Source organism: Martes martes (assembly GCF_963455335.1).
Source record: "Martes martes genome assembly, chromosome: X".
Taxonomy (NCBI): domain Eukaryota; kingdom Metazoa; phylum Chordata; class Mammalia; order Carnivora; family Mustelidae; genus Martes; species Martes martes.
The window spans coordinates 36613513-36744781 of NC_137897.1; the positions used below are offsets into that span (position 1 = coordinate 36613513).

General features: G+C 43.7%; 1 protein-coding gene across 1 annotated transcript; it reads left to right on the forward strand.

The window, feature by feature from the left end:
• Positions 1–53783: 53783 nt before the first annotated feature.
• Positions 53784–121624, forward strand: MAOA (monoamine oxidase A). Its single transcript, XM_080794995.1, has 15 exons — positions 53784–54039; positions 72033–72127; positions 83153–83290; positions 99362–99466; positions 100177–100268; positions 105369–105510; positions 106158–106307; positions 106604–106763; positions 107679–107775; positions 110865–110918; positions 114832–114889; positions 116309–116406; positions 118222–118333; positions 118539–118601; positions 118798–121624. The coding sequence occupies exons 1-15, from the start codon at positions 53967–53969 to the stop codon at positions 118942–118944; spliced, it is 1584 nt and encodes a 527-aa protein (XP_080651121.1). The 5' UTR covers positions 53784–53966; the 3' UTR covers positions 118945–121624.
• The last annotated feature ends 9645 nt before the right edge of the window (positions 121625–131269 follow it).

The window sequence follows — 131269 nt, forward strand, 5'->3', positions numbered from 1 at the left end:
ATGACTTTCAGTTAATTACTTCCTTAAGATGGTAGATTACTTATCCCTCTTTGTCTTAAGGTTTCTGCCTCAAGTTTGGGATATTAGTATTATATTAGTATTAAAGCTAACATTCTCTACTACACAACCTCAATACATTCTGTAGCTTTTCTTAATATGTAAAGTAGTTTTTATTTTTTAAATTTCTTTATTTGAGGCGGGGGGCAGACTCCACGCTGAGCATGAAGCCCCATGACGGGTTCAATTCCATGGCCCTGAGATCATGACCTGAGCCAAAATCAAGACCCAGACGCTTAACCGACTGAGACATCAGGGCTCAGGCCCCTAAAGGAGTTTTAAAACCTCTTGGTTAGGTCTTGCTTATTGGCAAGCTCTGTTACTAAGCTGTCCGTGTTACTCAGTGAAAGCTCCTTACTGGAAAGGTAAATACCTCAGACTAAATCAATCAACTGTTCCCAATCGCTTAAAAACTTGATTCTTTATCCATCTGATATATATAGAAGGAAAACCATATAAAGACACAATGAATAGGGGGAGAAACAGGGTAAGCTAATGTTTTATATCATATATATATACCAGAAGATGCAAGGGGTGCTGGGATAATCACGAAGGATGAGACAAGCTCCCTGCCCTCGTGGAGCTTACAGACTTGTAGGGAAGAAAGGGCAAAATCTGTTCAAAACGGACATCAAAATAATGATGCGGTCATAGATGCTGCACATTAGAGTAAGGCAGAAGGCAGGAGAAATCTACCTTGGAATGGACTGTGAGGAGAGGCTTCTCTGGGAAGATGGCATTTGAGCTGAGACCTACAGAAAAGAAAGAAGCAGCTCGACCAAGATGGAAGGCAGAAATCTGCCACAGTTCACGGAAACCCCTGGGGAGGGAACACTGGGCACAGGGAGCAAGTGAAAACAAGTAGGGCAACAACACACCAAGCAGGGGCAAGTGGCCGACGACTGGCGGAGAGCTAGGATTAGGGACAAGGGATGTGGGGCCCTGCAGGTCATGGGATGCAGGTTGCTTTCTGTTCCAGGTACAATCAGAAGCCAAGGAAGAGCTTCAAGCTAGAGGGGAGACAGGATCTGTTTCAAGAAGGTTCCTTTTGGGGCACTTGGGTGGCTCAGTTGGTTAAGCATCTACCTTCACCTCAGGTCACGATTCTGGGGTCCTGGGATAGAGCCCTGAGTCGGGAATCCCTACTCACCAGGGAATCTGCTTCTCCCTCTCTTCTTCTACCCCTGCACCCCCTCACCCCCACCCCTGCTCATGCGCTCCCTCTCTCTCTCTCCCTCTCTCAAAGAAATAAAGAAAATCTTTTTTAAAAAATGGTATTCAGGGGCGCCTGGGTGGCTCAGTGCGTTAAACCTCTGCCTTCAGCTCAGGTCATGATCCCAGGGTCCTGGGATCAAGCCCCGCATCAGGCTTTCTGCTCAGCGGGGAGCCTGCTTCCCTCCCTCTCTCTCTGCCTGCCTCTCTGCCTACTTGTGATCTCTCTGTCAAATAAATAAAAAAATAAAATCTTTTAAAAAATCGTATTCAGAAATCAATGATAAAGAACTCAAGAATATTCTAACAAAAAAAATGTGTTTCTAAAAGATAAGTTGGATGACATGGGGAAGGGACAGGTGAGTAGCAGTTTCTAAAGGAAAGAATTATCCACGCCCATGATTCTCTGAACCCATTTGTTTTGTGTTAGTGAGGATGTATCAGGAAGTATAATTAGACACAGACACAGACAGACAGACAGACACACACACACACATACACACACAGTAATTTGGTGACTCGGGGACTATTTCTGATGACATAGAGCTCCAAAGTGTTATAGATATTATTAAAAATAATAATAATAATAAATTGAAGGGGTGCCTGGATGGCTCCACGGGAAGAGCATGTGACCCTTTATCTCGGGGTCCTAAGTTCAAGCCCCACGTTGGGCATAAAGAATTCTAAAAATCAATCCATCCATCCATCCATCAATCAATCAACTTTTAAAAAAAGAATAAATTCAATAAATATACTAGTCACTGTGAAACACTATACTAGGCACCATGAAACGTTATGGACTATATAGGAGTAGGAGGCATGGCGATGGTTTACAGCGACGAGCAAAGGTGCAAAGAAGGCAAAGAGTGTCTATCGTGTCATATACTGTTAGCATCTGTTAGTTCACTGAGCCCTTTCAAGTCCACTGTGAAACAAAAATCACAGTGTGGGGCACCTGGGTGGCTCAGTGGGTTAAAGCCTCTGCCTTCGGCTCAGGTCATGATCCCAGAGTCCTGGGATCGAGCCCCACATCGGGCTCTCTGCTCAGCAGGGAGCCTGCCTCCACCTCTCTGTCTCTCTGCCTCTCTGCCTACTTGTGATCTCTGCCTGTCAAATAAATAAATTAAAAAATCTTTAAAAAAATCACAGTGTTCTTTTTAGTAATGAAGACCAAAGCTTAAGGATATTATGTCTCGCACCTGATTCATGCTTCTGGTAAAAGAGAACCAGAATGTCAGCCCACATCTGTCTGGTTCCAAAGCCGGTCTGTGCTCTCTCCTTTGTTCCACGCAGCCCACTAGGAACCTACAAACCACTGAGGGTATTCAAATCTTAGCACAAATGTAGATATTTATGCCACAAAGGCTTAGAAGTACTATAAAATGGCCCTCTCCCCCTCTTTGGCAGCAGGGCGGCTCAGTTAAGCCTCTGCCTTCAGCTCATGTCATGATCTCAGGGTCCTGGCACCGAGCCCCACGTCAGGCTCCCTGCTCAGCAGGGAGTCTGGTCTGCTTCTCCCTCTCTCCCTGCATGTGCGTGATCTCTCTCTCTGTCAGATAAATAAATAAAATCTTTTTAAAAAATCAAGGCATACGGTCATCCCTCAAAATTTTCAGCCAATCTTGATGGAAAGGTAAGACTAGGGAAGAGTCATTGAAGTCAGTCTCTCTTCCTCCCCAACACCTTGGACCTTTCATCACACCCACCAGGAAAAAAACAAAACAAAACAGGACTCTGGAATTACCACAAGATAGACAGATCATGGTAACAAGAAGCACATTATGTTCAATGGTATGGGACTACAAACCAGTTTTGCTGGCAAGTATTGAATCTTTGAGGTTCCCTGAAGTGCGACATACACCCGATACTAAATTAAGTAAACATAGTTTTTCGGAAAGGAAGGGTAGGTTTGGGTCTTGCTATGTTAAATACGATTTTAGCTAAGTACAAATTGCAGGAGCAATGATAAGGTAAAAAAATCCATAGGAAAAATGATAAGGTAAAAAAGGTAAGGTAAGGGGCGCCTGGGTGGTTCAGTGGGTTAAAGCCTCTGCCTTCGGCTCAGGTCATGATCCCAGGGTCCTGGGATCGAGCCCCGCATCGGGCTCTCTGCTCGGCAGGGAGCCTGCTTCCTCCTCTCTCTCTGCCTGCCTCTCTGTGATCTCCATCTGTCAAATAAATAAATAAAATTTAAAAAAAAAAAAAAAAGGTAAGGTAAAAAAAAGGTAAGGTAAGGTAAAAAAATCCATAGGAAGTTTTTTGCCTCTGGTGAAGCAGGGACTCCCTAGGGGATATCATTTATCATTCAAACACAGAAAGGGCAAAGCAAATTATTCCCGGCTTTTTTTTAATATCATGAAGGTGGCACAACCTTATGAAAATTACACTATTTTAAATGCAGAGTTTCTAGCAATTCCACAAACCCTGGAAATGTTGAATCTTTATTCTCTCTGAATTGCTCGTCTCCTTGCTCTCTGTGTCTCACAAGATCAAGTCAGACTTTTGGAAGGACCCAAGGACTCCTTTCTCATGAATATTCATATATAAGCATGCCTCACCCCCACTCCCCATCACAGTGGATTGTTGCATTAGTTAACCTAGCACTGAATAAAAACTAATCCCAAAACCTGATGGCCTCAAACAACAATTATGTAAAAGTTTCTGTGTCAAAAATTTGAGAGGGGCCTAGTGGGTGGTTCTGATTCAGGGTCTGCCCTGAGGTCACAGTCAAGGTGCTGGCCATGGCTAAAGTCAGCCTATACTCAAAGAGAAGTAAAGCCTGTGGCTAGAGGATCCAACTCCAAGCTCACTCATGTGGCTATTGGCCAAAGGCCTTAGCTCACACCTCATGGGTCATACCATAGGGCTAGTTGTGTCCTCACAAGATGGCAGCTGCTTTCCACGACAGAGAGAAGAAAAGAGGAAAACACAGTGCGATTATGATGCAGTCTTGGAAGTTAGATAGCATCACTCCTGCCATGTTATTCATTAGAAATAAGTCTCTAAGTCCAGCTGACACTCAACGAGGAGGAAATTCAACTCCACATCTTAAAAGGAGGAGCATTGAAGAATGTGTGGACCTATTCTGAAAACACCATTACCACCTGCAACAAAAACAGTGCCTTTCTCCGCGAAGCAGAGCAAGTTTCTATTAAATATTACTAGTGTTGTCTTGTGGTTGCCAGTTAACAGTAGCGAGTTGCTTAGTAAGAAAACAAAATAATGGTGACCTACTCTATCATGTGGGACATCATTTTGATGCAATTGTGGCCATCATCACGATCAGGTAAGCTATCCCAGAATCCCAGAAGTTACAGAACAAGAAGAATCACAAACCAAATTATGATAAAAAATAACAAATACACAGTTTATTTAATCAGTTTAAGATACAGTGAGGAACAAGAGGGAAGAGATAGGATAGTTCAACAGACTTAGAATAAGATACAAGCAGGGTGGAAGGACCACCCGTCTAAATCCTTAGAATGTTCTCCTTTTTTTCTTCTCTCCATCTCTCCCTCTCTCCACCCCCCCCCACCCACATCAGCCTTCCCTCACTGATGGTGTAGTTATAAACCACAAACTGAAGATTCCTGACACCAATGGTATACACTTGTTGGAAAGCTGCAGGGACAAAGAAGTGAGGACACAGAGCTTGTCAATAAGCCTACTCAACACCAATGAGATTCATCTGTTTTTCTTGGGAAGAACACATATTAGGCCATAACTGTACCCTACAGGATGTTTGTTACCAATGGGTGGCCAATTGGGGGTGATGTAACTGTCAACCAGAGGCAGCATGATCGTGACTGGGTCTTCATCTTGCCATCACCACCCTCTATGCATAAGAACAGTCTTGCCTGTTTGATTATATATTCCATTTATCTTATCTTTTGACACATCTTTTTTTAAAGATTTTATTTGTCAGAGAGAGAGAAAGAGAGCACAAGCAGGGGGAGCAGCAGGCCGAAGGAAAAGCAGGCTCCCCACTGAGCAGGGAGCCCGATATAGGGCTCGATCCCAGGACACCGGGATCATGACCTGAGCCGAAGGCAGACGCTTAACTGACTGAGTCACCCAGGCGTCCTATAACCCATCTTTGAGATGAGTCACTTACTACCCAAATTTAAAACCTCTTACAATTCAGCATCTCTGTGTGGGCCAATAAAGAATTTTGCTTGTTATCTTATGAGCTGCTGGCTTACTATTTATGCTTACCATTTGTTATGACTTTCATCTATCCCAATTACTTTCTTTACTATAGCAGAACTGAACCAATGAATTAGACTACAAATATGAATGACAGCAGTTGTTTCATTCTCCAATATTACCCAGGCTCCACATTTTCCACCGTTCCTAAAAGCAGACAGCCCATTCTTAACTGGGGGACTCTGTTTTCTCCCAATATGGATTCAGATTGTATGATCTCTAAAAGAAATGAATGGGAGCACTTCCGAGAGGTGCTTAGGTCACTGAGCAATGGAGCTGCTTGGCTGACAGCTCTCCTGGACAACAGTAGGTCTTGCTATTCATATTCACATCCCCTACCCACCACCTCCGCTACTGCCTGTTGACCAACCAGTGAAAAACACCAAGGTCTACCCAGAATAATGCAGGATACTTAGTGGATGAATTCAGGAACCAGACAGGATCCAGAGAGCCTCTTACAAGGTGAGTTCTCTGGAAACAGATGCCATGACAGAGTCTGCAGTGCAAGATGCTTACTAGCAGTCAATATGTTTGAAAGGAAGGGGGAGCAGTAGGAGAAGCTGAGGTACAGAACAGGCCTGATACAGCCTCATTCAATCCAAAGGGAATCTTTGAAGGCAGAATTGCCCGCCAAGGAGCGAGCGACTGTCTGGCTCCATCAGTAGAGCATGGGATTCCTGATCTCCGGTTCTAAGTTCAAGCCCCATGTTGGGTAGAGTGATTACCTAAAAACAAAATCTTAAAAAATACTGTACACCAGAGTTGTCTCCCATCCAGCAAAAATCGCAGGGCCTTTAGACCAACCATTGCCTCCCTCAGCCATCAGATGTGGGCTGCCCCGGAAGGGCCTGACCTCCACAAGGCTGCTCTTCAAAGATGAGGTCAACCCTGGAAGTGCTCAGAGAGCTGGAAGCTGCCTGCTGACTGCCCTCCTCACCACTGGGTAGCAAATCTTTCCTTGGGGAAGAATCCAGGCGGCACATCTCTGTGTTGAACACAGAGGTAGAACTTTCCCTGTGAAATGGGATGTGGTTTTCTTGACAAGGAGGAGAGAGGATTCAGACAGAGATTTGAAGCAGAGGCCAAACCTAAGGGTAGAAAAGCCAACTGGCAGGGAGGGGAAGCTGGCGAAGCGTGGCCTTTTCCAGGGGAAGACCAAGGTCTCTGTACATCTCTCAGGAAATGACAAGTCAAATGAAGCGAGAACTTTAATTTCTATCTCTGCTCTCTGTTCCTCTTTTCTAAAAATGCTTTATCCCTTTAGGGACACAGTAGCCAGAGACTATCCCTCATATCTCTGAGACAGAAAAACAGTGGGGATTTCAGGCCCTGGAAATCTTCGCACAGTTAAGCCAGATGCCACAGGACGCACTAAGCCTCTTACAAAAATGTTTTGGAGAGAACATATGTCAAAAATAAGACCAAGCCTTTTTCTGGGTGTATTTATAAATAAGCAAATGATACCTCTTAAGAAAGGGAGGGATCCCAGTGAAATCCTGGTTTACTTAACAAACTTCCCATATTGTGGACTAAAGTAGCTTTTTCTGAAATGTTCGCCTAGGAACCAGAGTAGAAGTCTAACCTACATTCTAAATTTTCAGTTCAGTCACAGGTTCCTATCCACAGTAGGTGGATTAGTCAGGACACAGAAGCGAGTAATCCCTAAACTCTCAGGAGCTTAACAAAACAAAAGATTATTTCCCATTCAAATAAGATAGTAACACTGAGAGGGAGACTGTGCTACACAAATAAGTCCCTCAAGTAATAAGACCTCCACCATCTTGAAGCTCTACCATTTGGAAAACATGTCTTCCACTCAGTTCCACATGAGACTCATGATCTGGAATCCAGTCACATACACGAAATCTAAACGCAATAGAATTTGGGGATTGGAATCTTCTTGTGTATCCAGATATTGGAAGGTGAAAGGGGATTTGGTGAGCACATAGTGTGGCCTCTGACCCAATGAGAACAGCTGGCTGTCAGGTTCTGCACAAGAACCTGGTGAACCCCCAAACCCACTGGTCAGGTGCTCTTTTGTCTGGGTTGAATATTCTCAGACATGGAACTGCATACTAACAACACTGAGTAACTGCTTTTGGAAAGAGGACATTAAATTGTATTTTTGAAACAAATTGGCACCTAGCTTATCTATAGACCTTGAAATTGCTGAGGTATAAAATGCAGAGCACAGGGACATCTGGGTGGCTCAGTTGATTAAGGGTCTGCCTTCGGCTCAGGTCATGATCCCAGGGTCCTGTGATCGAACCCCACATTGAACTCCTTGCTCCATGGGGAGCCTGCTTCTCCTTCTCCCTCTCCCTCTGCCTGCCACTCCCCCGGCTCATGATCTCTCTCTCTCTCTCTCTCTCTCTCTGACAAATAAATATTTTTTAAGAAATGCTAAGCATAACTAAAAAACTCCATTAATATGTTCAGGCACTAATAATATTGACCATTTCTTGACCATTTCAAGAAAACCAGACTCAAGGGGACTGGTGGTCTGTCAAAACACCAAGGAACAAGATAACCAATTCCTCAGAAGATAGGGTAGCTCCCTGAGGTAGTTTCTGTGAACTATCTTTTAAAACTGTGAGTAAACAGAATGCTTCCAGGACATTCATGCCATCTGAACACATGGATAAATATGGCAACTGAATGTCTTTTATTCACTCTCTTTCTCAGTTCAGTAAAACCATGATGAGAAGTTGAATCACTGTACCATACACCTGAAATGAATGTAACATTGTATGTCAATTTTGCTAAATGTAACATTTTATAATGTAACATTGTGTCAATTTACTCCAATAAAATTTATTTTTGATAAAGTTTTTTTAAAGATTTTATTTATTTATTTTGTCTGAGAGAGAGCATGTGCACATGCACATGCGCAAGTGTGAGGGGGAAAGGGGCAGAGAGAGAGAGAGAATCTCAAGGAGGCTCTGCGATAAGCATGGAGCCCGACTCAGGGCTCGAGCCCACAACTTGTGAGATCATGACCTGAGCCGAAACCAACAGAGTTGAATGCTCAGCCGACTGAGCCACCCAGGGGCCCCCAAATAAAAAAATTTTAACGCAAAATATGAATAAATAAAACCATGATAGACAGGTACCAGCATGTTTTCTCACTGAAACAAGTAGATGATTTACTTTCACTCTGCAAATATTCTAGGTACTCAAGCCTAAATATCTGCAACTTGCTACGGTAAGAGACTTTGCTTAGTGGAGGCCTTAGCAACCAGTTACATTCACCCAAGATTAGTTTTCTGCCACCATTGCAACTGAAAATTCTTTTTAACAACATATACAAGTTTTCACTTTTTGCTTTAAAAAATCCTGACTTTTGCCCCCTTAGTGGGACACTCTTTGGGTTGCTACCCAAATCTGTGTACCTCGAATTCCAATTCTTTAATCCCAAATGAAAGTTCTCATTAAATTATTGCCTCCTGACAACTCAGACTGACAAGTTCATGCATCATGAACCTTACTTTGTATAGAAGGATATAGATAATTAAATAAATGGCTTTAACAAAATCATGTACGTGCCATTATTGCAGGAGAATTAAAGGAATACGTGGCAGAAAGACCTAAACTAGAGAAGGCAATCAAGAAAGGTTTCTTGTAGGAAGTGATTTTTCAGCCAGATAGAGGATGCTGCAGATCATTAAGATAATAGAGGGGGTACCCGGGTGGCTCAGCCGGTTAAACATCTGCCTTCAGCTCAGGTCATGATCCCAGGGTCCTCAGATTGAGCAAGGCATCGGGCTCCCCAATCAGCGGGAAGCCTGCTTCTCCCTTTCCCACTCCCCCTGCTTGTGTTCCATCTCTCGATGTCGTTCTCTCTGTCAAATAAATGAATAAATTCTTTAAAAAGACAGATAATAGAGGAAATGGAGCAGGTATGGTCAGGAAAATGAACAAATTTACTCAAGACCTGCTGCGTGAACTTCTAGTGCCTACATTCAACTGATGACATTTTGGTGGCAGTCGGAAGAATCTTGTCTGGAGCTCACATGACAGATCCGACTTGGGAGTCCTCACCCTGTGTTTGGTAAAGGAAGCCAGAGGACAAAATGAGTTCACCCACTCAGAGAACACATAATAAGAAGAGAAACTGCCGAGAGCAATGTTATAAAAGACTAAAAAACACCCTGAAACAAGTAGAAGAAAAGGAGTCAGAGTGCTGCCAGAAAAGCAGGTGGAAACCCAAGAGCATGGTGCTCCTTCTAGAAGCAAAATGAAAGAGCGCTTCGCGGAGACAGGGAACAAGGAGCACTGTTGAAAGCCAAAGAAAATGGCAACTAAGAAATGTGCATTCGATTAGCAATAAGCGGCTGATTGATAAACGGAAAAATCAAGATTGAGCCGAGTACAGAGCCAGAATACAGATCAGTAAGGAGTGGGAGCTGAACTTGGAAAAACATCAAGTACAAGCAACTTGCTCTAGAAGTCTGGCTGTGAAAGGGGGTCGAGAGAGCTAGAGAATGAGAGAACAAGGAAATGAGAAGGAATTGAAGAAGCAAGAGGTGAAGCAGGATGGGACAAAAAGAGACCTTTTCATACAAGCCTAGGTGAGGAAAGCCGCCAGGGAAACGCGCTCTTCACAGGGAAGGAAGTGCTCAGAAAATGAACAGTTATTACACACTTATATACTTTTTTACATCTTGTAAAAACTTGGAAGTTTACAGACTGGCATACAAGCAGGAATCAGGAGTTTTAACATCAAGGAACACAGGGAGTAGGAGCATTGATGGCTATCTCAAGGACAAGATGGGTTTTCCTTTAGGCCACTCATTCACAAAGCAGGTGCACAACCTATGCATCGCGGGCCATAAAACAGGCTTTTGGTTCAGACAAAGTTTATGTACAGTCATGCTGACTTAGAAGATAATCTAAAATGGCTTCCCTTCGATCTCAGACTTTTGGGAGTTTTTTTCTTGCATCACTCTTTAATGGGAGAAACTTAAGCATATTTACATTTTGATGGAAAGAGAGCATAAAAAAGAAGAGGTTAAAAATAATGGCGGGGGGGGGGGTGGTGGCGGTGGAATGCAGAGATGGAGAAGAAGAGAATAAAAATAGCCAGAAATGATACCAATTAAAGAAGAAACAAGCCCAAGGTGGAGTGATCAAAAAATGATAATAAAGGAGTCATCTGACAGCAATCCAAATTTTATTTCAGCTTCAACCTCTCTCAGGAATGTCACCTCATGACTGTGGTTCTGAAATTCCCTGATCAGCACTAGGGAGGCATAATCTGCAGGTTAAAAACCCTGTTTTCTTCCCCACGCCACCCCCACCCCCAAAAGCAGCCCCCCAGGGCCTGAAACGATCCTTTTTATTTTGCCAGTGACTTCCTTTCTCTGCCCTCCTGCCTATAAACACCTTCCATTTTGTACAACTCCTCAGAGCAACTCTCCCCTTGCTAGTAGATGAGAGCTGCCTGTTTCCTGAAACTAGCTTAATAAAGCCCATTAGATCTCAGGTTTACTCCGTTGAGTTTTGTTGTTTCACAATACTAAAAGACAGTACAGCTTCTACTAGAACTGGAAGGAATGAGGGGCACCTGGCTGGCTGCAATGGTGGAGTATGCAACTCCCCATCTTGGGGTTGTGAGTTCTAGCCCCACCCTGGGTGCAGAGATTACTTACAAATAAACAAACTTTTTTAAAAAAAGTACCACCTGATCGTAAAGGATATTCATTTATTTAACAAACATTCAGCTGGTACTAGAGTAGATATTACGAGGACACTTCAATGAAAACCATAACGCCTTAATTTTATGAATGGGGGCGGGGGGGACCCCCCCAGTAAATGGCAGCTCCACCATTCCACCATTGATCTAGTTGCTCTGAGGAGAAACCCAGGAGTCAGCCTGAAGTCCTGCCTTCCCCTCAGCTGTTCTCTGCCACCTTCCTCCCCTCTGCATGCACGTGCAGAGGTACGCAAGTACGCAAGTACGCACTGTGCACATAAAGCGCATGCGCACGTACGCAAGTGTGCACGTAAGCACATGCACAGGTAAGCACGCGCGCATGTAAACACATGCACACATATACACACGCACACAACAACCAACTCACTGGGAAGCCCTGTCAATTCTGATTCCAAAACAGGTCTGGAATGTGACTGCTATTTCCATCTCCATTACCTCAACCTTGGTCCACACCACCAGTACTTTTCATATGCACTACATATACATTATTCTGTTAAAGAATTTTAAAAAAAATCAACTGAGTAAAGGTTAAAGGATTATTTGGCTTTATTCAGTTGTTCAATTGGGCGGCATCCAGTCTAGATAGTAGAAAGGTGTTCTAAAGAACTATACAGGCAAGAGATTTTATTAGCAGAAGGGAGTAGGAACAAGGAAGGCAAAAGTCGGATTGGTTATTGCAAGACTACTTTCCTTACAGGGGATGGTAGGGATTTATCAAGCCGATCACCTAACTTGGGTTATTCAGGCAATTCCTGATTGGTTCGTTTAAGATTCCAACTTGGGGGCAGCCAAAACTCTTAAGGCTCAGTTTGCTGACATGGGGCTTAGCAATGAGCAACTCCATTCCAGCTGTGTAGTTTTTTAACACCCCCTTACTTGTCTTCTCTTCATATCCATTCCTATCTTTTTCCACCCACTTTCCACACAGGGGCTAAAACATAGATCACATCATTATATGTCCGTATGTACAATCTTCCAACTGGGTCCAACTGCTCAGAAAATAAAACCCAAAATCCTTGCCATGCCCTGTAAGACCAGGAATATTCTCCTCACCTTTCCAAATCCATCCTTACTACCTTTTCCTTGTTCAAAACACCTCCTCCACATGGGCCCCATCTAAGTTCCTAGAATATGCTACATTCTATTATCAACTCCCGGCCTTTGAGCTTCCTGCTTCTCTGCATAGGGCATGTTCCCCCTAGCTTTTTGCATGGCTTTCTCTTACTCAACTTCAGTCTCACTCTTGAAAAACACATGTCTGGGCAATACCATGAAAAGTGTCTTACTTTCCTCCCTAGGGATGCCTGGCTGGCTCAGTTGGTAGAGCATGAGACTCTTGATCTTGGGGCTGGGAGTTTGTACCCCATGTGGGGTGTAGAGATTACTCAAGTAAGTTAGTTTTTAAAAAATAAAAATGGGGCGCCTGGGTGGCTCAGTCGTTGGGTGTCTGCCTTCCACTCAGGTCATGATCCCAGGTTGCTAGGACTGAGCCCCGCGTCAGGTTCCCTGCTCATCGGGAAGCCTGCTTCTCCCTCTTCCACTCCCCCTTCTTGTGTTCCCTCTCTTGCTGTGTCCCTCTCTGTCAAATAAATAAATAAATAAATAAATAAATAAAAATGATGAGGCGCCTGGGTGGCTCAGCTGCTTAAGCAGCTGCCTTTGGCTCAGGTCATATTTCTCAGGGACCTGGGATCAAGCCCCTCACTGGCCTCGCTGCTCAGCATAGACTCTATTTGTCCCTCTCCCTCGGCTCCTCCCCAACTTGGGAACATTTGCGCTCTCTTTCAGTCTGAAATAAATAAAATCATCAAAAAAATAAAAATAAAAGTGAAAAATAAATTTTAAAAAATTGTCTCACTTTACTCCCTATCTCAGCACTTTAATGATTCCCATCATAACACTTATGACAATCTGTAGTACTTTTATGTGTTTCCTTTTGTTGTCTGTCGTCCCCACCTGAATTCTATGAGGCAAGGACTATGTATGTCTTGTCCTCAGTTCTTAGACTAGTGCCTGGCATACAGCAGGTACAAAAAATGTAGCTTGAATAAACGAACTGATGAAAAACAACAGACCAATAAAGCAGAATCAAAGTGTACTGAACGACATGAAAGTTCTGAGAGCCCAAAAAGAGATGATACAAACTCCTCATTAAATAAACATAATTACAATGAGATAACACTTAAAACAAAATTAATCTGTGCTCCTAGAAGTCAGAAGGATGGTTTCTCTTGGGAGGGGCCCATGAAGTGGCTACAAGGGAGCATGAGTCAGGCTTCTGGGGTGCTGGTAATGTTCTGTTTCTTTATTTGACTGCTAACTACCTGGTTGTGTTCAATTTGTGCAATTTTCTGGATATTCAGCGTATTTCAGTAGAAAGTTAAAATTGAGAAAAAAACACAGCATAGGGGCGCCTGGGAGGCTCAGTGGGTTCAAGCCTCTGCCTTCGGCTCAGGTCATGATCTCAGGGTCCTGGGATCGAGCCCCGCATCGGGCTCTCTGCTCAGCAGGGAGCCTGCTTCCCCCCCCCACTCTCTGCCTGCCTGCGATCTCTGTCTGTCAAATAAATAAATAAAATCTTAGAAAAAAAAAGTGTATACGGAGGACATGATATCAAAGTACAATGGCTGCTATTCATAATGGTGGCCCAAGTCATCAAAAAGATTATGTTTAGGGGCACCTGGGTGGCTCAGTTGGGTAAATGCCTGCCTTCAGCTCAGGTCATGATCCCAGGGTCCTGGGATCGAGTCCCACGTCAGGCTCCCTGCTCAGCTCCCCTCTCCCTCTGCCTGCTGCTGCCTACTTGTGTTTTCTATCTCTCCGTCAAATAAATAAATAAAATATTTTTAAAAAAGATTACGTTCCTTGGGAACTACTTTCAAAAAACTTCAATGTATTATGTATAGTGTAGTTTCTAAAAAATTTATAATGTATAGTGTATATAATGTATGTTTTTTGAAAAGATTTTATTTATTTGTCAGAGAGTAAGAGAGAGAGAGAGACCATGCGTGTGCACAAGCAGGGGGAGCAGCCGGCAGAGGGAGAAGCAGGCTGTCCGCTGAGCAGGGAGCCCAGTGGGGGGGCTCGATCCCAGGACACTGGGATCATGACCTGAGCATGCCTACTGGATGCCCCAGTTAGTGAGCAGGTGAGCGGCTCTCAGAAGCCGGCTGGCTGGGGGACGCCCCCCTCACTCCCATCACCTCCAATGCTCCAGATGGCCTGGAGTGGTAATATGTGAAACTTTGAAAAGAGTAGGACACTGCAATTTACAAAATAATTTAGTTTCAACTTAGTTTCAGTTTTAGGGAGGTTTCAGCCTACAGCTATTTTAGAACTAGAATCCCAGGCAGCTGTGCTGAGTGTTCATTTGTGGTAAATTTTTCATGGTTAGACCAAGGGTTGATATTTTTAATGTCTAAGAAGCTCATATACATCAATAAATAAAAGCATGGACATTATAAATGTTTAATGCCATAAGTAGGTAACTCAAAAGAAAGCAAATATTAAGAACAAATCACCCCCAGTAATATAAAATGCAGTTAAAACAAAACAATGTTTTCTCTATTAAATTAGCATACATGAAAAAAATTGTAAAACGCCTAACCCTGGTGAGTTTTCAATGCAACGCATTCTTACCATCGGTGTGGTACAAACTGGCACAAATTTTTTGGGAAGTACTGTAACACTTCATATTAAAACTAAAAGATTAGGGGCGCCTGGGTGGCTCAGTGGGTTAAAGCCTCTGCTTTAGGCTCGGGTCATGATCCCGGGGTCCTGGGACCGAGCCCCGCATCAGGATCTCTGCTCAGCAGGAGGCCTGCTTCTCTTCCTCTCTCTCTCTCTGCCTGCCTCTCTGCCTGCTTGTGATCTCTGTCTGTCAAATAAATAAATAAAATCTTAAAAAAAAAACCTAAAAGATTAATATTTCTTATGTTAAGGTAATTCCATTGCTTGGAATAGCTCCTAAAGAAACAATTCCAAATACTAGAAAAGCTTTGTTCTACACCTTTTTTCATTACAGTATTAATTCAAGTTGCAAAGACATGAAAACAAATAAATGTGAAACATGTAAAGTAAGTCAATATATGCATCCAATGGGCTGCTGTGCCACCGCGAAGTGATTACAAAGAATTCATAAAACATGAAAACGTTCCTCTAACTTCATGCTGCGCAAAAGAACAAAAATACATACATTCTGTATTTCCTCTGTGCTGTTTAGTACAAAAGATCTCTTCCACCTAATATCACTTTTAAACAATTATATCCTGCATTTAAAATATTTTTTCTCACAGGGGCACCTGGCTGACTCAGTTGGCAGAACATATAACTCTTGATCTCAGGGTTGTGGGTACAGAGAGGACAGAAAAACAAGCAAACAAAAAAAAATCTTTTCTTTTACAGGGAGCCCAATGTAGGACTCCATCCCAGGACTTGGGATCATGACCTGAGCTGAAGACAGATGCTTAACCGACTGAGCCACCCAGGAGTCCCAAAACAAAAAAATCTTTAAAAAATATTTTTTCTGGGGCACCTGGGTGGCTCAGTTGGTTAAGCAGCCAACTCTTGATTTTGGCTCAGGTCAAGATCTCCGGTTTGGGAGATTCAGCCCTGCATCAGGCTCCACACTCGGCAGGGAATCTGCTTGTCCCTCTCCCTCTGCTCCTCTCCCCACTCACTCTCCCTCTCACTCTCAAATAAATAAATAAAATCTTAAAAAACATTTTTTCTTGGGCGCCTAGGTGGTTCAGTTGGTTAAGCGACTGCCTTCGGCTTGGGTCATGATCCCAAAGTCCCGGGATTGAGTCCCGCACTGGGGTCCCAGCTCCACAGGGAGTCTGCTTCTCCCTCTGACCTCCCCTCTCATGCTCTCTCCCACTGTCTTTCCCTCAAATAAATAAATAAAAATCTTTAAAAAAATATTTTTTTTCTCACAACAACTTAAAATACTGAAAAGATTTTATCTGTATCGGTTTTCCATAATTTTAAGATGCTCCATATCATGTTGGGTAAGATCCATTCACATCAATGTTCTCCAGGAACCAGACTGAAGGGTTCATTGAAACTGACTGGAATACAATACAGGGTAAGACATCGTCCCACTGTGCAATGGCTTCCAAGACTTTTTTTTTTTTAAAGATTTAATTTACTTATTTGACAGAGACAGATCACAAGTAGGCAGAGAGGCAGGCAGAGAGAGGGGAAGGGAAGCAGGCTCCCTGCTGAGCAGAGAGCCCAATGCGGGGCTCGATCCCAGGACCCTGAGATCATGACCTGAGCCGAAGGCTGAGGCTTAACCCACTGAGCCACCCAGGTGCTCCAGCTTCCAAGTCTTTTAGGTCTTTTAAACATCCCAAAGCGCTGGATCATTGTCCTAGCTCTATTTGCTCCAGCAAATGCAGTAAAAACACTTTATTTACTGACCTACCAAAAGGATTTTGCCTCAAGGTTACTCAACCCAGAAAGCCATCAACAGTGAAGCCCAAGGACCCAAGAATGTTCATCATGCACAAGTTAGACCCCATGTTATCTGTGCAGTCTATAACTTGATATGAAGGTGCTAGCTTTATGTTTTGTACAAACATTCCAAAGTAAAATCCACAGTGAAGTACGAGAGACACAAAAATGACTCTACTATATTTCTCTGCATTTTCTGAACAATGATCCTTGAGCAAAGAAATGTTCATGAAATGGCTTGTTCTATGACTTATTTCCTCAGCCTTGCTACCTGAAATGAGTTTGACACATAGAAAAGTCTATTTCTTTACCGGAGCAGGATTGGTGGTCACTTATATGTCACTAAGAAATGTGTTCATTGAATACTTTGAAGGTCTGTTTATTTTTACATTTCAAACCAAAAAAATGTGGTGATAAATTTATCATCTGTCTTCTTGTCATACAAGGTTTCAAAAATTATTCCTAATACATGTTAAAATACCTTAGCTCTTTAAATATAAAATCAATGGTTTCATTTTCCTCTTTTTTTTTAAGTAATCTCTACCCCCAACATGGGGTTCGAACCCACATCCCCACGATCAAGAGTTGCATCTCTATTAACTGAGCCAACCAGGGGCCCTGATGGTTTCATTTTCCATAATTGAACTTTATTGTCTCATTTCTTTTCAGTGGGATAGGATTTTCCTTAAGAGGGAAATAGGAATTTAGATTTTAAGAACAGGTAACATTTGTTAGAACAATACTATTAGTTGCCCCAACCACACATGGAAATGGACTCCTATACCAAAAAAAAAAAAAAAAAAAAAGCTTTCTCTTTATTATAGCAATCACATCAAATCCATTTTGCCATGGTGACACTCTTTTTTTTTTTTTTAAAGATTTTATTTATTTATTTGTCAGAAGAGAGAGACAGAGCACAAGCAGGTAGAGTGACAGGCAGAGGCAGAGAGAGAGAGAAGCAGGCTCCCCGCTGAGCAAGGATCCCAATGCGCGACTCGATCCCAGGACGCTGGGATCATGACCTGAGCTGAAGGCAGTGATTTAACCGACTGAGCCACCCAGGTATCCCCAAGGTGACACTCTTAATATTCAACAGAATATTGCAAAAATTTGGAGGCACTGGAACATTGCAGTGTACACAGCAGTACATTGCTGCTAGAATGTAAAATAGCACAACCCCTTGGAAAACAGTTTGGCAGTTTCTTAGAGGGAAACATAACAACTGTGTGACCAGGCATTGCATTTGCAGGCATTATCTAAGAGAAATGAAAGCAGAAGTCCATGCAAAGACTTGTTATGTGAATGTTCGCAGCAGCTCCATCTGTCATAACCAAAACTAGAATCAACCCAATGTTCAAGAGGTGAATGGATAAACAAAATGTGGTAGATCTACAATTGCCCAGTATCCACAAACACCCAACATCTGCAATAAAGCAGAATGAGGGGCACCTGGGTGGCTCAGTCGGTTAAGCAACTGCCTTCGGCTCTGGTCGTGACCCCAGGGTCCTGGGATAGAGCCCCGCATGGGGCTCCCTGCTCATCGAGGAGTGTGCTTCTCCCTCTCCTCTCTGCTTGTGCTCTCTCGCTTTCCCTCTCCCTCTCTGTATGAAATAAATAAAATCTCTTAAAATTTTTTAAAATATATGTCTTAAAAAGCAGGGCTCCCTGCTTAGTGGGGAGTTTGCTTCTCCCTCTCCCTCTGCCCCTCCCCACTGCTTGTGCTCTCCCTCTCTCTCTCTCAAAATAAATAAACAAAATCTTAAAAAAAAAACCAGCATAAGCTGAAATACATAAGACAACATGTATGAATTTCAAAATAATATCCTGAGGAAAGAAGCCAGATTTTTAAAAAAGAATATATTCTGTCTGAGTCAGCATATACAATGTTCTAGAAAATGCAAACTAATCTAGAGTAACAGAAAGCATTATCAGTGGCTGCCTGGGAGTTAGGTGTAGTGGGGGGATGATGAAGCCCAAGGAAACTTTTGGAGCTGGTGGATATGTTCCTTTTCTTAATCATGGTGATGGTTTCAGCGTGCACACATATGCTAAAACATATCAAATTATACTCCTCATATGTGTGCAGTTTGTTGTGTGTCAATTATACTTCAAGAAAGCCCTTAAAATTAATAAACATAAATAAGATAGAAGAAATCATATTCAATAGAATATGGTTATAAAAAATAAGAGGTTGGGGCACCCGGCTGGCTCAGTCAGTGGAGCATGTGACTCTTGATCTTGGGGTTGTTAAGTTTGAGCCCCACATTTGGGGTAGAGATTACTGAAAAATAAAAATCTTAAGAAAAATAAAAAATAAGTAGGTGGGTGGGGGATGCCTGCAAAAGGTGATGGGAATTAAGGCGTACACTTCTGATGAGCACTGGGTGTTATATGAAAGTGTTGAATCACTATATTGTACACCTGAAATGAACATTACACTGTATGTCAACTAAGTGGAGTTCAAATAAAAACTTTTTAAAAAATAGGGTCCCCAGGGCACCTGGGTGGCTCAATGGGTTAAAGTCTCCACCTTTGGCTCAGGTCATGATCCCAGGGTCCTGGGATCAAGCCCCGCAACAGGCTCTCTGCTCAGTAGGGGGCCTGCTTCCTCCTCTCTCTCTGCCCACCTCTGCAGACTTGTGATCTCTCTCTCTCTGTCAAATAAATAAATAAAATCTTAAAAAAAAAAAAATAGGGGCCCCTGGGTGGCTCAGTCAGTTGAACGTCTGCCTTTGGCTCAGGTCATGATCCTGGGATCAAGGCCCCCCATTGGGCTCCTTGCTCAGCAGGGAGCCTGCTTTCCCCTGTCCCTCCGTTGCTCCCTCTGCCTGTGCTATCTCTGTAACTGTCTCTCTCTCTGTATCAAATAAATAAAAAATAAAATCTTAAAAAAAAAGAAAAACCTTAAAAAAAATAAGATTGGTGACCGAGTTTCTTAAAAAGGGGGCTATTAAAAGCGATTTTTACACCCTGATTGTTCAAGAACTGCATGGGAGGCACACAATGACTTGCAGCAGAGCTAGAAGACTCCTCTGTAAGGGACAGTCACTAAGTGACTTTCTATTCACTAGGTCATCAGCTACATTAATACCCCTGGGAGAGACAGAGTCTACTGAAATGTCAACAACACAGTATTCAAGGGACCCAATAATCAAAGGTTTGGGAAGAGCCAAGTAGAACACTGAGCAAATATAATCCTGCTTCAAATATAATCTAAAGTTCATCCGTCCAAGAGAGAGGGATATAAAATAATTAAAAGGCTTCTAGAATATAGAGTGGACAGTCACCTGTCAAATTATAGCCTATTACCTGGGCAAGGAAAGATGGCCAGGGAGTACAGGTGAGGACCTGTAACATCCTGCGGAAACTCTTCTTTTAATAAAACTGTGCCCATGGACAATTTCCCCAAGCATCCTTTAATATTTAAAACTTAAACCCAATTGAAAGATTTTAACATTTCACTTTGGTACAAGCCAAGGAGGGAGAGCGAGAAACAGAGAGGGAAAGAGAGACAGCAAAGAAATGTCAGGGGCCTGGGGGTGTGCTGTCCCTGATTTAATATGCCAGCCACAGAAGCAGATATCCTAAACTAGTTAGGAATATTGGATCTGCCTCCCTCCTCAAAGCAAAGGATTAATCGTATTCAATGTATTTTTCCACCGAGGCTGCTCTGAAACTGCTCGTTCACATCTTCTCTGGAACCTCGTGGCAAATAGCTTGGAGATGACATGATAAAAATGAGCTCTGGGGGCGCCTGGGTGCTTCAGCTGGCTAAGCGTCTGCCTTCGGCTCAGGTCATGATCCCGGGGTCCTGGGATCAAGCCCTGCATTGGGGCTCCCTGCTCACTGGGGAGTCTTCTTCTCTGTCTGTCCCTCCCTCTCCCTCCACTGGCGCTGTCTCTCGCTTTCTCTCTCTCAAATAAATAAATAAAATCTTAAAAATAAAAGAAAATGAGTTTTCGGTCTTGTTTTAAATGACTCTCACATACATACGAAGAACAGGCTCACATCTAAAAGTTCTGACGTGGACAGTAGCAAGTGTGGGAAGTAACACAAGTGTGAAACAGGCAAAGCGAGGAGGATGAAGAATACAAAAAAAGATGAGAGAAGACCTTCCTCTGGCGGTCGGGGAAGTAAAGGAACCTGGATTGCTAGAACGGCAGACCATTAAATCAACTGGGACCCCATATTTACTGAAAGATACAGCTTCATAAGGAGATAATGTTTAATTTAGCCTAGATGAAGAGACTATCGAGGCAGAAATTCATATAGAGAATGAAGCCCAGTCTGCAGCACAAATAAAGGGGTGGTATCATGGAACATTGTGCTGCTCTTGTGGATGCACAGACTGTGGGCAGGCAGTGAGCAGTGGGGCAGGCGGAGAGGGCCAAGCCAGAAAACTGACACTGGCTACACAATTAAACTAGACTACAGCTCTGTTACTCAGATTTTACCAAATAGCTATGCCTTAACACTGAAGTGTTAGCATGTTTCTTTTTTTTTTTTTAAAGATTGATTGGTTGATTTTAGAAAGAGGACAGTTGGGGGAGAAGGGGAGAGAGAGAGAGAAAGAGAAACAGAGTTCCCACTGAGCACAGAGCCCAACTCGAGGCTCAGACCCACAATTCCAAGATCACGACCTGTGCTGAAATCAAGAGTTGGACACTCAATTGACTGAGCCACCCCCACTCAGGCACCCCTGAAGTGTTATCATTTCAAGAGTGATATGTATACAAGTCAAATACGATTGCTAATAGCTTCTGTAGACCATGGCTGAGAAATAATACAGTGACACTGGTGAGTATGTACCAACGTATAAAGTAACTACATTTCCAGGTATAAGACACAACACCTGTCACATATAAGTTGGCAATCCAGGTGGGAAGCTGGACAATGCAAACAGTGATGAATACACAATCCAAGTTGTTGATGGAAGTTCCAGGCGGAAGCAGTGCAGTTGGATTGGAAGAACTGGAACTTGCCTACAAGGCTAACTCCGTGTAATGCAAAAATAATAGGGCAGGAAAATTTTAGCCTGAGTGTTAGGACTAGTTATGCCATTTTTGCTGGGACAGCAGATACTTATAAGCAAACCATGACTATTAAACTTGGCAGTTTTGTTCTTTGCTCCTCAACTGCGGGCAAGGGAGGTTTCCAAAATGACATAGGAGAAGGAAAGATTTTTTTTCCTCTACCCATCTTGGGTTCTCAACAAGTGAAACACAACCAGAAGTACATTAACATACGCAACATGCATACACCTGGGAGAACTCAGTGACAAGTAACTCAAAAAAGTTGTTAGAACTTGGGCTTATACAGCAGCTTAACAGAAGAGCAGTGCATTCGTAGAAATGTGAAAAGAAGAGGGAAAAGGGTTGTAGGCTTCCAAGCACAGCAAACCGTGAAAGGGTCAGTAGATGGTGAAAATTTATGGAAGGTAAGGTTATCTGCGCAGGTCCATTGCGGTGCTGACTCTCTATCTTCGTGGCCGTTAATCCCACCTAAGGGAGGGAATTAATGGCAGTCCTCATTTCTCAGAAGTTTCTGCTTTTACTCAGGTAAGAAAAGCTCCAGAGAGGCTTCATTTTGCATCCGTGGATTCTCCTTTGCCTCCAGCTCAAAATAATCTTATAATCAATATGGCATATTTTGATATGGCATATTCTGCTACCCCTCGGTGGGAACAGGAAAAGTAACAGAGAATGGACTCCTCCATCCCCAGGGGACAGTGCTCCTAGGAACACTTTCCAAGGAAGTTACTCTCTTCTGGACTCAACAGAAGCCAAATATCTCTTCAGATCATTCAAAACCTAATGACTGCAGGGCCCCTGGGTCGCTTGGTCGGTTGGATGTCCAACTCTTGGTTTTGGTCGGATCCAGCCACACACACCACCCATCCTTGGGCTCTGTGCTCAGAGGGGAGTCTGCTGGAGACTCTCCTTCTCCCTCTGCCCCTCCTCTCTAAAATAAATGAATCTTCAAAAAGTATGACCGAGGTGGTTATTGAGACCTAAAAATCAATAGACTAGAAAACTTGCAATGATTGACAAGTCAGAGCTGGTAACTAAGGCAGATCTTTGTGCCATGGATCCTTCTACAGTCTGGATAATAATGTTATTAATTATAATTAATGTTATTAATAAAGGAAAAGATCTAAGATTACAGAGGAAACCAATTCCATTGAAACACTGTTACCAAAGTATTAAAATTTTGTAATACAGTAATATGTGTGATTCTTTTTTTCTGAGATTCTTTATTGGTATATGAAGTAGCAAGTGAGCTTTAGGACTAATTTTGAATTATTGTGATGAGTGTAAAGAACTTTCGAGATACCTTAGATACCTTCAAGAACTGTGTGATGTTAACAATGCCTGCCTATGATGCTTATTGGTGACAAAGTCACAGGTAGTGCTACTACTGTGGTTAGTTACCTACATGCATAATTGAAAGAAATGCTAATCTTAGCTAGAAGTTAGTAAAAATGCAACCGTAAGTTCTTTCCCTTTTCAAGATCACCGATCCTCCTGAATTCTATAAGCTGACCCCAAGTTAAGAACCCCTAGTCTAAAAACCTGTGGTCTTATTGTACACACACACACACACACAGGGTCTGCTAGTGAGTCCTGAGAAAGTCCCCATCATACAGCAAACTCCATGCTCAGAGACAATAGCCAGTCTTTCTAGACCCCTCCCTTCCTCAAATCATGGAGAAGTGTCAAAAGACGACGCAATGCCTGGCACCCTTGTCACTTGCAGTGTCCATTTATGTCTTTTTATCTGTAATGCTCTCTGCTTGCTTGCCCCATTTCCGATGCTCTCAGCTTATTCTCATCTTTTTAAAAAAACTTCATTGCAGGGACACCTGACTGGCTTAGTTGGTACAGTATGCAACTCTTTCTCTCTCTCTCTTTTTTTTAAGTAACCTCTGCCCCCAATTCAGGGCTTGAACTCTCCGCCCAGAGATCAAGAGTTGGATGCTCTACTGACTGAGCCAGACAGGCACCCCAAGGATGGGACCCTTGATCTTGGGGTAGTGAGTCCAAGCCCCACATTGGGCATAAAGATTAATTTTTTTTGCAGGAATACCTGGGTGGCTCAGTGGGTTGAGCCTCTGCCTTCGGCTCAGGTCATGATCTCAGAGTCCTGGGATCGAGCCCCGCACCAGGCTCTCTGCAGAGAGCCTGCTTCCCTCCCTCTCTGCCTGCCTCTCTGCCTCTCTCTCTGTCAAATAAATAAGTAAAATCTTTAAAAAAATTTTTTTGCAATAATTATGATTTTGGGGGCGCCTGGGTGTCTCAATCGCTGGGCGTCTGCCTTTGGCCAGGGTCCTGATCCCAGGGGTCCTGGGATAGAGCCCCGGGCTCTCTGCTCAGCAGGAAGCCTGCTTCTCCCTCTCCCACTCCCCTTGCTTGTGTTCCCTCTCTCACTGTGTCTCTCTCTGTCAAATAAATAAACAGAATCTTTAAAAAACTCATGATTTCAGATTTTAGTCCCCTCCAGGGAAATCTTTAACTAACTTTAATATATCACAGAGATAAACTGGAAGGATTTAGGCCAACACAGGTGCTCTACACTTGTAGCAAGAGTTGTTAACTACAAGATTTTTATGCGAACAGGAAGCAATTGGAAATAATGAGGCTGAGTCATGTTCATACCTACCAATCGAAACTGTTCTAAAGAACTTTCACCCTCACACACAGGATCATGGTAACTGATAACAGAGGTCAGGTCACCTCTTTTTACACGTTCTCTTTCCAGCTCAGCAGATTTAGAATGGTTTATTTACTGTGCATATACACTGCGATTGCCTTTTTTAATGAAAATGTACCCCAATGCAGGTCTTGAACTCACAATCCTGAGATGAAGACCTGAGCTGAGATCAAGAGTTGGATGCTTAACTGACTGAGCCACCCAGGCACCGCATCATTTTTTGAAATATTTTTAAGGGACTCATTTAAAAGTAGAACATAGAAGGAAGCCTGGCTGGCTCAGTCGGCAGAGCATGTGATTCTTGAACTCCAGGTTATAAGTTTGAGCCCCACCTTGGGTGTACAGAGTCTTTAAAAATAAAATTTTTAAAAAAAATTAAGATTCATGGGGTGCCTGGGTGGCTCAGTGGGTTAAGCCTCTGCCTTCGGCTCAGGTCATGATCTCAGGATCCTGGGATCGAGCCCCGCATCGGGCTCTCTGCTCAGCAGGGAGCCTCCTTCCCTCCTCTCTCTCTGCCTGCCTCTCTGCCTGCTTGTGATCTCTCCCTCTGTCAAATAAAATAAAATAAAATAAAAATTAAAAAAATTAAGATTCAGAAACAAAAACAGAACATAGAAAGTAAACAGAGCTGCAAAGTCTTTCTGATCTGTTGGTCTTGCTCTAGGCAGTTGAGCATTAATCAGGGTCCTGATAAGAGCCACAGGACAACCTCAGTTGGGATTTTCGAATGAACTTTTTCAAAGGAGAGTATTTACAAAGGCGTGGGCTGGGTAAAGGGAACCTACAAGAGATGCCAAGGCACTCAGGGGACTAGCAGGGTGGAAAGCCATTACTTGGCGTGACAGGGCATAGGGAAGAAATGGTGTTAAGGGATCCCGACTGGACAGGAGGGGAGAGGTGTGTGGCTCAGTTGGTCAAACGTCTGCCTTTGGCTCAGGTCATGATCCCAGGGTCCAGGGATCAAGCCCCGCTTTGGGCTCCCTACCCAGCCAGGAATCTGCTTCTCCTCTCCCTGCTCCACCCCCCTGCTCATTCTATTTCTCTCCGTCTCAAATAAATAAATAAATAATCTTTAAAAAAAAAAAAAAAAGGCATCCGGGCTGAGAGCTGGAAAATGGCAGCACAGAAGAAGAGGCAATCATGACCATAACCTCATCTAAGTGGGGGATGGGGAGAGATGGTGATGGTGATGCAATAAACACCCTGACCTTGTCCTCCAGCCCTTCAGTCTCTTGCTAATAACCCCTACCCCTCTGGCCCAACCCAACCAGAAGCTAAAAGGCCCGGATGTTCAGACCGTGCACTCCACAGGGGTCAGAGCAGGGCAGAGAAAAATGGAAAAATCAGTGTGGAAGAGGGAGAAACACCGAGGAGCCAGCACAGGCCCTCAGCCCTTTTCAAGTGTTTATACAAAAACAATTTGAGGAAATTGAAGGCAGTTATCTCGTTTATAATTCAAATCCCTCTTAAGATCATGCTTTTAAGAAAGGTCTTGTTTGCCTGGTGTTCCAGTTCCATATTGATCAAATTGTGTAGATAATTGCTTGTTTACCCTGCCATTTTACTTTGCCTCCCTGGTCCCAGTCAGTGGGAACGCCTGGAGCTGCATTTCTTAAGTGAGGCAGATTTGAGCTTAATTGTTTATCTGCTTAAAAGAGCCCTGCCTGGGTGGTTGGGTTTTGTTGTAGGGGTTTTGTGTGTGTGTTCTTTTGGTTTGGTTTGGTTTGGTTTTTTGATCATTCCCATTCAAACTCTGTCTTGCAATATTGAAAGTTAAAAGGATGATTTAAAGAAGAGCCTGGACTTTAAATCGCCTACAGCCACATGATTCAGACGGTTCTCCCAATTCTTGTCTATTTAGGCGAAAGAAAGAGTAAACACGTTTATAAATGTCAGACGTGGCCCCTGTAGGGGCAATGATGCAGACAGCCAGAGCCAGCATTAAAAAAATTATCCAAAGGGCTTGATTCAATATCACTGCTGACCAGAAGTCTGGCAAAAAACTGATGCTGATGTGCTTGGAAAGTCTTACCTTTCCCCAATGTCCTGTCACTGCACATAAGAACCTTTAAAGGAGCGAGGCACTCCTGCCCTCTGAGTATGGACACTTCAAGGTCAACCACTGAGCCGCTAGGAAGATGGGAGTTCCCATCACACCGTTCTACCATCCCATGCCTCACTCAGAACTGGAGTCATCTGTCTTCCACATACCTTTATATTTCTTCTTTAATTTAATATTTAATATTTAATATTTCTTCTTTAATTTAATTCGGTCCACAGATAGCATGTCCCAGGGATACCATCACCGGTGTCCACACAGTCATCAGTGTGGTTCTCTCCCACAACAGGGTTGTATTTCAAAGTATTATCCTGGCGGTACTCTGTTTTCTCCTGCCCCCCTCTCTACTCTCACTGGTGCCCTGAGGGCTGCTTCCATTCTTCCAGTCTACACTGAAGGTGAAGTTAAGGTACATAAAGAATGACCAAAGAAAGTTTTAACTTGTGTGTCAAAAAAAGAATCTTGGAAATGCGGATGTCAGTTTTTCCTCTCCCAGAGATTAGGTAAGACAGAGCCTAGGCAAAGTAAAAAGAGATGCACAAGAGGGGCGCCTGGGTGGCTCAGTGGGTTAAGCCGCTGCCTTCGGCTCAGGTCATGATCTCAGGGTCCTGGGATTGAGTCCTGCATCAGGCTCTCTGCTCAGCAGGGAGCTTGCTTCCCTCTCTCTCTCTCTCTGCCTGCCTCTCTGCCTACTTGTGATCTCTCTCTGTCAAATAAATAAATAAAATCTTTAAAAAAAAAAAAAAAGAAAAAAAAAAGAGATGCACAAGAGACATTCAAATGGAGAAGGAAGGACAGAAAAGTGGGAGGAATGGATTTTCTGTCACAATAACCAGGGAGCTGAGGATAAGTGGATCAGCTTTCCTCTAGTTCCCCCACCTCACCATAATCTGTGGACAACCCAGCTTTCCCACAATACCAGAAATCTGTTAAGTACCCCCCTCCCTCCACTCTTGAACAAAAAGTGGAGATAGGAGGCACGAAAGGAGAATGTCAGCCCCTGGGGTAAGGTAGAACAGAACAGAAACAGCTGGCAGTATCTTCCTTGAGCAAGGCAACAATAAGCACGTATTTTCTGTTCCACATTCACTTAAAGAACTATACAGAAGGATTATGTTTAGCTGCTTATGGCTGAGAACCCCAAATAATAATGGTTTAAACAAAAAGAACCATACCTCTCATGCAGAAGAGGTCTAGAAATGTGTGTATACCTCTTCCCTCTTATTACTCTGCCAGCCTCCTTCTATCTCACCATCCCAGATGGCAACGTGATTTCTAGCCTTCATGTCTACATTCCAGGTAGCAGCAGAAAGGAAGAAGAGGGAACAATCCCTCCCTTTGAGGAAACTTCCCAGGAGTTTCACATGACATTGCCAATTGCATCTATGAGCCAGAACTTAGTCATACTTAGTACAACAGAGCCTTGGAAATTACAGTCTTTATTCTGAGCAGCAAAAACTATGGGTTTTAGTTCCTTTTTATTTTTCTGTGCTTAGTTATGGGTCCTATTTCTAAGGAGAAAAGGGAAAAACAGGTTTGGGGGGGTGGTGTGACTGTTTCTTCCACACAGATAATCACAGTGATCTTCTTTCATCGTGTTAAAAACAAGACAACAGGCCAAAATGGAGTGACAAACAAAGCCCCTCCAGCATCAAACTTAAAATATAGTTTCAGCTCCCCAAGAAATGGAATCATAAGTCAGTCAGGAACTACCTGATCAAGACCAGGGAAGGAAGTCGGCCAGATATACTCTCTGCCATCCCCTAAAGGAAAGTAATCCCACAACAACCAATCAGCTTTTCTGCCTAGTACAACTTCCTTCCTCCTGCTTGCATCTGCCTATACCAGTCTTTCATGTTGCAAAGCACTTCAGAGCACCTCTCTACTTTATAGAGAATCGTGAGTCATTTAATAAAGCCAATTAGTATTTTCAAATTTACTCAGTTGAATTTGGTGTTTTGAACACACCTGAAAGTCAGCTGGGGCATTTCCCTGATACTCAGGTTTAGTCTTTTCAGTGTGAGCCTCAATTTTGATGACAACAACTTTAAAAGGTAAGAGAATAGTAGTAAGAAGATTGTTCACTTGTTGCCCATTTTTGACCGGGATCCCAGAGGACGTACAACATTTTAGGATAATAACTCAAATTATAATGATGACAGTCTACCAGGACGTATCAGATTTTTAGGAGTTTCATATAATTTCTAGAACATTTATATACCTATACAAACACAATAGAAGGCTTAGTGTTACTTCTATTTTGACAACGCTTCCCATTAACGTAACATATCAAATAAGCCTAATTACCAAGTCCATTGAAATGTTGCCGGGACTGTCTGGAAAAATGCCAAAGTTTCTTCCAGGTTAAAAAGACTTCATTCAGGACTTAAATTAACAAGTCAGGAAATGAGGCGCGCCTGGGTGGCTCAGTGGGTTAAGCCTCTGCCTTCGGCTCAGGTCATGATCCGAGCCCCGCATTGGGCTCTCTGCTCGGCAGGGATCCTGCTTCCTCCTCTCTCTCTGCCTGCCTTTCTGCCTACTTGTGATCTCTCCCTGTCAAATAAATAAATAAAATCTTAAAAAAAAAAAAAGTCAGGAAATGACAAGATGCTGGCGAGGATACGGAGAAAGGGGAACCCTCCTACACTGTCGGTGGGAATGCAAGCTGGTGCAATCACTCTGGAAAACAGCATGGAGGTTTCTCAAAAACTTTAAAATACAGCTACCCTATGGCCCAGCAATTGCACTACTGGGTATTTATACTAAAGATACAAATGTAGTGATCCGAAGGGGCACATGCACCCGAATGTTTATAGCAGCATTGTCCACAATAGCCAAACTATGGAAAGAACCTAGATGTCCATCAACAGATGAATGGATAAAGATGTGGTATGTATCTACAATGGACTACTATGCAGCCATCAAAAGAAATGAAATCTTGCCATTTGCGACGACATGGATGGAACTAGAGGGTATTATGCTTAGCAAAATAAGTCAACTAACTAACATATATGTAGGAAAAGAATAAATGAAACAAGATGGGAGACAAACCATAAGAGACTCTTAATCTCACAAAACAAACTGAGGGTTGCCAGGGGGAGGAGGACAGGGAGAGGGTGGTGGGGTTATGGACATTGGGGAGGGTATGTGCTATGGTGAGTGCTGTGAAGTGTGTAAACCTGGTGATTCACAGACCTGTACCCCTGGGGCAAATAATACATTATATGTTAATTTAAAAAAAAAGACTTCATTTAGAATTTGCCTTAGGAAGGTAGCACCTGGTTGGTTCAGTTAGCAAAGCATGTGACTTTCTCAGGGTCTTGAGTTCAAACCCCACCTTGGGCATGGAGCTTGGTTCTTTTGGGGTGGGGAGAGCTTGCTTTAAAAAAAAGGAGGGATTTGCCTTGTGAACATTTTTCAAAAATATCAAAAAAAGCTTTTAAAGCAGTTGTCAGAATGGGATCACAGATTATTATAAAACTTATTAATTACCATTAACAAAACTTCACTCTCTTAATATTAAGACTCAGTTTTCCTACTTATTCAAAGACTTGATAAGGAGAGCAAACATAGGAAATGACAGTGATAAAATGCAGAATCTTTGTTTTCTGGGTAGAGTACTTTAAAAGTAAAAGAACTTTCACAATCTATTATCAAAAGGACATCAAAAACCATATATATATAATCCCCATCCTTTAAAGAGAGAAAACCAAATTCTAAATTTGCAACAGCTCACTTCTGTACCGGGGCTGGGGGCGGGGCGGGTACAAGAGCAGCAGGGGTCCCAAGCTGACCAAGTTCAGCCATTTGCTGCTGACAAAACCTAAAGGTGGAAAAACCAGTGGAGGTGAACAAAAGAATTTAGTTTAGTGAGGCCCCCACTGGGCAGACAATGGACTAGTGATTCAAAGACTGTCTTCAAAGTGCTGAAACTTCTCAGTTTACAGAAGGGAAAAGTGGAACAAAGGTCAGGGCTAGGTGCAGGTGGGCAGCAAAGGTCAACTCATAATTGCCCTGGGTGGGGTCTTGCTGGCTCAAGACAGTCCTTATTGTTAATGGGCGGGGGCAGGGTGCGGGGTAATTTCGGTTCCCATCAGGGGGTACTTTGCCCATAGGGTCTTTTGCCTGAGTTAAGAATTAAGCTGGAAAGAACTTAATTAGAAAATTTGAGGTCAAAATGGAGGTAGCTGAGGTCTTCTTTTTTTTTTTTTTTTTAAAGATTTTATTTATTTATTTGACAGAGAGAGAGAGAGATCACAAGTAGGTGGAGAGGCAGGCAGAGAGAGAGGAGGAAGCAAGCTCCCTGCTGAGCAGAGAGCCCGATGTGGGCCTTGATCCCAGGACCCCGAGATCATGACCTGAGCTGAAGGCAGAGGATTATCCCACTGAGCCACCCAGGCGCCCATAGCTGAGGTCTTCTTACACTTTTGATATTAAAATATATTCAAATAAATAAATAAATAAATAAAGGTATATTCATTTCAACTTTAGTCCTGAGCACACATAAAATACCTTTCCAATGATTCCTTTTTCACAAACTTTCAACTTTCTTTTTCCTCAAAAAATGCATCTCCATTCCTTGTGTCTTCTTTTATGGAAAACACATCTTACTTTCTTTGCATATGAAGATTCTCCCCTTACTATTTCTAGTAGCTTCAATTACATATATGAATGAGAATTCTTAACCCTTAGAAACCTTATTTTTAGTGAAAACTAAGAAGTAAACAATTATGAATGGTATTAGCAGTCTGTGGCTTGACAGACTTATAAATACGTTTTATAATTTCTAGAAGCATATGCTTTCTTATAATAAATGTTTCAGCATGGCACAAAGCGTGTTTACTAACACAAAAATCTTCAGCTTCTCTGGAATAAGCTATAAGTGGATAAACCTATGTTCAGTAACTAATATTTCCATATTTTATACCTTACTTGGAAATGATCTAAATATTCAGTAAATTTCCATCATTTAATTTAACTTAGCTAAACTCTGAAATTTCAAGCTACCAAAGAGATTAGGAAGCTATTTTTAAGGACATATACCATGAAATATAATTATTCCTAAAGATTTTGTCTATAAACTGTTATTCCTCTTACATCTAAATCATTTGCTTCCAACATGCCACCCTTTATCTTGAGGTTGTGAGTTTGAGCCCCACATTAGGTGTAGAGATTACTTAAAATTTTAAAAAAATAAATACATACAAAATAAAGTGATCTTATTTATTTGGAATGTTCCTTATAATGGCCATTGTAATTCCAAGTCATTTTTAGAAAAATTTTGTCAGTTTGTTACATCTCCGAAACTTATGGGACTATGCTTTTTTTTTTTTTTTTTTTAAAGTAGTCTCTACACCCAGCATGGAGTCCAACATAAGGGCTTGAACCCATGAGCCTGAAATCAAGGCCTAGCCCAGATCAAGAGCCGGAAACTCAACCAACTGAGCCACCCTAGCATCCCTCGGGACTACACCTTTTTTTTTTTTTTAAGATTTTATTTATTTATTTGACCAAGAGAGAGACAGTGAGAGAGGGAACACAAGCAGGGGGGAGTGGGAGAGAGAGAAGCAGGCTTCCCGCCAAGCAGGGAACCTGATGAGGGGCTTGATCCCAAGATGCTGGGATCAGGACCCAAGCCTAAGGCAGACGCTTAACAACTGAGCCACCCAGGTGTTCCTGGGACTATACATTTTATATATAAAATAAGCAGGTAGGCTGGAAGGTTGTACAATCACTCACCTCTTTGGATATAAAGGATCCCACTTGCCGCAGCTAGGTCTTTTGGTTTTTGAGAGCCACACTAATCTGAGGAGTAAGGAAAGGGCTGAATGAGCCTGCAGGAATCAAAGAATGAGGACGACAGCTACCACCAACAGTTCCTACCATGGAATCTGGGAACCTGGGAACTGATGTGAGAAAACAACTCTTTAAAGGTAGGGATGCCTGGGTGGGTCAGTCGGTTAAGAGTCTGCTTTTGGCTCAGGTCAAGATCCTGGAGTCCTGGAAGGGACCCCCCATCAGGCTCCTTGCTCAGCAGGGAGCCTGCTTCTCCCTCTCCCCTTCCTTATGCTCTCTGTCAAATAAATAAATTCTTAAAAAAAAAAAAAAAGGCCTGAGACAGAAGGGAAGCCATTTTAGATTTCCGTCTAAGTCAGCATGACTGTACACAAACTTTGTCTAAACCAAAAGCGTGTCTTCTGACCCGCAACGCATAGGTTGTGCACCTGCCTGCTTTGTGAATGAGTAGCCTAAAGGAAAACCCATCTTGTCCTTGAGATAGCCATCAGTGCTCCTACTCTCTGCGTTCCTTAATGTTAAAACTCCTGATTCCTGCCGATATGCCAATCTATAATCTCCCGAGCTTCTACAAGATGTAAAAAAGCATATCAGCCTGTAACTGTTGGCTCTCTGCAGAATCTCCTTCCCTGCAAAAAGTGTGTTTCCCAGGCAGCTGGACTCCACCAACACCCCAATCAAACTCCTTTGACTTTTAAGAAATTCCAAAAGGTTTTGTGATTTTGTGCCAAGGGGACAAACCAAAGAGCCAGGGTTTCTTTCTAGCTTCCAAGATACCCAGGAAGTGATAACCTGTATCTACACAAAGCAAGACAAACACAGGCACCTGAATGTACCAGCAGTAACTAATCGGGGTCAAGGCCTCCGGGTGATCAGAAGACGCTCTGCGCGCCACCAGCAACGCATGCAGTATTGCACTGGGGAAGGTACTGGACCAGCAGACTCCAAGGAACGGGGACTGCAGACCAATTCCAAACCAATGGGGAACTGCAGACTGAACCATCAGCTGTTCCCAGCATGTAATCCCGAGACGGAGCTAATGCATAGGGTTTTCCAGCCTGGGGAATTGAAGTCTGAAAGGCCAAAGGCTTGGTTCCGCGTAGACGCACCCGTATCGGCCAACTAGGGCGGAACCCTGCCAGATCAAGCTGACCTGCCCTGTCAAGGAAACCCAGTTATTTCGGAAGCTTGAATGAAAAAAAAAAAAAAAAAAAAGAGCTAAGATCCACCGAGAGGAACTTACCACAGCCCTTGGAAACGGCCAGAAACACAGTGAACTCGAGCTTTCGGGCCCCCACGTCTGTTTCTCAGTTGTCGCCAAAGGCCAGTGGTGGTTGGCTTCTAATCCCTTCACTGACACCAAATTCATTAGAAAACAACTTTCAACCAAGTAAACTTGAAGATGTCATTGGCTTTCCGAAGTGTCTCGAGAAAACGACAGCACTCCATCTAGCAAGGAGAGAAATGACACAAAATGGAAGCCTTTTGTAGGAGAGAGGGAGGGTGGGGCAAAAAAGTTATTAACAAAAGAGAACAAATGGTTATTTCAGTCCAGGACATCTTTGTTGGGGGAAGGGGCCACAGGTTTTTTACAAATGCAAATTACCTTACTGGAGCCAATCAAAGAATTTCAGATGGACTGTTACAAGGTCACATTCCTAGGAGAGTTGAAAGTGTAATTAAGTCTTGCTTTGCCTACCTGGGGAGCAAATGACCTCCATTTTCTGCTTCTTTCTTTTTTTTTTTTTTTTTAATAAATGAATCAAGAACATCCAAGCAAAAATTCATACAGAGGGAGAATTTATGTCAAGAAGTAGCACAGTATAAAAGATTATGAAACACTGTGTGGCTCTTGCCCGTGCATGAAATGTGTGTGTGTGTGTGTGTGTGTGTGTGTTCGGAGGTGGAGTGTAAATGCGTAGCCAAACCAGGAAATTGACAATGGCCACTCAATTATCTAGATTACAACTCTTACTTGGATTTGACCTAATGGCAATATTTTATAAACCAAAGTGTTGACATGTCAACAGTGATATGTATACACATGAAGTATAATTGCTAGTGGCTTATATGGACTATTATTCAGAAATAACTTCAGGGGTGCCTGGGTGGTTCAGTCATTGTTAGCATCTGCCTTGGGCTGGGGTCATGATCCAGTTTCCTGGGATCCAGCCCCCCATGGGGCTCCCTGCTCAGTGGGAAGTCTGCTTCTCCCTCTTCCACTCTCCCTGCTTGTGTTCCCTCTCTCGGTCAAATAAATAAATAAATAAAATCTTTAAAAGAAAGAAAGAACGAACGAACGAACTTCAGTGATGCTTAAATTTTGGGATTAATGTTTCAGTAATTATATTTGCTTTACATAATTGAGACCACATGCCGCTTAAATTTTTATCATACTTTTTCACTCAATCTTATATCATCATATTTTTCTCCTGCCATGATAAAAGTCCTTGTAAAGATAATTTTTTAAAGATTTTATTTATTTATTTGACAGAGTGAGACACAGCGAGAGAGGGAACACAAGTAGGGGGAGTGGAAGAGGGAAAAGCAGGCTTCCCCCCAAGCAGGGAGCCCGATGCCGGACTCAATCCCAGGACTCTGGGATCACCCTGAGCCGAAGGCTGATGCTTAACGTCTGAGCCTCCCAGGCGCCCCATAAACATAATTTTTGAAGGCTGCGTGATCTCCAATGGCATATTTGTAACATATACCTCTCCATTTCCCTATTGTTGCATGCTCAGTTCTGAGCTGTAGGGGTTCTTTTTTTGGAAGGGGTTATTAGAATAAAAAGGATTGAAATAAAGTCTGTATAGATAAATCTTTTCTCTTTGTTTATATTTTCATGAACAATTCACAGAAATTTCTATTTCTAGTTTAATCAGTAGGAGTGAATATTATTAAGGCTTTTGATACACATCACCAAATTGATTTTTTTTTAAGATTTTTATTTATTTATTTGACAGAGATCACAAGTCGGCAGAGAGGCGGGGGTGGGGGGGCAGGCTCCCCACTGAGCAGAGAGCTCTGATGCGGGGCTCGATCCCAGGACCCTGAGATCATGACCTGAGCGGAAGGCAGAGCCTTTAACTCACTGAGCCACCCAGGTGCCCCACCAAATTGGTTTTCTCCTAAGTTTGTACCAATCCACTTTCCCAAGAGTTGGATGTGAAAGAAATTTTCGTCACCAGCTAGACCCCAAGACCTGACCTTTACTGCTCACCTGCTTGTCCCCACAGACCTTCGTCCCACATTTTTCCTTAAGCCCTTCTTTCCAATTTATCTCTTAACTCAGGGAAAACCCCCGAGGGGCATAACATTCCTGATGGAAATTGATACTATCTGTCAAACGATAACAACTACCTCTTTGAAGATCTCCAGGCCAGGCAACCCTGACTAGTAGGAGCTAAACCCTCAGCTCACCCCTGCGCAGAGAGACCCATAAGAGTGACTGACAGTTACCTTTAATTCATCAGAGTACTAAGTCTCCCCTGGGGAGAAGCACAAGCCGCATTTACATCACAGATAATGTACGGATAGGCAATTTTTTTAAAGGTGCATGTGGGACCTTATACCAGCCTCTACAGACCATGACAAAGCTCCCCTTTCTAAATATTCATCCTAACCCTAAATAAAAGGAACCCATCCACCCTTGCTCGGGGAGTCCCCACTTCGGAAGTTATTCCCTTTGACGTCCTTATTTGCCGCAAATTATGTTTCCTTTGTGCAACAACTCTCCCTGGTATAGTTCCTATCTGGGATTTACCAAGGAGAAAACTGATGTTAATTTGGTTACACTTTCTCCACACTCCCATTGCCACTTCTGAAAGAACACATCAAGAAACACTTCAGACAGCGGATTCCTGAGACTTTGCTAACCTTCAGTTCTAGAAGATACCACTGGGTCACGTCGCAAAATTTTGGTTTTGCCAACCAAGACTGTTTACGGCGGATGAATGGCAAACAACCAGAGACTGGGGAGGATTGCAAGTTAAAATGTATTTCTTAGGGGCGCCTGGGTGACTCAGTGGGTTGGGGCCTCTGCCTTCGGCTCAGGTCATGATCCCGGGGTCCTGGGATCCAGCCCTGTATCGGGCTCTCAGCTCAGCAGGAAGCCTGCTTCCTCCCCTCTTTCTCTGCCTGCCTTTCTGCCTACTTGTGATCTTTGTCTGTCAAATAAATAGATAAAATCTTTTTAAAAAATGTATTTCTTAAAAGAGCCATAAGGGGCACCTGCTGGCTCAGTCAGTAGAGCATTTGACTCTTGATCTTGGAGTTGGAAATTTAAGCCCCACACTGGGTGTAGAGATGACTTAGAAATAAAATCTTAAAAGTCATTTGATACTTAAAATGATTTTATTAAAGGGGAGCCTGGGTGGCTCAGTCACTAAGCATCTGCCTTCGGCTCATGTCATGATCCCAGCGTCCTGGGATCAAGCCCCCATCGGGCTTCTCGCTCAGTGGGAAGGCTGCTTCTCCCTCTCTCACTGTGTCTCTCCCTGTCAAATAAATAAATAAATTCTTTATTTAAAAATGATTCTATTTTAAAAATAAAAATAAATAAAAGAGCCATAAATTCTGTATACCTGAAACTGATGTAACATTGTGCCTTCACTATACTTCAATAAAAAAAAAAGGGGGTGCCTGGGTGGCTCAGTCGCTAAGCATCTGCCTTCAGCTCAGGTCATGATCCCAGGGTCCTGGGATCAAGACCCGAGTCGGGTTCCCTGCTCATTGGGAAGCCTGCTTCTACCTCTCCCACTCCCCCTGCTTGTGTTCCCCCTCTCACTGTGTCTCTGTCAAATAAATAAATAACTTTAAAAAAAAAAAGAGCCACAAATTCTGACAAATGACAAATGACAAAGATGATTTTTTTGTTGTGAAAAACAAGGTAACTGATGTATTGCTTTTATGGGAGGCTCGCTATGCCAAACACCTTCCAGTTCCAGTTACCCTTCTAGATCTACTTTCCTCTCTTCCACGCCTCTTCCTGCCGCAGAAGTCTGTCTTCTATGTTCTGTAACAGGCTCCATATGCTCTGCCTTCTTGTTGAGTTCGTCCAATGGGGAGATAAAAGGGGAAAGGGTAAGTGTGGGGTACTGATCCCATCACTCCTTCCCTGTGAGCGCTTCAGGGGCTACTTGTGTCCCTCAACCAGTGCTCACTGCTCCTCTCAAGGGAGTCCTCTCTGTATGACTTTATTTTTCCAGATTTTCTAGCCCTTCCCAGTAGTGATAACAGCCCCGCTATTATTTCCTCAGGGGTTACCTCACTGTTCTTTGTAGCCTCCCTGTACTCTGCCCACACTCTGGTAAATATTCTGGATCCTAACACTTCTTCAAATTATCCTAATTTGCCGTGTGCCTTCTTTTCCCTGGTGGGGCCCTCCTCGAATGAGTGACTAGCTGTGGTGGTCTGAGGGAGTAGGCGTACCCTATGACTTTCGGAGAGGTTGTGGGTCCTGTGACTGTAGGTGCTGTGCATCTGTGGAGAGGGACAAGGACTGGCTGAGCACCAGAGGGCAGGGGCAAGTCTCCGAGGCTGAAGTGACATCTGTCAATCTCGTGTGCAGTGTTTGAGGCAGGAAACAACCTCTGCAGAAATGACACAAAGAAGCTGAGAGTTGGCAGGCAATCGGCCCCCGAATGGTTCTTACGTCTCATGGAAGCACTCTAGATGACAGGGGGAGGGGCGGTGGGGAAATCAGAAAAGAATGTCCTGTGGACCCCAGTGACCTGAAAAGAGTGGCCGGTATGCATGTCCTTCCCGCTGAGATGAGCAAAACCAAAGAAGGGCCTTTTGGGAACACCCAGAAACAGTGCTGTGCCTAGCAAAAGGGAAACTCAGAATTACGAATCCTGTCTTTATTTATAATTTGGATATTTTGTTCAGGGTTAACTTTGGCATTCATTTTGATTTTTTAAAAAACTGCATGAAAATATTATTTCTCTTGATTACTCGGTATTTGGTGCCCCCTAAACTTTGCACCCGAGAAAAGTGCCTCATTCTCCTCACCTTAGTTTGCCAGGCCAGTTGCAAGGACTTTGCTTTGACTCCTCACAGCCTGTACTTGGCTCTACTTTCCAAATACTTCCAGAATTTGATTACATCTGGCCCCCTCTGCATCTACTACCCAGGCTCTAGTCACTGTCACCTCACACATGGTATTCTTACTATTCATGCATCACACATTACTGCCCCCAAAGGAGGAGAATAAAATGACAACCCCTTAATTCTGCTCACGATTTTGTAGGACAGGACTTCAGGGAAGGACTCAGCCAGGCAATTCCTGCCTGGAGTTCCTTATGCTGTTGTAGCCCAGTGTCAGCTGGGGCTCTAGTCATCTGAAGGCTCGACTGGGTTGGCTGTCCAAGATGGCTCACTCATGGGCCTAACAGCTGATGATGGCTGCCGGCTGTGAGCTCACCTTGAGGCTATTGAGTGGGATCCCTAACACATGGCCTCTCTGGCACAGGGCTCTCTCAGGTGGGGGCCAACTCCCACTGTGACAAGCATCCCAAGAGAACCAAATGGAAACTTCTGATGTTTTATAACCTAGCCTCAGAAGTCACACATCATCACTTCCACCAAATTCTATTGCTAGAAGTGGTCTTAAGATCACCCAGATGCAAGAACAAGGGCCTTAACTGTCACAAAGTAGCTGGAATTATCTTTCTAAAATGGAAGTCAGATTATTTTACTCTTCTGCTCAAAATTTTGAATGGCTTCCCATCACGAAGAAAAAAAATCATCCAAAGTCTTTAGCATAGGGGCACCTGACCGGCTCAGTCAGTGGTGTAATCTCAGGGTTGTACATTCGAGCCCCACGTCGGGTGTAGAGATTACTTAAAAATAAAATGTTTAAAAAAAAACTCCTTACCATAGTCTACAAAGTCCAGTAAGATCTGACCACCCCTGCACCACACTCATCTCCCCCTACTCCCTGCATTGCTCACTCCACTCCGACATTGCCGGTCTCCTTGCTGTTCCTCAAACAAGTCAAGCGTATTTCTAGATTTAGGAATTTGTACTTGCCATTTTTCTGCCTGGTGTGCTCTTCCCCAGTGACCTTCTGGGCTCTGACCCTCAATTTGTTGTCATGGCTACTCAAATGTCACCAGATGGAAGAAGCCTTCCCTGCCCACCTTGTACAAAATATTAAACTCTATCCTATTATTCCCCTTGTGTTTGATTTTTCTTCAGAGCCCTTTTATAACCTGACATCTGATATAGCTACTTATTTATTTATTTGTTGTTTCCTCTTCTTTTTCTTTTCTGTCTAACCCCATTAGAATCTAAGTTCTAGGGGCACCTGGGGAGCTTAATCGGAGTCAGTTAATCGGCTACCTTCAGCTCAGGTCATGATCCCAGTGTCCTGGGATCGAGTCCCTGTTCCATAGGGAGTCTGCTTTTCCCTCTCCTTCTGCCTCTGCCCCTTCCCCTGCTCATGCTTGCTCTGTCTCCCTCTCAGGTAAATAAATAAAATCTTAAAAAAAAAAAAAGAATCTAAGCTCTATGAGGGCAGAGAAATGATCTATTCTGTCCCCTGATGTATCCGTACCATCAAGCCCAGTGCCTAGCACATAAGGAGTGCTTGATATATATACTTTTAAAGATTTTATTTATTTATTTGACACAGAGAGATCACAAGTAGGCAGAGAGGCAGGTTGGGGGGGGGGGACAGGCTCCCCGCCGAAGCAGAGAGCCTGATGCAGGACTTGATCCCAGGACCCTGGGATCATGACCTGAGCTGAAAGCAGAGGCTTTAACCCACTGAGCCACCCAGGCACCCCTGATAAATATTTTTCTAATATTTATTTTGGAGACAGATAAAGAGAGCATGAGCTGGGGAAGTGGCAGAGGGAGAGAGAGAAACCCAAGCAGACTCTCTGTGCGTGTGGAGCCCGACATGGGGCTCAATCCCAGGACCCCGAGATCATGACCTAAGCCGAAATCAGGAGTCGGACACTTAACCAAGTGAGCCATCCAGGTGTCCCAATAAATATTTCTTAATGAATCAGTGAAGGAACATAGCCATGATTACTCCTGAATGAAATATACATTGTTATTTTTAATGGTTATAATCGTCCATTTTTTGGGTAATCCAAAATGTATTTACCAAATCCCCTTTATTTGGGTTCCTCTCAATGTATCACTTGTATGAACAATGAACCTGCTTATTGGTAAATCTCTTACAATTATTTCCTTAGGCTAATTCCCTCAAGTAGAATTACTAAACAAAAGAGTATCCATGTTTATAAGGCTTTTAATACATATTATCCTAAAATAGGCTACTGAGATTCACAATTCTATCAGCAATATACGGAGGTACTTTTTCCCCACAGTCCCAGCTCATGGCACTATTTTCCTCACTTGCCTACTTTAGGCACTGTCTACTGACTTCCCTGTATTTTAGGTGAGGATCTAATTCAGTTACACCACTCCCACATTCTCTCTTCACTTCCATTTTTGCTTGTTGGCTCATTATTTTAGTTTTTCCCTTATATGTTTCAATAATATACTTAAACCCTTATTTCAGTTTCTACCAATTTTCTACGGTATCTTTTGACACTTGATAAGTATTGTGACACTTCTACATTTTTCCTCCCCATCATCTGTCAGCTATTCCTTTATTTTTTTTTTAAGATTTTATTTATTTATTTGACAGACAGAGATCACAAGTAGGCAGAGAGGCAGGCAGAGAGAGAGGAGAAAGCAGGCTCTCCATGGAGCAGAGAGCCCGATGTGGGGCTCGATCCCAGGACCCTGGGATCATGACTTGAGCCGAAGGCAGAGGCTTTAACCCACTGAGCCACCCAGGCGCCCTTCCTTTATTTTTTATTGTCAGGATTGATAACATTTATTTTCTGCAACCATAACTAAGTATTCTAAAAGTAGAAGAATCGATAGAATTTTTATCAAATAACATAGTTAATTGTAGAGCTGAGTTATATGGCATAATTATATAGTGTTTTCTTCTCTCTGGTTCCATGGTCATGATCCTCATGCCAAACAAAGGAGAATTTGCCTAGTGTCAAGATCAAATGGATTTGCTTCTCTTAAATGTAATAAATTGCTCAGCAATGCCGCTTTTTTGTTTGTTTCTCTGTCTTTGTTTAATTGAGAGGATAATAATAGGCTTTCATGGGTGATGGGCATTAAGGAGGAGGGCACGTACTGTGATGAGCACTGGGTGTTATATGCAACTGATAAATTATAGAAAACTATACCTGAAACTAATGATGTACTATAAATAGGCTAATTGAAGTTAAAAAAAATAAAAGCAATGATAATAAACTAACAAACAAAACAAAAACAAATAATAGGCTTTCATTACTCTACTCCTGTGTATTCCAATTCATTCACTCTATATCTCCTTTGGAATCCACTATAGTCTTCTTAGAGCCCACTGAATTTTAATTTGGCCTATTTGCTTTCTAGACTGCCAACCTGTGGTCACTGACATTTTACTGGATTTCCAGTTAGTTCCTTGCCATGGGACAACCCTCTTTCTTAGTTTTCAGGCCTTATTTTTCTGGAGTGAATACTAAAAAAGGTACTTTTAGAAATAGAGGTAAACTCTCTTCTTTGCTTATTGATGAATTTCTTTTGCCTTCCTAATGACTGACTTCCCTTGGTAAAGAACTTGGGGTTCAAAATAATTTTTCTTCCAAACTGTTTTCTTCCCAACACTTTATATGGCAAATATTTCAAACCTGCAGAAAATGTAAAAGAATATTTTTATCAACAGAGTGTCTGGGTAGCTCAGTCGTTAAGCATCAGACTCAATTTAGGGTCAGGTCATGATCTCCAAGTCCTAAGATCCAGCCCGGTGACTCAGCATGGAGCCTGCTTACAGTCTGACTCTCCCTCACCCTCTGCCCTCCTCTCTGCGCATGTGTATGCACGCCCCCATGTGCTACTTTCATCAACACTGATACACCCTACACTAGATCCACCAATTGTGCATATTAACACATTTTCAGTGTTTGTTTTTTTCTAAATTATTTGAAAATAAGTTGGAACACTCAGGGCACCTGGGTGGCTCAGTCGTTAAGCATCTGCCTTTGGCTCAGGTCATGATCCCAGGGTCCTGGGATGGAGCCCCGCATTGGGTTCCCAGCTCAGCGGGAAGCCTGCTACTCCTTCTCCCACTCCCCTTGATTGTGTTCCCTCTCTCGCTGTGTTTCTCTCTGTCAAGTAAATAAAATCTTTAAAACAAAATAAGTTGAGGGGCGCCTGGGTGGCTCAGTGGGTTAAAGCCTCTGCCTTCGGCTCAGGTCATGATCCCAGGGTCCTGGAATCCAGCCCCCCATCGGGCTTTCTGCTCAGCAGGGATCCTGCTTCCCCCCCCCCCCCCCCCCCCCCCCGCCTGCCTCTCTGCCTACTTGTGCTTCCCGCCCCCACCCCCCGCGCCTGCCTCTCTGCCTCCTTGTGATCTCTGTCTGTCAAATAAATAAATAAAATCTTAAAAAAAAAATAAGTTGAAACATGCATGATATTCACCTCAAAGAATTTCCGCCTGCATCTCCAAAGAGCAAGAAAGTTCTCCTACAAAACTACAGTACTATGATCACACCCAGGATAATGAACACTAGTGAATAATACCATCGGATATATAGCCCATATTAGAATCTTCTCAATTGTCACCATGTCTATAGATTTTTTTTTTTATTTTCCAATCCAGAATCCAGTCAGGTTTCTCAGTGTTTGGTCTTTATGTCTTTTTAGTCTCTTCATCTTCAACAGTGCTCTTGTCTTTTGGTTTCTTTTCAACACTGACTGTTTTGTTTTGTTTTTTAAAGGATCCAGGCCAGTTGTTCTGTAAAATATCCTTTGTCTGGATTTGTGTGATTATTTCCTTATGATTGGATTCAAGTTAAACATTTTTGGTAAGAATATGGCACACGTGAGATTGTGTACTTACTACATCATATCAAAGGACATTTTATATTAGATTCCTTTTTTTTTGGGGTGAGCTCTTCACCCAATGTGGGGCTCAAACTCACAATCCTAGGATCAAGAGTCACATGTTCTACTGACTGAGCCAGCCAGGTGCCCCTATATTAAATTATTGATAATTGGTGATCTTAAGTTTGATCATTTGGTTAAGGGGATAACTACCAGATCTCTTAACAGCAAAAAAAATAATAATTCCTTTATAATTAGTATAATAATATATGGAGTCCTACTTGGAGACCACGTAAATAAACTGTTTCCTAATGATCTTTCACTCAAGGTTTTTAGCATTTGCTGAGATCCTTGCTTAAACCAATTATTACAAGACTTGAAATGGTGTTATTAAAAATAAATCCTCTGTTTGCAACCTGATAGTTTCTATAAAGAATAAGTTTCCTTTTGAAGACTCTTTTCTCCTAATATTTTATTAATTTATATTTTCCTAACACGATGGACTGATACATTTTTTATTAATCTTTTATTAACAATCATCATAATCCTTTGGATGTTCTAACCGTTCCAGTTTGATGAGGCAACATGATTTATGGCCAACCTAATTGCCTTCTGATCAGTCAAGAGCATGTGGACTGGTAGAAACTATAAATGAACTATAAATACTTGCTGCGAATGCCATAAGCTGGGGATCCCTGGGTGTGGTGACTGTTGCAGTTGGGTATGTCCCATATGAGGGACCCTGGATATTATGCCTGTGAATCAGTTATTGGCACCTATGGGCATGAGGCTGCCACCCCAGGTGAGGTTTCATACCTGCCTGATGGGAAACTTCTCCCCTTGTCCCTGAGCAACCACTCGTGGGATAAGAGAAGAGCTGACTGATGCTCCATGATCTGTCTGCTACTGCAGGGTATCCCGTGATGGAACATTCTGCCCTGCCGGCAAGCTGTATCTCTCTGAGCAGACTGAAGCCAGAGGGGGCCCATCCTAGTTTTGTGAGTGTGAAGGTTTCATTGAGCCCATGAAAATCCATAACAGGAATTGTGCTCTTTTAGAACAGAATATTCAAAAAACTTATTCCCATCCCTACCCCCACCATTACATGGTCACACATTTCTTCACTGATGATCTATCTTACTTATGTTTCTCTTTGCAAATAAAGGTACATATTTTTTTCTTACACAAAGATAGAAACATACACACACACACACACATATACATATAGAGGTATATATCCTAAAAATCGCTCATATCAGTTCATAAAGAACATCCTCATTCTTTTTTTTTAAGATTTTATTTACTTGAGAGAGAGAAAGATAGTGAGAGAGAGACAGAGAGAGAGAGAGTGCGCACAAGCAGTGGGGAGAGGGAGAAGCAGACTCCCCAATGAGCAGGGAGCCTGATGCAGGGCTTGATCCCAGGGCCCTGGGACCATGACCCAAGCCAAAGGCAGATGCTTAACCAACTGAACCATTCAGGAGCCCTGTCATTTTTTTTTTTTTAAATGGCTGCATAATGTTTCACTCTGGAGATGTAATCAAAGTTTATGCAAGCAGTTTCCCATCGATGGGCATGTAAATTGCTTCAATTATTTTGCTATTAAAAATAAGTTCACAGTAAATAACTTCACGCATATGTTAGTCCTGTTTGTTGAGGTATATGGTTAGGACAAATTCCTAGAAGTAGGAGTGCATGGTCCAAGGGTGAATGCATATGTGATTTCCTGAGATGTCACCAAATTCCTCTCCACAGGGGTCGTAGTATTTTGTGTTTGAGTTAGCAGTGAATGAGGCTGCGCTACATGTCTGCAAAGAAGAGCATTTCAAACTCGGTTGATGTCCTCAGAAATTGCACAAAACTAAGTCGCTATGAAACAAAATTCGGAAGTCATAAGGAGGAGATATGACGAGATACATGTGGCATCAATGAAAAGTAAGCTGGATGAAATAAAGATTTAAAGGTCAAGGAAAGGGATGCCTGGGTGGCTCAGTGGGTTAGGCCGCTGCCTTCGGCTCAGGCCATGATCCCAGAGTCCTGGGATCGAGTCCTGCATCGGGTTCCTTGCTCAGTGGGGAGCCTGCTTCTCTCTCTGCCTCTGCCTGCCACTCTGCCTGCTTGTGTTCTCTCTCTCTCTGACAAATAAATAAACAAAATCTTTAAAGGTCAAGAAAAATCCTTAACTGAAATGGCATTGTCAATATCTGCAGTAGAGGCAGAGAAAAATAGAATTGGAACTGGGGAGGGGCCCCTGGCTGGCTCAATCAGTAGAGCACCCAACTCTTGATCCCGGGGTTGTGAGTTCGAACTCCACATGGGGAGGGGAGCCTAGTTAAAAAAAAAAATTAAATGCTTCAAATCAAAACCACATTGAGATACCACCTTACACTAGTTAGAATGGCAAATATTGACAAGGCAAGAAACAACAAGTGTTGGAAAGGATGTGGAGAAAGGGGAACCCTCTTATACTGTTGGTGGGGATGCAACTTGGTGCAGCCGCTTTGGAAAACAGTGTGGAGATTCCTCAAAAAATCAAAAATAGAACTACCCTTTAACCCTGCAATTGCACTACCGGGTATTTACCCCAAAGATACAGATGTAGTGAAAAGAAGTATTTCAGTGTTTGTTTTTTTCTAAATTATTTGACAATAAGTTGAAACACTCGGGGCACCTGGGTGGCTCAGTCGTTAAGCATCTGCCTTCGGCTCGGGTCATGATCCCAGGGTCCTGGAATCGAACCCCTCATTGGACTCTGGTGCACCCCAATGTTCAGCCCAATGTTCACAGCAGCAATGTCCACAATAGCCAAACTGTGGAAAGAGCAGAGATGCCCTTCAAAGGATGAATAGATACAGAAGTTGTGGTCTATATATACAATGGAATATTACTCAGTCATCAGAAGGAAGAATACCCAGCTCTTGCATCAACATGGATGGGACTAGAGGAGATAATGCTGAGTGAAATAAGTCAAGCAGAGAGAGTCAATTATCATATGGTTTCACTTACTTGTGGAGTATAAGGAATAGCATGGAGGACATTAGGAGAAGGAAGGGGAAAAGGAAGTGGCGGGGGGAATTGGAAGGGGAGATGAAGCATGAGAGACTGTGGACTCCAGGAAACAAAGAGTCTTAGAGGGGAGGGAAGTGAGGGGATGGGTTGGCTGGGTGATGAGTATTAAGGAGGGCACGTATTGCATGGAGCACTGGGTGTTTTACATAAACAATGAATCTTGGAACACTATACCAAAAACTAATGATGTACTGTATGCTAACATAGTTAAAAATTTTTTTTATCAGGAAATGCAAATTAAAAAAAATAAAATGCATGTAGAAAAAATAAAAGCAAAATAAAATGTAAGTAGAAACAAAAAAATAAAATGACACACTTAGAAAAGAATTAGAGCTGCAGAAAATTTAATCACTAATACGAAGGATAAATATGATTAGCTGTCTCAGAATTCAGAAGAAAAGAACAGAGACATGACAATGATAAAGGACATAGAAAGATGCTCCAATAACATAATTATAAGTGCTTCTCAGGAAAAAAACACTTAGAACAAATGCAGTAATCCAAATTAGAGTAGAAGAAAATGTCCTAGCATGGAGATTAATTAAAACTCCAAATTAAAAATCCACAGATTGAAAGGAGTTATGATACCACATGCATACACCCATACACACACAGATCCACATTATCCTCACACAGTTTTTTCACTCCAGGGATAAATAAAATCATGTCCTATAAATATTCTGGAAATAAAGACATCTTTTAAAAAAGATGTTAGGAGCCCCGGCTGGCTCAGTTGGTAGAGCATAGGACTCTTGATCTAGGGATTGTGAGTTCAAGCCCTACCTTGCGCACAGTGTTTACTTAAAATAATACTAAAAGTAATGGGGTGCCCGGGTGGCTCAGTGGGTTAAGCCTCTGCCTTTGGCTTGGGTTGTGATCTCAGGGTCCCGGGATCCAGCCCCACATCAGGCTCTCTGCTCAGCAGGGAGCCTGCTTCCCCCTCTCTCTCTGCCTGCCTCTCTGCCTACTTGAGATCTCTTTCTCTGCCAAATAAATAAATAAAATCTTTAAAAATAATAATAATAAAAATAAAAATAAGATGTTAAATCTAGGAAATCTAAATTTCCTAGATTAATGTTTAGGAATAATCACCATCTCAATTAAATTAGCCAAGAGAGTTGGAATTGATGAAATGATTCTAAAATTCATTTAAACATACAGGAATACATTAACAGAAAGAATATATAGGAATATCATAAATAACTTATAAAGAAGAGTATTTGGAAGGGACTAATCCCTCTATCTGGTAAAATCTACTATAAAGCAGCTAAAAGTAAATCACTGTGGCATTGGTAGCAATGTGGAGAGAATATGCATGTAAATATAACAGAAGTGATGGTCCAAAGCCAGATCTTACTATTTATGTTATATTATGTAAGCAAGTCCACGGAAAATGGAAGGATTTTTCTTCTCTTCTTTTTTTTAAAGATTTTATTTATTCATTTTGAAAGAGCAAGAGAGACAAAGAATGAGAGAGTGAAAGAGCACATGCCGGGGGAGGAGCAAAGGGAGAGGGAGAAGCAGACTCCCTACGGAGCAAGGAACCAGACATGGGACCCGATCCCAGGACACTGGGATCATGACGGGAGCTGAAGGCAGACGCTCAACCAACTGAGCCACCCAGGTGCCCCTGGAAGGATTTTTTTCAGTAGACACTTCTGTTATGAGCAGATAACTATTTAGGCATGTGGAGGGTGTCTATTTGTTTATTTGGCACTGAAACCTGAGATGGAGTGTCTATTTAGATCCTCACACTGTAACATAACAAAATACATCCCAGTAGATTATGATTAAATAAATTCTAAAATAACCAACCATCAAAAAACAAAAGAAAACAGAATTCATCCTTCAAATCTGTAAGTTTAAAAGGAATGGGAGAAATTACCAAAAGATAGATACAAGCACCTACACTTTAAATTTCTGCTTATCTACAATGCCATAAACAATACTAAAATATAAATTGGAATAAACTATCTGCAGTGAAAATAGCAAGGAGCGGGTAATATCTTACTGTACAAATCACTTACAGAAATCAACTACATAAAGGCATGAACTGATCATTCACAACAGAAGAAACTGAAATGGCTAATAAATATTTGAAAAAACTATTTGATCAGTAATCAAAGAAACACTGTTGCAGATAGCAATGCCATGCTGATTTTTCACCTTTCAAGTTAAGAAAGTTTAAAAAGTTAGCTTCCTTAATGGCTTAATGTGAAAGTGGGGGCAGTAAGAACTTGGACAGCCTTTTTTTTTTTTTTTTTTTTTTTTTTTTTTTTGAAGGAGCAATGAGAGCTTTGTTCAGATCCTAGGGCCCTAGATAGTCATTCTTAGACATTGTTGATGAAGTATACATTTGTATGATCTCTTGGGCAAGTAATGTGGTAACTTCAGTCAAAGAGCTTTAGAAAATCTCCTACTCTCTTACCCCATAATTTTAGTTTTAGGACTCCATCTCAAGGAAATTCTAAAAAAATATGTTTGATACTTTCTGCACAAAAATATTCATCTCCAAGCTATGCATTATATTTAAAAATTAGAAAGTATTACATGCTTCATGTTAGAGGATAACATGACATGAATATAATGCAGGTTTTTTTAAAGATTTTTTTTATTTATTTGACAGAGAGAGAGAAAGATCACAAGTAGGCCAGAGGCAGGCAGAGAGAGGAGGAAGCAGGCTCTCCGCGGAGCAGAGAGCCCAATGCGGGGCTCGATCCCAGGACCCTGGGATCACGACCTGAGCCGAAGGCAGAGGCTTTAACCCACTGTGCCACCCAGGCGCCCCTAATGCAGTTTTTTAAAATTAAAATGTGAGTATGTACTGAGTAATTATCTAAGTATTTTGTATTTGCTCATTGACCCCTCACTACAAGGATACTGGTTAGATTCCTTGGCCCTTCCAGGTGCACCCACCACTCTTCTCTAGTTTCTTCTGATTGGTAAGAGCTGCATCAACAGAATCTCTTGCCTTCTATCTTCTGGTTGGGGTAGGGCAATGGAGAGGACCAGGGGAAGGCCAGCGAGGATGTTTGGATATTATGTGTCCTGGCTCCCTCTTTGTGAGTTTCCTGTGGGCTGTAAACCTCCCTGAACTAAAGGCCACAGCTTGTGTAGGCAGCCCCTACCAAACACCACTGTCACCAGGTTCTGATAACTGTTCTCTCCCTTTACCCCTTCACAATGATGCCTTCTTGCTCTCACCAGCCTGGGGATACTGACTGAATCCCTGTGGTTTCTCTTCATCTTACTTATCTCTTTTAAAATATTTCCTTTATGGGGCACCTGGGTGGCTCAGTTGTTTAGCGTTTGCCTTCAGCTCAGGCCATGAGCCCAGGAAGCTGGCATCGAGCCCCACATGGAGCCTTGCATGGAGCCCCACGTCGGGCTCCCTGCTTGGCAGGAAGCTTGCTTCTCCCTCTTCCCTGGCTTGTGTTCCCTCTCTCGTTATCTCTCTCTCTGTCAAATAAGTAAATAAAAACTTTAAAAATATATATATTTATGTCAATTTCTTCAAATGATCTAATTAGAGTTTTCTGTTTCCTACTGGATCCCTGACAGATATGATGGCTTATGAGACTTTATATCTGAGGAGACAGACACAGAGAAGTTAAGTAATTTGCCCAAGGTCACGAAAGGGAGGAAATAATAATTGTAGGATATATCAAAATTGTTCCTTTATCTATTTTAAAATAACTTTTATTGTTTTTATCACAAAAGATATACAAAATATACGGTACAAACAAAACAAAGAGAAGAAAATACCCATATGTTTTGTCTCCTGTGCTCCTTTCCTCCCCTTGCTTAGCTCTAGTGTCTGGCTTTCAGCTTCACCAAGGAACCATGCTTCTTTCTACCACAGGGCCTTTGCCCACATTGCTCCCTCATTTTCGCTTTTTTTTTTTTTTAAGACTTTTATCTGTTTATTTGACACAGAAAGAGAGAGACAGCAAGAGAGGAAATACAAGCAAGGGTAGTGGAAGAGGGAGAAGCAGGTGGGAAGCCTGACACAGGGCTCCATCCAAGGGCCCTGGGATCAAGACCTGAGCCGAAGGCAGGCACTTAACAACTGAGCCACCCAGGTACCCCTGGGACTTTTTTTTTTTTTAAGATGTTATTTCTTTATTTGAGAGACAGAGCATGAACACAAGCTGGGGGTGGGGGCAGGGGCAGAGGGAGAGAGGGAGAAACAGACTCCCTGCTCAGCACGGGGCCCTATGGCACTCGATCCCAGGACCCTGAGATAATGACCCCGGAGGCAGACGCTCAACCATCTGAGCCACCTAGGCCCTTTCTGGGACGTTTTTACATACCTCCCCAAAGTTAACCTCCAGAGTGATCAAGACACCCTAACACTTTATCACTAGCAGCCTTTCCAACATTACATTTATCAGAGCTTATGTGAACACATCAAGCATGTGGTTGCCTTGTCCTTTACCAGCTCCTCTAGCAGACGGTAGGCTGTCTCCTGTTGCCTGCACATCTCCAGTACTTTGCCCTGTGCCTAGCACATAGTACGAAATCAGTATTCGAATGAAAAGAAATAAATGCAACAGGGATAAGGACAAAGTTGGACGAATCATATTAGAAAGGTCTGAATTCTTTATATCCATTATTTCCTCTTTTTTTGCTTCAGAGTCTAACAAGATAAAAATGATACTTATTTAGTCATGTGTCAACTACTTTTCTAGAAAGTAAAAGCTACTAAAACTGGGTAAATAGGGGCACCTGGGTGATTCAGTCAGTTAAGCATCTACCTTCAGCTCTGGTCATGATCTCAGGGGCCTGGGATCCAGTTCAGTTTCAGGCTCCGTGCTCAGCAGGGTGTCTGCTTCTTCCTCTCCCTCTGCCCCCCTACATATTCTCTCTCTCTCTCTCTCTTTCTCTCTCTCTCTCTCTCAAATAAATACATTAAAGAAAACTTCAAAAAACTGGGTAAAAAGACTATATCTATATTCCCTTACAGTTTCTTCAACAAGATTGTTTGATACACAACTCGGGAAGCAGGAGAAATATTTATAGGTGGGCATGGATTTTAGTTAACTTCCTGGAGTTTTCGTCACTTACTCTAGATGTTATAATTTTTTTTTTTTGTTTTGAGGGTTCTATTGATGACGAAATCAGCTCTAGGCGGATAAAGTGGAAATTTAAAGAAGGGATAAAACTAGCATGAGGCTGGTTGTACAGTAAAATACGTTCACTAAGTATCTTTTTGGTAGGATGGGGAAACACGTGTTTTGTTTGCTTGTGCCCCTTAACCAGCCCTTGATCTTCACTTTTAAAGTGCAGGTCCCACTTAATCTGAGATAGCTGAGGGATTTTTTGGTTTCTTTTCTTTTTTTCAAAGACTTCATTTACTTATTAAAGAGAGAGAGCGCGCATAAGGGATGGGGAGGCAGGGTAAGAGGGAGAAGCTAGTTCCCCACTGAGCAGGGAGCCTGATCGGGGCTCCAGCCCAAGATTCTGGGATCATGACCTGAACCAAAGGCAAAAGCTTAACGGACTGAGCCACCCAGGCGCCCCTGAGAGTTGAGTTCTTAATTTTCTTGCCTACTTGCTTCGTTTTGGGTCAAGCACCTCAGCTTGGACAACCCCACAGAGAATTAATAATCGCCCGTTGGCCCCAACGGCTGCCCACCTCACCCCGCCCCCTCCCTAGGGAGGGGCCCGCGGCTGCGCAGACTTCACCCAGCCCCTTGTGACATCACAAAGGAGCCCACCCAAGTACGGTGCAGCGCAGTGACCGCATAGTTATGGTCCCTGCCCTTTACCCGCTTCCCTTATCCCACCTGGCTCAGTCTTCTTTTAGTCAGGGCGTGAGAATAAAGGCGCTAGGCTCAAACCCCCACGGGGCCGCCACTGCGCCCTTGGGTGGCGTCGCCCGCCCTTCGGGGCCGGCGAGAGAGACGGAGCCGCGCTGCGCTAGCCCTAGGCTCCCCCGCCGCCCAGTGGGCCGGTCTGCTGGGGCGGCCTCGGGAGCGCGCGGGTACCGGACCCAGGAGCTGGCGAGGCGCGCGCCCGTGGGGGAGGGGTGGGGAGCAGAACGTCGCCACCCGCCCCGCGCCCTCCAGAACCATGAGCTCACACAGCTCGGCCGCCTCCAGAGGCAGAGGCAGCGGGAGGGGCTGCGAGGCGGAGCCCGCGCCCGGAGCCGGGGGCACAGCTTTCCACATCTCGGACCCCGACTCCAACTTGGGCGCGGCCACATCCTCCGCCTCCGGGTTGAGCAGCGGTTCTGAGTGGCGGACCTTCTCCAGTCCGTTTTCCAGCTTCCTGTCGAACGCTTCCATACCGGACCCCGGATACGAGAAGAGCTCCGGCGCGCCCGCCCAACTCGGCTCCACTCCCGGCCCCAGGACCAACACAGACTCTAGGACTGGCCTCTGGGGCTTCGGCGCCCACGGCCTGAACCACCAGATCCCCATGTCTGCCACCCGCCAGAGCACCGCCGATGGGGCCGCGCCAGCTTCCACCCCTGATGCAGGCCACCCCCGGGTACCGGTACAAAGACCTGCCTCGCTCTCAGGTGCCCCTCTAGTGTCAATATCTGAGTCCACCCCGCCCGCAGTGCTCGTCTATTCCCGAGAATCAGTACCAGGACGTCCTACATCCACCACCTCTACCCAAGAATCAGGGCAAGGGTTTGTCCTGCCCTTCTCGCCCGGCTTCCTCAGGTTACCGATGCCAGAACCTCTTACACCCAGTAACACTCCCGAGGTGTCAGCACTCGGGCTCGCCCCCCCCTCAGTGATCGGCTCTTCTTGGAGTTCGGTGCATGGGCCTCCCGTACCCAATAACTCCCCGCTAGTGTCATTGCAAGGATCCTATCAGTTGTCAGGACCCGGCTCTCCCCGACTGTCAGACGGATCTGTTGTGCTTTCGGAGTCCTCCCGAGTGTCGGTGCAAGGGTCGCCCCCGCCCTCAGGGCTCAGCACCCCCCGGAGTTCACTGCCGGGATCTGCCCGGCTCTTGGACTCCTCCCGAGTGTCGCGGCAAGGGTCCGCCCCGCCCTCCAAGCTCAGCTCCCTCCCGGCTCCGCAGCAAGGATCCGCCCAGCTCTCCGAGTCCGCCCAGCTCTCCGAGTCCACCCCGCCCTCAGTGCCCGGCTTACCCCGGGATTCGGTACAAGGACCTCTTACGCCCAGGAACACCTCCCGAGGGTCGGCACAAGGGTCCACCCAGCCCTCCGTGCCAGGCTCCCCCCGGGATTCGGTACAAGGACCTCTTACAACCAGGAACACCTCCCGAGGGTCGGCACAAGTGTCCACCCAGCCCTCCGTGCCCGGCTCCCCCCGGGATTCGGTACAAGGACCCCTTACGCCCAGGAACTCCTCCCGAAGGTCGGCACAAGGGTCCACCCAGCCCTCCGTGCCCGGCTCCCCCCGGGATTCGGTACAAGGACCTCTTACACCCAGAAACAACCCCGGAGGGTCGGCACAAGTGTCCACCCAGCCCTCCGTGCCCGGCTCCCCCCGGGATTCGGTACAAGGACTTCTTACGCCCAGGAACGCCTCCCGAGGGTCGGCACAAGGGTCCACCCTGCCCTCAGTGCCAGGTGCCCCCCGAACATCCGCGGAAGGATCGGCTCCGCCCCCGAGCTCCCCTGACGGAGCTGTGCAACGGACTGCTCCGCCCTCAGTGCCGGGCTCTGCCCGAGTGTCGGTGGAAGAATCGGCTCCGCCCCCGGACTCCCCCAGAGAGTCTGTAGAAGGGCCCGCCCCGCCCTTGGCCCACTCCACTCCTATACCTACGCCCCGGGAGAGTCTCAGCCAGAGCATGGAGCGTGAGGAGAAGTCGAGTATCACGGGCCACATGTTCGACGTAGTCGTGATAGGAGGCGGCATCTCAGGTCAGTATGGACTGTAGTGGTAACCTGGCCGGCCCGGGGTGGGGGGCTTCCAGTAGCGCAGCAGCATATGGGGCGGGCGGGGGGTCTCTCTTGCATGCTGGAGTGCAACAGTGCCCGGGCCCGGATCCTGCGAGGCGAGAGTGGGGGTTGGGCCAGATTTTCCGGTGGTGTGAACTGGGGGAGGCAGAACAATAATTTTACTGCTACTATTAAATACTAGCATTTAATTAGCACGCGCTGTGCAGTTATATTCGGTACTTGACTAGCATTTCCTCAATCCTCAGCAGTCCTGTGAGAGGGGTACTCGCCCCCATTTTACAAAACCAAGTAACTGAGGTCTAGAGACTTTCAGTTACTTTCCAGCGGTTGAACCATTTAGCCAGAAAAGGGCTGGATGATTTTTTTTCCATTTAAGACCTTCACTTCTAATCCCTGAGGTGGCTGCTTTGCCTCACTGATTTCACGTCCTTTGCCCTAAACAGAACATCAGTGTTGGGATTTTTGTAGTATTGAAGTAGTAAGAGTGTTATTCTGGTTCTGCTCTTCTCCAAGCTCTTTTCCTTAGAAAATTTGGTAAGAGAAGAAGGAAGAATCGTTTAGTAAAACGTGTTCGTTTTTGTTTTGTTTTAAAGGAGAGAGGGTGGACTCTTAGTTTTAACCTTCTCTGGCTGTTTTTTTAGAACTTGGCAGGAAGGTGTAGGGCATGTATTGCCCAAAGGGAATCCCTTTGTGAAGCAGAGGCCCATAGCTGGTCAGGGAATGCCTTGTTGTGTCCTTTCATAACAACTCCCAGTGACCGAATCCTGTCCTGTGTGGAACTGGTGAGCCTGGGTTCCCCTCGTCCTGTCCTAGGTTTGCAGCTGACCAAGTGCATGAGCCTTGCCTGTATCTTCCTGGAAACCTCATCATGACCGATATATTCAGTTGTCACTTAGGCTGTCATCATTGCTAAAATTTGAAATTCAGGCATTGTGTTTCAGTTCAGCCCTAGCTAGAGTCCCGCATGAATCTGCCCAGATTCCCACTAATTTCTGAAATATACCTGCAGGATCTGATTTAGAAAGAGGGAGAAAGAAGGTGGAAGGGAGTTAAGTAGAATGGCCCCACAGTAGCCATTTGTATGCATAATCTGAGGAGGGGGAGACTCTGAGCATGCTTAAAAATCAATTTTGAGTGGGGATAGCTTGCCTTGGTCTCTTGAGGATCAACAGTCTGAATTGCCAGAGGAGAGGTTGGCCTGAGTTGTTGCTTTGACACTCTAGCCAGTGCCCGCAAAAACATGCGTGTATGTTGGAACATCAGAGGAAAGCAGAGCATGGTGGAGAGTAAGAAAAAGAAGTAAATTTCTCTTGTTTCCATTCATTCATTCAACAAACACTTGCCAAGTGCGTGCAGTGAAGAGAACTGGTGTTTCCTAAAAACCTAGTCCTCCCATGCATGCCTCCTAGAAGCAATATGATTGTTGATCACTGGGAAATAAATGTTCTGATTGTGTGGTCTATGAAGTGATTAGTTCTTTCTCTTCCCCCATCTCCATTATCCACACTTCACAATTTGGGGTTCTTTCTGGAATTTTGTCTTTGTCCTTTTCTTGTTCTGTGCTCTTGTATTCCTTAAGGAGCGTTTTTGTCTTGTCTTCTCCCTCTGCCCAATTACCTGTTGTGTCTCCCTTTCCACATCTTATTCCTAATAATTGGTCATGAGCCGAGGTGGATTTATTGTGGAGCCGGTGACCGTCCTGCTTTATGGCCTTTCAACTGCAGGTGTCTTCTCCTCATTCTGAATAAATAGCTTCAGACTGTGTCTTGTATTGGTAACCTTGAATTCTTTTTTCTTTTTTTTTTCCAGTATTTAATTAATTAATTAATTTATTTATTTGACAGACAGAGATCACAAGTAGGCAGAGACGCAGGCAGAGAGAGAGAGGAGGAAGCAGGCTCCCCGCTGAGCAGAGAGCCCGATGTGGGGCTCGATCCCAGGACCCTGGGATCATGACCTGAGCTGAAGGCAGAGGCTTTAACCCACTGAGCCACCCAGGCATCCCGAATTCTTTTTTCTTAAAGAGGGCACGCAAATCATGTAAGCTTCAGGCCCCTCAAAACCTGGATCTGTCTCTGATCATTATTCATTATTAATTTGTTTCATGTGAGGAAAAGCAGAGGGACTTTATTGCACAGTAGTTCACACACCTATTCTAGCAGCCAGCTTCTGGTCCCTTAGTGACAGTGGAAAACCAGGGAGCTTCTTCTAATATCATCTCTCATCACTCAGTTGGAGTGGCTTTAACACCAAAACTGACCAGAAACATTGCATTCTGGCTGTGGTGCTTTCCCAAGATGGTTCACAGCTAAAATTAAAAGTAAATGCAAGTCTGGCTCAGGCTGAACCCTGCACACAGACTGGATATTTCGTAAGCAGGTGAGAGGCATTATTGCTCAAGGGGTTCTTGAGAACCCCATCTCAGAAACACATCATCTTTGCCTGTGCTTAGCAGAGTCCTGTGAGCGACTTAATCCCTGTATCAGTTTTAAATGCTTTGGCATATTTCTTAAAACTTCTATCACAACTTGCACACTTTAATATGCTACCCACACACTTATAATATATGGCCAATTCTCATCTGCAGTGTCATTACTTTTATATAACAATGTAGCTCCCAGAAGAGTACAAATTCCAAATGACATTCCTCAAAATCAATCCATAGTAACAGAATTATCTTTCATTTTTGATAACTATCTTGGCTGTATAAAGAATGGCAGCATCTTTTTTTCAATATCAGTTTTAAAGATTATTTATTTACTTATTTATTTATTTGACAAAGAGCACAAGTTGGGGGGAGCGGAAGAAGGAGAAGCAGGGGTTGCGGCGCTCGATCCCAAGACCCTGGGATCGTGACCTGAGCTGAAGGCAGATGCTTAACTGACTGAGCCACCCAGGCATCCCAGGAGTGGAAGCATTTTTTTTTTTTTTTTTTAGGAGTGGAAGCATCTTAATATAGCTCTCTCATCATTAAAAAAAAAACAACCTTAAAACAGGGACACCTGGGTAGCCCAGTGGGTTAAGCATCCGACTCTTGGTGGCACAGGTCATGATCTCATGGGTCCTGAGATCAGGTTCTGTGTGGGACTCCATGCTCAGTGGGGAGTCTGCTTAAAGTTTCTCTCTGTCTTCCCCTCTTCCAATCATGCATGCGCATGCATGCTCTATCCAAAATAAATAAATCTTTAAAAAAAATAAAACAGAGCACGTCTTATAGCCACAAGCCCCCTTTTTCTGTCCACTAATCAATTACATAATTGTGTATACTGTGTCAGTAGTGGAGAAGGGAGACCCCCTGCTCATTTGTAAGTAATATAATGGTATTTTTAATATGCTCTGGCCCTTACCTGTCATCTATCATCTATCACCAAGTCCTTCTTGAAACTCCTTTCATTCTGTGACACTTGGATCCTGAGTTTTTTATTCCACACGGATCGACCCTTTACTGTTCCTTTCATTGCACGCATATTTTTGTGAACTTCCAGTTTTGAAACGGCTTGAGGTTCAGCTGTTGATCACTGTTGTGTTCTTATGCACTTTTCCCCTTTCTTACTCATTCTAGGACTTGAGATTTCCCTTATCTTTAGAAGGCTCTTAAATCTCTAGTTTGGATCCATTTCTTTCTCTGAGATCCTGTTTATAACTTATCTGCTCCTGGGTATTTCACCCTTTAACGTCTTGTTCTTGCTTCATATTCACCATGTCCAAAAGCCTCCTTGACCTCCAACCCAGCTTTTCTTCCTCACTGCCTTGGCTCTGTTCTTGGCACCACAATCCTTTACACCCAGCCAACAGATCCTTCTAATTCCTTGTTTGGGCTTTTCCTCTTCTCCATTCCCAGTGACTCCCCCATCCCCAGGATAGACTCTGGACCCCTTTGGCTCATCAGGTTATGACCATCTTTCCAGTGGCTACCCTTTACTTTGGGCTCTCTCTCCATGTCCATCCTGCAGTGTTCTCCCAGAGTTGATTTTTTTTTTCAATTTGGGCATAGTTGACACATAATGTTACATTCATTTCAGATATACAACATAGTGATCAGATAAGTCTCTATGTTATTCTAGGCTCACCAGAAGTGTAGTTACCATGTATACCATTACACTGTAGTACAGTACTATTGATTATATTCCCTTTCATATATGCTGTACCTGTAAGTCCCCGTGACTTACTCATTCCATAACCAGACTTGAATTTTTAAACACTTCTTTCATCACCTTGCTCTTCTGCTCAAGACTTTCCTTCAGTGGTCTATTACCAGCCCCTCAAGCTTCCCTCCATACACTCAGTTGTCAACCCTACTTAGTTAGACAACTAACACCCCCCGCTGTCCCCAACGTGGAGGCACGCTGCTGTCTTGTCATCAGTGCTACACCATGTTTATTTTGTCCCTTCACCCCTTCCTTGTTTTTGTCTTTCTTAACATGGGAGTGCTTCTCTCTGACCATTTACATTTTATTCCTTCTTCAACACCTGATTAATGACGCTTTTTTTAAAAAAAGATTTTATTTATTCATTTGAGAGAGAGAGTAAGCATACACACACAAGCTGGGGTGGGGGAGTTGGAGGGGAGAAGGAAAGCAGAGGGAGAAGCAGACTCCCTGCTGAGCAGGGAGCCCAACACAGGGCTCCATCCCAGGACCCCAAGACCATAACCTGAGCCAAAGGCAGACGCCTAACCATCTGAGCCACCCAGGAACCCCTAATGACGCTTTCCTTAATCACTCTGGCTGCCCTTGATTTTTCCCTGTTAGTGTTTGTCATCTGTATCTTATTTTCTGTGTCTATTTCTTGATGTTATTTTAACTATAGCAATTCAGTCATTGACCGTTGATGCTAGTTCTTACTCAGGAGCTGACACAGATACAACAAATGACAGAAACCCAGTGGCATACGATTTTAAAATCTGCCCCAAACCGAGAATTTCTGAATTGGCTGTCTGTAGGGGGAGAAAAAAAAAAAAGAGAAGAAAAGAAAAGGGGGGAAAAAGCCCACCTTCAGGGGTCAATGTATACTTCAGAGTCTTTGGGCCCAAGGGGTTTTTTGCCAGGCAGTCCGGTCCAGTCACCTAAGATTTCAATCCTCTCCACAGCATGTCCTTGGTGATGATCTGGCTGTAGCTTTGAACACATCTAGGGAAGGGGAAAGCTCTGCTCCTCAGAGCAACTTATTATGAGCAGAGATGGTTCCACTGCCTGGACTCATTGAAGCCCTTTGGGAGCCTCTGCCTTATGCCAGGCAGTGACTAGATCTCGGGGGAAAAGCTCTGTTGATGAGTAAGTAGTTTCCCTGCCCATAAGGTGCCCCATCCTCGTGCAAGAAGGAATCAAGTAAGAGAATAATCGACATTAGAACAGTGGAAGAAAGATTATTGTCATGAGTATGAACAAGTGCTGGGGCCTTGAAAGATAAGTTTCTAAGTAAAAGCACTTCAGTCCTAACGCCGGGCAGTCCTGGGTAGTGGAAGAGTTTTTCCATGGTTTTGGAAATTTTGAAGTGTCACATGGAAAGAGATTATTTCCAACTAGTGTTTAAGTAGAGGACCTCCCCCATATTTTTGTCCATGAGCTGAATTCTGCTTAAAGAATTGAGCACACTAGCCACCCAGAATTCGGGGCTGTATAAAATCGGCGGGGATTGAATCCTTTTCCTCCTCTGAGACAGAAAAGCTGTTTTGCAAGAGGGTTGACTAATCCTCTGAATTCCGACAACTGAGTCCACAACATACCACAATTTCCCTTTTTGCTGAAATACGTCACCCTGAAGAATCCTTTTTGCTGAGAGCATTTTTGGCATTTTAACTCAGAACTTGGCCACAGACAGTTGTGGTTTGGTAGTGATTACAAAAAACATTTACAAATGCTGCTTTTCTGGGGCACCATAGTTATTCAGATACTCTGAGGTTCAGTGCAGATGGGGCACTAATGTTCTGCCTTTCAGGACATGTCTTTGCCTCTATTGTGTTTTTTTCTTAAACTAGCATCCTTTCACTTTAGGAACTTTTTTGATGTTGAACAAAGAACGCTAGAATATTTGGGTTCTGGTTTTTTTGAAATCTTCATGGTTGAATGAGATGTGGGGTTTAGCTAACATTTAATGGGCCGTTTTCACATATAGCCAATACTAATTGGCTTGACCCGACACATAATCCTCAGCTAATGTGAAAAATGCATTTAACAATAGCTCTAAGTACAGTGTAATTATATAAGTATTGTATAACTGTAACGTAATTATGTCACAGAGACCCATGATTGAGAAGTTGAAAGGTGGGAGCTTGTTATTGGCGGCTATGGGTCATACAATCTTTGTGCAGGTGTGACATACACATATTAATCTATATATAACCGATCTTGCCAGTTTTTGGATTCAGGTGTACCCAGAAAGACTGAGGTTCTGTTGTAGTTTTTTTTTTTTTTAAGATTTTATTTATTTATTTGACGGACAGAGAAACAAGCAGGCAGAGAGGCAGGCAGAGAGAGAGAGGGGGAAGCAGGCTCCCCGCCGAGCAGAGAGCCCGATGTTCCCCTAGATCCCAGGACCCCAAGATCACAACCTGAGCTGAATGCAGAGGCTTTAACCCACTGAGCCACCCAGACGTCCCCTGTTGTAGTTTTTAAAAATTTTTTTTTAAAGATTTTTATTTATTTACACAAGCAGGGGGAAGGGCAGAGGGAGAAGTAGACTTCCTGCTGAGCAAGGGGCCCAATGTGGGGCTCGATTCCAGGACCCTGGGACCCTGACCTTAGCCAAAGACAGACGCTTAGCCAACTGAGCCACCCAGGCAGCCCCTGTTGTCATGTTATATCACATACAAGGGCTTGCAAGAGCACAGACATCCAGGCAGCGCTTGTTTGAAGACTGTGCTTGCGTGTACGAGATGGGTAGATTTCATAATGACAGCTCCTTCTCATGTTAGGTTTGAGTGATTAGAACTGCACAAAATGAGCCAAAAGAAGTTTAGTTACATTTTTTACTATTGTAAGCTTTGAGACAAGTTGATGGTTAGTACTGTTCTTTGCCTTTATGGCGAAAAATATTTTATAGTTTTGCCAGGAATTTGTATTTTCTTCTGGATGATCTGTTCCTTATTATGTTGCCATTTGGCATTATGAATTAGGGCAGCTTAAAATCTTTTTTCTCCACATTTAAAAACAATTTTTTAAGTCATCTCTATACCCCGTGTGGAGCTCGAACTCACGATCCCAAAATCAAGAGTTGCACACTCTACCGACTAAGCCAGCCAGGTGCCCCCAGGGCAGTTTAAAATCTTTAAGCTGTGGTTTTTGTCATCTATACAATTAGAGGTTGGATTAAGTTGGACTATGTTATATGTGATGTATCTTCCATCATCTCTTTTAGTAATTAGTAGTCGTCCTACTGTCTGTCTCTTCAGCTTTCTCTTTTGAATATCCTCCTCTACACATTTTTCCCTCCATGTTGTATTCTGGAAACAGTTTTCCTGATCTCTCACACTGACATCCTACACTAACTTAATTAAATCCGAGTCTGGGGCTCTCTTACACATGCTCATTCACACCTTCTCCATGACTTCTCTGAGCCTTAGTTTCAAAGCCCTTTTGTAGTTGTTGCTAAGCCAAAGTAAACAAAACCCCACTTTATAGCAATAATTAATCAATTGATTCGGTAAAAGTGTCAATAAGAACGTAAACATCAGATGATAAGCTTTGAGAGTTGAGTTTATTACATATTAACCATGTTCAAAGGTCACAGAATTGCAGTCTGTAAACCCTTACAGGGACCAACACAGAGGCTCCGAGGGATCAAGTGAATTACCAAATGCCAAAAAATTCTTGCCTTTGGACCCCTAAAACGTTGACCATCAGGGCAGTGCTGCTTCTTTATCCTGCCTCGCTGGGCTTGCCCCATAGGCCCGTTCCTAGAACTGCAGTAAACTTTATTTTTGCTTTACTTTGACGCTTGATGCTCTAAAACACAGTGATAACTATTGTTGCACAGTAATTTATGTTTTAGAATATGTTACATGGCATGTTACTGCTGCACGAACATTTTTACTTAAAAAGATGGGACACCCTATTAAGGTCAAATGACTTTTATATGAAGAATTTATTTCCTTTTTGAAAGGTCCATACCTGGTGTGTTTAGGATCATGTGGAGCAGTTGTTTGACTAGTTTCCGTCAGTGGTTCTTAACATTTTGGATCCTGTCTCCCTTTGAATATCTGATGAAAGCTATTGAAACTTTCCATCATGGGGCGCCTGGGTGGCTTGGTAGGTTGAGCCTCTGCCTTCGGCTTCGGTCCTGGGATCGAGCCCCGAATCAGGCTCTCTGCTCAGTGAGGAGCTTGCTTCCCCCCGACCTCTCTCTGCCAGCCTCTGCCTACTTGTGATCTCTGTCTGTCAAATAAATAAATAAAATATTAAAAAAAAAAGAAACTTTACACCAAAAAATATGAGTTTTTACTCATAGACTTTTTCTTCCTGCCCCAGGCCAACATCAGTTGTTATGGAAACGTCTTCAGCATCACTGTCCCTGTAGTGTAACTATTTGGGGCTGAGACTGAGAGTTCGCAGAAGTGGTGGAAAAATGAGAATTCAAAGGATTGACTAAGTCATTAGACAGTTACAAGTAATGACTGTGTAAATAGACAATGATTAAAAACAGTCAAGACATCTAAGCTGAAAAATAAGGCATGTGTGTCTCCTATATTAAGTCCATGATAAGTCAAGCAGTGAACCTGACATGTTTTGGAAAAAATGAATTTGGGGAGACAACACAGGTGAAGAAAATGGAAGGCTGTGGTGGTTGATGTGATTTTTTAAAAAAAAATAGTTTTCCAAGATTGGTATTTACAGATTTTAGGTATTGAAATTAAGCTACTGATATTAAATATATGTTTGTTATTTAACATGCATTTGTTCTTTTTTTTAAAGATTTTATTTATTTGACAGAGATCACAAGTAGGCAGAGAGACAGGCAGAGAGAGAGAGAGGAGGAAGCAGCCTCCCCGCTGAGCAGAGAGCCTGATGCGGGGCTCGATCCCAGGACCCTGAGATCATGACCTGAGCCGAAGGCAGAGGCTTACCCCACTGAGCCACCCAGACATCCCTTTAACATGCATTCATGATAGCCTATGCTCCTCGGTCATTGGAAGCATTTGACAAAAGACCCAAGTAGAAGAGTGAAATTATCTAGTTTATCTGAGAGTCCACTTGTCTCTCCACTGACCAGGTGATGCCCAGGAACTTTCTGTGCCATTCTAACTAGAAATCTGAAATGCTGTTGGCGTCTGAGGTTGGTTCAGGAGGTCAGTGGTGGGACACACAAGGGAAGCAGGAAATGACAGACAAGGATAGGATTTCTTGGAGGAAGTAAGACTTGACCAAAGTGTTGTGGGTTTTGGGTGAATTCTGAAATGCAACAAAAACAACTTGTTCTTTTTCTTTTTTTCTTGTCTTCTTTTTTCTTACTGGTAAGTCATTTATTTTGTTCTTAAAATTAGAAATATCTTTTTTAATTGAGGTATAGTTGACACATCAAGATGACATTTAAGGTGACTGTTTCCAGGTTAAATGGGTTTTCTTTGAGCCGTGGCTTAAATTCCATAATTTTTCTTGCACGCCTGTCCATGTTTGCTCATTCATTCACTCATTCATCCATTCATTTGATAAATATCTGTTGATCGCATGCTCACTGCACACTGGGAGCAAAATTTCTGTTTTCCTGCTTTGGGAACATTGCTTCTAAACCTTTGGTAAGAGGTGATGTTTGACTATACTTTCTATTGTCCTCGGAGTGTGGAGTCCAAGAGTCCAAACGTGCAGTTATATAAGAATTCTGTTGGCCAGAGATCACGTTGCTGAATAATAGAAAGTTAACTTTAAAAGCTTAATATGTGATACACACTCTACACATTCCTAGGTGGTGATGAATGTGAAGGTTGAAGAAAAATGTCACTTCTAAGAATTAAGAGGAAGAACTAGCAGAGCCAGCAGAGCATAAGCGGTAGCTGCCCTCAAGTATTGCTTCAGAACTCTTAGCTTGTGCTCTAGGCATCGTTCACCTGGGTCCCTGTCCAAGGGAGTTTATAACTATCAATATCTGGACACTCTTATAAGAGATGAAAACAGCTTTCCCAAAGTGTGTTTTGAGGAGTAGTGTTTTTAAAAAGGCAGAAGGTTGGGGCACCTGGGTGGCTCAGTGGGTTAAAGCCTCTGCCTTCGGCTCGGGTCATGATCTCAGGGTCCTGGGATGGAGGCCCCCATTGGGCTCTCTGCTCAGCGGGGAGCCTGCTTCCTCCTCTCTCTCTCTCTCTGCCTGCCTCTCTGCCTACTTGTGATCTCTGTCAAATAAATAAATAAAAATCTTAAAAAAAAAGAAAATCAATTTAAAAAAAATAAAAAGGCAGAAGGTGGAGAAATACTGAGTTGAAAGGATCTCTTCACTACAGGACTTATTAGGGCCCTTTATTATGCCAGCATGTGCCACACATTTCCCAGAAGGAGAAATGACGTATGTTGCAACATCCATGAACATTGATACTTCTCCCCTGAGCATCCTGAGGACTAGTGTTCCCATAAAATATTTTTGAAACTATCGCTTTAAACCACAGTACATCTTAGTGTGCAGAATCTAGGGACAGCAGTGTGGAGGGCCCTTGGTGTATTTTTTTTAAAATTTATTTATTTAACAGAGAGAGAGAACATGAGTGGGGTGAGGGGGCAGATGAGAGGGGGAAGCAGATTCCCCACTGAGCAGGAAGCCCGATGCGGGGCTCGATCTCAGGACCCCAAGATCGTGACCTGAGCCAAAGGCAGACGCTTCACCGACTGAGCCACCCAGGCGCACCCATCCCCCACCCCTTGGTATATTTTTAAAGTTTCAGTAAAAGAATGGGGTAGATCATGAATTAAGGGGTAATTGCATTCCCCAACTCGGATGAAATCCATTTATCTAAAGTGAAGATGAATGCTGAACAATAATCAAATAAATTAGGACTGTCTAGACAACCAGTCTGTCGAATTCCGGGCAAATTGAAGTTAATTGTTAGTTTTCATCTATTTATCATTTGAGACAGCACTGTCTTTTTAGCTTATCAAAGGGATTAGAAGATTTGGCATTTTCAAAAGCAGGGAATTATTTCTCTGAAAGGAAGGACAAATTGCAGTTGGACGTAGGGGTGGATACATAGATTGGAATGGTTATATGTGTCCGGGACAAGTTTGTGTATACACTGATACTCTCTGTTCCCTTTTGCTAAAAAGTACAATACTGGATCAGAGACCAGAAAATGTACTAGTAGTATAGACTCCGCTGGCTTACTTAGACACAAAGGTTAAAATGATGTGGCACCCCGTTCTTGTCAGTCTTCCTTAGCTGCTCGAGATAAATAAAATCTAAGCATTAGAAACTTCCCTGTCGCCCTCATCTAGGTGAGCATGGTTTCATTTTCTCAGTATGAGATTATTCTATTCATTGCAACAAGCGTTAAGCACCTGCAACATGGCAGGGTCTGTTCTAGGGATGCAAAGATGTTTAACACATTTCTGTTCTCAAAAAGTCGTAACACACTAGTTATGAGTCAGATCTCTGGGCAAGAGATCATGGTGCCTTGGGCGAGGGCAAAAGTCCACCGTGGCTTGGACCAGAGTGTCTGTGGTCGCAATGGGAAGCAGGCAGATTCAGAACATAGTCTGAGGCCACAACCAAGAGGACCTGCCCCTCAAATGGATGAGGTAAGTGACAAAAGGAGAAGAGTCAGGAATAGCTTCAAGAGTTTTGACCCGAGTGTCTGAGTAAATGGTGGTGCCATTTACTGAGTTGCAGAGGGCCGGAGGGGAGGACTGAGTTCTGGGGAGATAGCAAGTGTCCTGCTTGAGACGTATTGAGCTGGAGATGCCTCTGTGACCCACCTTGCTTGGGGACTTCATTCTAGTGCAGGTGACATAAATGCTCCGTGTCTGGTGCCAGGTGGCACTGGGCGGGAAGAAGAAAAATAAAACAGGCTGACAGGGACAGAGTGTGACAGAAGATGAAAACACCTGCCTGTATTGAAAGTGTGGTCCCCGGTCACTTGTCACGAGGAATGGGCTCCATTTCAAGGTTTGTTCTAGTGAAGGAGTGGAAAAGACACCAGATCATCTGTTGTGGAAGCAAAACCAGAAATTGAACTGGAAAGGGTAGCGCGAGTTAAATGGACGAATTGCTTCTTTTCCGTCAAATAAAGTCATATGCAGGTCCTTGAGGAAGGACAGTGAAAGGAAGGGCCCTCAGCGAGCTAGAGGAGGCGGGGCTAAGTGTAAGGCCGGGTTCCACAGTTAACAGATTTCTATCCCAGGAAGCAGAGGACCGTTTCTTCGAAGGCTTCATTGCAGGTATGATTAATTCCATCACCAGGTGCACCGCGTGGGTGAGATCATTGCCTGTACCGTTTCTGTGGGGAGGTTAGGCTCGGCCGGACGTTGGGAGGCAGTGCAGAATCTGCCGGAACGTCATTTCCAAGGGCAGTGGCTTTAAGAAGCTGGAGCTTGGTCTGAGGTTGCCATAGCAGCACCGCTGCTGCCTGCCTCCTCCATCTCCTTCAGGCCCTCCTGGCCCAATAACCAGCATTAATTAATTAATTAATTAATTAGGTAAAAAAGAAAGAAACTAAGGAAAGTATTTTGCTTTTATTTGCTCTATAGTATCTCAGATCGAGCACGATTTTTCAGTATTCTTGTATAAAACAAAACAAAACAGTTACCTGAACTCTCAGACGACGCGTGTTTTTAAAAGCAGCCTGGTTTTTTTTTTTAAACCTATCTAATATATCCTTTCACCTGTTTTATTTTGGTTTATGTGAAACCCAAATGAGAAGAAATATCGGGAGAGGAATTGTATTGTTTTAAACTCCTCATTCCTATTTAAGCTACTTAATTGCAGAGTGATTCAAGATTTGCTTGTGCCCTGCTCCTCTGATTTTCCTATTTTTCAGATTTTTTTTTGCATTTTAAAAGTGATCAAGTCCTGATTTACACAGTAAGTCTTGATCAAACTCTTTGTGAACATGACTTCTCCGGACTCTTAACACTCATAGGAAACCACAGGACGTTTGGGAGTCCTGGGCTCTTTTCCTCCTAAGGAGTTTGCTTTGCCATAATTTGGGAGAGGAACAGCTCTAGGTGCACGTGCAACGAATGGTAGATTCTACCAGTGCCCACTTAGACCTCTTGCCTCCAAATGGATGTTCTCCATAGGAGAACCAGAGACTTTATCTTTTTTTTTTTTTTTTTTTGAACCAGAGACTTTAGACACTAGGACACTCGTATCTCGTACACCTGCTGATTTATCTTTTTTTTTTTTTTTTTAAAGATTTTATTTATTTATTTGTCAGAGAGAGAGAGAGAGAGCGAGCGAGCGAGCACAGGCAGACACAGTGGCAGAGGGAGAAGCAGGCTCCCTGTGGAGCAAGGAGCCCGATTTGGGACTCGATCCTAGGACGCTGGGATCATGACCTGAGCCGAAGGCAGCCTCTTAACCAACTGAGCCACCCAGGCGTCCCACACCTGCTGATTTAATACACACTCTCCCCTCCCTAACTTTATCCCTCTCCTCACAGATCTGAGGCCAAGAGTTTATACCTCTAACAGTGTGTGGGGGAGCCGGCTTCTACAGGCTGGGAAGGCCTCTTTCCAATTCCACATTCAGTGATACCACGTGGGTAGCTTGAAATAAGTAGTTTGAAATCAGATATCATGGGAATGTCTATACACCACAGAAACCCCAGTGGTACAAATCAGGTGCCCTCTCCCTCCCCACAGCCCAGAGATGGTTGTTAACCATTTAGCAGCATACCACTATATCAAACCCTTTCCTTATTTTGGCAGGGGAGTGGGGGGATGGTGCCTACCAGGAAGGTTGGGTTGGGGGCAGGTCTCTTCTATCACTCAGGATCGATCAATCTATCTATCTATCTATCTATCACTCTATCTCTTCTATCACTCAGGATTCCATGTGGCAATGAATGATGGCAAATGAATGCAATGAGGAGCTATGGCATTCAGTGCTCTTAGCTTTGGCTAATCTATTTTTCTTTGGAAAAAGATGAACAGTAAATCTATATGAGATTTATTGTTCTGTTCATAACAAATATGAAAATCAAAGAATTTGAGTATAAAATCTTTTTATGGGAGGGATCAGTCACGGAGAGGAAAGGGCCAGCATAAGGAATATAGTCTATGGTATTATAATATGGTATTATAGTCTATGGTATTATAATATGGTATTATAATATAATTGTATGGTGACAGATAATAGCTACCCTTGTGGGGAGCCCTATATTTCAATTAAAAAAACAATAAAATTCATTTTGCAATAGCTACATTGTATTTGGTGACTTGCCTTCAGACTTAAAAGCCTTTTCTTTTCTAAAAATTTTATCCCATTTACAAAAAAAAAAAGCTAAGTAAATATTTTGAAAGTTAAAGGCCTTTAAGCTAATCTGTGGAGTTGACAATTGAGATACGACTTCTTTCTGTGAATGATTATTGAGTTTTGTGGTGATGGGGGAGGTGATACATAGTGATACACAGAGTAAGAACAAAATAGGAGTTAAGGAGTATCCAAGACTTTCACCTTGAAGCAGACGTCAGTTTCATTCAAATCAACAGCCCCAGTTGTAATAGTAGAAAAACTTTCCTGGACTATGAGTGTTTGTGCCTTATTTTTGACTTACTGAGTTATTTATTCAAAATTAATTATTAATTATTATTCAGAAACAAGTTTTTGGGCCCCTAGGTGGCTCAGTCAGTTAAGCATCTAACTCTTGATTTTGGCTCAGATCATGATCTCAGGGTTTTGAGAGATTTTCTCTCCTCCTCCCTCTGATCCAACTCCTTGCCTGTGCACGTGCTCTTTCTCTCTCTCTCTCAAATAAATAAATCTTTAAATAACTTTTTTTTAAAAAATGGCCCTAGCTTTTATTTCCATATTCGGTATTTCCTAATCTTTCAATTATTGTGGAAGTTCCTTATCTTGTTCACAATAAACACACAAACTGAAACATTGGAACCCCATTTATTCAGTGTTGTAGAAGAAATATTTTTTCTAAATAACTTGCATCTTCCTTCTTCAAATTCCTAGACATTTTTAAAGATTTTATTTATTTGAGAGAGAGAGAGCGAGCCAGCACGCATGAGATACTGGGCATGGAGCCCTACACGGGTGCCATCTCACAGCCCCAAGATCATGACCCGAGCTGAAATCAAGAGTCGGATGCCCAACGAACTGAGCCACCCAGCCACCCCCAAGACCTTTTTAAAAGCATTTTTTTTTCTGAAATCCTTTTAAAATGTTTTAAATATTTTCTTTATTTCTTAACTAAGAGTTGAATCTTTCCTTGCTGAGATAGGCCCAATCATTTTCCTGGAGTGCAGGAACAACCCCTGTGGTCAGCTTTTTAATTTTGTTTATATCCAAAAATGACTTTTTCCCTGGTGTGGTCATTGTCCCAACTCAGCTCGTCCTGCTCCCCCCAATCTTCTCTAGATTCCCTAGTGGTGCTTATTCTTTATTGGCACTGAACGCCACTCGCCAAACTTGTTTAGAGTTACACATTAAATTTGATTTTGCTCAGGCTCCGAGTGAGGGTGTGAGAAGTAAAACCATTCACTTTTCTGGAGACTTAGTTGTGGTCATTTTGGGTGCTTGGCTTTCTCGTCTGGAATATGGGGACAATGAAATCAACTCCCAGGGATGGTAACAGGCAAGTCACATGAACCTGATCTGTATATGTAGCCCCGAACTAGCTGCTAGGCTGCCTTAGGAGCCAGGAGCCGGACTCTGTGGGACCCACGGCTGCTGGAGGTCAAAGCCTTCTCAGCTTCTTTGTAGGCAGCATGCAGAGGGTGACTTTCTCCTCCTTTAGAAGAGGAGCTACGAATCGATGAATTCTAGTAAACCCTTGGCTTTATTTTTCTAATTTGTTTATAGTTTGATTGATTAAGATGAACTGGGAAGAAAAGAACCTTTTTGTATCTGAGTTTTTCTGCTTTTAAATATAGAGTGGTACTTTGACATTAGAAGATCTGTGCATCAATACGCTTTTAATGGCAACTTCATCCTTTTTTTAAATGACCCTCAGCAGAAGAAGCCTTTGGCTCTGTCCCCGAGAACGCATTGCACTAAGGTTTGCAGATGTTGATTTGAATTTATTTAAATGTCACGGGATGGATGCTTTCTTTATGAGCAGATTCCAAAGATGCATTGCATACCTAAATCTTTCATGAATGTCGGCAGTGTAATTTTACATTGTACTTGAAGGGGTCAAAACTACATACAAGTATTAGCAGATAGCAGTGCTCGATATTATGGTTTAGCCTTCCCACATTCTAGATCTTCTAAACCCAGATTCATCCTTGATTCTGTATATGGACAAAGAGGGGGAGAGAACAGGAGCGGGCAAGTCGTTAAAAAACAAATAAGAAAACTAAAACAAAAACCAGGGTAGTCCTGTGGGATTTCCTGCAATCTTGCTTTTCTTGATTGCTTCCCGGTAGTACTATTTAAACATGTTCCTCTGGCCCTTAAGTAGAAGATCTAGAAGCTTGATCACATTAGAATTTAGTATTTGCCCCTTGTCTCCCTCCCCTTCTTTCCTTCCTAATGACTTCATAGATGCTGGCGTGTTGTTCCATCAGGAGGCAGATAACATCTGGTTATCTCTCTTTTTTGTGTGATGTTAGCAGATGTTGATGCTTATTACACTAGGTCCATCAGTTGATTAGGCATTGCAGCGTGCTGATGTTCTAATTTTATTTGTCTTCACTGATTAGCCAGCATGCTTTTAGACGCAGAACCTCCCTTTGTTAGCTATTTGGTTGCTTTGCAGTTCACTGCAAGTAGGAGAGGTAGGATGAATGCCAGATGTTTTTCTTTTCCTTTAGGCATTTCCAAACTGGTAAGGTGGTTCCTTAGCCTTCTCCAAAGAACCAGGGAGAGTTTTTTTTTTTTTATTGGTTTAGTATTATTAGGAATTCATGGATTTCAGCCACCGCAGTTATTTTGTATTTTTCCCCCTGCCCTATCTCCCTCCTGCAGTTGTTAATTTGATTTGATACTTAGATTGTTCCATCTTTGGCCAGTGGGAATCTCTATAGGTAGGTTCCTGACCCTTTTTGTCACAATAATAATGTTAATCTGCAACATTTCCCTTTTCTGGTATTACTATATTAGGTTTTAAATCCATCTTTTATAACAGTTTTTATTTACATGTGAAAAACCCATTCTCAGCTTTGAGCCAATGAATAGTGTGATGCATGGTTCCTACCTTAGGTAACTTTGAATCTGGTGGGAAAAACAAGCCCTAGCAAGCATATAATTCAGATAGAAATCATAGGATGTGATTATAAGGGTTTTGTTTTGTTAAGTAGGCTCCACACTCAACGTGGAGTCCAACGTGGGGCTCGAACCCACAACCTTGAAGTCAAGACCTGAGCTGAAGTCAAGGGTCAGACGCTCACCTGACTGAACCACCCAGGCGCCCCTACAAGGGGTTTTTAAGTTGAGAAAAGCACAGATATACTGAGGGCTGGTGTAGCCAGGGCAAGTTTCCAGGAAAACAAACTCTTCTGTTTATGCAATCAGGTTTTCTGGAAGAAGGGCACAATAAGGGTTGATTTAGGGGTTCAGCACATTCTCTTAAATAGGATTTCATTATCACCAAAAATACATATATTTTAAAAATAATTACATTTTGTCAACCAACCTTATGAGAGATGATAAAATTATGATAATGTAATATAGGCTAGATTATCAAATTGGTGGCTCAATCGATCATAGTATGGTCAGACTTTATTAGAAAGATAGCAAAATGAGGGGTTACGTATGATGCCCTGCTTTCATTTTATGTGTAGGTCTGCCTAACTCCTGGCTATCTCACGTTTGGGTCTTAATATGTTCCTTGATTTCGTTTTTGTTTTTCTTTTTGTTTGTCCTTTTAGGATTGTCTGCTGCCAAACTCTTAGCTGAACATGACGTTAACGTTTTGGTTTTAGAAGCACGGGACAGAGTTGGAGGGAGAACATACACCGTGAGGGTAAGTGATTACACTTACATGTAATATCTCACTCACACTGGGGGAGGGGCACTGGAAGTCCCAGAGCTTGAGGTGATCTCAGGGGTTCATGTAGTGAAGCCATTTATCCTCCAGAGCCCTAAACTGCTCCAGCAAATATGGGTCCACGCTTTTCAACAAACACTCGCTGAGAGTGACGGCCTCTGACCTTCAGTAGCTTGTAGTCTCGGGATGAAAACAAACGTGAACAAATAACTTCAGTGCACTGCCATAATTTCCACACTGGAGACCTAAATAGAGTATGTAGTGTCTCAGATGGGGTTACAGTTTGGCTGGACTTGAAGTGACTATACGCCCACAACACGTGTACATGAGTGCACACGCACACAGAGTATAGGGTCCTTGTTTGCTTATCCAAGGATGCGCAACTTAAAAGATGTGTGCCGCAGGAAGCAGCAGCAAATACAGCATGTTTTTGTGCAACTTTGTCCTTGGTCCTTGTTCCCTAAAAGGACTGCGGCTGCCAGAGACACTCTTCGCTCGGGTAAGGCCCACTAGACACGACGAGGAAGCTCAGTTCTTTCCATACTTGGGCTAATGTCACCATTCTAGAAAAATGCCTGCTAACTATGGTTTACTGTTATTCAAGGACACAGTGGCAGGTGGTGAAGCAGTGAGAGCCGATGAAAGTGCACAGGGGGCCGACATGGGGTGGGGAAGAGAGGGCCAAACATGGAAGTTTGGGGAGCACACAGCTTTAACGGGGGCCACGGCTGAGGAGCCCGAGAGAAGCGGCAGGGTCCAAGGAGTGCCATGCAAATGCGTGGAGGAAAGAGGAAGGGAGGCTGCACTGAGCCAGACACCAAGGGCATCTGACATAGAATGAGGGCTGCAAAGAGGCCCTTGTGTTTGGCATTTAGGTCATGAATGAGAACCTTTTCTAGAGCACACAAATAGACTGTTTTACAGGCGGGAGACCGACAGGACAAAACCAGACAGTTGCAATGACCGGCAAGAGACGAAGGATTTATCTAATTAGAAGAGGTATCAGACTTAGAGCAAAATGGCTTAGGCGGTGCTCATTACAACGGCTTGAGCAATACAAACATTCGGTTACTTTGCGTGAGAAGTCTGGCAGCAGGGAGTCCGGGCTGCTGCAGGCGCTGGGCTTCATTGTCAAGGCTTTCCGCTCTTCATGTCTTTCCTGCTCAGCCGTTCTTTGCGTGTTGGCTTATTGCCTGATGGTAACCAGATGGCTGCTGCGAGTCTAGGCATCGAGCCCTCATTTAAGACAGGAAGGAGCACGAAGAGGCAGTCCCAGTTTTCCGTTTAAGTTTGTATTTAACCTCCAGTTAGTTAACAAGCCGTGTACTCTTCGTTTCTGGTGCACAATACAGTGATTCGACCCTTCCATACGACACCCGGTGCTCATCTGGGCAAGTGCCCTCCTGCATTCCCAGCCCCTGCTCCACCCATCCCCCCACCCCCCTCCCCTCTGGTGACCATCTGTTTGTTCTCTAGAATTAAGAGTCTGGTTCTTGGTGAGGCAGCCCCAGTTTTATCTGCAACCAAGCTTTTCCTTTACGAGAAGATCCTGGCGGGCATTCTCCAGTCCCTTTGGCCAGAGTTGGGGCACATAGCTACCCTTAGCCGCTAGGGAGCCTGAGAAAGCAAGTTTTTAACATTTCCAGGCAGCATCATAGAAGCAGGCGTGGTGGGCAAGGCCATATGAATGGATATGGAAGGGCCAACCAGCATCTGAACTAGCATATTGTACCAGCTCTTCCAGTCATACCACACCATGTTCCCCCTGTCATTTGCTTCCTACCTTTTTAGATGTACAAGGATATACCATGAGTCTGTTTTCACTCGGCTCATCTCTGAGAGTGCTCCCCAGCCTTGCTACTCAAAGTGTGGTCCATGGCCCAGCAGCCTCAGATTCCCCAGGAGCATGATAGAAATGCAGAGTCTCAGGCCCTGTCCCAGACCCACTGAATCCAAATCTACATTTCGACAGGGTCCCCAGGGGCTGCTACAGAAGTGTTGCCCTGTTTGCTTGCTGGCTTGAAATTAATGTAAATCCAGATTAATTGTATCGGGAGAATTTCTGAGTACTTCCTCGGACGTAGTCCACTGAGAGCCTGGTGGTCTGGAAGCCAGGACCCTGGGATTCAGGCCCCTGCACTGTCTGACATACTGTCTTAGCTTGGGTAAGTGCTCTTAGTGCTTTACATCTGTTTGCCCATCTGGGCAGTGAAGATACAATCGAAATGTACTCGAAGCTCCTTTGCAGCTTCAAGTTCTAGTTGAAGGCAGTGTGTTAGAATGCAAAAGAAGGATTGCGTATCCTGTGTGTCTGACCTTGTTGGATACAATTCTCCTGTCATTTTCTAAAAATTATTCCTCCACTTTGGAGATAGTTATTAAGTTGTTCCTTAGCCCCACGTTTCTTATCTCTAAAACCTTTTGGTTATTAAATAGGAGCATCAGTCATGTTGCAGATTCTCAGTTAAGAATAGGTTTCTTGATATAAGGGAAATGAGAATTCCAACATGCCTGTCCCCAGCTGCATTATTGCCCCAGGCTGATTTTTCACACAGCATCATTTATACATGTCAGCCCCATACAGGAACTATTGTGTATTGACCATGATATTGTAACTCCTTAGGTATATGAGGAAGGTACTTTGAAATGCACTTTGCAGTGCTCACAGACTAGGACTTGACATTTATAAGATTTCAGTTGAGTAAAAGGAGAAAAAAAAGCTTTGCGAAAAAGGGACAGAAATGCTGTAAGAAACTGAATCGCATATTGTTAGAATTGCTTCTGAGAGCATAGTCAATTAGGATAATTTGGGGTGGAGATGCACTAAGAGTTACTCTGGATCTTTAAGCACCGAAATGTTAAATTTGGTATTACACTTGGCAGCTGTTCAGAGGGATCTCCTATGAGTTCAGAACTTCCCAATTTTGGGGGGCACCTGGCTGGCTCAGTTGGTGGAGGGTGCAACTCTTGATCTCGGGGTTGTGGGCTCGAGCCCCACCTTGGGTGTAGAGATTGCTTAAAAATAAAATCTTTAAGGGCACCTGGCTGGCTCAGTTGATAGAGTTTGTGATGCTTGATCGCAGGGTCATGAGTTCAAGCCCCATGTTCGGTGTGGAACCTACCTAAAGTAAATTAAAAAAAAAAAACTTGCCAATTTTTTCTTAGTATGGTTCATTTATCGTTCTTCAGGACCAACTTTACAAAGTCGAAATGCCTGTGGGGCTATTGCAGGGCTGGTGTATTTGTTTCCTAATATAGTTGCATGTTTGTGGCCTCTTCAGAGGCTGAGAAATAAGATCAAAATCAAGACCTTCAAGATGGAGGCACAATATAGCAGAATATGGTATGAGAGTTCCGATATCTTCATGCTGAACCTGACGCACCTGCTTTAGAATCTTTCACCTTTGTAAAGAAACATCCTGTAAGAGAAAACAAATGAACACAAAGAAAACAAACTAAACCAGAAGCAGGCTAAGTACAGAGAATTAACTGGTGGTTGCCAAGAGGGAGATACTTGTTGGGGGGGGCGGTGGACAAAATACATAAAGGGGATTAAGAGGTACATATTTCCAGTTATAAAATAAAAAGTCACTTGAAAGGGTTGAAAAGTACACCCTAGGGGTGCCTGGGTGGCTCAGTCGTTAGGCGTCTGCCTGCGGCTCAGGTCAGGGTCCCAGGGTCCTGGGACTGAGTCCCACATCTGGCTCCCTGCTCAGCAGGAAGCCTGCTTCTCCCTCTCCCACTCCCCCTGCTTGTGTTCCCTCTCTCGATGTGTCTCTGTCAAATAAATAAATAAATAAATCTTAAAAAAAAAAAAAAAAAGGAAAGTACAGCCTAGGGAGTATAGTCGGTAATGTTATAATAATTCATGTGGTAAAAATAAGAAATATTCTGTAAAATGCCTCACACTTTTTACTACTTAGGGTTATTTGCTTTAAAGATAGTGTCAGTATTCTAAAGACATCATATGTGGAAATTCCCGTGAGTCCTCTTGCTGTCTTTGTCAAAGCCTAGAAATTTATTGGAGTACTGACGCCAGTTCTGTTTTATATTTTAAAAGGGTGCTGGAGAAGGTTTAGAGAACATTACCAAGGCTTAGTAAAAGAGAAGGTGAGGATTATATAAGGGACAGGTGAAAGAAGTGAAAGGCACACCTCATTTCTTTTTTTTTTTTCTTTTTTTAAAGATTTTATTTATCAGATAGAGATCACAAGTAGGCACACAGGCAGGCAGAGAGAGAGAGAGGAAGGGAAGCAGGCTCGGTGCTGAGCAGAGAGCCCGATGCGGGGCTCGATCCCAGGACCCTGAGATCATGACCTGAGCCGAAGGCAGAGGCTTTAACCCACTGAGCCACCCAGGCGCCCCACCTCATTTCTGATATTAGAGCAGAATGGGAAGCCTGATTAATGCTCCCCATGGCAATAAGCACAATGCTGAATAAAATATACACTGCTGCATTGACATGGAAATCAGAAATTTGCAGATCTGGAGGTTGAACAGACATCTCAGATTTCATGCACCCAACCTGAATTTCTGATGTTCTCCATCAAGACTGCCATTCCAGCAGCCTTCCCGGTATCAAAGGATAGCAACTCCAAAGACCTCAAGCATCATGCTCAATACTCTCAGGCCCCACATTCATTCTGTTGGCTCAGCCTTCAAAATACTGCCAGAAATCAACACTCTGCACCGCTTCCATGGCTACCGCCTGGGGGGAGCCACCAACATCTCTGGCCAGATTGCTGCGATGGCCTCCTGAAACTGACTTCCCTGCTTTACCCTTGCCTCCTAGAATCTACTCTTAGTACAGCAGCCAGAGTGAGCCTTTCAGACCTAAGTCAGATCTTGGCACGTCTCTGCTCAAAAGCTTCCAGAAGCTTTCCTTCTCAGAGGCGAAGCCGGTGTCCTTACAATGCCCTGTGAAGCTTTCTGTGACCTGCCCCCAATAACCTGTCTAACCTCATCTCCAGTTCTCTTTTCCTTTTTTTTTTTTTTTAAGGAAAGGAGGGACAGAGGGAGAGAGAGGGAAAGAGAATCCCAAGAAGGCTCCACATCAGTACAGAGCCCAGTGTGGGATTTGCTCTCACAACCCTGAGATCATGACCTGAGCGGAAATCAAGAGTCAGACACTTAACCAAATGAGCCACCCAGGTGCCCCTTCAGTCCTCTTTTCCTTGCTCACTCTGTTTTAGCCATACTTGTTTCCTCTTTCTTGAACACAGTAGACTCCCTCTGCCTTAGAGTTTACACTGGCTGTATTTTCTTTGTTTGTTTCAGAGTAGACATTTAATAAGCATTTGCATGTTATTTGATTGGTCTGTAGGTTTTATTTAATTATTATGTTCAGTTAGCATATAGTACATATAAGTTTTTGTTGTAGTGTTCAACAATTCATTAGTTGCATATAACACCCAGTGCTTATCCCAACATGTGCCCTCCTTGATACCTATCACCCGGTTACCCCATCCTTCCACCCCCTTCCCCTTTGAAACCCTCAGTTTGTTTCCCAGAGTCCATAGTTTCTCATGGTTCATCTCTCTCTCTGATTTCTCCCCCTTCAGTTTTCCCTCCCTTCCCCTGTGGTCCTCCACGCTATTCCTTATGTTCCACATTTGAGTGAAGCCATATGATATTTGCCTTTCTCTGCTTTACTTATTTCACTTAGCATAATCCCCTCCGGTTCCATTCATGTCAGTGCAAAACTTGGGTATTCATCCTTTCTGATGGCTGAGTAATATTCCATTGTATATGTGGACCACATCTTCTTTATTCATTCATCGGTTGAAGGACATCTTGGCTCCTTCCACAGTTTGGCTATTGTGGACTTTGCTGCTATGATCACTGGGATGCATGTGCCCCTTCTTTTCACTACATCTATATCTTTGGGGTAAATACCTGGTAGTGCAATTGCTGGGTCATAGGGCAGCTCTATGGAACCTCTGTACTGTTTCTCAGAGTGGCTGTACCATCTTGCATTCCCACCAACAGTGTAAGAGGGTTCCCCTTTCTCCACATCCTAGCCAACACTTGTTTTTCCTGTCTTGTTAATTTCAGCCAGGAATGCTTTTCTCCTGGCATGTGGACAATTCCTTCATTTCCTTCAAGTCTTTATGCAAATATTACCTCTTCAAGGAGACCGACATATCCATCGTATGTTGAATTGCAATCTTTCCTTTTCTCCTCTGCTGTTTTAGACCCCTTGTCCTACTGTAATTTTTTGTTTTTCATTGTTCTTATCAACTTCTGAGATACTTAGTTATTATGTTTGGGGTTTATTCCCAATGGGTCTCTTCCCATTGAATGTAAGTTCCTTTAGAGCAGGGACCTTTGTTTTGTTTACTGATGTAACAGAAGCTCCTTGAAGAGTACCTGGCATCTTGTAGGAAAGCACAATCTATTTGTTGAATAAACAAATGAATCCCCAAAGCAAAAATAGACTCAAATCCTTTCCACCCAGGCCTCAAATCATTTACACAGGAAATGTTCCAAAGAAAATAAGTAATAACTCATAGTTAAAAATGAAAAAGCACACTAGGAAAAGAGGCACCAAAAAAGGACAAGCATAAAAAAAAAGATCCAGAAAGATTTTGTAACAGTCATATAATGCAAAGAGTAAAAAACTATGGTTAAGCATGTTTTTGTTTTATTTTTAAATTTTTTAATTAGTTTATTTTTTAATCTTTGGTTTTTCTGTTCAGCATCTTTTAAAGAAAAGAAATGGTTTTAAAACTAGGATCAGGGTAAAGAAACTAAAAAATGATCAAGTAAATTTTAAAAAATTCTAGAAATGAAAATATACTAATTAAAATGAAAAAATTCAGCAGGCAGATTTAACGGTATATTAGACACAGCTGAAGACAGCAAATGAACTGCTAGATCTAGAAAAACTGTCTAGCATGCAATTCTGAAGCAAAGATTAGAAAATATGTTTTCAGTGGTGGTGGGCAGCTAAGACATGAAAGACAGAGTTATGATGGTATAAAAAAAATACTAGCTGATATTCCCAGCATTGTTGGAAGACAAGACGAAACCTATCAGGTCCAATGCATGATAAAGGAAAAGAAATTCTCACCCAGGAACAGAGAAGCTGCAGTATACTAAAGAAAAGAGATCTCACAAGCAATTATTTTTTAAAGAGCAAAAAAGGCAAATCATACATACTCTTAAAAAAATCAACAATTAAATTTATAAGTGACCCTTGGACAACAAAACAGATGCCAGAAGATATCTTTTTTTTTAAGATTTTATTTATTTATTTGACAGACAGAGATCACAAGTAGGCAGAGAGGGAGGCAGGGAATCAGGCTCCCTGCTGAGCAGAGAGCTTGATGCGGGGCTTGATCCCAGGACCCTGAGATCATGCCCTGAGCTGAAGACAGAGAGTTTAACCCACTGAGCCACCCAGGCACCCCTCCAGAAGATATCTTTAATGTTCTGAGACAGTGAGAAAGAGGAACTAAACTGAATTCATTACCTGCTTGAACTATCTTTTTGCCAGACTGACAAAAACAAAGACTTTAGGACCCAGACTGTAGGAGATGATAAAGAAAAATGTATTTCAAGCAGAAGGAAAAAGATTACAAATAAAAGGTCTGAGATTCAAGAGGGGACAGTGATCAAAGATATTGGTAAATATTTAAATATAATTCGGCAACATCAAAACAATAAAACAAAGTAGTGTCAGGTTTGTTTCGAGACAAATCTGAACCAAAGTACTTTTATAGGTTATAGATTGGAAAAAGGGTGATCACAGTTGAAGCATGAAGGTTTTCATAGTTTTCAGTAGGAAGATAATCCACTGATAAATTTAGACTGTATTAAGTGTGCATGTTAATATTGCTAGGAAAAAGTCTGAAATAGGCCTGACTAACTTCCAAACAAGTACAAGAAAAAAATTTAAAAAGAAAAAAGAAGAAACCCCTCATTCCAAAAGAAGGAAAGAAATCTGGGGGAAAACTATTTGAATAGGCATAATAAAATAAGAAGTAAGTTAAAACACTTATAAAGGAATAATAATATATGTAAATGCTAAGTTTGTCAAAGGAAAACAATCGTCAGACTACAAACTCGAACTGAAAGATAGAAAAAGAGATAGACAAATACTAATCTAAGCTGTTATAGCTATATTAATATCAGACGAAGTAAACTTTGAACAAAAAAAAGTCATTGATATAAGTATCAGTACATAATGATAAAAGACCCAGAAAATCAAACAGTTCTGAACTTGTATACAGTGAATAATGGGGCCTCAAAATATAAAGCAAAAATTAATAGGAATCAAAGATAAATACCCAATGGAGTAGGGGATTTTTTACATAATTTTCAAACAGAAAAATTCTGAGCACAATTAAGTTCATTCTGATGGACATGTATAAGCCATGCACATCATTTTAGGGACTGTATTTTTTTCAAGCAAATATGAAAGTCTTTGAAAATTGGTCATGTGCTAGGTCATAACATGAGCCTCAATAATTGTTGTCATAGAAACCATGTTTTTTGACCACAGTGCACTTATGACAAAAGATAACTAAAAAAAAAAAAAAAAAAAAAATCCCAGCTGTAGAAGTTAAAATCCAACAAAGTTTTTAGAAACACAAGTCTAAAGAGAAATTGTAATGGAAACATGAAAATACTTAAGACTGCACATGGAAAAATTTAAAATAAAGTTGTGTATGTAGTTAAAGCAATATTTAGAGGACGATTTATAGCCTAAATTCTTCCATTGGGAAAGAAAAAAAGGCTCAGTATGAATGAATAAAGCATGTGAGGAGTTAGAAAATTAAGAATATAATAAATCTAAAAGAGGGGGAAATAGCATAAATCCATGATACAGAAAATAAATATTCAATGAAGAGGATCAATGAGACAAAGGTTGATTCTTTGAAGAAACTAAAAATAGAGAAGTGTCTGGTAAGATTTCTCAAGAAAAAGAAAAAAGAGACATCTCGAATAAACAATAAAAGGGATGAAAATGTAGATATAACCAGTGATTCAGTAAAGAATAAATGGAGAAAGGATGTCATTAACTTTAAACCAATAGTTTTGAAACATACACAAAGTGTATAAGGAAAAATATGTTTACCAAAATTAACTGATTTAAAAAGAAATAGAAAATATGGGTCGTGGTTTAGCCTCAAAGTAAATCGCATCTCATAGTTTAAGATTTTTCAACAATGGAAACAGCAAGCCTAGATAGCTTTAGAATTATATTCTACCCAATGTTTAAAGAATAAATAATTCAAAAAAATAAAGAATAAATAATTCTATGTATATACAAACACTTCCAAAGACTAGAAGAAAGTATGATCACTAATTTATGAGATTAGCAGTACTCTAACACAAAGGGGAGACTAGGGTTGTAGAAGAATCTGAATTTCACTCATGAACTTGGCTACAAAAATCCTAAAGAAAATGTTAGCAAAGCATATCCTGCGATAGAAAGATAATATCAGGTTGTGTTTGCCAGGAAGGCAAGTTGAATGATACTAGACAATCATTTTTCTGGAAGTAACACTTAGGCGAATTGCCCCAACCCTTCTACTAAATGCAAGGAGATTGGACAAATTGCACTGTATACACACGAATCTTCAAAGCATCAGAGAGCTAAGAATGTAGTGAAGAATCACTGGGCCGTTATCAGGAAGGTTTGGCCTACTTTTCCCCTGGAAGGTGGGGAGGGCGAGGGGGAGTTTACTGACCACTGAAGAAGCAAGTGAGAGTCTGAGAAGGACTTGAAAAAATCATCCAAAGCTAGAGCAACTGAGGGTCAAGTCCAGAGCCCACAACACTGTGTGCAAATGGAGGGAGGCATTGGTACAGCTCTCATGCTTTGGGTTGGCCTGTGTCCTTGGGATGAGCTGTAAGAAGACCGGAGTGTGTGTGCATTTCAGCCTGGCTTCAAATCGTATCAGGCCCAGGAAATTCAATAAAGTTATCTTATATTATAAGGGCCCCCAGGTGTTGGGCAGAAGCAGACAGAAATCCTCTATGAGAAAGATATCTCCTAGGATTCGAGTTAGTTTGTATTTTTTCAAATTCAATGAGTGGCACTCAGTAGAGAATAATTAGGCAAACAAGGAGGAAAGGCAACATGGATGAGAATGGATATAGACAACAAAACAGAAGCAGACCCAAAAGAAGTTATTACAAAAACGCGGAGGTGATGTAAGTCACCAATATCCAGTCTATTGATTAAATTTCTGGGAAATGTGTTCATAAAAAAGCTGGAGAAAATGTAGAACTGCCCAAAAGAGGGGAAAGTAAATTTCTGTTTACGAAGGAAGGTTTGTATATTTATAAAATAATTTGTTAGGTCTAATGTGAATATTTTTATAGCTTTGTGTACCTTTTCTTGTGATATATTCTTCCCAGCTAGTACTTTATTTTATTTTTTATTTTTTTAAAGATTTATTTATTTGACAGAGAGAGAGAGCGCATGAACAGGGTGCAGGGGAAACGCAGAAGGCTCCCTGATGCGGGGCTCGGTCCTAGAACCCTGGGATCATGACCTGAGCTGAAGGCAGACACTTAACCGACTGAGCCACCCAGGTGCCCCCTGCCGCCCGCTAATATTTTAAAATAAGATCAAGAGCCCATCAGTGTGGGCTGATTTAAAACTTCTTCTGTTGGAAATCAGAGAATTAGGCCTACAGCAACAACCCCAAAGAAAAACATACAGAAAAACCTAAATGCTTTGAAAAGGATCTAGATTGGCAGAATGTACTACAGCATTTTTTATTTGTGATACGTGTCATTGCGGAATCGGCCTCCCCGGTAACTATACAAATGGGATTGCTTTGTGATGAGTGTCGTACTGGGTTGTTCCTGGTCCTTGGGCGGAGGAGAAAGGGTTGCTGTTTTCAGTTGCACTCTCTAAGAGAAAAGCAAGGCACATGTGAGTTGTAAATAATAATTGTTTTTGTCTTTAAATAAGACATCGGAGCTTTTTTTTTTTCCCCCGAGTTTTAACTGAAGTCTTCTGGCCACTTTTTCTTTCTACAGAATGAACATGTCGATTACGTAGATGTTGGCGGGGCTTATGTGGGACCAACCCAGAACAGAATCTTACGTTTATCCAAGGAGCTGGGTCTAGAGACTTACAAAGTGAACGTAAATGAACGTCTTGTACAATATGTCAAGGTAAGTCTGACATTTTACTCAACTGACCAGTGGGAGAGCACTGTATTTGGGAAAGTATTTGTTTTTGTTTTTAGTTGTTTTTTTTCTCAAAGCCATTCTACCAGTAGGCTGTCAGCTCTACAGTAGTATTCCGTGTTTTCTTTTCCTTTTTCTTTTTAAAAAATCCTTGTGGACTCTGGGAATCACTGCCGGCATCAGGCCTCTGCTCGGCTCTCCTCCACATCACCCACTGTAGCCCTTGAATTCTCCACCCTCACCCCAGTCCATCTGGAGTAGGGGTAGGAGGCTCTCAGCTTTTTTTTTCCTCTTCACCCTTTATGGAATGTGGGGGACGGGGAGATGAGGGGAGCGGGAGTTATCTGTGGTGGGAGCGCACGCTTGGATACGCGTGTGCATGCATACACACACACACACTCACATACACAGTGTCCCAGGCAGCCCCCCAGGCACCTATGAGGCAATTCTAAGGCCCCAAGGAACACAGTAGTCTGAGGCCATTTCTTAAGACTGAGCAGGTTATTCATTCTCATTCTTACCTGACATTTCTTTTTTTTTTTAAAGATTTTATTTATTTATTTGACAGAGATAACAAGTAGGCAGAGAGAGAGAGAGAGAGAGGAAGGGAAGCAGGCTCCCTGCTGAGCAGAGAGCCAGATGCGGGGCTCGATCCCAGAACCCTGGGATCATGACCCGAGCCGAAGGCAGAGGCTTTAACCCACTGAGCCACCCAGGCGCCCCCTTACCTGACATTTCTTTGCACACTTTGATAATTTCCTCTGTGTCACGCCTTGACTCTTGGGAAGTCTAGCTGGGTTGTGCAGTTTCGTACTGTTGAAATGAGATTATTTAAACTCTGCTGACATCCACGCAGGAAACAGCAGCTGTTGCCAGTGTTATTCTTTCATACTGAAGCCCAACATGGAGCAGCTGGAGTCTGGAGATGTGCCTTGAGAGGTCACAAGTTCTCTGATCTGCCATTGCAGTTTACTCATTCTTTATTTTTTTATATATACATTTATGTATTTATTGGAGAAAGAGGAGAGAGTACAGCGGGGAGGGGGCAGAGGGAGAGGGAGAGACTCCTTTTTTTTTTTTGTATTCAGTTAGCCACTGTATAGTACATAATTAGTGGTAGAGTCTTAAGCAGACTTGGGGCTGAGCACAGAGCCTTACATGGGGCTCGATCCCATGACCCTGAGATCACCACCTGAGCCAAAACCAAGAGTCAGAGGCTTAACCCACTGCACCACCCAGGAGCCCCTCATTTACTCATTCTAATGCCCGGATTCCCACACAGGTAACCACATCACTTCTCAACAACTCTCCCCGCTCCCCAGGCAATCAGACTCCACACCTGCAGGGACTTCTGAAGCTTGGGGTTGAGGGAACTTGTGAGGGTATGCACGCTGATGCACAATCAGGGAAATCTGGGGAAATTCCGATAGCTGGTTTGGGATGGTTTGGGATGCTTGGGAGAAGAGTCTGGCAAAACGGAGTTCAGAAATCCAGGGAGGAATGAAGAAAGTATAAAAGTATAAAAAATGACGCAAAGCGTTGATGAACGCAGGTTTCCAGAGGCTTCACGATCACAAAGGGAGAACACCCCTTTGCTTCCCCACTTTCTCTTTTCTGCATGGGATGGTGTTTCCCTGGACTAGGCAATAACAACACTGAGAATGGTAGCAACTAACATTTGCTGAGCACTTTTACGTGTGTTAGCCTATGTGTCGTATTTGCACTCAACTACTAATTACACAAACGGTCACGCCCATTCACTCACCCCCCCAGTCCAACTGAGAGACAAATGAGTCAGGTGATTGTCCTGGAACCTGAACAGACTTGTGCTTCTAATTTCTTCCTCTTGAACATTCAGGAGCTGAGAGGTTTTTATTTTCCCTGGAGGCTTACAGTAAATAACAAAGTGGTCTTTTTATGCACAAACTCCTTACATCTACTCTGTTAGGCAGGTACAGTTGTCCCCATTTTACAGGGGAGAAAGCTGAGGTTCCGCAAAGGAAAGCAACTTGACAAGGCTATGGAACTATTAATGGTCTGCCTCTCCCCTGAGCTCCTACTGTTCATCAGTTTTAGGACTGACTTAACAGATATGCACCTATTTAAGGGATGAAACTAAACACCATTCTTTTCATCTAAGACCTAATCTCACCTAAAGTAGATGGATTCTAGAAGTTGGATTAAACAGACCATCCCCTCACATACCTTAACCTGCCAAAGAACATGTGTTTTCCCCCAAGTTAGACAACAGTGTTAAGGTAAAACAATAGTGGATCAGTTATAGGTTAAGTTATTTTACCTGAATGAATGCCTTTCTGCTAGGGTTCCAGTAAATCGTATCATTTCTGCAATGAGAAATATTCAGTGGGGTTGATGTTTTTATAATGACCAGGAAGTTGTAAAGCGAGGAGGCCAGATTAGGGGAGTCTTATATTCCATGTAAGATTATTAATAAACCATACGGCAAAAAATAATTCCACTTATTTAAAAATATATCAACCCTCACTGTTCCGTCCACTTCTGGGGGGAAAAAATTGATCTTTTCCCATCACCATAGTGCATGGGGTTAATAATGCAAATTATCTTCATGGCACTCTCTGCATTGGCTCTTGTGACAACCCGAGCTTCTATAATCTCCCACAGTGCTTTCTTTTCAGTAAATACCACCAAAATGGTAGTGGGTGAATCACCAGAAGATTGCCATTGTCTAGTTAAAACTAAGCCGTATTACTTATGGTCCAGGTTGAGTTAGCTGTTAAATTTTCCCAGTATGCAGCTGTAAGAACGTCTCAGTTATTTCTTCTGGCAGAAGACTGTAGTGCATCAAGTTTTGACGTGTTCTAGGATGATTTTTATTATTCATCAAAGAATTTTTCGTAACCCTTGGTAGATCGCGTTGACAGTGCAAATTTTGACACAACAGTGTGGAGTTCCAAGCCTGCGCCTCTGAGCTGAACACTCTTTCCCTTCTCAGGGAGACTCCGTCTAATCACAGAGAGTTCATGTCATTATTGCCAAATTCATTCATTAGTTCAATAAATAGTTACGGTAGAGTCTTCTCTGTACAAGACACTGTTCTAGGCTGGAAATGGTAGACACATGATCAAAGTTTCTGCTTGCATGGAACTTACCATTAGCTAACATTTCTGCCTGTATCCTTCAGGCAGATCTTGTGAATAGAATACCTATCCTAATTCTGGTTTAGTAGATCCTGATTCTTTTCTCTTCAGTTTATTTATTTATTTTTTTAAAAAAATAATCTCTACACCTGACCTGGGGCTTGAACTCATAACCCCAAGATCAAGCATCCCATGCTCTACCCACTGAGCTGGCCAGGCCACCTAGTGGATCCTGGTTCTTATAGAATAGGTTTTTGAACAGATTTTATGAATGTGGTGAATTTGATACAGGTCTGTTTAGGAGATTGTATCTCATTTGTGAAATTAAATTAACCATGTTGTCTTTACCCTAAAAGGTGGATTTGAAGTGACGTCAGCTAGGTGTGTCTGAAACACTCTCTTTATCACTTCTTTTCCTCTGGATGGTGTAAGGCAAGTAGATGGACTTGAGTGCTTCTTGGATTGATTGATCGGTTACTTGCATTTGTAAATTAGATGCACCATCATTACAATTATTTTATGAGTAAATTTCATGGAGTTGTGGAGACTTTTTGTTAAATTTTGCAGTGCTAAGTCTTGGAGAAGGAGGAAGAAATGCTTGATTTCTTTTTTCTTTTTTCTTCTTTTAATTTATTTGTTAGAGAGAGAGAGAGTGTGCACAAGTAGGCAGAGGGAGAGGGAGAAGCAGGGAGCCTGATGTGGGGCTTGATCCCAGGACCCGGATATCATGACCTCAGCCGAAGGCAGACGCTTAACTGACTGAGTCACTCAGGTGCTCCTGGTTTTTTTTTTCTTTTCTTTTAATGGGTTCTTCCAAATATTTATAATGCAGGTACGCTGTAGAGAGGGAGAACACTGCCTCGAGAGATGAAGCAAGGCATTTGGAAGGCGCCGCTCTGAAGGAGAAATTGACACATTTATGCATTCCCACTTTCTCCCTAAATAAAAATGGAAACTCTAAATATATGCCACACATTTCTTTTTAGAGAATGGTGTGACAAAAATTTATTTAAAACAACGTAGGCTTTCCTGATAGTAACAGCTCACCAAGCAAGTTTTCCTAGTATGGGTTCTGTTCTTCGCACAGCCGTTTACTTGAGGTTTCTATGCCAACGACTGAAATCAAAGGCTTTTCAGAATGTGTGTGCTCTGGAATACTAAGTAAAAATTTTTTTGTTTTTGCAAAGAGGTGAACTCTGTTTTAACCAGGAGGCCGTGTTGAAAGCAGGGGATTTATTTTTTCTTAGTTTGTCTAAATGCTTGCCAGAAATAACTGTATCTTTGACCCCTTGCTTTATAATAGAGTGTTTCTCTAGGATTAGGGACACATATTTTTAAACTGCTTTCAACACCTTTCCGTATCAACTCACAGAAGGTATATCTTTTGTGTTCAAAGAAAGTTATGCTTTCACTTTCAAGTCTGCTCAGTGGGAAAGGCAAGGAACCAAAGGCTCTTGTAGGGGTATTGCTTGTTGTGTCTTTGTCTCCTTTCTTTTAATCACTTATATCCATCCCTCCTCACTCCATGCACAGGTGTTGCCTTCCATCTGTAATGTGCCTATACTTGTGTCGCCTCATGTGAGTTGCCTAGTGATCCTGTGAGGTAATAAGAATCCCCTCCATCTTACAGACGAGAAAACTGAGGCTCAGATATCTTAGGCGCCACAGTCGGGCTTTCCATGTCTTGAGCCCAGGGTTCTGTGGGTTATGTCACATCGTTCCCTATTCCACAGGCAGAATGTCAACTTGTAAATCTCTGTAAGAGACTGCTGTGAGGTATGATAAAAATCACCTTACCCCAAAGGGTTCTGAACTCCTGACATGCTACTCAGGCAGTAGGGACTCCTGTGGACCTGGCCTCCTGTGGACACAGGCACTGGGAGCCATATGTGGTTCCCTTTACCAGGGTGGCTGCTTCTCTTGCATCCTGAGCCATAAATCTGGAGCTTCTCGGGCCTTCAGTGAGCACCTGACTCCCAAGGAACCCCACAGAGAACCCCAGTTAGGCTCAGCAGGCTGAAGACTACAGATGGTTTCTATTACAGTGTTAGACTAGTAAGTCTAGAGGTCTAGGACATGCTTTGGAATTGTTGGGTATATATTCGTTTTGTTAAGTGATTTATGTGAACCCATTAGTCAAAGTATGATCTAGATAAGAGTACCTTATTTTATGCTATTATGTGTATCCTCCCTGGCTTAAAAAGAGAAAAAAAAAAAGATTAAGAAGAATAAAAAAGACTAGGTGGCCCAGTTGGTTGAGCATCTGACTCTTGATTTTGGCTCAAGGCATGATCTCATAGGTCATGGGATCGAGCCCCACCTTGGGCTCTGCACTCAGTGGGGAGTCTGCTTGAAGATATTCTGTTTCCTTCTCCCTCTGTCCTTCTCCACTCTCTAAAAATAAATGAGGCTTTAAAGAAAAAGAGAGATTTAAAATAATTTGTATATTATTTTATTATTTATTATATATATTATTTCAGGGTAATTATTTAGGGTAGAGATAAAAAATTGGGTAAGAAGGGGCACATGGTAAATGGGCAGGTGCTCATGATAAGAAATTCTGTTTGTTTATAGAAATGAAGTAATATAAGAAGGATTATTTGCTTTCTTCTCTAAATTACAGTTATACCTGGGTCTTTAAAAGCAGAGAGACTAAATATGTTCATCTATCAAGTATTTAGTACAAAGATATATGGACGTCGCTTGTTAAAAATAGTTTTTAGTAACTTCCATTCTTTTCCACCCTCCACTTTAAAAAGACTTCATTTCTTTCTCTTTTTTTTCATTTATTTCTTATGTTTACGGGAAAGCATAATGACAGAAATTACTCTTAAAGCCTTGTACTGTTTAGAAAACTAGGTCAGCATTAACCATTTTCTCTCAAAGCCTCCTTTTTCCTATAAACTTTCAGGGAGAAATCTCCCATTTAGTTTGTAGAGCAGAAAACTTCTACTTGGTTGAAGTGACAGCCCAATAAATAGAAAAGTCAAGTGAATTGTTAAATTTTTTTCCTTCCTTTTTTTTTCCTTTTTTAAAAAAAAAATGTGGAAGCGCCTGGGTGGCTCATTTGGTTAAATGTCTGACTCTTAATTTTGGCTCAGGTCATGATCTTGGGGTCGTGGGATTGAGCCCTGCCTCAGGCACCACGTGGAGCATGGAGCCTGCTAAAGATCCTCTCTCTCCTTTTCCCTCTGCTCCTCCCCACCCCACATGGGTGTGCGCTTACGCGCACGCACGCTCTCTCTCTCTCAAAAAAAAAAATTGTGGTAAAATACACATAACATAAACGTTTATCTTCTTAACCATTCGTTGTACAATTCAGCGATGTCAGGTGCATTCACATGATTGTGCACCCATCATCCATTCACAAAACTCTTTTCATCTTCTTGTTACTCATTTTTAATAAGGCCAGTTCATTACGGCAATCCCTATCTTAGCATTCACTGAGAGTTGACTTCTGTGACTCAGTGAACTGGCTTTCAGTGGCAGCGCAGAAAGGGGATTCAGTCAGACATGAAGGATTTCTCTAAGGCTGTGGAACTTTGCAGTCACCTCCTTAAGTGGGGCCTTGGCATTGTGGTTAATGGCAAAAAGAACCTTGTCAGTGGAATGAAGCGTCACATAAGCAGCTTTCTCAACGGAAATTGCTCTCGTCTCCATGATAACCCAACTGCTAGAGGTTCTGAGCTTTCAGGTTAAATGTTGCTAGTTTGAGGTAAAAAACTCCTTTTTTCCTCCCCCTCCTTTCTTCATCCCTATTTTTGCTTCCTCCCTGCTTTCCCCTCTGCAGGCCCTACTTTACCCAAGAGCACACACCCACTATCATAGCCCAAAGAAATAATCATTGGTCCTGAAGTTTCTAACTTTTGTAAAGTAGCCTTCTAACAGCTGAAACTGAAACACCATTGAATGTCCTTATAAATCCCATACCTGGTGCATTCTGGGCACTTCCTGAAGAAGGGAAGTTCCGGTGTCCCATGAGCACATGCTGACCCAACCAGAAAGTCTTTGCGGTCATTTCCCTGTCCTGCCATTTAATGGGATCGATGCTGCCATAGGTAGCCCTCTATTTCAGGCCTGGACTCTCAGCTTTTTCACTTCTATGTCAAGCTCATTTGAATGAATACCTTTTGAAAACTGGGTGGACCACAGAGTTTTAGTAAGTGAGTTTTAGTAAGCAGTTTTCCTTACTTTCGAGATGGGAGAAAGTTGTAAGAATGCAAGTGTTTGGTTCAAGGTCCTACAGAAGTGAATGAGAGAGAAAGACAGACAGATGTGAAAGCGTAGTTGATAACTAACCTTAGCAAACAACAGACCTTGAAACTGAAGAGACAAATAATGATCCTAATGTGGATACCTTCTATTTGAGCAGCCCAGTACTGTCTTCATAACACTTCATTTTGTTGTTTGCTTTGTGTTGGGGTCTCATGCAACCAGAAGATGAAAATTCTAGGTGGAATGACAGAAAATGTGAATGTTAATTGTAGTTAAATGCAATGAACACTTTGATCCCGAAAACTGTGGAAATGAGTCCTTTCCATTTAAAGGACTTTTCTCCTGTCAGGTTTTTCAAACAGAGGGATCGATTCCTGAACTACTAGTCTGTTTCCTTTCATTCTCACAGTGCTTCTGTAATTTGTCAGACTCAAGTGATACACTGGGAACCTCAGGCTGAGATTTAATTTTGTGTGTTTGCCAAAGTATCCGGTGGCCTAGTTTCCACAGCCATCTCCTGCAGATAAATGTCTCTGAAAAAAACCTCAGGCTTCAGAGACAATGGGAAGAAATCACCACTGGCCCACATTTGCTGCCCAGCAAGGGTCATAAAAGATGCCTCCAAGGCACAGATGTGGGCACCGTCACTAATCTACATAATTATATGGGCCAAAGAAGTCCTGAGTATCTGTGACTCTTCCCAGTTGGTAGACTAAAAAAAAAAAAAAAAAAAAAATCCTTCTCTGATGGTCACATGTGGGGAAGATGGTGCTAAGGATCTGATGGCTCCCAGTCCCCTCTCTCTCCCACATCTGCACCATCATGATCACGGTAGCCATTGCTGAAGTAACTCCACGCAGATCCAGCGTCGTCCATTGGGATACACAAGGTGAATGCACTCAGTTAACAGCCAGTCTGGCAAGAAGTTCTGCTTTACCCTTGACCCTCTCTACCTGCTCTGACGTACTTTCTCTTTGTCCTGCCCGGTTCCCAGGGGCAGAGAGTTCCAGGCTCAAGACTCAGCACAGAGCTCTTGCAATTTCAGCTAGACGCACAAGTGATTTCATTTTATTTTTCCTATTGACCCAGTGTTGTAGGATGACGTGCGTTCTTGTTCAGGAGACATCCGCAGGAGACTGTATTCCCATGAGGAGCATTTGGAAAATAAATCCGCTGGTTATCAGGGCTCCTCTTTCTAGCCCCTCTTCTCCCATGTCCCCTTGGACCCCTGAGAGCGCCAGCCAGAAGAGGAAGAAAGCATGTCTAAGGGAGTATTTTTCTAAGCAACATTAATCCCAGCAATGCTTTGCTAGAAAGGGAGTTTCTTGGTCATATACACGTGGAAATGCTCCATGTTCCGTCCCTATCATTGAGTGCCAAGATGTTTGTTAGCAAATTAGGGGTCCTATGAGGACGAGCAGAGAATTAAAAAAAAAAAAAAAAAGAAAAGCTGTTTAACTATAAGCCAGGATTTCCCAGATTCATGACCATGGAACCCATTTTTACATAGCATCCAGAAATTGCAGACTGAGAAAGGCTCACATAGGAAATGGTTTTAGAGATTTTCATCTTTTTCTCTTCCCTTCAATACCTTACACATAGGGAGTTCTAGTAAATCTGTTGGTAGTATTGACTACGGCTCTTTTAGAAAAGGTGTGTTTGTGGAGTTGATCATTAAAAACCAGTGTTAAATTGGCATTCATTAGAGATCTTGTCTGAGCTGGGAAAAGAGGGAGTTGTTTGTGTAGAAAGAGGCTGGACTGTTTCTGGAGCCTTGTAGAGCTAGATGTGAGATCAGATGGGCTATACATGCAAGAATTGTATTCCGCCCACTTTTTAAAAGATTTTAGTTATCCATTTGAGAGAGGGAAAGCAAGAGTGAGAGAGAGCACAAACAGGGGGAGGGGCAGGAGGAGAGGTAGAAGCCGACCCCCGCTGAGCAGGGAGCCCGACTCCGGGCTTGATCCCAGGACCCTAAGATCACGACTGAGCCAAAGGCAGACGCTTAACCGACTGAGCCACCCAGGCGCCCCTGTATTTATTTATCCCTTCAATTCCTCCATTTAACGAGCATTTCTTGGAACCTTGGTATATACAAGGCAGTGTAGGAGATATAAACAAGTGTGAGACATCGCCCTTCTTGTTTGTGTTCAAACTAGTCAGGAAAGTTCTTACATAAATCAGTTTAATGGCATAGAAAATAGTGAGGTGTCATGGGCAACAAAGTGTTTTAGTCTGCCAGAGGAAGCAGAAGTCATTTCCACCTTCCTCTACTAGGTAGGATCTTTGGGACTGTGTTTGTCTCAGAGCTGTATTTACTCATGCCGACAACCTCCACACATAGAAAGCACATCCTAATAGACTCCCAATGGAGGATCCAGCTCAGGGGCACTGCGGGTCCCATCTTCCTGACATGGAGACTGAGGCCCGAGGTGGGGGCACAGGAGGGACTAAGCCAAGAGCGTACAGTCAGGAACTCTCCTTCTGCCTCTGCCAAGGCACCAGCTGGGATTAATTATACATGTACACACACATATACATACCCACATAGATGTTAAAAATCTAATACATACGAAATGTGAACCTCTAACTATCTTCAAAGATGTAGTGAGCTTGCTAAATTCATCAAATTTATTATCCTGTGATGCATCTCACTTTTGATGATCACAGGATTTTAATTAGAAGCAATGAAAACCAAGAGAAATCAGACATGAAATCCAGGCATAGTGATATGGAAGATGTAAGGAGCAAGAATAAAGCAACTAAACAATTTTCCTAAAAAGATTGACTATATATTTATGTATTTATTTATTTATTTGAGAGAGAAAGAGATCACGACAGAGCCTGATTTGACTTTGGCCATCACCCATCATTAGGGAAATGCGAGTCGAACTACAGTGAGGTACCGCTTTGGCCCCGCCAGGCTGGCTAGAATCAGAAAGTCAGTAACAAGTGTTGGTGAAGAAGTGGAGCCATCGGAACCCTCATATGTCACTGGTGGGAAAGTAAAATGGTGCAGCTGCTTTGCAAGATAGTGCAGCTGCTTTGGAAGATAGCAAAATGGGGTGGGGGGAGGGTGGAGAGTGACTGTTAATGACTAAGGGTTCCTTCTTCTGGTGACAAAAATGTTCCAAAGTTAGACGCCATAATGGATGCCCGACTCTGCGAATATACCAAAACCCCATTGAATTATACACTTTAAATGGGTGGATTATTGAGGATGTGAATTTTTTAAAAATATTTTATTTATTTATTTAAGCAAGAGCGAGCACGAGCTGGGGGGGGCAGGCAGAGGGGGAGGAAGAAGCAGGCTCCCCACTGAGCAGAAAACCTGATGCGGGGCTTAGTCCCAGGACCCTGGGATCATGACCCAAGCCACCCAGGCACCCCTCAAGTACGTGAACTATGTCTTAATAAAGCTGTTCTGGAAAAGCAGCCACTCATCCTCATAGTGTAACATTTTCATCTTTTTTCCTAACTGCCTGTTTCTCCAGAGTTAATGGCATTCGTGAAAGAGGAAAAAGATCTGTCAATTATCTTTACTTACTCAAGAGCCTCCAGAAGAGGTCATGTTGTTGCTATCTTAATTGTTCTGTTTTTTTGTTTTTTAGATTTTATTTGTGAGACAGTAAGAGTGAGAGCAAGTGCTCACACAAACAGGGGAAGCGGCAGGCAGAGGGAAAAGCAGACTCCACCACTGAGCAGGGAGCAGGATGCTTGATCTCAGGACTGTGGGATCATGACCTGAGCCGAAGGCAGACGCTTAGCTGGCTGAGCCACCCAGGCATCCCTTAATTGCTTTTTTTGTAATTTCTGTATAGAACTAGAGTCCCTTGGGAAAGGCAGCATAGCTTCATTTGAAACCTTTCGTTCTTAATTCTGTGGCATCATTTGTACCTGAGCTTTTCAGTTGTCTTGTTCCCCAAGACGGGACTGCACAACTCATGGGCTGCCACGCGGCCTCATAGCCATTCCAAGTCCTGAGAGAGAGACTGAGAGTAAGATGAAGTATCAGGTTATGAGCAAACACCCGGGAATGTGCTGCCAGCCCTTGGAAGTTGTGTGAGAAGTTATACGTTATGGTTTGGGAGTTCTCTTCAACATCGAGGGAGCAGAGGCTCGGAAGATGTACACTGTAACACTGCGCAAATAGAAGGACAAACCCAGACGTTGGCTGAGTTCTGTGGGGAAATGGCAGGCGGAAAAGGCTGAGGATCAGACCCTCGGGAGGCAGTGGATGGAGGATGGGAGGGTTTTGCAAAGAAGGATGGACACTAGTTGGAGACTTGAAACAAGCAGGGCAGTACCATGGGATAGATGTTTCCATATTAGGATGGCTTGTTTTTGGTAGAGTAGAATGATGTAGGTTTGAAGAGAGCTTGGCTAACCTGCATTTGGAAAGAGGAAGAAAACGATTTTTTTTTAACTATGAATACAACGCAGTACTGCCATCCTATTTAATGCCTTTTTAGATGATTTCTTTAGTTAAAGCATTATTAAATACTGTAGAAAAGAAACCATCCAAAGATTTCTTTTATAGGCTTGTCAAAACAGCGGGACAAGGAGAATGCCAAGGAATTCATTTGAGTTGGGCAGACTTGTTCCTCAACCAGTCTAGCACATATCTGTTTATTTTCAAGATAATTAAAAAAACTGCTTGGAAGCCTTCCTCGGGGGCGTGTGATATTCTTTAATAACACCCACTTCCTTTTGTTTAACTAAAACCTAAAAGTACAAAGAGCCGAAACTCTCCAACATGCCAATCACTAAATGTTACTCACTTACTCTAAACTTGGTTTATTTTATAAGACCTACAATAAAGAATGATGTGGGAGTCGTAAATTGCCATCTCCTAGCAATAGTCTCTTCTTATTAGGAACGTCGGTACATTGAGGATATGGTTTCTCAAAGGGATTTAAGCATTTGGGGCACAGTTCTAGGGACATTGTGTTCTGCTTGACCTCAACTCAGAGACACTGCGCTTTAGAGATTAAAGGCCAGAGGGTTGGAAGGGTTGGAAGGCTCCAGAGTATAGGTACAAAACGAACTTGACCTTTACCCACGATTTTTTTTTCCTTTTATTTTCCAAGAGCAGTAGCCACTTAGAAATATTTGGAAGTATTTGGAAATACTGAGAAAGTATGGGCGCCTTTGGGAGAAAACGGTACGGTCACATTTACGAGCTTGAGAAGGTCTGGTTGGCAGGCTGTTCTTACTCCATCAAGAGACAGCTCCAGGCCCTGCCGCTGCACCGCTTTAAGGATTCCAAGGAGCGAAAAGTTGTCTTGAGTTGTCTAGTTTAGAAGCAGGCCGTGGAGGAAATAAGCCTTTCAGGGGTTTCAGAGAAAGGAAGAGGTAACGTGTAGGGGTCTGTTCCCACGTATATGCATTTCTTTAGCAAACAGATTCTCTCTCTTTTTTTTAAAGATTTATTTATTCATTTTAGAGAGAGAGAGAGAGAGCATGAGCGGGAAGGGCAGAGGGAGAGAGAATTTCAAGCAGACCCCATGCCAAGTGCAGAGCACGATTTGTTTCGATCTCACAATCCTGAGATCACAACCTGAGCCGAAACCAAGCGTCAGACACTTAACCGACTGCACCACCCAGATGTCCCACTGTTAGGTTTTCTATGGAATAAGAGCAGAGAAGCCAGGCATGAAGAGTGAAACTAATTAGTCAAATCCCTTTCTCAACTTGGTGCCTCTGTCAATAGGATAGAAACTAATGTTGTAGTTGGCCAGCCTTTATGATCTTCTTTTAGTGTTTCCATGGCTCCCATTTCTAAAAAGATTGCCAGACTGGACTCTTCTCTCTCCTTGGATTCTTTACTTCTCCTGCCACCTCTTTTTTTTTTTTTTTTTTTAAATCAAGGCTCAGATCATGGGGCCTTTAGGCTGTGTGTGAAATGAGACTCTGGTTGGCATTGTCCTGAGAAGAACTTTATTAGGAATGTGGGACACATTTTGTTGAATTACATTTATACTTATCTTAATGTCCCCAGATGATTGAGCATGTTTGTTTTTATAAAAAAAGTATTTCTTTTCAAAGCAAAGATCAGTTTTTTATGAGACTCTTCCTTGAGTATAAATACATTTTACAGAGGAAAATGTAGAATTTTCCCCGATTTCAACTAACGAAAGAACTGTAATGACAACTCACTGTTCTGAAGGCTGCCCATGAGCTGTTAACCATCAGCCTCCTCTCTGTAGCTAGCATAGCATTCTGGGTAAAATGTCTGCCCGTTTTTCTCCAGACGTGCTTCCTCATTTCCCAGGGTTGACACTGTTTCCTCAACAGCCAGCTTATCCCCCGGAGCTTCTTTGTCTCCATTTTTATTCCTTAGAAACATAAAAGATGGTGTGGGAAATTTCTAAGTTTTCACATTTCCAAACACTCCTTCATCCAGTTGGGAGGGTTAATATATCTCTAGAACAGACCTATCCCCACATTCTGTCAACCCTATGGGAAGGCCAGAAAGCTTAATGTTTATGAGCAAAGGCTTCGGGAACAGGAAATTTCCTTTCTACTGTTTTCCAGCTAATATCCCTGGGCTTTAGTTTCCTCATTTATAAGATGGAAATATTAATAGTGCTTGCCTCCACAGGTTTGGGGTGAGATAATGCATATGAAGAGCTTAGCCAGGGCCAACCATGGAGAAAGATCTCAATAAATGTTAGTAATAATGATGGCGATAGTGGTGGTGATGATAAAGGTTTGGAGTCTCGGAGAATTGTGTTGCAGCATTACAAACATGGCATTTTTTCAGATAAGAAATCAGATCACATAATCTGCCAAGGTTATTTGAATTTGCTACCGTGGCAGGCAAAATTACTTGTCACTTAATGGCTGCTGTGTATCGTTAGTTGAAGAGTGCATGTGCGCACGCATGCGTGTGTAAGTGTGTGCACATGAATGCAAATGCTCTTGGGTCTTGTGTCCCTGTCTTGATGGTTAGGAGTTTTGCTTTAGTTCCCCTCCCCCCACCTTCTTAATTCAAAACAGTTCTTAATACTGTGCAATATGCACAGTAGGCTTTCTGCGAGTATTATGTTTTTCTTTGATTAAAAAATACAAATCTCAAGCAAAATTGAATTAGTAGAAAATATTTAAATCTTATGAATGTTTTATTTTTAGAGGAAATGAATTAGGAGTGAAACCTTAGAAAATACCCAGACCTGGTATCTCTTCCCCAGGGTTCACTCTCACCTCACCCCGGTGTTTGCATAGCACAGGACTTGTCACACAATGGAAATGAAGTCAATGGTGGCAAATAATTAGCTGTCTTTATGTTCGAGGTCTTGGTACCAGCCAATAGAAAGCCATTTCCGGCTAACAAGAAGGGGATCTAGTGAAAGGATATCAGAGAGCCCACAGAACCAACAAGAGTCTGGAGAGCCACATTTAGGAATAGGCAGAGTACAGGGGAGCTCTGGCAAGTTAGGGGCAGGAACCACAGTCATGGTCTTTAGAGCAGGAAGCATATGTGCAGCATGCTGCCATGGGGAAGGAGAACCCAGAGTTAGCTTTCTTCTGTTGTTGGGTGACTCATTCCAGGTCAGAGAGTGTGTGTGATTGGCCAAGCTTAGCTGACAGGCTCACACCCTGGCTGCACCAGTAGCCAGTACGGGTGGAGAAAGATCTAGAACATCACCTGCTGTAATGGGAGATAATATCCAGGATCATCCTCCCTACACATCTACCCACAGAGGAGAGTCAGTTTCCCAAAAAGGAACCAGGATAATACTGGGAGAGGAACATGGATGCTGGGCAGCCAAAAAAATGTCAAATGCCTATTATTCTGTTTCCCGTATTTTGATTCTTTTTTTAAAAAAGATTTTTTTGGGGCGCCTGGGTGGCTCAGTGGGTTAAAGCCTCTGCCTTTGGCTCAAGTCATGATCCCAGGGTCCTGGGATCGAGCCCCGCATCAGGCTCTTTGCTCCATGGAGAGCCTGCTTTCTCCTCTCTCTCTGCCTGCCTCTCTGCCTACTTGTGATCTCTGTCTGTCAAATAAATAAATAAAATCTTAAAAAAAAAAGATTTTATTTATTCATGTGACAGAGAGAGAAAGATCACAAGTAGGCAGAACAGCAGGCTCCTCGCTGAGCAGAGAGCCCAAAGCGGGGCTCAATCCCAGAACCCTGAGATCATGACCCCAGTCGAAGGCACAGGCCCAACCCACTGAGCCACCCAGGCTCCCCCCATATTTTGATTCTTGACTTCAGGCATAGCCAGTAGTTTAGTCAGTCTTTATTTAGCCCATGTGAACCCTAAAACTCAGTCCGAGATATTCTGCTTTGTTGTTCCAGTCTTCTGTGTGGTCCAAGGACAGTCTTCCATGTCATCATCCTGCTCTCATCTGAGTGGGAGCATCCCTGCAAAGAGATTAGCTAGCAAGGAGCTCAAGGGTTGAGAATATTGTGGCATCAGCGTTAGATATTAGGATGAGCTACCTTTTTTTATGTTCTCTGTATAAGTACAAGTAAGTTCACAGCTATTATTCCCTGTAAATTAAAAGCAGGTAGCACAACACCTGGGGCATTTTGCTAATCTAATTGAAATTCGGGGCCTATATAGATAAAATGTATTTACTTCCCATCAAAGGTGATGCTTTTGCAATAGGAGAGCATACTGTTAGTTTGAAAATGCCTCTTATGTTGGCTGGGTTTTGTTATTTAGAATGTCATCCTAATTTAACGTATTATCCTTTGCTTTTATGTTGTAGGGGAGAACTTACCCATTTCGGGGGGCCTTTCCACCGGTATGGAATCCCATTGCCTATTTGGATTACAACAATTTGTGGCGGACAATGGATAACATGGGGAAGGAGGTAAAATGTGTGTTCAGCTTACACGTGACCTTAATAACCTCCCAATAGTGCAGGGAACGTCATGTATGAATCTGGACATTCATACATGTCATTTCCAACGCGCCCAACTGCTCTGCCAAGTTGGTAGTATTTCCACTTGCAAGGACAATGAGTGCTGCGGGGCTATGGTAATTTCCCCAACACCATACTGCAAGGGAACCAGGATTCAGACCCACATCTCTCTGACTGTAATGCCTGTGTGTTTTCAACTCTATGGCACTGAGAATTCGTGTGACGTGTTTTTGCCAGTTACCCTATGCATAGTTGCCTTATCCATATGTGATTCCACTTTAGATAGTAAAGGAAAAAGGGATTTATTCCCCCCGAGTTTTTTTTACTTAGGCCTAGGCTCCATAAGATCACTCTCTCACACTTAAAATGAGTGTTGGCATTTAATAATAAGGATCATCATCATAATTACATATTCATTTTTATATATACATTTATGTGTAATCCCCCCCCTTTTTGCATCACCATCATCATTATTATGGCAACAGCATTAAGGCGTAGAATGCAGAGACCTATCCATCCCAACCCCACCACTATCTGTGCCAATCACACATCCCAGCACACACCCAGGGACTGCTTTTCAGAGGTTCTCCTGAAGGCCTGTTGGCATGGCAGTGGGCAGTAACCATCACACCTGAATGTGGGCCCTCCTTCCTCTGCAGATTCCAGCGGATGCACCGTGGGAGGCCCCACATGCTGAGGAGTGGGACAAGATGACCATGAAAGATCTCATCGATAAAATCTGCTGGACAAAGTAATCTTTTTTTAAAAATTATTTTTATTAACATATAATGTATTATTTGCCCCAGGGGTACAGTTCTATGAATCGCCAGGTTTACACACTTCACAGCACTTACCATAGCATATACCCTCCCCAATGTCCATAACCCCAACACCCTATCACTACCCCTCTACCCCCCAGCAACCCTCAGTTTGTTTTGTGAGATTAAGAGTCTCTTATGGTTTGGATAAAATAACCTTGACTATTTAAAGTTTACCTTTCATCTTTCCTTTGGATCCTTTCTTTCTTTTTTTTTTTTTTTTAAAGATTTTATTTATTTATTTGAGTGAGAGAGTTGAGAGAGAACATGAGAGGGGAGAAGGTCAGAGGGAGAAAGAAACGTCCCATGGAGCTGGGAGCAGATGTGGGACTCGATCCCGGGACTCCGGGATCATGACCTGAGCCGAAGGCAGTCGCCCAACCAACTGAGCCACCCAGGCGCCCCAACCTTTGGATCCTTTCTGTCCTATCTTGAACTGTACTGTTTTCCTTTTCTTTTTTTTTAAGATTTTATTTTTAAAGTAATCTCTACACCCTACATGGGGCTTGAACCCACAACCCCAGGATCAAGAGTTGCATGCTTCACCGACTGAGCCAGCCAGGGGCCCCTGCAGTGTTTTTCTTAATAGGTTGTAGGAAGAAAGTTAAGAGGAAACCTAATGATCTTTCGGTCAGTAGCATCTTTGAAGGAACTTTAGACACTGCTGAGTGGGTTTGAACATAAAATGAATCTAAAACAAAGAAAAGAGGAGGAAAATGAAGTAGAATTTTTTTAATGAAAGGGCTGTGTGATTTGCAATAAAACAAGTAATAGTGTATTCAAATTATACAGCAGTCAGCTAGAAAAGCAATTTGGAAAGATATTAAAGTCGTTCCCTACAGATATAGAAAAACATGGAATGGAAGGCAAGCTAGTCTTTATTAATAAAAAATCTAAGTTTTATAATGTTTTCAATGAAAACATGTGTAATGAGTTGAGTTACTTACAGATTGTTTAGTCAGCGTTCAGGGGCTGCTATGTGAAGGCACTGTAGCTATCAGTGAGGAATTGTGGTGAATGTGTTAGGCATGACCCCCAAACTCATGGAGTTAGTATTTTTCTAGCAGGAAAGATTGACATTATGCACATAATTCCATAATGCTACTAGAGTGACAAACAGGGATCTCGATCTGAGGGTAAGGAAGAGATTTCTGGATGCAGCCATCTTTAAACATAAACCAAGGACTAAGTGCATCCACTAAAAATCAGTGACAGAGGATGGGAGGAGATAGGAAAGGGTGGATGGTGTGGGGGACAAGGCATCTTCCAGGAATGCCACAAAGTGCTTGAGGGAGAGAGAGAGGAAAGATGGATGGTGTGGAAGGGAGTGTCTTCCGGAAATGAGGCACAGTATTTGGGGATAGACAGGAAGGGAGGATGATGTGGAAATATGAAATCTATAAGGAATGTGCCACAGTGGATGGGGGGAGACCAGATGGATAGATAGTATGGAGATGACATGTTCCAGGAGTGAGCCATAGCAGATGAGGAGAGACAAAGGGTGGATGGTGTGGGGAAATGGTATCTTCAAAGAATAAGCCCCAGTGGAAGGGGAAGAAATGAAAGTTGGTTGGTGTATGCAGATGGTATCGTCCATGAATGAGCCATAGTGTATGACAGTAGACAAAAAGGCTGGATGGTGTTTGTGTTGGCAGCGGGCGGGGCCAGGGGGAGTGGTGGCGCTGGCGGTGGTGGGTATCTTCCAAGAATGACCCAGTTGATGGGGGAAAGAATAAGAATGAAATATGTGAGGGGATGGTATCTTGTAGGTATGAAACACGATGGACTTGGGGAGACAAGAATGGGTGTTTGGTGGGTTGGTATCTTCCATGAGTGAGTTTAATCCATGGAGGGAGACAGGAAAGGTTGATGGTGTGGGGGAATAGTATCTTCCAGGAATGAGCCATCTGGTGGGGGAGACAAAATGAGTGGAATGTGTGAGAGGATGGTGTCTTCCAGGAATGAGCCACTTGGTTTGGGGGGTGGGAGGTAGGAAAGCTGAATCGTGTGGGGTGATGGTATCTTCCAGGTAGGAGCCAAATGGATAGGGACAAAGGAAGAAAGAATGGTGTCGGAGGATGGTATCTCCGAAGGATGAGCCATAGTGGATGGGGAAATAGGAAGGCTGGATGGTGTGAGACAATGGTAACTTCCAGGAAAGAGCCACATGGATGGGGGAGAAAGGAAGGATAGATGGTGTGGGTAGATTTTATTTTCCAGGAATGAGTGACATGGATGGGGCGTGGGACAGGAAAGGAGGATTATGTGGGGTGGTGGTGTCTTCCAAGAAGGAGCTAGTGGACACGGGTAGGCTGGAAGAGTTGATGGTGTGACCAGATGGAATGAACCACAGTGGATGGGGGAAGAAGAGAGGATGATGTGGGAGGATGGTATTCTTCCAGGAATAGGCCATGGCAAATGGTCGGTGGGGGAAGAAGACAGTATGGATGGATGGATGGTGGGACAGCATCTTCCAGGAATAGCCATTGTCTATGGAGGTAAACAGGAAGAGCAGATGGTGTTGAGGGGGTGGTATCTTCCAGGAATGAACCATAGTGGATTGGGACAGGTAGAGAAGAGAGGATGGTATGAAAAGATGGTATCATCAAGGAATGAGGTACAGTGACTATGGGGTGGGGGAAGTCAGAAAGGGTAAATGAAGTGGAAGCAAGTTATCTTCCAGGAATGAGCCTCAGTGGATAGGAGAGACAGGAAGGATATATAGTGTGGGAGGAATGATATCTTCCAGAAATGAGCCCGTTGACTGGTGAGACTGAAAGGATGGTTGATGAGGTGAATAGTATCTTCCAGGGATGCAACAGTTGGTGGGGGGGATATAGGAAGGATAGAAACAGTTGAGGGTTGAGGGGATGGTATCTTCTAGGAATGAACCACTGTAGGAGGACAGAAGAAGGGTAGATGGCTGGAAGGGAAATTTATCTTCCAGGAAGGAGCAGTAGTGATGGAGGAGGTGGGAGAGGGACACTGGGAGACTGGATGATGTGGTGACAACCTGGAAACAACACAGTAGATGTGGGAGATCTGAGGGAAGATGGAGGTTGGAGGATGGTATCTTCCAGGAATGAGCCACAGTGTATGGGGGAGGGCAGGATGGTTGATGGTGGCTGAGGGGATATTTTCCAGGGATGAGCCACAGGTTATAGGGGGAGACATGGAGGTTGGATTGGTATCTTCTAAGAATGAACCATATAGATGGGTGGAGACTGAAAAACTGGGTAGTGAGGGTGGATGTTATCCATCAGGAATGAACCACATGAACAGGGGAAGTCAGCAAAGATGGATGTGGTGAGGCATGTTACCTTCCAGGAATGAGCCATAGTCCACGGAGGTAGATAGGAACAGGGTATGTATGTGTGCAGGCGGGCGGCGGGGGGGCAGTGATATCTTCCAGGAATGAGCCACAGTAAATGGGGAAGATGGGAAAGCTGGATGGTATGGGAATAATGGTATCTACCAGGAATGAGCCTTGGTGGACGGAGAGGAAGAGGAAGTGGAATCACCCAGGAATCATGGAAGGGGGGGTTGACAAGAAGGGTAGATCATGTGGGAGCATGGTATCTTCCAGAAATGAGCGTCAGTGGGTAGGAGAGACAGGAAGGATGTAAGGTGTTGGGGGGTGATATGTTTCAGAAATAAACAATAATGGACGGCAGGGAAGAGGATGAGTGGATAGTGTGGTGAGATGGTTTCTTCTAGGAATGAGCCACTATGGATGGGGGAGGCAGGAAAGTTGGATGGTATGTTCCAGGAATGAGCCATAGTAGAATGGGAGGAGACTAGAGGTGTGGTTGGTATGTGGGGAAGGTTGCTTCCACAAATGAGCTACATAGGTGAGGATAGATGGGGGAGGGCAGACAGTGTAGGAGAATAGTATCTTCCAGGAATGAACCACAGTGTCTGGGGGGAGACAGTAAGGATATGTGGTTTGGTGGGATGGTATCTTCCAGGAAGGAACCACAGTACCTCAGGTATGTGGTGGTAGGGGGAGCTATAGGAAGGATACATGGTGTAGCGGTGGTCTTTCCTGGCAATGAGCTACAGTGACAGTAGATAGGAGACAGGAATGAGGATGGTGTTACGGCACGGTATCTTCCAGGAATGAGCCACCGTGGATACTGCAAGATATGAAGGGTGGATGGTGTGGGGGATGCCATTTTCCATGTAGAGAAAACAGGAAACAGCTCTTAAAGGCCCTGAGGTGGGGAGATTGACATGTTTTTGCCGTGCTATGACAGTATGCCTAGAAGCTAAGGATGCCACGAGAAAGCGGTATAATTAGAGGTCAGAGAGGGGGCTGGTGGTGGAAGATAGAGTGGCCACATTCAGGATTTTTGCCTTTTGCCATGAATGCCATTGAAGGGTTTTTTGCAAGTGGGGTTTTTTCGTTTTGTTTTGCACTGTCAGAAGACTTCATTGGCTGCAATGTGGCAAAGGGCCAAAAGGGGTTGTAGTCATAAACCAGGTAGAGATGGCCAAGAGGAAGCCACCACCGTTGTGACCCAGGTGAGATATGCTGGTGGACTGGAGCAGGGTGGGAGCCGCTCAGGTGAAGAGAGGACGGTTGTTCAAATAAATAAGAACTGTATCCTTAACAATCCCTCACCAGCATCTTGACCCTTTTAGATGGTACCAGAATTAATATATTTGGAGCAAACCCATAACTCCCTCAAAACAAAGGAAAAGGTTATTTTTCACCAGGAGTTAAAATATGCATTGCTTCAGAAGTTGAGCCCCTGACGTGTTTTGTTGTGTTTTCCCAAAAACAGTGCAAATGCTTTTGAACCATACTGAATTGTATTTTAAAAAGCTGCTGTTCTCTTGGGGCGCCCCGGTGGCTCAGGCGGTTAAGCATCTGCCTTCCTCTCGGGTCATGATCCCAGGGTCCTCTCTCTCTCTCTCTCTCACTCTCTCTCTCTCAAATAAATAAATAAAGTCTTTAAAAAAAAAAAAGCTCCTGTCCCATGAAGCATGTATGTATTTACACCCGACTGTCATCTTTGTCATGCGACCAGGACTGCTAGGCAGTTTGCATCGCTCTTTGTGAACATCAATGTGACCTCTGAGCCCTACGAGGTGTCTGCGCTGTGGTTCTTGTGGTACGTGAAGCAGTGCGGAGGCACCACTCGGATATTCTCAGTCACCAATGGGGGCCAGGTACGGAGTGTCCGTTCTCAGCCTGTAACTTCATTTGTGGTTCTGCCCTCACCCAGTGTGCCATCTTAATAGCCGCTCCCGTGTCTGGAAACGTGAGTGGATCTGAGACACGAATTTTTGAAAACATTTCAGTGAATGTGCCCCAAACTAAAAGTTCTCCTTTCCTTTTCTCGTTCCTGGAGATGCATTCACAGCTTAAGAATGTTTCGTTTTGAACTAATTCGGTTTTGGGAAATCAGGTCCGTCCTTTTGGGGTGGGGGGAGGTGGGTAAAATTAGTCTAGCTCTGTGGGAGAAGCTGAGTTACTACGATCAACTGATTTTCAGAAACTTCTAGAACTGGTACTTAAAGTCATCTGTGTTCCAGACAGGCTCTGTTCCATAGTGCAAGGTGTAGTATCTTTCTCCACCAAGTGAATATTTTCTCTCCTCAGAAGATCTTTGGAACACCCTAAGTTGTTCTTGTGGCCCTAAGAGATATTAGCCATTTGACCCTTAGCTTTAGCAAATGTAGGACAGTTGCATCTTTGAATTAGCTTTATACTTAGAAATTCCACATTTCTTCTTTTGACCTGTATTTTACTTTCTAAGCTATTGTGATCAGTATTTTGATGTTTATAGTCCTCATTGCCTGCCTGCCTTCTATAGGAACGGAAATTTGTGGGCGGATCGGGTCAAGTGAGTGAACGGATAATGGAACGCCTCGGGGACAGAGTGAAGCTGAGGTGCCCTGTCACCTATGTGGACCAGTCAGGTGACAACATCATCATCGAGACGCTGAACCATGAAACTTACGAGGTAATTCAGCCTAGTCCCAAGGAACATATTTTAAATAGGCCTTGTGTCTTCCACAGCTTCTAACCAAATACCATCCAAGCAGTGGTGTAATTAATGCTGGTATGACCCCAACTCTGTCTTCTAAATTACCATTTTTAGTTGATCTGCCTTGTTCTGTTGTGCTGCCTCACAGGGGCCTCATTTTATATGTGGTTACCGCTCGGTGTCATTCTAAATGATAAATATGGTGTTTCTTCCCCTCTGTAAAGACTGAGACTCACACGTTTGAGGTGGTATTCTGTGTCTGTGTCTTTTAGTGTGGATACGTGATTAGTGCCATCCCACCAACTTTGACTGCCAAGATCCACTTTAGACCTGAACTTCCGTCGGAGAGAAACCAATTAATCCAACGTCTTCCGATGGGAGCCATCATTAAGTGCATGATGTATTACAAGGAGGCCTTTTGGAAGAAGAAGGGTAGGCTGCACCTGCTCATGTTTAAATTGTGTTAAGTGAAGAGACCACACTCTCTTTAGGGACCTTCTGGTAGACCCTGGCCAGAAAAAAGATGACAGAGATAAGTATTTTTAAATTGGTAGAGAAGAGATCAGAAATCTCAGTCTGTCCATCACTTTACAACCCCTGGTGCGACACAGAAGGACCCCAAGAGCCCTTGCCGTCAATGAAAGGGAAAGAAGAGATCCCACCAAGCGGCAGGGGCACCATGGCCCAGGTTCCTGGCATACGTCCTGCCCCTTTCTCTAAATGAGAGGGTGACGCAAAGGAGTGCTGGGGGAAGAGCGCTGCTTTGAAGTCCCACCATCCTGGACTTCGCTTGCTTACTAGCTGAGTGGCCTTGGCTGTGACACTTCACCACTCAGCATCAGTCTCCTTACCTCAAGTGGTGATAGTGAGACCTACTGTCAGGATGTGTGCACCAACTAGCTGAGGCAGGGCCTGAGTGGATATGGCAGCTCTTGTTGGTAAACCTGGTCCTCAAAGGATTCCTTCCCCCAGCTTCTTCCATGGGATCCTCGGGGTGATTCCCTCTGACACAAGCCTCTTTCCCTGTGTGCTGCAAGGCTCCGGGCCCTCAGTACGGTATGAGCCATGCATTGGTCCTACATGACATTTATGTAGAGGTCATCAAGATAGGTCATTTTCCACATGTCTGCATTAGCAGACATCTTTGTGTAGTTAATGTATTTAATAAGGAAATATCTTCTAGGGTTGGGGCAAAGACTATTTGAGATTTGCCTTCCTCTTAGCAAAAGAGTTTTATACAGTGTATGTGTGTGTGTACATATCTCTCTATATATCTATATATATAATTTTTCCCTAAATCTTCGATGAGGTCCATGTCAATCTCCTCTTGATTTTTTCCTTATTAAGATTACTGTGGTTGTATGATCATTGAGGATGAGGAAGCTCCAATTTCAATAACCCTGGACGACACCAAACCAGATGGATCGCTGCCCGCTATCATGGGGTAGGTTAGAGCTGGGTGCTTCGCATTTCCTAAATTGTGTCTTGGTGTGAATGCTGGCAGAGCGTATGGACTCGAGCTCCAGCAATTGTAAATAACCCTATAGGAGTATATCTTTTTCTGTACTTTAAAATATTAATGTTTGGTATGTGGCACGGAACTCTGGGAAACTTTACAAAAACTGACACTATTTGAACATGTGACTCTTTCTTTCTTTCCCCTGTGCAACTCTTGAGGACAGAGTGAAGGAAGCAGCTAGACAGGTGGTAGGGTAGACAACCCTGCCCAGGGCCAGAATGTCCACACTCATCTAGAATGAGAATTGACTGTTTTATTCTGTAAAGCCTTTCAGAGTTAGGGTTTCTGGACCTTCGGCTCTTCTCCATTCCAGACATCACTACACCACCAGTGTGAATACGTTAATTGTTACCCAGGGATATGAGACCAATGACCAGTGAGGAACTGCAGTTGGAGGTACAGCCAGGCCTCGAGTGGACGTCCCTCGTTGTGATAGGTCACGCCCAGCTGTCCTTCGCTAGAGATGGTCCAGGGTTTGGTTCTGTGTCTGGAAGAGGAGAGCTCTCCCCTTGTCCTCCCAGCCCCCACCGCCCGCAGCAACTCTGCTGTTGGGGGCCTAGAGGTCCAGACAACAAGCAGTGCTTTCACAAAGGAGTGCCTAAGGAGCGCCTCCGCCTTCCGGAATGCCCTGCCTTGGCCCCTTCCTCAAAGCTCCACAAAGGAAAGAGCTGTTTATTCTCTCACGTGACAGCAGAACAGCGGGGTTCTGTAAGAGCCAAGTGGCTTCCAGACAATGGCGGTTTTCCCCTTCCCCCTGGGGAGAGTCGAGCTCATACACATTGCATCATCGAGGGGAAATTACAAAACCAGAGGCCGACCCGTGACCCAGGACTTAGCAGGCGGCGCTACCGGACTGCCCACAAGTCGTTTTGTAAGCACGTCTGTGGCTGCAGACCATCAGAACGAGCCCCAGCCTCCTTGGGAAGGGCGGTGCTCACAGCGCAATGAGCTGAGGACCAGCGCGTCCTCTCCATCTCTAACCCCACTGGGCGAAAAAGGATACAGATTATGGGGGCCGTTTGCCATCACCTTCTGCGTGCCAGAGGAAAACAGAAGGTGGACGTAGGGGTCTCAGGAGACCATCAAGACCAACCCAGCTGTGACTGGAAGGACACTGATGGTCTTCTTGCCCCCGGAGTTAGATGTTACGGCATCTGCCTTTCTGGGCTTTCTTCGGCTTTATTAGCCAGGATATGCTTGGCACAAGTTTTCCAGATGGGAATGGGGTTATTTAGGCAGTTCCTAAAAAGTGATACTCTAATCTGTTTTATCTGGACCATTGCCTACGCCCTGCTCTTGCCTGCACACTGCCTGGTCTCCACCCTGCTCTTTGCTCTGGGCAAGGAAAGCCTTGAGGACAGGGGTGGTAATCATCCAGGCTGTGATTGTGATGACTGGCAACTACAGAGGACTGTGTACTTTAGAGTCACAAAATGTCCCCAACCCAAAGCAGCGTGTTTCATTTCCTCAATAAAACCCCAGAGCAAGTTAAAGAATAGTTGTCTGTAGTTAGAGGTGGGTCAAAGGGGTTGTTGTTGCATTCTCGTTTTGAGATTTGGCAGGAATGGCCACCACAAACTGCCCTTTAGAGAAGGAGGTATAAGAAGCACCCAAGATCGAAATCATTTAATGTTTCATACAATATTGGCGATTTTCACTGAAGTTCTGTGTGAGACTCAAAATGACAGATTCTTGCATAAACTTAAAATTTAACCGGAATCATTACTAGTAAGCCATAATGTAACAGTGTTAAATCAAGCAAAATTATGACTATTTCCCACAGAGTTGATTCGTTCAAATTCCTTAGGTTGTCCACAGATTCCTCCGAAATACTGTTCTCTGGGTTAACGGAAATTCGTTGTATAATCCTTGCTCCCCAGAATGATCTCAAGTAACAGATGGCTCTAAAGGAATTGCCAGTCAAACTGAGGAACGGTTTAATTTGGGTGTGACGGAGAGGGTGAAATATCTGTGTTCGGCTCTTGCATTCTCAGTCCTGATCTACTTGTCTTTTTGGCCTAGAACAAAGAAATATAAGTGTAAAACTTTCTCTAAATGGAGAAATAATTTCAGTGTCCTTTAGCTCATTGGGATTTGTGAATGCTTTCTAATAATAGTGTATGTAAGTACTTCTTGTCATGACTCAGTTCTTTAAAACATACATCCAATTAGTAATAATCAGTATTTACATATTAATTATAACCAAGTTTTACTGAGTTCCTAAATTTGGGGGAGGTGCTAGGCCAGTTTCCCAGAAGCCACGTTGGAGATGGAGATTTGGGTGCAAGGGGTTCATTGGGGTGTGTGCCCCGGTCACTGCCTGTGAGGAAGAGAAGGAATCAGGATTGGGCAGAGCAAGAGGTTGGGCTCCAAGTGTTGTCCCGGCTGAGGTCTCCATCCCACAGGAAACTCTAGAACTGGGATGGCCCTTGATAGGTATCATGACCTGAGGTGAGGGAGTGGACTTTAGTACCCACTGCACCCCAGCGCCGGTCGTTCTGGGGAGAGGTGGGACCTGGAGCCAGGCAGCCCTCTTCTACAGAAGGCGGTGGCTGGGGAGGTGTCCAGCCCTGAGCTCAGGGTAATGAGTGCTTGGTCCCGAAGAGGACTTTGGAGGGCCCATGATGGCATCCACTACAACTACGTACTTCAGTTTGGTTTTCCAGCTTTTATCAAATTTTTGGCCGAAGGCAAAGTTCACTTACCAAGCTATCATTTAACGCAACATTAATTCAACTAACATTTGATTTCCAACTATATGCCAAGAGTCGTGCTGAACTCTGGGGGTAAAACACTGAGTAGGAGGTGACCAGTTACTTAGGAGCCCGCAGCCTAGAGAGATTTTGGACACAGGGAGGTGGAAGGCAGCCTGACATTTGCTCTAATAGAGGGAAATAATGGGAGTGCGTGGGAGAGTTCATCAATGCTGAGTGGGCGGAGGCAGGAACATTTCAAAAAAGAGGAGGCAGCTCTTTTCTGTCACCTAATTGTTCAAATGTAACCTCTCTCTGCAGTTTCATACTTGCCCGAAAAGCTGACCGACTTGCCAAGCTCCATAAGGAAATCAGGTAAGAAGTGACATCTGAAACACACGTGAAAGCTTAGCTTCACATTGTACTGGTCACATTAATAACAGTATAATGGCATCTTGAAAAAGTCCATGACTCACAAGTAGTCTTAAAATCCCCCCAAATCAACCTTTTGTCACCATGGCAACCTTTGTGTTAAAGTTCCCTTGACTCAAGGCTTGCCTGTATGCATAAATTAATTTAGGTTTATATACTTGTGTTTATTGTACAATGGTTGAGAGGTAGGGTTTCCCTGTAGGGTAGATGGAAAAAACTGATAGGAAACATTAGTGGTGCAGAAAGCTTTAGAGGCTGAGTCCTGATCGCTTTGCGAGACCATTATCCCTTTTCCAAGGTTCTCTGACGTGTACTTTTTCCGAAGAGCAAAGCCATACGTGTGGGTTTCAACGTGTTGCCGCTTGTGTACATAGAAGTATCCCCTTTTGATTATCTAGGACACAGCTCTGACGTTCCCTTCTCCTGATAGCTTCCTAGTATAAAACAATCATTGTAGGACAGTGGCTTTTTTTCTTCCTTCTCCCTTTCTCTTTCTGCCTTGTTGTATTTGTTTTGTTTTGCCTTGGAATCCTTTCCTTTGTTCAGATAAAATCTTACCAGGATCTCTTAACCTGGAAACAGTCATTTGGCTGTTTGCGGAGCGGGGAGGTGTGCCCCGGAGGGTAGCCCTAAATCCTTAGTTAGCTTTTGAAGAGGACCAGGACACACACAGATGTACACTTCTCTCTGCATTTAATTAAACAGTTAAGCAGCAGAGAGTTACTTTGATGACTTTGGAATTCAGGCTGCAGAAGTTTCCACATTTGCGCATTTGTTTGTTTGAGCTACCGTGAGGTCTGATTTGGGGAAGGCAACTGTTTGTCCATCTACTCACTCAAAAGAGGAAGAATTTGGGGTCCAGTGGCAGGGAATGGTTTGTCCAGGTCTCCACAGCTAGCTTGTGACAAGTCAGGAATAGTATCCAATGCAAACGTTTTTTTTCATTATGCCACACTAAGCTTGACATTTTCTTTTGGATTTCCTGCTTTCCCTCTTTATTAATAGTAAAATAAATACCAGCCTGGATGTAGACATTTGGTTATGATTCCACATGGTGGCTGAACTTTTCAAAAGTTTTTATAAGGCAAAACCCTTAGAACTCCAAATGTGTCTTTGACTGGAGCAAGATTCCCAGAACGGGCTGCGTTGACATCTGCCAGAGAATGTTTTGGGAATATGTTTTTTTCTGAGGCCAGTAGATCATGATTTGGTAGGTTAAGGGTGGGGCTTCAGTATTTTGTGTTTTTTTTTTTTAAAGATTTTTATTTATTTATTTAACAGAGAGAGATCACAAGTAGACAGAGAGGCAGGCAGAGAGAGAGAGAGGAGGAAGCAGGCTCCCCGCTTGAACAGAGAGCCTGATCAGGGCTCGATCCCAGGACCCTGAGATCATGACCTGAGCCGAAGGCAGAGGCTTTAACCCACTGAGCCACCCAGGCGCCCCAGTATTTTGTATTTTTTAACAAGCTTTTTAAATGATTATGATGAGCAGCCAGATTTAGAAACCAGCGAGTAAACACAACTACAAGAGATTTCCACAGTGACCTCTTTTGGCCATCACTTAAAATATGGTTTATTATTTTTAAAGCTCAACTAACCAATCACTTCATCGCTCTAACATTTTTGATTTACCTAATTTTTTGAAATATTTTTACATTTTAATGGGACGAAGGGATGGGGAATATGACTTCCTAATGGATTTGTATGAATTCATCCTTGACTTACCTGATAACTATAAAATATAGTAAATAATGACTTCCATTTCTATTGTAAGTGGCTTATTGTCCATGCATGAAAAACTAACTGCAAGGTAAGTTGACTGGATTTTAGATTTCATTCTGTTTTAATAAAGATTTTTTTTAAAGATTTTATTTATTTATTTAACACAGAGAGAGAGAGAGAGAGAGAGAGAGATATTACAAGTAGGCAGAGAGGCAGGCAGGGAGAGAGGGGGAGAAAGCAGGCTCCCCGCTGAGCAGAGAGCCCGATGCGGGGCTCAATCCCAGGACCCTGGGATCATGACCTGAGCTGAAGGCAGAGGTTTAACCCACTGAGCCACCCAGGCGCCCCTGTTTTAATAAATTTTTTATCACATGTCCCGAAAATAAGCCCTAAACATCATTAAACCTTTAGAATAATGATCGTCCATATATTTGTTTTCTGATGGACTCTCAAATATTGGAATTCCATTGTAACACCCACTTGAAGTGGGTAAGAATGTGTCCTCTCATCATAGAGTAGAAAAGAGGCTACCATACTATCCCGAGGATGGATTTTGATTCAGTACATTTTTATTGGGCCTCAGCCTCCTCATCTTTGACATAAGGGGCTTGGATTGGACAGAGAGAGACAGAGGCAGACAGTAGGCTGGAAACTTCTTCCAGTTCTGCCTTTCCTTTATGGTTATTCATCTGCGGTAGGAACAGCTCCTTCAAGGAAACCCAACTTTTCTTGTTTGTACTGAAACTTATAGAACTACCTAAATGTTCTAGGACATCACCTCACCATTACCTTTTGTCTCTGAAAACCTTCCGTGGGAACACAGTGGTAATTAGCTAATTGCCACCATGTTTATGATTTCATTTCCTCTTCCTGATTTAACACTGCATCTCCATGAAATGAAAGTTGTGGGAATTATATAAATGGCCTAAATGTGAGCATTTGGATAAATTTATAAGGTTAGATTTCGTCTCACATCATTCAGAGAAATGGAGGACATGTTTTAAAAATGTTTTCTAATGTAATCAGTAATGTAAAATCATCATTTTAAAAAACCTCTGTTTCTTTTATTACTAGTAAATATAACCTTCGTACCCGTCCTTTACCCCCGCTTCTCATTTTTGGCCATTTGTCTCCTCACCTTTCAGAACTTGCCTTTCAGATTCGAGGTAAACCCTGCACCACATTTTTTAGCAAATTTTCCCCCCAGTTGCTCATTAGCTCATAACAAATACTTTGGAGCAGTTTCAATGTTGAAACTATATAAAGATTAAAGTAGGTAAATACCAAAGCATATAATTGGCCCAGTGTGAACCCGTTCAAACAAATCCTGCAACTGAACCATTTATTTTGAAAAGGGGGTGATTTTAGTAAATTAGCACTTTTTAATTTCCCCACGAGTGGTTGTGAGTTTTCCCCAAGAGTGGTTGTGAGTTTAAAAATACCTATTTCAAGGAGCATTTAGATCAGTGAGCTACTGTTTTTTTTTTAAGCTCTACCACATGTCATGAGCTGTGATAGTCATTTACATAATGAATTATGAGGGTAGCCAAAGACTGACTGAGGTAACATCGTGTAGCACATTCCTTGGAAGTACTGTAGGCCATTCTGTCACGTGCCTGATGACTAGAGTAGAAAGACTGTAGGCCTCTCATGGTGTGGCATATTTTATGTTATACTTAAAAGATTAAATGAGCTTTGGGTAAAACATAAGTAGAGGATAGTTAAAAGACGCTGTCATGTGGACTGTGGACTCCTAAAAGGGATTATTCTAGAATTCTACGTGTTCCAGAAAAGTGACTTAGCATCATTTCCTAAACTGAGTGTACTTCATTGAATCTTATTTTCCCCATTTGAATCTTGAATAGATAGGATATTGGGTTGTAAAAGAGACAAAACTGTTGATGGAAAATTCTGTTGTGTCTTCAAATCGGATGACCGTATTGAGGCATAGAGGGTTGACCCAAGTGCAGAGGTTCATGGAACTGTTCATGTTGTGTAGTTACCATTGATTTTAGATTTTCCTTAATACATCTGGTTCATGGGTGAGAGCCAATGATGATGAGTAAACTCACTGTGTTTATTCTCTACTCCTCGGTTATTACTTCCTTAACATTTTTTTTATTCTTCTTTACAGGAAGAAGAAGATCTGTGAGCTCTATGCCAAAGTATTAGGATCCCAAGAAGCTTTACAAGTAAGAAACCCTCGGCTTTAATCCTGGGAAGGTTCTGCTCTGTTTGCTCTATGTGGTAAAGCAAAGCAGAGTCTGGTTTCCTGACAGTCTTACGAAGAGAATCTTATGAAAGGATATGCTTACTGGAGGATTAACTTTAGTCACAGAAAGGCCAATGAAAGCCGCCATCAGGTGCATGCAATTTCTGATGCAGCAGTTCCTTGGGCTGTTTTCGCGTTCCCTGGATAACTGGCAGCCAATTGCAATCAGGGCCTGGAGTCACAGGTATTATCTCCAGGGTGGGTGAGATCAGTTCCCAGAACAGAGGTCCTGCCCTCCCATCAAAACCAACTGACTGCTCTGAAGCAAAATCCCGAATATATCCTTGTTTGTTGGTGAGCCCACTCTAGTGTATGCTCGACGGGATGTTTGGAATCTAGACTCTTCTCACGTCAAAGCCACACTAATGGATTTCTCCATTCGTACAGTTCATTCACACCTCACGTAGGGATTCCAGTACTTTCAGTCCACCACTGAAAGGGATGATGGGAATGAAGTTCTATCTGAAGATGCTATTAGCTGGCTGGGGACTCTTTCAGGGGATTACCTCCGAACTGTTCAAACAATAAACTCGCAGACTCTGTTAGAGAAGAACTCAGAGAAGGTTCTCTCATGTCTCTTAGAAACCATTGTTCATCTCTAGTTGTCCCCATTTTACGAGGATTCCCATCATTCACTTTCCCAGCTCAGAGAAATGGCTCTTACCTTTCTTAAACACTACACTTATCTTTTTTTTAAAAAGATTTTGTTTATTTATTCTAGAGATAGTGAGACAGGGGTTTGTGCAGATGGGTGGAGGAGTAGGGGGAGAAGGACAAGCAGACTCTGCGCTGTGTGTAGCACCTGATGCGGGGCTCGATCCCAGGACCCCAAGATCATGACCTGAGCAGAAATCAAGTGTTGGACCCCCAACTGACTGAGCCACCCAGGCACTCCTGCATTGTGCTTATCTTGTGCCTCCTCCCTTCCACCTTTTTTTTTTCAGCTGTGGTAGATGGGGAAGTAAAGTCTGTTAGTTTAGAGAATCCAGAGATTTGAGCACGCCTTTCCAGAATCTGATTGTTCCTGGGGCTTCCCGTAGACTTAGACTAAAGATTTCAGAGTCTGCGTGACAGTGCCCTCTCTCCCAGATGCTGGAATATTCCATGCCTTCCCTCATCAAGAGGTCGAAAAAGTCAAAGTATACATGTTTTGTCACTTGATACCTCCTTGAAGGCCATTTACTTGGTATGGTCCTGTTTCCCCTTAAAAAGAAAAACAGGGCCATCTTTTTTTTTAACTTAAACTTTTGTTAAAGTAAAACACACAAGAGCCTTCATGGTTGACAGGTAGTATTTCGGTTTTGTCTTTACTTTGGAATTCTCTCCCTACTAAATGCAGCCGGTGCATTACGAAGAGAAGAACTGGTGCGAGGAACAGTACTCTGGGGGCTGCTACACTGCCTACTTCCCCCCCGGGATCATGACGCATTATGGCAGGTATGACCCAGACACCATCCCGATTATTCCAAGACATGCACCAAACTTTTTTTCTTTTAAAGACTTATTTGTCACTGAGAGAGAGCACGCGCACGTGTGCACAAGTAGGGGGAGTGCCAGGCAGAGGGAGAAGGAGGCTCCCTCCTGAGCAGGGAGCCCAATGTGGGACTCGATCCCAGGACCTCGGGATCATGATCTGAGCCGAAGGCAGATGCTTAACCATCTGAGCCACCCAGGCGCCCTGTCATGCACCACACTAAACTCATAAGCAAAGTTTGGGGGGAATTATAGAAATAGTAGTCAGCATTCCAATTTCAAATGCCCCGTAGTTAGTGTGTAGATTTCTGGGTGTCCATAGGAGAATCAAGATGCTGGTACATAGGTGCTTAGCCATCAGCACACAGAACAATAGCAGAGCGCCGGTGAGGATTTCAGATGTCAGTGCTCCCACTGTCAGTGCTCCATGTGAGCACTCTGCAAGCTGCCATGTCCTCCCACTGGCTTTCTTGAGCCCGATGAGACATCGAGTTCCACGCGACTACCCTAGGCTTCTGGGTGCCCATCTCCACCTACGGACGTTGGCTGCAGACATCTCACTGCAGCCACTTGTCTTCGGCAGAGCTGTCCCTTCCGTGGACAGCTAACCTGTGAGGAGGGGATCTCCGCACGGATTTGGGGAAGCCCAAAGAGAGAGTTTCCTGCTGGATGTCTGCAACTCCTGACGGCCTTCCCAGCCCCCATGCCGTTACCCAAGGGAGGGGTAGGGGGAGAGGCGTTTGGGCATAAGCGTGTCACTGGGTAACGTCCATGGCAGGATACCATCCGTCAGGTTCCCAGAGGAGCTGAGCTAGAACGTTACCTCCAGCTCATGTGTGTCCACAGAGAAAGAGGGACTTGTTCACTAAGATTTTTCTTTGTTTTCAATAAATTGAATCAAATAGTCTTTTTGTTAGTGATAACGGGGTTGATGAACTGGAATAGTTCGGAAGGCAGAGTAGAAGCCCAGAAGTGGAAACTAGAATCAAGGACGGATGAAACCAGAGATTTCTGAATTGGAAAAAGGCGAGAAGGCCTTGCGGGGTACAGGGCGTGCCGCTCGGGAGAGTGGATGAGAACGGCTGCGGACGTGGGTCGGTTTCAAAGCTGATGAGCTAGGAGGGGACACTTGCCCATTCAGCCCAGTCCTTCTGTGCCTTTCTTTGCCAAGACCTCTTTGGAAGGGAAGGCCCATTTCCCTGTCCTCAGCCAGTCTCCACATAAATTCACAAAAGCTAACTGTACAGACGTGGTTATTTTGAGACAGACAGACATCTAATCCCTCGGGTCTGTCCTTTGCTGGAAATCAGTTCCTCTCCCTGTCTTCCCATTCACCACTGTGGTTCCTCCTGATACCCTGGGAGCGCCCGCTTGGCTCGGGTCTGCTGCCGGATCCCCTCTTGTGAAGACTGCACCCCTTTGGAAAGATGGTGTCGGGAGTAGAATGGACTGCAAATAGGAAACCTACAGCCAAGAAATCTGATTATAGATTTCATGTGTGTTCTTGTCTTCTGATCCTAGCTGGCTAGGAAAAGGCCAGCGTCACCTTTAGTGACTAATGATCTGACAGCCCGATTCTCTCTGGCTTGAAAGTTCACATCCTTGGGCACAGGCCCAGGGAACAGGGAGGGGCCTTTCACCTTTGGCTGAGCCACACAGGAGTTTTGGAAATGATCTGAGTTGCGTGATCTTGTCTGGGGTAAATGAGGGCAGCAGTGGGCTCAGTGACCTTCTGTGCCTTCCCAGGTAACTGTACGTGACCTCTCTGTTCTCTCAAAGGGTCATTCGCCAACCGGTTGGCAGGATTTACTTTGCTGGTACAGAGACAGCCACACACTGGAGCGGTTACATGGAAGGGGCAGTAGAGGCCGGTGAACGGGCGGCTAGAGAGGTAAGGCAGGGGGTACGTCACTGTCTCGCCTGAGGCCGGTGGTGGTTTTGGCATCGGGCCTTTCCGGCTCCTGACACAGATAAATGTGCACATCCACTTCTCTGCCACTCTCTCTGCTCCTGGGGGGCTCCTCGATGGCGCGTGGGGCCCAGTCCATGGGGACTTTAGAAGCTCACTTTGTAACACCATGGTCACTTTCTTGTAGATCTTGAATGCTTTGGGGAAGGTGGCCAAAAAAGACATAAGAGTCCAGGAACCTGAATCAAAGGTGAGTTTCGCGGCTTCCTCTCCATGGACCAGTGATGAAATGTAAAGCTCTTGACTCTCATCTTCTAGCTCTTAAGGTCATTGTAGATGCCACTGTCGGGCGTATGTCCACGTGCTGGCCTGGCAGATACGTTCTGCCTGCCCTTGTCCGGGCGAACGAGAGTCGCTCTGCTAATGCTGTCTACTTATCCATCCAGGATGTTCCAGCTATGGAGATCACCCACACCTTCTGGGAGAGGAACCTCCCTTCCGTGGCAGGCCTGCTGAAGATCATTGGCTTCTCCACATCAGTCACCGCCCTGTGGATTGTGGCGTACAAATTCAGGCTGCTGACACGATCTTGAGGTTTCGGCCTCGCGCTTTCTGCTTACTCTTTTCCCAGCATCATCAAAAGCAAAATGTTGGCAAAGGCCACATCATTGGACCATCTTTAAATGCACTGGTTTTCACCCATAAGTTTAGTCTCAGTTGGTGTCAACGTAAAAACCACCCAAAGATCACCTCGTTAATTTCCGTGAGATCAAAGCTTTATCACATTCTTTGCCTTGTGTCAACTAACTTGTGTTGGCTGGTAGAATAATACCTTGTGACCAGCTCCCTAATTTCAAGATATGTGATTGAAATGCTGATGAGAAACAACTTCTGTGTCCTGTTTTCTCTTTTATAACATGAAACGCCGAATAATTGCAGAAATGGAGCGGTTCGCTTTCCCTTTGTAGGGGTTGAATAGGAAGCGACCCAGCCTGTGACCGTCCTTTTCACTCCTTGGGAAACGGGGAAGCATGGGTCCAGAGCCAAGAGGTGGGGCTGAGCCTGGGGATGAGCAGCTCCCCCTTTGGAGGAGGCAGTGAAAGAGAAATGAAAACAATGGAGGTGTAGACCACTGAGGGACATCTTATGGGTCGTCCTGGCCACTTCTTCCTGTGAAGTCTCTAGACATCTAGTCTGATGTTTCAGGTGACTTGCTGTGACTTGTGTGTAGCTCCCCAGGAGAGCAGAGCAGACTAGTGGTGGGACTATCCCCCGGGAGGCCTCCTGGTGAGCGCTGCAGGAGACTGACTGCAGTAGGCATTTTCTCTTTCTCTTGGAAGATGGCTAGACAGCACGATAACCTCCTCTGCCGATTTCAAAAAAGTATTTTCGTTTTTTCAGGTAGACCCTGGCTCTCTGAAGGCCCCTAGTGGTGTATTTTTTTTTTCTTTTTTCCTAGGACCACAGTAGAATTAAGCAGATCCATTAACTTGAATGACGGAGTTACCTTTGAGTAAATATTAACATGCTGATCTCTCTCAAACAGGAACTGAAATACACATGATAAATTCTGATTGCTATTTGTTGAGACTATCAAATAGAGAAAGGAAACTGGGGCTTTATATTATAATCTCACTGACTTTAGTTATTAAGTTTATAACAGACATGAAATTGAGAGGTTTTAATATGAAGACTGAGTTCTCTATTTTAGGAGTAATGTGCACCCAGAACAGTGCCCACCTCTTTCTGGCCTTCACCATTTAAAAAACTCAGATTTCTTAAAGCCCCCTCCGGAGGTGTCAGCCATAAAAGACTACTGTTCTACATATAAACATCTAGGGGGAAAAGTCAACACCAATGTGATCAAAGAAAGCAGTTGACAAGGCTCAGTGGACTTGGGTCCACAGGTGGATACAGAGTTCACCTTATCCCATATCATTGATGAATGAGGCATTTCATTTTAGAAGAAGTTCCTAGATAGCTAAAGTTTACTCTTTTGTGTACCAAAAATTTTACATAAAATGTAAATGTTGCTGGGTATACTTCCACACATTATTCAATAAGCTTCATTCCAATTTACCTTTTTTAATTAATCAAGTGAATCCTTATGTGTCTTGATCATTTTATACTTTTAAAAGAGAGTGATACCATTGTGTTTGCTCCTCTACTGAATGTCACATGATTGTTTTATAGCTGGTGAATCTACTGCTGCTTCTCTCATACTGCTCTTCCCATTTTCAGGATTTTCATACCCTTATTATCTCCTAATACCTCTTAACCTAATCTCCTATCTTCTACTGAATGAGAATTAAAGATTGCCAGGGAAAATCAACCCAAGTTTATTACATAATTAACTTTATTAATTCACAAGTCTCTGGACCCTGATAATGAGGGCTTAAAGTTTCCAGTTTTGCCTATCCTAAGAGCAAAGAGCAGGATTTTTCCACCACTCTTTACTTTGTAATTGAAAAGCGTTTTGGCTAACTAGGAGTTTGGGTAATATCTTGGATATGCTCCAGTCCATAAGGAGTTGGTGCATATTATATCAAACTGCTCAGAGAAATCACAGCCCTGATCTATTTCAGTTGTTTCTGTTCACTTACTGATTAACTTTGTTCTGACACACCTTTTGGGAAATGCTGACTTCAACTTCTTAACTGGCAGCAGTTTTAACAGTAGGGAGGTTGTTAACATTATCTGTGTTTAATGCTGAAGGACTCCTGAGTACGTAATTTACCCTCCTTTCAAACTTTTTAGAAAACCAATAGTTTACCCAAATGAGATCAGCCCCATTAAGCTGTTGATTAAACTGTAGATCGAGCTTAAAAATGAATGCTATTCCAGGTGTGCTGAGATGCGAAATCAGAGCTGAGAACTCCCACCATTTTATTTGTCCACCACCAAGATCCTATAGGTCTTTCTTCCTTCCCCAAGAAACTAGAGGCAGTTTAAGCAGCTGATAGAGCCTGGCATCTGCTTCAAAGTCCTGAAGGCTGCGTGGGCCTCACTCCACAGTAAGGTCGAGAATTAAACTTAAAAAGGTAACCTTTTTGTGACAACTGGTAAAGAAGGTCTTGAACCGTACTGAAGAGAAAATACCGAAGGATCGTGAACTCTTTAGTTTGTGAACTTGGTGCCTAATGTTCTGTCTGAAATGTGCCCCAGTGCTACATGTGGGAGTATGCATATGTGTGTGTTTTGCCATTGAAGTAATGATTTTGCCCGTATGGTACTGTTTTGTTTGTTAATAAAGTGCACTGCCATCCCCGACGCAGACCTGGCTCCTCTTTTTAGTCAGTGAGGGATGGGCTTACAAGGCTACCTCGTACTGACTCCCAAATTCTCACAGTTCCCTTTGACTTTCACATTCTATCAGGGTTTCCTGGGAGCTGATTAAATGCTAGAATATTGTGTTCCTGACTGGGTCACAATCAGTGTGAAGTCTAATGGCAGCTTTCTCACCCAAGGAGCTTCTGATGCCTTGAGCCGATCACTGTGGCTCTCTGTTTCAGTCTCCCCATCTGGAAGAGGGTGGGTTGCACCCGATGACTTACAAGATTCGTTTCAGGGCATCATTATGGGATTTATACGTTTGTTGCCAGCGCTCTGGTAACATTTTGGCCTCTACTGGTATGGCAGAGGCAAAGTCACCCTCTGTCTTGGTTCATTCCTTTTCTTAGATTGGATTCCCTGGAAACAAACAAGATTGGAGACTAGGGGCAGAAACTATTGGGGACAGCTCTCAGGAAATACAGCTCAGGGGGGGTGAGCAAGGCAAGAGTGGGCAGGAGTTGACCTACTAAGCAATTGCAGCTGAGGCCTCAGCAGATCCTAAGCGGGGAGCTGGGACGGCCCTTCAGAATTGATCCCCACTGAAACAAGGGATCTGGTCTCTATCCCTTCCTTAGCTGCCCTCTGAGAGCCGGTGTTGCCTTGGGTTGGGTGAGGCAGATCCAAGGACCATTCCTAGTGAGGAACTGCAGTGAACTGAGATCAGCCTGTATTCCCAGTAGTGGGGGGGATCCAGGGAGAGGCACCCACAATATCCACTTACTCCCCAGGAGAATACAGTTGCCCTTTGTCATGTATGAAGCTTGAACTTGAGCTTTGGTTTTACAGATAGAATGGAGTTATCTCCATGAGCCTATCCCTGTTAGATAAGGGAACTGCTTTTAGAAGGTTGTACTTCTGTACTAGTTAGGTGGAAGAAAAAACTAAAATTGGAAGAAACTCTAGAAATGCTTCAATCTCTATCTCAATGAAGAAGCCCCTTCAACAGGTTACTAACAGATCAAGGTAGGGGGATGTGAACTTATGAGCAGGAGTCCCAAATCGGATGTTCTCAGGAGTGAGGCAGCTGAAAATGAACAGCAGTAGGTATGATGCCTTAGGGAATAGTGGGGATTGTGGCTGACCTGGTCAATACCTGCCTCTCTCAGAAGTATCTATATTCAAAGTGCCTTAAAAGATTGTTAACTGATGAAAACATGTTGAGGCTTTGCTCACAATTGTCAAAATTTTTCTGAAGTCTCTGATAAGTAAAACAAGGCTCGGTTTTACTTCACTGAAATGACAGATTGTTTTAGGATGCCTTTGATTTTCTGCGAAATGGCACCAAGACCAGCAACCATTCTGTAAAACTATTTAGAACAGGGAAGAGAGGCTGGGTTTGGAAGAGCAAAAAGACAAGGGGGAAAAACTCCTCCCGAGTCCCTCTTAGACCGGAAACCTCCCTCAAGAGCTAACCCTTCCCTCAGCCCACCCCGGGGAATGCTTATCTCCAGCCCTGTCAATGCTGTGATTGACAAGAACAGTGCCAAACTTTATTGGAAAAATCACATCCTCGCAGTGAGATAGAACTCAGCTCTTCCGTCAGCATTCCATCTGCGCTGACTACAGTGTAATTTTAGTAAACAGGACATCAACATTGGATGGGTTTTTAAAACTATCAAGCTGCTCTCCGCTTTATACCAAGGTGGTGGGGAAAGTGCCAAGTATGTCTGTTAACCTGAAGGGGCCGGCTGAGACGTCAGAGGAACAGACAGTCACTCAACACACGGTTACTGGGCACCTACTATGTGTTGGTAGGCACCGCGCTGGGATTCAGCAGTGAACGAGACAGAGCCCACCTTGTAGAGCACAAAGTCTAGTGTAGAAGCCAAGGAACATGTTCACTGTGAATCTGGTCCGTGCTGTGACAGAAAAACATAAGATATATGACTGCAGGGAAGTGTTCTGGGGGGACATGAGATTTAAGGGGAAGTTTCTAGGATCTGCCTGAAGCCTCCATGAGTGTCACCGTGTGGCAACTGAGTGAGAACACTGCATCGGGCCGAGAAAGGAAGTACAAAATAACAAGATGGAGTCCTAGTCCATTTGGGCTGTCAACAAAACACCGTAAACTGGGTGGCTTGTCTACAGCAGAAATTTATTTCTCACAGTTCTGGACGCTGGAAGTCCAAGATCAAGTCTCCATCAGATTTGGTGTCCGGTAAGAGCCCACTTTCTGGTACACAGATGATGCCTTTTCACTGCGTCCCTTTGTGGTAGGAGGGAGTCTCTGTGGCTTCCTTTGTAAGAACACTAATCCCATTCCCGAGGGCTCCACCCTCCCGGCCCCCCTCCCCCACCGCACCTCCCAAAGGCCCCGCCTCCTAATGCCATCAACAGAAGGGTTAGAATTTCAACAAGAATTTTATGGGGACAAGCATCCAGTCCCTGGCAGACAGCATGGCAAAAGGGTAAAGAACATCACAACCAGCAACCTCGATAAATGCTGAATGTTAAGTCCCGTTTGCCCCATTGGCCACTGTTCACTACCCAGCCCTTCTCTGCCCCCGAGATCTGTGTTAACAAGGACTCTCTTCCAGCCCGCTGTGTGCAGGCCGCCTAAATTTGTTTTAAAAGAGTGCCATCTTCTGGACAAATACTGCTATTTCAACGGACAGCCCAAAGTATTCAAGAGTTTCATTCTTGGGGACTAAGTGTCACCTCCAGACACACTTACTTGTCTTACAGACACATTTTTGTTATGTTGGTTGCTTGGCTTCTACTGTGTCTGTCTGGGTACTGGGTGAGGAAAATGTGTGGGAGCCAAGAAAGAGGTGGAAGGAATTACTTTTACCTTAGTTAGAGCAGGGACCTAATCCAGGAAAAGCAGGAGAGAGCGGCTTGGGCGAGGGGGTGGAAGAGAGAAAGTTCTAGAAAGTCAACTTGGGGCTCTGGCGTGTAACTGGAGAAAAAGGGTTGGCAAAAGCTGCCTTGACCACCTAGGAACACAGAAGGTGAGGAGGTTCTTTAGGAAGTCTGGCTAAGAGTCGTGTGGTGCAGTGAGTACTTTGGGGGGCTGAATTTGTGTTTCTTTCAGATACTAGGTTGTACTGGGACCCCCTTAGAGGTCCCCCAAACAGCCTATATTATTCGGGGCTATATACATTCAGAGAACATATGGCTAATAGTGCCTGGCATCCTGAACTGTGCCTGAATGCTGTGGTTGCAGTTCATGGGATCTCAGACAAACTGAGGAGAAGGACCTCAGCAACCGTGCCCTGGGAATACCACAGCGAAGCTGGTAAACTGTGTACCCCAGGCTGGATATACGCTAAATAGGCCTTACGGGGAATTCGATTTATATTAAGAAAGAGAGGTCTGCTTATGCATCCTGTGTCCTCACCTGACTACCACGGACCATTGTATCACCATCAACCAGGGAATGTGGGAGGTGTGGATGTGGGGCCCTTAGGTGGGCCCAAAGAGGCTATGTTAGATGGCCTTTATATTTTTCAGAGCAGGCTGGAGTGTGCCTGCTTAAGCCAAGTTCAGGGGGAGGTGGCGGGGGTGGGGTCCGTGGAGACAGGCTAAAGGCAGGATCAGCTTCTCTGACAAACCAACCACCTTGGTTATGCCTGCCCTTTTAATCCTACCGGCTGTATTAGTTTCCTATCCTTCCTATCCCAAATGAACACAAATTCGGTGGCTTAAAACAACACAAACTCAATAACTTACAGCTCCAGAGGTCAAAAGTCTGAAATGAGTCTTACAGGGTTAAAAGCTCCAGGGGAGAATCTATTCCTTGCCTCTTACAGCATCTAACGGTTGCTTGCATCACCTCCTCCTCAACTTTCGCCCTCCCGACTCCCTCTTTTTTTTTTTTTTATGATTTCACTTATTCATTTGACAGAGAGACAGAGAGAGAGCATGAGAGGGGAGAAGGTCAGAGGGAGAAGCAGACTCCCCGTGGAGCTGGGAGCCTGATGTGGGACTTGATCCCGGGACTCCAGGATGATGACCGGAGCTGAAGACAGACGCTCAATCAACTGAGCCACCCAGGCGCCCCCAACTCCCTCTTAAGGAGGATACTTGTGTTAATAATTGGGCACACTTCATCTGTACCCCAGTGTTCATAACAGCTGTGGCCACAATCGCCAAACTGTGGAAAGAGCCAAGATGCCCTTCAACAGACGAACGGATAAAGATATGATCCATATATACAGTGGAATATTAGGCCCCCATCAGAAAGGATGAATACTCAACTTTTATAGCAACATGGACGGGACTGGAAGAGATTATGCTGCGTGAAATAAGTCAAGCAGAAAGAGTCAATTATCATATGTTCTCATTTACTTGTGGAGCATAAGGAATAACACAGAGGACATTGGGAGATAGAGAGGAGAAGTGATTTGGGGGAAATTGGAGGGGGAGAGGAACCATGAGAGACTCTGGACTCTGAGAAACAAACTGAGGGTTTTGGAGGGGAGGGAGGTGGGTGTTGGGTGAGCCTGGTATTGGGTATTAAGGAGGGCACGTATTGCGTGGAGCACTGGGTGTGGTGCATAAACAATGAATCTTGGAGCACTGAAAAAAATTTTAAATTTAATGAATAAACAAACAAATAAATAAATAATTGGGTCCTGGGTAGTCTCCCCATTTTACAATCCTTAACTTAATCATATCTGCAGGGTCCCTTTTGCCATGGAAGGTAATATATTCCTTGTTCCGGGGGTAGGACATGAACGTCTTTGTTAGGGTCATTGTTCAGTCTACAGCATGGACCATAATGCTCTTGAAAACCAAGAATTAAATGCCAGCATTGCTCAGTCCTCAGATTCCTGCTCTCTTTGGGGCCTGAATCTGGAGCAGCAAGTAGCACGTTGAATGATTTAAAAACAAATGAGCTCTCTCCTGCTTCCACGAATACCGCCCCCCACCCCCCTGCCCCACTCCACCACACACACATCTGAGGAGAGCCATTTCTTGGTTTTGTCCTTTAGGTACAAAAAGGCTGGAATCTGTGATCCTCAGAAGCAAAGGTATTTGTCTCAGATAAGCACAAAACCAGGCCCCAGTGTTGCCCCTTCCATGAACGACAGAACAGAAATTCTAAGCCAAGTTCCTTCAGACTCTGCACATGACTGAGTACTGGGCCCTTATAGAAACCTTGTTGGGGGATGCCTGGGTGGCTCAGTTGGTTGGGCGGCTGCCTTCGGCTCAGGTCAGGATCCCGGCATCCTGGGATCGAGTCCAGCATCAGGTTCCTTGCTCAGCGGGGAGCCTGCTTCTCCCTCTGCCTCTGCCTGCCACTCTGTCTGCCTGTGCTCACTCTCTCTGACAAATAAATAAGTAAAATCTTTAAAAAAAAAAAAAACTTGTTGGTCCTCCCTTCAGGTGGTAGGACCTCAAAGTAAAAGTATCCTACCCGGCACCTGTCAACCTGTCGCCTCCCAAAAGACGAGGCAATGTGCCGATCGAGCAAAGCTAAGTTTATTAGACTTGCTGCAGTGAAGAAGGACATCGTATCAGCAGTGTTAGCAGTGTCTCAAAGCAAAGAGATTAGGGCAGGGTTTATAGGCTTCTAGGGTGTTCGACTTGGGCTGGGTGATTCTTGAGGCTGATCTTGCAAGGTGGAAGACTGGTTGGGAGGGACGACTGGGTGGCTCAGTCCATCAAGTGTCTGCCTTGGGCTCAGGTCATGATCCCGGGGTCTTGGGATCGAGCCCCACATCGGGCTCCCTGCTCAGCAGGAAGCCGGCTTCTTCTTTTCCTCTGGGCTCATGCTCTCTCTCTGGCTTTCTCACTCTCCAATAAATTATATATATATATATATATATATATATATATATATATATATTTTTTTTTTTTTTTTTTAAAGAAGGCTCGTTGGGATTGGCAGTCTATGACATCATAGTTTAAAATGGCTAGGCACAGTGAGGTCCGTGTCTTTGAAATGAGTCTTGACAAGCAAGCTGTTAGTCTGGAGAGATAGCTATTGCTGGCAGCTCAAAGTTTTGTATTCCAGGAACAAATCTTTCCTGGGACAAGATGCCAAGTTGTTTTGACTGGTTCTTGTATGGTTCAGCTCGGGGCCAGGAAAGCATGTTGGTTTCAGTTCTTAGATGTAATGCACTGAGAATACTCAGGATTGCGACACGCACATGTTGATTTCTTGGCCTTGAGAACTGTCTTTAGAAACTGATTCCTTGGTAGCACCTATGTGGCTCTGTGGGTTAAAGCCTCTGCCTTCAGCTCAGGTCATGATCTCAGGGTTCTGGGGTCAAGCCCCGAATCGGGCTCTCTGCTCAGCAGGGAGCCTGCTTCCCCGTCTCTCTCTGTGCCTGCCTCTCTGACTACTTGTGATCTCTGTGTGTCAAATAAATAAATAAAATCTTAAGAAAAAGGAACTGATTCCTTGTAAAGTCATCCTCCTTTGCAGACGAGCATGCGTGTTAAGAGCTGGGTCTCTGGGGTCAACTGGGTTTGAATCTTGGTACCTGAGGATGCTTTTTCTCACCTGCTCCCTGGAGCTCTTCAGTGGTTCGAAGCATTCATTAGGATAATGTGGGTGAAAGCTGTTAGTAACGTTACATAGTAGCCTTAAGAAGAAAAAGAAGATTCGACATCACAGTTTGTAGTCTATGAGGACTCCGACTTCAAAAATACACCTTGAATTACTTCTTTCCTCTACTATCATCTCTCTGGTTATTTCCTGCCCAAATGTCCAGGTGTCTCTTTTACCATACCACCTGAGTAGCCTGAGTGGTCTTTTCAAAAATGCAAGTCTGGTCCTGTCAGTCGGGACTCAAGTCCCTCCAATAGCTGCTGGTTGCACTTTGGATAAGACCACAGAAGGCTATTTCTGCTCTCTTCCCTCTCTGCCTGCTTCCATGCCTCGAGGCACTCTTCTGTCCCTTAGAAACTTCCAGCCATCTAGCTCTGCTTATAAATCTTCAGATATCTCCAGTCCTTTTCTGTCTCAGCTCCCTCTCTCTAGAAAGTTCTTTGATGCAGTCTTCACTTGGCTAAATCCTTTGGATCACTGATGATGTATCATTTCCTCAATGATGCCTTTCCTGACAATCCCTTTGTCACAAATCATTCTTCAGCATAATCTCTTATCATTGTCTTTCCCTCCCTAAAGCTTTGAAATCACACATGCGTTTAAGTGATGTTTAGTCTCTCCCCCAATGAGAGACCCCACCACAAATGGGGTGTATGTGTGCAAGGACCTGGGGGCCATCAACCCTCTGGGCAGGCAGACAGGGTCTTGGGTGGCCAGAGCCCCCAAGCTGCTCGCTTCCAGGCATGGAGTGACCTTAGCCATTTACCCAGTATGCCACACAGGTGCAATCATTCTTCCCCCCACCCACAGTCATGTCATTTGTGAAAAGCACTGGCTTAAGCCAGTATATTTGGCACACATCAAGATATAAGCAAGCAAGGATCAAGAATCATCATTAATATTCACATTTTTATCCCAACCAACATCATTTGCAGGAGAAAAATTAAAACCCACCGTCATTTCCCTGGATCACAGTTTCATATGGTTCCTGGCATCATCATGGTAATGACATAGCTTCAAACGTATCCAGCCACAAACTCAAGTTTGCTGCTCTTTAATTATTTTACTTCCATTGCAACATGCCCTCAAAAGAAGGAATTTAAATGAGCCAATTAGTAACCAGAGGTCAGTCTGGAAGAAATAATTGACAGGAGCAGGCCTCAGATCTCACCAGGGCTCCTTGGATTTAAATTGGAATCTAAGAGCGAAGCATTTATTCATTATTTATTTCCCTCGATCATTTATGACATGCCCAGTCCTGAGGGGAAGCTGGGTATCCGGCTGAAATACAAAATTAACAAATTAAAATTAACAAGCACGGAAAGAAACAAATCCAATCTCGCCCCCGCTTGCTTCGAGGGCTGGAACTGACACTGGGCATACCCGGGAAGGGCGCCCCTGGTTCCTCCAAGTTAAGCCAACCTTCTCCCCCCCCCCCCGACCCCCACTCCCAGTGACACACGTGAAGCCACCCACGGTAGACATTTCTGGTTGGGAAAAGAAAGAAGACAGCATTGAGACAATATGAGGGCTGTTCAGCATGAGGTAAGTGCTTTCAAGCACTCTGTAGACAACAGGGCTATGTGGATGAACGTCCAGGACAACTGGCTCTGCGTGGCTGGTCCCTCAGAGCAGAAAAGCGTCCATGCGCGGTGTAACGTCGTCTCCTCAGGCAGAGGCAACATGGTGGGGTGGCGAGGAAGAGCAAAGGGCAACAGCCTTGGCGGCCAGGGAGCTCTCAGAAGGAAAGGTGGGCTTTGCACGCCAGGGTCCTGCCATTCTCAGTCTGGGTTTCCAGAGTGTCTTGGGGGTTGGTGGGGGTGGCCGGCAGATGACAGCAATAGGAAATCTGAATCCAGGACAGGGCACGCTGTCAGACTCGGGCAAGAGGGCCCTGCATACAAGGAACACAGAGACTGGGCCTCTGGCAGAATTCCCGGGGGGCTGCTGACAGTTTCAGACCACAGAGCCTCAGTCCTCTTCCCTAAGGCAGTGCCATCTTTGTCAGAGGATGGGGTTCGGACCCAGCCTTAGGCCAGTGGTCTGCATTGGGCGCTTTAATTTCCCTGTTCTCACCACATCTCCCTACCGGGCCCGGGTATAGCTGGAACCCAGGTGCTTCCAATCTCTTGCCCTTGCCTCTCAGGGCTCAGTGACCCTTCCCACCCCTGCTGAGGGCTGGACCTCTGAAGCCACCCTAGTCTCCAGGGACCTTGGCTGACTCACCTGCCAGCCCTGCCTGTGCCCCTGCTGCTCCACCTGGGCCCCCCGACCCACGTGACGTCACCGAGCCAGGGCTACTGTGTGATTGCCCAGCAAGCTGCGATGGGTGGGGGGGGACTCCTCCCCTTGGCTTCCTGAGGAGGGACATTCTGGAGCTGAGCGGCTGAAGACAAAATGGAGAAACTCTCCAGGCTGACAACAGGGGAGGCTGCCCAAGACAGAGGAAATAGTGCTGTCTGCAGGGATAAGTCCCGAGGGAGGGTTGTCAGGCCACAGTCCGCTGGGTGGACAAAAGGCCAATAGAGCTTAGTGTCGCTTTCCCCAGTCACACATCTTTATTCTAGCTCAGCCATCTGCTTTTTCACTGAGTTCTTTCTTTTCCTCCTTCCTTCCTTCCTTTCTTTCTTAATTTATTCATTTACTCTAGAGAGAGAGAGAGCCGGAGAGAGGGGCAGAGAGCGAGAGAGGGAGAGAGAGAATCCCAAGCAGACTCCCAGCCGAGCACAGAGCCCGATGCGGGGCCTGATCCCATGACCTCAAGATCATCACCTGAGCCAGAACCAAGAGTCCAATGGACAACCGACCATGCCACCCAGGCACCCCTCACCGAGCTTTTTCAAACAGGGAATACACTTTTCTGATGTCAAGTCATAAAATCATCTTTTAGCAGCCCCCTCCTGACCCCTGGGAAGCATGGGGTACATTGGGGCCCTCTTCCTTCTGTCAACAGGATCTGCGAAAAAGAGGAGGTAGCCTGCCGGAAAGGACACCAGGAGGAGGAGGCCAGGGAGAGGCCTGAGGAAAAGCTGACGGAAACAGGAGCCCAGAAAGTGGAGGGGAAGGAGGAATCGGGGGTCTCC

Bases quoted from the DNA above. Each gene is read 5' to 3' on its own strand.
- MAOA (XM_080794995.1), top strand. From the start codon at position 53,967: ATGGAGCGTGAGGAGAAGTCGAGTATCACGGGCCACATGTTCGACGTA. The intron at 116,407-118,221 runs GTATGACCCAGA...GTTCTCTCAAAG, and splicing joins ATCATGACGCATTATGGCAG to GGTCATTCGCCAACCGGTTG. The intron at 118,334-118,538 runs GTAAGGCAGGGG...ACTTTCTTGTAG, and splicing joins GTGAACGGGCGGCTAGAGAG to ATCTTGAATGCTTTGGGGAA.